The following is a 108631-nucleotide window of genomic DNA, read 5'->3' on the forward strand; positions in this document are numbered from 1 at the left end:
GGTGCGCGTAAAAGCAAGCTAAGCAGAAGTTCAAATCTGGAGGAAATGATGGGGGGGGGGCTCTTAAACACCTGTCTTGTGTACTAATCTGTATTTAGTCCACTCTCCTTTGGCATCAAGATCAGTGCCCTGGCTGTGCAGGTACCAGATTCTGAAGCGGCTCTCTCCAGGTGCCATGACTGTCTCTTTGACAGTGACCCTTGGCAATTTCCATGGACTTTGAAAAACCAATCTCTCCCCTGGCCCCAGATAAGAGCTTTGGGAAGTTTGAAGGGAGAGTCCTGAGAGAGAGCGTTGAATCTGAGTTGTTCAGGTGGAACAGTCAACTCTCAACAATGCAAGAGCTGACTATCCAGTTGGTGGATTATCCAGGTTCTTATTCTTTCTTGATACTTACATGGTCTTTTTTTTACTATATTATTGACGCTCCCCGGACGTCTCCCTAGGAGCTAGAGAGAAAAAGACCAAGATGCTGAAACTGGAAATGAAAGAGAGCAGTTTGGACAAGAAAAAGCGGAATCCCGGAGAGGAGCTATAGATTTCAAGTGTCCTTGCGGCCCTGTCTCCCTGGGCCAAGGGCCTGCTTCACTGGGTCACAAATGTACTTCCACTGTGTAAGTGAGTGATGGCCCCTGGCAAGGAAAAAATACCATCCCCTAACCATTAACTTTCTCTCCTGAGCCTTCCTGGACACTGACCTGGCATGAGCTAAGCGTCCAAGCAAATTTCTTCAACTCATCAGAACACCCCTTTGTGGGAAAGAAAAGGGAAATTGAGTTTTGGCAAAGACACAAAGATTTTGTGATCAAAACCAAGAAGTTCCTTGTATAAAGAAGAAAGTCTGCACGTGGGCAAAGACGGAATAGAACAAAAAGTACGCGGTTGTCCTACTCAGGTGAAATGGTGAGTGAGTGGTAGCCATATTCCTTTCTCGCCTGTGTTCCTAGTTCACATAACACAAATGCAGAGGTTTTTGAATATGGGAAAAACTCAGTGGGAGAGCAGGGGTGGATTGGGGAGGGTCGTGGAACTCAGGCGGGTCTCAAAGGTCTTAAAGGTTTGGGGAGTGCAATTTAAGCAGGCCCTGAAAAGCCCCTTGGCCTCCTAGCCTTCACCAAACTCGCCACTGTCCCCTATTGTCAACCTGTGCATTTCCCAAGGGCCCTGTTAAAATTCAAATGTCTGATAAAAACAGTAAATGTCATTACTGCCCATTATCACATTAGCCCCAATTAGTCTATCAGCTCCAGATCTGAGAGCAGGGCCCTGAGGGAATAGGCTGGTGACGTTTTGCTTGAGAGATGAATCAGGAGCAGTCTGAAGTAGCACCGCCACCCACTACAGGGTATTTGCATGGGTGCCTGTGTGTGTGTGTGTGTGTGTGTGTGTGCGCACGCGCGCGCACACGTTAGGGGAGGTGGTTACTGTGGGCTGTTATTAGTACCAGTGTGACTCCAGGAAGTAAACTTGGCCTTCTTTACAACTTTGCCTGAGATGAACCTGAGACAGTGGTGGGGTAGGTGGCAGGCAGAGGTTGTGTGGTCAAGAGGTGGTGGCACATTTCAAAAGCAAGCCCCAAAATGATGTGGCTCTCCGGTCCAGTCCCAACTACTTAGAATTTACAGTCCCTTTCGTTTCTGGCTGAAGAGTCCCGGTTACGTCTCCATTCCTTTATCCACTCTTCTGCCTATTTTAGTTCAAAGGACTGCTCCATTAAGGCATTCCTGACCAGGGTCGTTTGGGAATGGCGGTGGAAGGGGATGGAGAGATGTCACTTCATACTCACAAGCCATTTTATTTGTGGAGTCTTTATGTATATAAAGCACCTGACAACGTGTCTGGGACTTAGTGGGTTCTTATTAAGTATTGGTTCTTTTCTTTACGTGGGTCTTAGTCAAAACTTCTGGAAGAAAAACAAAAACAAAAACAACACCTCCCCTCTCAAAAAAAAAAAAAAAAGAAAGAAAGAAAGAAAAAGAAAAGAAGGGAAGGTAGATTTTTAGGCATGTTAAGTCCAGAGAGAAATTCCTTCAATCTATGGTCAGCTTCAACAAGACAGCACTTGCATCAAAGAAGATGAATGATAGATGATGGATTGATGATTAGATAGATAGATAGATAGATGAATGATAGATAGATAGAAAAAAATGATAGAAGTCCCGATTTTTAACTGAGAATGCTAAAAATTGGATTTAATGCTGAGACCTTCTATTGCAAGAGTTTCAAATATATCGAGCATGTCTCTCACAGACAAGAAATTTAAAAGTGTAAACACAAAACACCAAGTGCACCAGAGCTCTTATATGGATACATCATTTGTTTCCTAGAAGTCATAACCTTCTTGAGGAAGAATCAGCCAAGGGTCTCACTGTCACGTCAGACCTTCAATCCTAGCACAGATTCCATTCATTCTGTGCTCCCGGGACTCCCTGGGAGACTGACGAAGACGTGGGGATGTGAATGAAGTGATGAGGGAGGGCTGTTTGCCTGGGATTTACAGAGTGTTTCTCTCACATAAGAGAAAGTGAGGCAACACGGGCTGCCCTCAGGTCAAGATCAAGATAATTTGGGGAACAGGAACCAGCCCTACAGACCCAATTATTCTTCCTGGTCTCCCCTGCAGGCCAAGGCCCTATCCCTGTCCCAGATCTGCACAAAGACACTTGAATCAAGTCCCAATGCTCGTTCCCCCAGAGGAAAAGACCACATCGTGTGCGATAGCACGGCGACCCTGAGTTCAGTTGGGTTGTCTACTAGAAGACTCACCTCTTGTCGTAGACATAGAACCAAAGAACCTCAAGGGACCTTACTTCCTAAATCAAGGCCAAGACAAAGAATCTCTCTAAGCCAAGTATCAAGCCCTAAGGGGTCTGAGTCTTAATATCAACACGGGCTGTGGTTATGAGGTTAATGAGAGTTCTGTGCTTGCTTTGCAAGAAACAGGATGCTTGCTTACTTTACACAGCACCTTTTAACTAGAGGCCCCCTGTATTTATTTTTGAAAGCAAGTATGTGTTTGTGTATGTTTCTGTCCATCATCCCCTCTTGATGACATGGAGTTACCTTCAGGGCAGAACCTGACAACTATTTAGCGAGAGCCACACATGAGCATTACTGTAGGACTGACGGCAATGAGAACCCCTGTCCGGTGGTGGAGAGGAGGTTCCAGAGAGCAGAACATTACCATCAATTAATTACCTTGGCTGGTGTCAAATAAGGAACTAGGATTAATAAATGCCATCTTCCCTCTTACCCTACGCTCCTCTAAACGCCACGTTTCCAAAATCCTTACTTTTTGACTTAGATTAGATACCTGGAGAATCTTCAAATACCCGGAGGAGAAGCTTTCTGGGCTCTGAAGGTGGCCTCTGAGTTCTATGTGGGAGGTCTGGCACTGACAGCTGTCCTAACCGATTTGTGTGGCACCCCTGATCATGCCCTTTGCCATCACGTCTGTGCCTACGTGCTGAGCAAATCCTACACCAATGGCACCTACCACTGAACTGCTTGAGGTGGTGGGCAGGTGTCGTGCTGGAGTGGGGGAGGGCGGCTCACCATTTCTGGAAAGAAGGACCCATTTCATAGATGCATGCACGTGCGCACACACACATAGATACCCCTCGGGCATCAGAATATGTCCCCAGTCTCAGCTATGCACCGACAATGAGGTTTCAGAACTCCCCTTTCATATTTGATTATTCTCAAGTCCGTCTTGCCTAACTTAAATCACCCTGCTCTGTTTCTTCACTGTATCGTGCTTATCATGCCTTATCTTTCCTCACAAATTGCTGTACACTCAGTGCCAACTTTACTGTGGAAATAAGCACTTTGGTTCTTGAACCAAACTGCTTTAGTGTCTAAACAGTCCTCTCAGCGGGGTCTTCAAGAAGGCACATTTCTCAGTCTCAGAGCAGGAGAGAAGACAAGGCAAACGTTGGCCCCTTCCAGGAAACCTTCCGGCAGCCAGTATTTTCTTCTTTTTTGTCTGGAGAAGTTTCTTATAATTATAGCAGGTGTGTTTACATATTGGTTTATTATTGTAGCATGATAACTCATTTTCCACTCCCATGGAGCCCCCAAACAGAACACAGAACGAAAAGATACTGCTGTGTGTGGGTTGGGGGTGACAGAGCTGGCGCCTCCCCTAATCCGTTGCCCTTCCCGACATCCACCTGACGCACGGCTCTCTCCACTAGACCGTCGTTCCGACTCCGCTCTTTGCTCTAAGCCAATGGAGCATCAGAACCACCCTCCCAACTCAGCGGTTCCTCCCCACACCTACCAAATCGGGTAGGTGGGTGGGTGATAGCAGAGACAATAATCAGCTCTTCATTCATCATGATCTATTCATGTTTTGTAGGCTCCCATATTATTCTACGGATGGTAAACCAGAAGACTGGGTTTCTAACATTTAAGGGACATTTTGATGGAGCCAATCTCCGGTGAAGGTCTCGGTGCCTGGTTTCTTTCACCCAGGGACCACGAGAGACAGCAAACTCTCAGACCCAAGGAGAAACGTATAAAATCACCATCTAAATGCCTACTTATTTGGGAGAGCCTGTGGCTTTGGAAGACTGGGAGTGCTCAGAACCTGCTCTCTTACCCTAGAAAAACAAGATGGCTCAGCTTCCTCGGGAGCAGCCTGGTGTGATAGAGAGGGAGCGAGGACAACCTTACCACATCTATTTAAACTTTTGGTCTCAGTTGCCCTGTCTGTGTTACTGGGAATATTAACTTCTCAGCGAGCTGTAGGGGATTAAGTGAGAAACTGTATAAGGCATTAGCAAAGTGCCCGGCACATGGTGGGCTCTCAGGAAATGTTTACTGTCTCCTCGAAGTATGAAGCTTGAATCTTAAGCGATCCCCTTAGTGACATAGGAGGTCACACACAGTGGTCAGAAAATGAACTCTCCATGTTTCAAAAGACAAAAGGGGAGAAGGGAGTGAAACTGGAAAAGTCTTAGGAAAGACAGAGTAAAAATGACTACTCACCTTTACGAAGTTTTAGCCGTGTCCTATCCTAGTCACCGGCCTAAGAGTTTAATTTGCACCTCCTCGTTTAATCCTCATGAAATTCCATCAGAAAAGGGCTATTACTATTCTTCCTTTACAGATTAGGAAAACTAAGCCTCATAAGCCTGAAAAGCAATTTGACCAAGGTCACACAGTAAAGCCAATGACGGGAGCTCAGGCCAAAGTTAGTGTCATTCCAAAACAAGATCTCCTAACCACAACCCTCTGCCAAAAAAGAGAAGCTTAACCTCTTGTTGAAATTTGGACTATAATACCTTACTTAGGCATGGAAAACTGAGCTCCTTTCTGGAAGGTTGTTGGAAATGTGACTGTTTCTTGGAAGACTGGGATGGTAAAGTTGAAGTGAGAGAAGTATAAAATAGGCAGACAGGTCTGGATCTTAATATGACAACCTTCTGCCCCTGCCCTTCGATGTCAAATACTTAAAGAGCTAAATGCTCAGAATAAGAGTTGAGGGGAAACCCATTGGAAAGGTTGTGAGTAGGTTTTGCCTGGGAAATCATGAGATTCTTTTGACAGAAAGGTCACTCTTCCACCCACCAGGCTTAATAGCACTGGGCAGGCTGCATACCACAGCGAGAAGATCGTAGGCATCTGGGTCCAGCAATGACAGAGGGATAGATCAAAGAGTCAGTGTGATGATAAAGGCATCAAATGTGAAGACTGAGTGGAATCTAGTTGAGGGTACAAATTGCCATCAATTTCTAGTTTCTTCCATCCCCGTTCTTCATAAGCAATTGAGAGCGTCTCAAGGTTACACGAAATGCTAATCCACCAGATTCTGCCCCTAAATGTATTTCAGATAGAAATTAAGGATTCTGGATCTGGTCACGCCTCTGGAAAGAGCATATCAAGGAAACAATATCTGAGAGATGACAAGCGCATCCATTGGAACTGTGCAAAAGACATATTTGCATAAAGAAATTATCCATTCGGTCCACTCAAAACATGTGCATCCACACATTGGTGGAATGTCAACAGAGAAGCCCTTGGAATTATTTCTGAATAATTCCATATTTGGGGGAAATCCAGATGAAATTTTCCCTCATGTTGTATCATGGCATATCTGTGATTTTTCTCCCCTATTTCTCCCCCACCCCCATTCTTAAAACTACATGTGAGTTCAGGGTTTGAAATTAGTCAATCTGTCTTCTGGACAAGGACGGCATACCAAACAGTCATATTTTGAGACCTAGTTTCTTTTATGACGGTGCCCCAGGAAAGTTTTATGAGAATCCTGATTTAAGGTTGGAGGTTAATGGCTCTGAAATTCTGAGAACCAAAAAATATTATGTAGGTGGGTATACAGTAAAACTGAAATAAGGAACTCCTTCTTTGCAAACTGAACCAAAAATCTGCACTGTCGGTTCATCTAAAAACTTCTCTGTCAGGGAGGACAGCCCTGCTGTGAAAGGGACCAGCCACAGTCTACCCACTTCCTTACAGTGGAAAACGTGGAGGCCACTGAGTTCTGTTATGCTAGAAAGAATGGGATACGGAGGGCCAGGGACAGGAACCACTCCTGGCAAGACAACTGTGTGAGAAAGTCACGGTCATCTTGCTGGCGACGTTCTCCATCAATAGCAAAGATTGGTGTTGATGGACTTTCTCCAAAAGACTTCAAAGTCTCCGCAAGGTTCATAGTCCTCTAACTCACCAGTCTGTGCTTCTCCGAGTTGCCAAAGCCACCGGAGCAGAAAGACTCAGGGAGGCCAACCCTAGGTCTCACAATTGTGTGTGGTTGTGGTGGAGGAGGGGTAGCCTTGGCAAATGTCTAATTTTTGCTGATCCGTTTTCCTTCCAGCTTGGCAGGTCACCTTAACTTGGAAGCTAAATGCACAGCTAGGGAAAATAAGCGTGTTAGGGGATGGGTCAATGCTCTGTGAACTTGAGCCTTGGCTGGGGGAAACATTCTTTGAACAGCCCGGTAAGACAAGGCTAGGAAGCCACAACACTGTGGATACAATCAAGAGGTATCCGGACCCCCCACGGGTCATGGCACGGCCCACAGCCCCCCTCGGAGTGGACCATCCGCTCCTCCAACTGTGCTCCTTCTCCAGCCCCCAGAGCTGTTAGCAGCGAGCATTAGGCAGGAGGGCTGAGCTGCTAGGAAAAAAGGGTGGCACGAGAAAGAGAGAGGCAGAGAGCCGGTCCTGCGTGTTTTATCCTAGTGCCCATACAGAGACTGTGAAATTCCCCAGAAACTCACCTTGGTACTACTTCTTACCGTTTCAGTCACAGACGTACCAGAATTGTATACACACACTCCCATTCTTTATGTTTGCAGCCTTCTCAGAACGCCACTAGATCGTTTCTGTATTCAAAACTCTTTGCCAGCTCTGCAGTCCCTAGAGGTGCTCCTCGGAGGGCAGTGCACCTACAGAGGGTAGGAAGCAAGACGACAAATAGGCGGGTACACAGACATGGCGAAAATAGTGTTCAGGACATGTAGGTGACTGAAATTTGAGAAACGATGGCTTAAAGACGGGTAGTCCTAACTCCTTGGGGGCAGGCTGCTTACCCGCCCTCCATGGTCTCCACCCATGCCTTATGTCCCCTGGTCCCCGACCATACTTCACGGGGTGCATCCCAGACACGGTGGACCCACCTCACGTCCACATACGTGTGTCACGTGCTTCCCAGCTTCCCGCTTGCGCCGCCACTCGGACCATCCTTCCCCGTCTTTGCCCGGTGAAACGCAACTTGTTTTCCCCATTCCGCTTTGAACAGCTGCTGCATCAGAAAAGAAATCTCCCAGGACAGTTTGTACGGATGGTCCCCAAGTTACCGCGGTTCGACCTAGCTATTCGACCTAACTTCACGATGGTGCAAAAGTGGTACACGTTCAGTAGAAACCATACATACTTTGAATTCTGAATTCAGGTCTCCTCCTGGGCTAGTGACACGGGGTGCCATCCTCTCGGGAGGCTGGGCAGCCGCAGCTCCCCGTCAGGCACGCGATCACGAGGGCCAACAACCCATACGCTCACAACCCTTCTGCACCCACACAGCCATCCCCGCCTGTCACTTTCAGTACAGTAATCAGTGAATTACATGAAATATCCCATACTTTGTTATAAAACTAGACTTGTGTTAGATGATTGTGTCCAACTGTGGGCTAATATATAAGTGTCCTGAGCACATTTAAGGTGGGCTAGGCTAAGCTAGGATGTTTGGCAGGTCAGGCTGCCAAAACAGTGCGTTATCGACTTAATATTTTCAATTTACAATAGGTTTACCCGGATGTAGCCAACCCCCACAGTACACTGAAGAAGAGCTATACTTGGAACCATTTGATAGTTGACACTGAGCTTCTCCCATGTCCCAGGCTCTGTGCGAGGCAATGGGGATTCAGCCATAAGAGGAGGAAAAGGCAACATTCCCGCCATCACAGAATGGACATTCTAATGAAGCGAGATGGCAACATGTTTCCTATTCTGCCACGTGGGGCCACTTTGGGGTACTGCCTTTCCCCCTCTCCAGCCAGCCTGGGGAACCCAGGCAGACCGTGTCTTCACTGACCTATTCCCAGAAAGGCCTGACATGACTCCCCTCTCAAGGAGCGGGACGTTGAATTGGCCGTTCCCAGAGGTTGAAACCCCAGAGCCGAGTCTCACGTGTCTAGAAACAGTGGCCTAACCCACACACCCTGTGTATCTGGTGGTTTAGAAACTCGTACCTCCGTGTATCTCCTAAGATCCTCCCAGCATCACATGTGATGCACACAAGGTAGTCGAATTGATGACCCCATCAGGCTCAGCATCTCTCCAGAAGTCATTCAGTGCATGGCAGGCAGGGGCCTGAGGTCAGGTACACGGGTCCCGGGGGCTCCTCCTGCCATCGCAACTGCTCTACTCAAGCCTCAGGGAGGGACACCTCTGGACACAGGCCACTCTCATCCCCACTGGAAATCAAATCCCCAGAAGCTATTGAGTCCCCTCTGTGCAAAGTTCAGTAGCAACTGCGGGGAAGGAGGACCCCAGAGAACACTGTCAGGAGCAGGAAAAGCCCTGGACATCTTTCCAGAAACAGTGCAGAGTTCCTGCTGCCTTTCTCTCCCCTGCATCTCTCTCTTCTCCTCTCTCTCACCCCCACCTCTTTTCCAGAACCACTGCCAAGCCTTGACAGGGAGGCTGTGGCTAAGCTAACCAACCCATCCCAGACTTCCCAGACTTCCCAGACTTCCTCAGGGTTAGCACTGAAACCCCGTGGTCCAAACAACCCAGGAAGGTTGGTCAATCTACCTGAAGGTGACAAAGATTGTGCTCCAATCTGCTCTTCTCTAACAGCTGTGTCCTTGGGCAGTTACCACCATCTCATCTGCAAATGGAGATGATGTTATGCCCCAGGGCTGAGGCGGGGATTGAAGAAGTAATGTAGGAGGTCTAGGGGGCCACCAGCACACCATAAATGGTTGCCGTTAGTACCTTTGGAGATGGCAGAGTAAAAAGGGGTTGCTGCAGGGGGGCCAAAGGACCTGTGAGCTGGTTGATGCCCACCGAGTGGATCTCTTTTGGAGACCGATGTGCCAAGGCTCTTGTGGCCAAAACAGACAGTCTCACCAGGGTCTCTGACTGGTCAGGAAACAAGACACTTGCTAGCAAAGCACTGTAAAAAACCTGGCATCTACTCAGCTCTGCCTTGTTCTTTTTATTAAGCACTTACTAAGTGCCCGATACTAAGCACTTTATTTACCAGCAATTTCTCACTTAAGCCTCACACAGCCCCTCATTGTAATCCCCTATTTTAAGGACGAAGAAACGAGCTGAGAGAGGGTTAGTAACAGGCCCAAGGTCACACTTCTGGAAAGGACAGACAAAAACCAGGGCTGCCTGACCTCAGAACCTAGATTCCTAACCACCACCTACCCCTATGTAGGAAGCATCCTCTCCCCGTGCCTCGGCAGGAGCTGACTACTGTTCTCCCCACCACACGTAGAAGGAAACTGGCATTTGACCGGGCACAGAGCAATCTGATCAGCCTTGAAAGGAAGGAGAATTGGCATGTGAGCCCTTGCTTGCTGGGGGATGGCTTACCCTGAACCCTGTTGGGTTTCCTCAAACCCCGAATAGATATTTACATAATCTCATTACATTCTCCCAGCTTCAGACCGAGGAGAGGACATAGAACCAACCCACGCCAATGAGCCACTGTAGGTCGGACAGATTGTTTTTCAGTCCTCAAGACACAGACCCCTTCCTGCAGGCTGTCCACCACAGAGGCAAGGGTTCCTGACTTAGACAATTTTCATCTCAACTCTACCACTTACTAGCTATGCCACTTGGGACAACCTGAGGCTCAGTTCTCCCATCTGTAAAATGGGTGTGAATTTCGTCCCAGCATCATCAGCCGATGCATCACCCCTCACGGAATACCCATACCAAGCTAAGCATGACACTTGCATCTTTGTGGCGACTCTTCCCGAAAACTCTTTGGTGAAGTCACTATTTGTCTTTTTTGAGAGAGAGAGAGCCTGCGAGCAGGGGAGAGGGACCGAGGGAGAGAGAGAGAACCTCAAGCAGTTTCCACTCCCCGCTTGGAGGCCAACTCGGGGCTCAATTCCAGGCCCCTGGGATCATGATCTGTGCCAAAATCAGGAATCAGACACTCAACCGACTGAGCCACCCAGACCACCGATGAGGTCACTATTTTAATCTGTTTTACGGTTGAGGAGATAGAGGCTTGGAGAACTTAGGAAATTGGGCTGAAGTCACACAGCTAGCAAGTGACAGAGCCTGAGTCTGAACCCAGGCTGTCCAGGAACCTTGCCCTCCCCCTCTCTCTCCCTCCTCACCCCCGTCCGCTGTCGCTGTCTCCTGCAGCACGTACTGCACAGCTTTCCATGGGATGACGCACGTGAACGTGCCCAACTCACAGCCTCCCTGTGGTCGCGTCCTCCCTCCCACCGTTCTCAGCCCCACCGTTCCTGAAATGTGCCTGGAAAGAGGGGCCATCTCCTCACGTGGGAGGGCCCTCGCGGTGGGAGCACGTTCCCGTGGGAGCACTTCCTCCTCTCCTAACTGCATTGTCCTCCCAGATGATAGCGAGGGGTTCCCCACTCCTGATAAGCACACGTGAGCCCGAGAGTGACAGGGATCCCCAGGGACTAAGGAAAGAGCATCTCCTGCTGAACAGCAACCTGTGGCAGAGATAATTACAGCCTGGAGAGGCAACATGAAGGCCAAGGGCTGACTAGTTTATAGAGCAATGGGTCATAACCTCAAAGACTTGGAGGCCTGGGCGCCTGGGTGGCTCAGTCGGTTAAGCGCCAACTCTTGATTTCGGCTCACAGTTCATGCGATCGAGCCCCCAGCCGGGCTCCGTGCTGACAGTGCAGAGCCTGCTTGGGATTCTTTGTCTCCTTCTCTCTCTCTGCCCCTCCCCTGCTTGTATGTGTCTGTGCGCATGCTCTCTCTCTCTCAAAATAAATAAACTTACAAAAAAAAAAAAAAAGACTTGGAGATCTAGAGGCTCCACCAGGCCACCGGGGACCCAATTAGAATTTTAAAAGTAAAAACCACCCCCATCCCGACCAGCACAGCACACAACCTTCTTACCTCTCTTCCCTCCGAAGTCCATGCCAAAGACCCCAATGCTATTCCCCACCATTAACCCAATATTCTCAAAAAAGTTGGGAGGAGGGCTCTGATCACACTGTTGGGAGTGTAATCGAAAGTCAAATATACAAAAATCAGCCATGTGGTTGAAAAACGGAACTTGTGGGTCTTCGTGTTGCCCTACAAGGGGACAGAAAATAGATCCTTTTTCAAGACAGAAAATGAAAACCGGCCTCTACCATATCCAGCAATCCATGACAGCATCCTCCACCCCCAAGGTGAGCCCGGCCCTGCCGAAGCAGGTTCTACTCAGCATTTTGGTCGCAAGTCAGCGAGACCTCAGTTTTTGTTCCATATGCCACTTGCAGTTGCGTGACTTTGGCCGAGTGACTTGACCTCTCCGAGCTTTCACTTCCTCATTTGTTAAATGCAGACTAGAACAGTACTAACTGTGATGGGTAATGAAGGGGATTAAGTTAGATAACACATGTAAAGGGCTACTTTTGCCCGTTATTTTATGCGTGATTCCTGCAATGCTGAATTCTGCCTCCTTGTTGCCCAGGACTTAGCCATCTGTCTTTCACAACTTCCACTGATCGCCATCTCCCTATTCCATTGGGCTTGACTCCCCCCAAAATGCTTATGGGAATTTTAAAACAGAGCCAGTTGAATTGGGGATCAACCCGGTCTCGGGTTCCTGAGACATGCCAGCAGTGGGGCTTGTCGGTAATCCAGTCCTGGAAATTTCCAGTGGCCCATTGTTATAGGCATCACAGACTAAATATGCCCCCCTCCCTCCCCTCCCCACTCTCACCCTCCTTCTCTTTCTGTGAGTGCTCAGTCTCTCACCTGCACACAGCACCTGAGGTCAAAGGCTCTTTCCATGGAAATGCTATTTGGTTACCTGCTGTTTTGCATTTCGGGACACCCAAGGCCTGGATGGGACCAGGACACGTGACCAGCACAGCTTGACAGAGTCACACTTTTCAAAATTAACACCTCAATCTCTTCGCATCTTCCTCTTCTAACTACTCTCCCTTCAAGCACAGCTAAGCTCTGTGAGCCAGAACTCTCTGTAGTAACAAAAACCATAACCATAGTAATGTATTACTACTATGTGTTTAAAGTAGATTACTCTATTGCTTAAAAAAAAATTTTTTTTTACATTCATTTTATTTTTGAGAGGCAGAGAGAGTCAGAGCACAAGTGGGGGAGGGGCAGAGAGACAAGGAGACACGGAATCCGAAGCAGGCTGCAGGCTCCGAGCTGTCATCACAGAGCCCGACGCGGGGCTCGAACTCACGAACCGTGCGATCATGATCTGAGCCAAAGTCGGACGCTCAACCGACTGAGCCACCCAGGCGCCCCTCTATTGCTTTTAGACTTTACGTTTAAAAATGTAGATGCTCCATTTAACCAGAAGAGCCAGCTTTCCAGGTATCCTCAGGCCTGGTTCCTACCATTTTTTGGGGTAACCATGTCTCAGATGGCTCCTTCCCACAGCTGTCATAGAGCACTCTGCTTGTCAGACGAGCAGTGGAATACGGCCGGCCAGTGGCCCCCATGGGACAGTGTAATGAGGAGGAGGGTTTCATAGCTTTAAAAGCCCCAACACAACTGGTAACACACCCATCGTTGATTCGGGCATGGGGAGCAGGAACACTGTTTGTGGGAGGGTATTTTTGTGCAATCTTTATGGAGAGCAATTTGGGGGTAGCTATCAAAATTTTAATGCTTATATCCTTTGACTCAGCAACCCCAGTATTCAGAATTTCTCCCATAGAGATACGTACAAAAGACCACAGAAATATAGGATTCAGCAGTAGGAGGATATTTAAATACTCTGGTCCATTTACACCAGGAAGTAATATTAGGAAGACAGAGCTATATGCAGTGAAAAGCAAACTTAAGAATAAGGCTTATAATATGACTGCATTCTTTTTATTTAAGCACATGAATTTGATGTGTGGGAGAATATGTAACAAACACAGTAATAGTTGCTGCTGGAAGGGAAGGGGGTAGGACCGTGGAGAAACTCACATTCTTCTTTGTTTCAATTTTGTGACAGGTGTATATTTACCTGTATTTGTGTCTGTATGACACAAATATCCCAACACAATGGATCTCGGTTTTTTCCCCTGCTGTCCCTCAGGTAGAATCGTCTACCAAAGCAATGCATGATCATCCAGAATAAACACTTACACAGGGCTTTGTAGTTCACCAAGCACTTTCACGAATAAAACCTCACTTGAATCTCACACCATCCCCAGGAGACTATCCCCATCTTACAGACAAGGAAATAGGCTTTTAGAGGAGAAGTAGTTCTGCCCAGTGGCAAATGGCTGGTGGTGGTTGGGAGAGCCAGAACGAGAAGCCCAAGTTGTCCACCTCCCAGGCACCTTCCCAGCTGATGCCTACAATGTTCCTTCCATGGCCCAAATCAGACGATGCTGGCCTCAGACCTTCTCTGGCACGAGGTGGAACACCAGAATACCCTGCCATTGCTAACAAAGCTGAGGGGGGACCAGGGAAGAGCAGAGAGGGTGGGGGAGGGGAAGAGTATGATAGAGACAAGAGACTAAGAAGGGTTGAGAAGGACAGGAGGCTTGGCATCCTGTTTAATAATGACATGAGTAGTCCATCAGCAAACCAGGTAAGCGAGACCCTAACAGGTACCTCGTTCCCAGGACTGCTCTGTTGTTTGGGGATGAGTCATCTGTCCCCATCTTGCTCTTTGCTGGATGTGAGGCAAGCCTAAGCCCCAGTGTGGCAGTGGGACACTCCCCTCCTAGGTATGGCACGTGAAGTTCTGCTCAAGAGGCCCTTAGGGATCTGTCCTCAGAGGCACAAGTAGGAGAAGAGATCTCAGAGGCCTTTCTATAATGTGCACCTGCTTGTTCAACATGCTTCAGTGGCTCCCATGCCCTTTGGAATGAAGTCCAGCCTCCCTAACATAATTCACAAGGCCTCTTGTGATCTGGCGTCTATCTACTTGTGTTATCAGCCACATCTCCACGTATTCTCACCTGGCATTCGGCACCTTGACTCCATTCAGTACCCTTAACAGGCAGGCCGTCCTCCCCCCCCCTCCCTATCTGCTTCCCTCCCCCCACCCCCAATCTATTCCATACGCCGTACCATCTGCCCAGAGCATATATTTACGGCCGGTCCCACTGGCTAACTTCTCCACGAGCTTCGGACTTCAGCCCAAACATAGCTTCCTCTGGCGAGCGTTCCAGATAGGCTCCCCCTGCCACCATCCCCCCACCACTGAGTTGCCGCCCCCATTCCTCCTGAGCCTTCGTCTCTCAAGTACTTGCCATACTGCATTGTAATGGCTTGTTTGCTTGTCTCTCTCCCTGGCTGGACTAGCACAGTCCAGTTGGCTGATGCATTTAAGGGATCCCTAAATACACAATTAATGAATGAAGAATGACAGGATATGGCTGTCACCCCATAGTAAATGACAGGTATCAGACTTCAGCGATGGAACTTCATCCCACAGCCCTGGCAGGTGTCACCTAAATCCTGCTGCCTTGATCCATATGGCCAGTTCCTCTTTGCCATTGTCTGGGAAATCTTAAGCCTCGAACGACAACGTATGTTATGATGGGCAGTGGATGTGGGGAGGGGTGTTGTGAGAAATTGCCAGCAAGTTCTAACCACAAGTCCTTAGGGGGAAAAATGGAACACCCTCAGGTTTACAAGGTGGTAATGGAGCCAGAGGGCTGCAACCAGGCTCAGGAGGTCAAGAGTCCATTCCCCCGCCTGGACTGGTTCAATCACAGACAAATGGGTATCTCCTTATATTATTAACAGGAGTATGCTTATTATTATTATTATAGTTCCTCTAAAAATAAGCACTCACAGGGAAGATGGTGTCACAATCTCTCAGTAGTCGGTAGAACATGGAATCGGGTCTCAACAGCGTGAGGTCTGACAGTGTCCCTGATGTTAGCGTGATTGCCCAAGGCCAGGAGAAGGGAAGCAAGAGGGTTCTCCCTGAGAAGAGAGCAAAGAAAATGTTCTAGAGTCAGGCTTTAGAGTCATCGGAGTCAGGCATCCCCTCTGCCATTTATAATCAACTCAGCCCTTGTCCTGTGCCCAGGGCTGTAGGGCACCCAAGGTCCTTGGCCACCTGTGATCTCATTGGGTCCTCAAAACACCAGGAGGGCACATGTAGCCTCAGACTAGGAAATAGCTGAGGCTGGGCCAGGCTTTAGGTCAGTTTCCCACAGTTCCCCGTCCTGAGCGAGTGGCTAAGCTAGGATCAAAGAACCGGGACAACTGACTGCAGTCTGACACCCTCCACATCTTGACATTCTGCTTCTCCATCCAGAAGGAAGAGCGGATGGAACCACCCAGCCCACATGCCCCCACGGTCCGCGTTTTCAGTAAATACATGAGCATTTACTATACTCCGGGCAGTGTTCCCGGCTCCGAAACTAGGGCAGTGACTACAACAGATTTTTTAAAAAAAGAAGAAAGAGAAACCCAGCCCTCCTGGAGCTTAGATTCTGGTACTGCAGTTTGTACAAGTGGCTATAAATGATAGGATTTTAGATGATACACAGGCGTGGAATTCAACATTATTGAATTACATAGCAAGAAATGCGTGCCCTTTCCAACTGTCTTTCAGTCCTTCCCAGACTTTGAAGGAGGCCTCAGTCGGCTGATACCCCTTTCAAAAAAAAGGGCGTGGCTGCAGGAACCAGCGAGAAGTTCATTCCATTGCGGGGTTTACGGTTAACATCTGCGCGTGGCAGGTGATGCTGATTTTCCATGAAAGGTAGTGATACAGTGACTTTTTAAATAAAGGTAGATTCTTTGACCAGTGAGTCCTTTTAAAGACAGACCTAAGAGGGGGCCGGTGGTCAATGCACGAGATGAAGTGCTGGGGGTCTGGGAGGCTCGAAGCAGGCAGTGCAAACACGTGGCCAGGAGCCCCGCTGCATCTCAAGACCCACACACGCTCCCGGCCCCATGTTCTGCGGCTTGTAGGATCCAGACTCCGGGTAGCTCACAGGTTCACCGCTTCATGCTCTAATGAATCCCGCACGTGTCATCACAGTCCCCCCACCCCTCACCCTGCCACCACCCGCCTCACTCCACATGGTCTCCAGGAGAGAGGCCACGGGAGCCTAGCCTGGAGCCGACAGCAAACACCCTGCCCTTCCCGTCACCCACGCCCACGCCGGTGATTTATCTCCCTTATCTCAATCTCCACACTTTCACTGAGGGCAAAGGTCACTCATAGGAAGCTCCCTGGAAATTAATCAGCCTTCATTCTCAGAAGTCAACAGGCTTCTCCTACTCTGCTGGCAGAAGAACTATGTCCAACAAAAAAAAAAAAAAAAACAAAAAAACCAAAAAAAACTACGTCCCAGTGAAGCCAGCTTCTCCCCAGGTGGATGGGTCCCCCATAGGCTCAGTATCAGAAACACGTAAGGAGCCCGACCACAAGATTAAGGCACCTGGACCCCACACAGACCCGTGGAGCCAGCCACGGGTGGCTGCAAGGTGGGGGCTGCAAGGTGGCATTTTGTGCTCTTCTGAGTCAGATGTTAAGCTGGGTCTGGAAGCCCATGTCCTTGGTTGGAAACATCTGCTCCTTTCTGTGTGGCTGAGGAACAACCCACAGTTAGTTATCAAGGCGGCAAATGGAGAGATTTAGTATGTGGGCTTTGGACTTGAGCAAACCTAGATTCAAATCCTGCACTCAGCACAAGGAAGTGGCTGAGTGTCCTCAGGCAAGCAGCTCAACCACTCTGAGCCCTCACCGTCTGGGCTATGAAGGGAGATAGCAATGGCTCAGCCTCAGATTGTTTGAAGGATTCCATGACGTTACGTGTGTAAAGCGTATTGTTCAGTGAGTGGCTTGGATAAGAGCTAACCAAATGCTGGCCAGTATTAACACAGGATTGGTTTTTTATCTTGGTAACCAAAAGGGAGTCGCAGCGGTCTGCAGAGAGGACAAGGTGGGGAAGAGGAAGAAGAGTGGGAAGGGGGTAAAGGGAGACCCCAAACCATCTGTGCTGTCCAGACGTCCTTTACGCCTTCCCTTCCACCTGTGAGGTCCCTAAAACTGGAGGTGGGCATTCTCGGTCATTCCTCACTTCCTGATCTCTGCTCACAGTGGATGTGTGGCCAACGTTACCCAGTGACCCACAGATGCGAGGCAGAATGTCACCAAGAGAAATACACTGAGGGGTCGAGGAGCATTGAGGGGGCAATCTAGGACCCCATGTCTTGGATGAGGGGTTTGGGACAGCCCCGCCTTTTCGCTGACAGAGGAAGCGCTCCTGTGTCTCTTACACTGAAGTACTTTTTTCTTCGCTTGGAAATGGGGGGTGGGAGACCAACAGAAAACCCATCACCATGCTGGTGATCGGCACATTCACTTACTCATTCCCTGCCTCCTGCAGCAGATGACCCACTGGCTACCCTGCATCTAGAATTCAGCACAGGGCCAGGCATCTTCCGGTTCACCTGCCTTGTTTTGTACAACCCGGGACCCAGAGGAGCAACCTGGGACCCCGAAGGTTGAAATGACTCTGCCTTGCTCTCACCATCGGCCAGCACATAGTGGTGCCAGGATGTGGATCCAAGTCCCCTCGCACGGCCCCCACCCCACGGCCCCCACTGTGCCCATGTGAGACACAACCATCAGCTCCATGAGGACGTTTGTCTCTTGGACTCCATCAACTGCCTGGCACAACATCCACAGCCCGGGAACTCTCGGCCGATTGAGCAAATGAATGAATGAATGGTTTGGGAACCAAATCTACTACAGGGAGAAGAGTGTGTGATGTGGCGGGGACCACGCTTCTCAGGCTGCAGTGTGAACAGGCCTCCCTTGGGGACCGAGTGACAATGCAGATGTGGACTCAGGGAGCTTGGGGGGGCTGGTGTTCTACAATCCTGGCAGGCTCCCCCTCGGGTGATGCTGGCCTGGGGAGCCCCAGCCCCTAACCTGGACATCATAGAGCATCATACTCTGGAGCCGGATTGCCTGGACTCAAAGCCCAACTCTGCTACTCACCAGCCGTGTAGCCTTGGGCCACTTCCTGTGCCTTGGTTTTCTTGCCCGTAAAGGGGCGAGATGTAACACTACTACCTGCTTTGCAGGATCATTGGGAGATTTGACGAGTTAAGGTGTATTGAGCACTTTGCTCCGTCTCTGGCACTCAGAAACCATTGACTGTTCTCAGAAGGTAGAGGAGAACCTTTCTCCTAATAAGGCGGTCTTCCTGCTCCCTGTCCCAGACAGCCACCCCCAGAAGAGTCAGAACATTTTTCTCCGACATCCAGCTAGCCATATTCCAAATCACCCTTGAACAGGCCTGAGGCCAGAAAGGATGAGACTACAGAACCCAGGTGATGGTCAGAACAGCCCAGGCCATCCCCCCACCCTGCCTGTGTGAGCGGGACAGTGGAAAATGAGCCAGCAGGCAGATACAGCAGAGCCCCCACCCCCCACCCTTGCAGCTCTGAGGTTCCAGCTGGCAGTAGCTCGGATTTGTTTTCTTTAAAAGCCTCTCAGAGCTTTCAGGAGGCAGAGCATTTTTATCTCCAAGATCCTGAAGAGCCAGAAGGTAATAAAGACCGAATCCTGCTGATATCATCACTGAGAAAGCAGGCATGCTTATCGGCAGAGTTCTCAGAAGGCATAAATTAAAAGCCCTTGGGGTTATCAGGTCAGCAAGGGCTTGGGAAAAACTGGGAACCAGGTATCCAAAGCTTGGCTCCTCGTTCTCTGGCTGGGGGATCCTTTATCTCTACTCTTGACGCACCCCCCTCCCCAACTCTCGTGTCTGTCCACCAGCAACACGCCTCCCATCCACATCATTCATACTGAGGCATGAATGACGGCCAGAACCTTGCATGGAGGTCCGGGCTTTCGTTTTCCCCAGAATCCAAGTCTCTGACTGAAGAAGAAACACTCCACTCCACGGAGAACATCTTCCACATTAGCCAGGGGGCAGGGGTAGGTGGAAGGAAAGTGATGTGGTTTCAAGGTCGGAAAGGCCTGAGTTGGAATCCCAGCTCCAGCATTTACCAACTGTGTATCCTTACCAACAGTTCCTCGTCTGTAAAGTGAGGTTAGTACCTCCCATTTGAGGTGGTTGTGGGATTAGAGATAATGTACAGGAAGTACCCAGGATAATGCCAGACACTGGCAAACCCTCCATTAATGTCTGTGAAAATGACCTCCCCTAGTAGGCCTGACCCTGCCCTCCTAGATCCCAGCCTGTCACCCGCTCTGCCATTGTCCCGGGTAGGCGGCTGGAAGTTATTCTCTTTGTGTCTGTTTCTTTCTTCCCTGTTGCTCACTGTGAGCTCATGGAGGGCAGGGACCCTGTCTGATGGATCTTGGATCTCTGCATCCTGAACAGTACTGGCATAATAAATGGGCCGATCTGAATTCCAGACCCTGAACTTGGAGATAAAGACAGCCCTCCCTGGCTACCTGCCCACACTTGTCCTTGGGGCTGAGGCTTGGCTAAAGGGAAAGGGTCTAGTGAAGGAGGGACAGCGGCCACTACCAGACTCTCAGGCCTGGGTGCTGCAGCACCCCAAGACTGGCATGTCACCTCTCCCCAGTGAACCACCTCAGTCTGATCCCGGCTCCTCGGGGAGGCCAGGTCTTGGCGTGTGCAAGCAGGGAAGCACTAAACTCTGGGTTGGGCATTTCTCCATTGTTTCATTCTCTCTCTTATCTCCAGCTAGTTAGTGATTAACTACTCTTTGAAGGTTTCCCAGCCCCCGAAGCTCCCCGGGAGCACAGGTGGCCACTGGGTTGGAGCAGGAGAGCCTGACTCAGGGCCCAGTTCTCTCTGCAAGACTGGGAGGACCCAGAGGTGCAGCCCCTAGGTCATGAGCCTACTGGGGCAAAGCCAAGAGGGTTGGTGTTGCACTAAGCGCCAGGGATTGCTGGGAAGGGCACCGGGGGGCAGGGGTTGGTGTCTGTGAGTTCTGGTTGTGTGTGTGTGTGTGTGTGTGTGTGCGCGTGCGTGTGTGTGTTTGGGGGAAAGGGGGGTGACAACCAGAACCCGGGAGAGAGGCTTGACTTTCTCTCACCACCCCTGCCTCCACCCACCCCCTGGAGCTTTCTGTACAAATCTTAACTGAGTGGCTTCTATCAGATAAGAACTACCTTTACAGACGGCCCCCAAAGTTTGGAGCAACCCCCCTCCCAACCCTTTTTAGCAAGCCTTATCTCAGATGAGCCACCAAAAAGACCAGGCTGACTTGGATGAGCACTGTCCAGAACTTTCCAGAAGACACAAAGACCATTTCCTTTCCAGGATGAGGGTCTCTCCTCCACCTTTTCCTTTCGTTTTTAACATTTTTTTTTTTTTACATTTTATTTATTTTTGAGAGAGACAGAGAGACAGAGCACAAGTGGGGGAGAGGCAGAGGGAGAGGGAGACACAGAATCCGAAGCAGGCTCCAGGCTCCCAGCTGCCAGCACAGAGCCCGACGTGGGGCTTGAACCCACAAACCGTGAGATCATGACCTGAGCCCGAGTCAGACACTTAACTGACTGAGCCACCCAGGCACCCCCCCCCCTTTTCCTTTCTTTAATGCCAGGATTTGTTTTAAAATTTTTTTTTAACATTTATTAAATTTGGAGGGACAGAGAGAGACAGAGTGTGAGCAGGGGAGGGGCAGAGAGAGGGGGAGACACAGAATCCAAAGCAGGCTCCAGGCTCTGAGCCGTCAGCACAGAGCCTGATGCAGGGCTCCTACTTACGAACCCTGAGATCATGACCTGAGCTGAAATTGGACGCTCAACCCACTGAGCCACCCAGGCGCCCTAAGGCCAGGATTTTTTGACTTGAGGTTTGTACTTCCATAGGGGGACTTTCAGGGAGATCTACGAAGCCCTAAAAATACACATAGCAAGCAAAATTATTGGGAGGACACAGTTAAGCACATTTTTCTAGGAAAGGGCTCCAACACTCAGCCAAAGTGGTATGAATCAGACCTTATCACATCTCACCCCAAAACCCTTTACTCACTTCCGCTTTTCTCCATTGTTTTTATTGGAAGTGGGGGCAAGCCCTTTCCCTGACTAGGTGGCCCTGCCTGCCCATGCTGGATTATGTGCTCAGGCCCCACCAGCCACCTCTCTGCCCAGGTGTCAGGCCTTTGCTCTTACTGTTCCCTCTCTCTGCAGCCAGCTTCCCTCCAGTGGCTGCCCAGTCTCAGAGTTCAGGTTCAGCTCCACGTCTCACCTTCAGAGAGGCCTGCCCTGACTGCCCTCACTGAACCCACATCATCCCGACCCACGCCCCCAGGCCCCCACAGCCCCCAGCCCCCTGCTGTGTCTCCATAACACATATAGGTCTTGCTTTGTTTATTTAGTGTTTAGAATATAAGCTCCCTGAGGACAGGACTTTGTGGGGCTCACTGCTGTAACTCCAGTGGCTGGTTGAGTTCAAAACATTTGCAGCACGAATGAATGAATGTGAAGCTCTCCTAGAGTTCTCAAAGGAGTTAGTTGTAAATCCCCCACAGTTAACAATAATTGCTTTAAATCCGAGATCAGCGCACTACAGCCTTCGAGGCAAACTAAATCTGCAGCCTGTTTTGGGACAGCCTCTAAGTTGGTTTTTCACATTTTTAAATGACTGGGGAAAAAAAATCAAAAGAATCATATTTAGTAACACATGAAAAATATATGAAATTCACATTTCAGTGCCATTAACTGAAGTTATATTGGAACACGGCCACACGCACCCATTGGTGTATTCTCTGTGGCTGCAACAGCAGAGCTGAGGAATTGTGACAGACGGGCTAGCCTGAAAAGCCTGAAATATTTACTGCCCGGGACCTTTACAGAAAAAGTTTGCCAACCCCTACTTTAACTAATACTAAGAAGGGAGGTAGAGGTGGAATCCAATTAGATACAAGAAAGGATGGAGGAAAGGAAATGAATAAAAACAAAAAAGGAGAAAAGAAAAGAAAAACAATAAGGAGACGAGATAGATTTTATTTAGCACCTACTATGTGCCATGTACTGTGTTTGGTGCTTTACCTACCTGATTTTTCAGCTCTAGACAAAACTTTAAGTAGAGGCAGAATCTGTGGTCAAGAAGCCTTCATCCCCAGACGCTGGGCTTCCTCTGAGCACCTGTTGCCCGTTGACCATCCTGCCCCCTCTCCTGCCATTAAGGCCCTTAGCTCTGACCCTTCCCCATAGCATTTTCTCTTTTAGATATTTCTCTCTGCAAAAGTTCCCTCTTATTCCCTTAAAGTGCAAAGTGACCACAGAACTGAAGACGGGTTTTCTCTGCATTACGTCCACCCCCACCCATACTACCCAGCAAGACACATGGCACATAGTAGGAACTCGATAAACATGTGCTAAGTGACTAAATGAGACAGACAGACATGCAGAGTCTTAGTTCAGCTTAACAATCATTTCTCAGGACAGAGGATGCCAGTGGAGGGCAATTCTGTAAGAAAGATGGCCAGCAACAGATTCTTCTCGACAATGCTACAACCCACTCAAAGGCCAATCCACAGAGGCCTGAGGGTTCTCAGCTCACTCCCACAATTCCCTGCCTTGTTTGTGCCCCTTCTGTGAAGCTGCCCACCTCTCATCCCACAGCCCCTGTCCCTTCTACTTGTCTGATCACCATGTTAGGCTCTTGCCTGGTCTCGGGGAAAGCAAGTAATTGAATGAGGGCTGGTGAAAATGGACAACTGACAATAGAGAGGTTATATTTGGAAACCTCACTGCCCCTGTGGTTGCTCCAAGACAGCAGTAGGTAAAACCAAGCTAGGAGGCCCAATCAGAAACGAGTTCCAGATGATCTCCCCGTGTGATAAGGAAGCGATACCACATCTCTCTGGTATTTCCTGTGAGAGTGATGACTCTTGCTTTGGTGGCTGGTTTGAGAAAGGGGACAAGTCTCCTTATAAAAGAGAAGACGAGATGAACTCATGAGCACTAGCCTTGGGAATGCAAGGAGAGAAGGGGAGGGTAAAGGGATGGGAACGGAAGTATGACTGATGTCTTAGTGAAGCCAATCAGAAGAGGGCTATGCAATGTGGCTCTGGTTCTTTCGTTTTTGATGACACCATCAACTGAAGGCTCTGAGCCTCCTTGTGCCTTCCCCGCATCTGTTAGAGTGGCTTCTAGCGGCAACTACCAGTAACTCCTGGGGGACCCCAAGATTGGAAGTGAGGCAAAGACTCTGGGTCACAAAGTCCGTCTTTTCAGACAACAGGAACTACCCAAGGAAGAAAACCAGATGGCAGCAGCAGAGAAATCCATAGAAATCATAGTAGAAGAAAGTCGGATTGAGTAGATTGCCCTGACTTCCAGATGTGACCCGTCGCTTCCAGGGCAGAACGGGACTCTTCTAAGGACTGCCTCCTTTGCACCTTCAGTTTGCAAAGTGCCATTGTCTCTTCCAGGGTGAGTGGCGGTTTTTTGCCCAGATGAAATTCAGAAAGAAAATACAAATGTTTATACAACATATTGTCTTTTTCGTTCAAATAAAAATCACTTTATTGACAGGAGTCCCAGGTTGTAAGAAATATATATTCTTACAACTTAAATTCACTGTTATAAAAAAAGGTAGAAGAAAGTCCATTTAAAAACAAGCATCGTTCAACATGTGAAAAGTGCTTATCCTCAGCAATAATCAGAGGAACAAACTAATATTAGAAGCCACCGCATATCTTTCAAATTGACAGAACTAAAAATTCACATGATAATAAATGTTGTCCAGGGGCTCCTGGGTGGCTCAATCGGTTAAGCATCTGACTCTTGGTTCAGCTCAGGTCATGATCCCATGGTTTGTGGGATGGAGTCCTGCATCAGGCTCTGTGCTGTCAGCACAGAGCCTGCTTGAGATTCTCTCTCTCCCTCTCTCTCTGCCCCTCCCCCACGCATGCAGGCACGCACAGGTGCACGATTTCTCTCTCTCTCTCTCAAAAATAAATAAATAAACTTTTTTAAAAAATGTTGGCTTAGGGCACCTGGGTGGCTCAGTTGGATAAACGTCCAACTTCGGCTCAGGTCATGATCTCACGGTTTGTGGTTTGAACCCCGTGTCAGGCTCTGTGCTGATAGTTCAGAGCCCGGAGCCTGCTTCGGAATCTGTGTCTCCCTGTCTTTCTGCCCCTCCCCTGCTCAAGCTCTGTCTTTGTCTCAAAAATAAATAAACATTTAAAAAAACATGTTGGCCAGAAGGTAACAAGGAAGGAATTCTAAGTGGCTTGTTAATTCTAGTAAAGAGGAAGGTATACGTGCCCACGACCTAGCAAATCCCAGATGCAAGCCCTGGGAAACCTTAGCACCTGCTCACAAGGGGACAGTACAGATATATTCATTGCATCACTGTTAGTAAAATGAACAATTGGGAAACCCAGATGTACTTCCGTAGGAGAACGGATAAATACTTGACAAATAAATCCCCAGGTGAGCCACATTTGTTGTTTTGTTCATTTGTTTTTTCATTCAACAAATCTTCTTTTCTTATTAATATCTGTAAGAATCACCTGGGAAGCTTGTTTAAAAAGTAGAATTTTAAAAATACAATTTATTGTCAAGTTAGCTAACACACAGCGTATGCAGTGTGCTCTTGGTTTCGAGAGTAGAGTTCCGTGATTCATCGTTTACATACAACACCCAGTGCTCATCCCAACAAGTGCCCCTGCTGAGATAAAAGGCAGAATTTCTGTCCCCACACTCAGAGTCTGAGTCTTAGGTCCAAGAAGGTGTCCAAGGAGAGGACTTCTTGTGAGGACAACATGTGATACCAATGCAGGCAGCGTTTGAGTCACATTGTATCTGATCACTTATCGTGAGGTTTGATTTCAAGCTGGATTACAAAACTCTGTGGGTCACATGTGGTCCCTGGTTACTCATCACTTACTAGGCAAAGAGTTCGGGATGGCCTGGATTGGCAGGATCCGTGGACGAGGGAGCTGGGGGCATTTCTCCTCCATAGAACTCAGTCATCTCATGTACAAGAAAGCCAAACCGGAGGATCGCTCCTTTTGTCCTTCTATTTGTCCCTTCTGTGCTTCTCTCCCTGGATGGGCATGTTGCCTAATAGGTCAGAAAGGTTTTCCAAAGGAGCCCACAGCCCTACTTCTGTATACAGCAGCCTCTCTATTCACTAGCAGTCTGTAACCAGAACTCTCTGTGAATGACGAATCCTGGCTCCTTAAATCCTTATGTGGACCCTGCACACTCCCAGAGCATCTTCCCCAAGGAAGTGTTGAGTATGTTTGGAGACCATTCCCCAACTGAATGTGGATAATGAGATTCTAATGGCTTGAAAAAGTCAACACACGCATGGTGGATTATCAAAACTAGAAGACCCAGAATATCTGATTAATTATTTGACTGCTCTTGAACTGGGTAGGGTTCAGGCAAATGTTGGCAAAATTCCCTATGCATACTTACTGCCTCTGTGGACAAGGAAAAATAATATTGACTGAAGGTTCAAATAAAACTTTGATTCCGTGCCATCTTTTTTCGCATGAATCTTGGCCATTGTGGAGGCAATCTTTAAATCTTTGCCTCTGAGACTTTTTTAACTTCTGAATTTAGTCATTAATTGCCGCCGAGGTACAGGAGGTATTATGGTAGCTTTCTTAGCTCCAAGATAAATTCCATTAACACAGATCTGTGGGTAGACCTGTGTCCAGGCAAAAGATCGGAAGATATGCTTGTTCTGGCCTGTTTGCCTCAGAACTATTCCCTACCCTTTTCCCCATTGAGGCTTCCTGCCCTTCTGCTCTCTTCCTCCAGGTCTGATGCTCGATAGTGTTGAGGTTTCTCAGGCTCCCACATCAACCAGCTTCCGTCCAAACGAGGGCACCAGTGAGAGACTGGAGGGAGGAAGTGAGAAGCCAGGGTATTTCTTCCCTCCCTTTCTGCCTTGGGCATGCCTCCAGCAGCCACTTCGTTTCCTCCATGGCTCCAGCTCCCTCCAGACAAGCCCATCAGGGAGCCTGGTGACACAACTCCCACCCCTTCTCTCTTCAGCCTGTGTATACTAGTGGCTTTCAGCTCGTTCACCTTTGAGTTACTTCACCATGCTCTGTTTGGCTTCACAGATCTTCCGACACTGGTGTGACCCATTCCCTGCATTAAATTCCCTCTATTGAAAACACTTGAGTTCCTTCCTGCTTTCCTGGTTAGACTCCACTGATACAGGAGATAATGGGCCTCTTCTCTCGGCCCAGTCAATATTATAACTCTTTGGCTTCCATGCTCATCAAGGAGCTTGTCCTTTTCAAAGCCTGTTCATCTCACCGAAGCCCACAGCATCCCTGAGACATAGACAGGGCAGGGATCACCACTTTTATTTTACAGAAGAGGGAACACATCTAGAGATGCTAAAGTGATATGCCGAAGTTGCACAGCTAGTGAACTACAGAGCAAACCTAAGATCCAGGGGTCTCATGGGCTGGTGTTAATTTCCCTGTGGCATTCAGCCTCTTGTATCTCTCCCCAACCGATTCTTCGAGGGTCAAAATGCAGATTCATTTGGATCTCATTTGCACCTGATGAAGAGGGGCTGTAACTATGCAAATTGCACATCCAAAGGAGTTCGAGGGAGTCTGCGTTTCTATGTTGGTCTTTAGAAACATATTTTGCATTTAAGTCAACTAATCAGGCTTTGTCAGCATTCGGTAAATCCTAGAGCTGTGTTTTCCAAGGTCAGAATTGCATGAGGAGGAAGTGGGGGGAATGTCTGGTAAAAACTCAGATTCCTGGGCCTCACACCACCTATTGAAACAGAAAATCTTGGGGCGCCTGGGTGGCTCAGTCGGTTAAGCGGCCGACTTTGGCTCAGGTCATGGTCTCGCGGTCCGTGGGTTCGAGCCCCGCGTCGGGCTCTGTGCTGACAGCTTGGAGCCTGGAGCCTGTTTCAGATTCTGTGTCTCCCTCTTTCTCTGACCCTCCCCTGTTCATGCTCTGTCTCTGTCTCAAAAATAAATAAATGTTTAAAAAAAAAAAAAAGAAACAAAATCTGAGGAATGGCACTGGGAAAGTGTCTTCCTAACTAGCATTCCAGATGATTCTTATGAAAAAGAAATTTTGAGAGCCACCGTTCTATGAGATAGAAAACAGTTGTCATCGACCACAGAGAGGGAGAGGTTGGCAAGAAGATGAGAGGGCTGGTTTGGGGCCCGTCAGATAAAGACTTCTGTCCCAATAAGACGTACCACTGATGACACCCTACTATGTGTCAGCCTTATTCTCAGACGGTGCGTGTACATGTTTCCATTTACTCTTCACAAGAAACCCTATAAAAAGCAGCTATTATCATTCTCATTATAGACATAAGAAATCTAAGATTCAGATTGAATTCTTGCCACCAGCTCATCCAGCTGTCCTCCAAATTCCAATCAAGTTCTGCATGACTCCACCATTGGGCTTTTGTTTGTCTCTGTCACCCTTCCCAGAAGGGAGCCCACTTCGTCTCCAAATGATCACGGGGACAATTATATGCTGTTCTGGTTCTGGGGGGGGGGCAGGGTGCACCCTAACCCTGTTCTCTGGAGGGTCTGTGTTTTCTTACTGCTTGCTTGCGAATGAGGTGCCAGTACGGCTGCAAAGGGGGCAAGTGAATGGCATCCAATCCCCTTCCTAACCCACCGGTGAGAGGAAGGGATCCTGGCAGGTGAGACTCCCAGTGGTCTCTTCATTGTCCTTCTCAATTTTTCCTAGAGGCTCTTGGAAGGCCTCCCCTGCACTTGGTTCAGAAGTTTCTGCTTTTGCCCCAAACCAGTAGGAACCAATCAGAAAACCTGAAGCAGCAGATGTCTGCATTCATCCATCCAGGGAGGCTTACGGGGAAGCAGCCCAACTGTTGTTCTTATCACAAATGTTTAAAAACTTAATAACATGAATGGGCAAGTGTGCAAGCACGGGCTGCTTGACATCTGGACGGTCTTGCATCATCTGAGCTGCCTTTTCCTTTTGTCTGATACATTGCTTTACATGTCTGGTCACCATTCTGTTGACACTGCTCTTTGGATCAGCCAGGCTAACAAAACTGCCAGACAGACACTGAGTGAGGCAGGGCAGGGGTGGGAGATTACCAGGTGATCATTTGAAGGGTGTACGGAAGGCTGCTAACCCATAAGGAAATGTCTAGTGCTCCCTCACATCCTCAGTGTTTTTCTTTTTCCCAACAGCTGTTGGATCCCACCCTGTGCCGTTTAATTACATGTGCATGTCTCAGTAGGCATTTATCACATATGTCAGGCTTCCCCCGCGAGCTTTAGAAAGCAAAGGCCTGGGTTCAAATTCCAAGTCAATCACTCACTAGCTGTGTCTCCTCAGACATGTTAAATAACTTCTCTGAGCCTCAGTCCACTCATCAGCAAAACAGAAGCAGTAATAGCATGTTAAACTTTCAGAACTGCTAGAGGAGAACGTTTTTTTTAATTGTTTTTTAGTGTGTATTTATTTTTGAAAGAGAGAGACGGGGAGGGGCAGGGAGAAAGGGAGACACGGAATCCAAAGCAGGTTCCAGGCTCTCGGCTGTCAGCACAGAGCCCAACATAGGGCTCGAACTCACCGCGAGATCATGATCTGAGCCGAAGTTGGATGATTAACTGGCTGAGCCACCCAGGAGCCCCCAGAGAAGAACGTGTTAAAAATTTTTGTATAAATCAGTTATCACAGCACCTAGCTCAGTAAACGCTTCTTGAGGGCCTTCTACGTGCCAGATACTATTTAAGGACCTGGAGATAATTATAGTGGACAAAAAACATAGTCCCTTCTCCCATGAGGTTTATAAAATAGTGGTAGAGACAGATGATAAACACATACATTTACAACCATGCTGTCAGGAAAAAGTGCCGTGGAGCAAAATAAAGCAGGGTGAGGGGATAGAGAATGGCAGAGGGGAGAGCAAATGCTGTTACTGATAAGGTGGTCAGAGGAGATCTCTCTGCAGAAGTGACCTTGGATAAGAGGTGTGAATGAGGTGAGGGAATAATAAAACAGACGGATATCTGGGGCAAGAGCATTTCAGACAGAAGGAAGATCAAGGGCAAGGGGGTCTGAGGCTGGCTCATGTTTTTTCATTCAGAGAATAGCACAGAGGCCCCTGTGGCTTAGTAGTAGTTGAGGTTAGGGAAGGAGCCAAAGGAAAAAGTAAGGGAGACATAGGTAAGCAGACGAGTGAATATGATGACATTCATTCATGTGTTCATAACATCTTCGTATCTTGAGTGAACTCCGCTAGATACTGTGACAAATACAAAGATAAACCAGAAGGAGAATTTCTCTTTGATGAACCTTGAACCATCAGTCTGGTAAGGATGAAAATATATAAATAATTAGATACGAAAATAATAGATGTCACAAATGAAATGTGGCTCTCATAGCTACTCCCACTACCAGAAACTTGGAAAGATTAATAAAAGACACATATTTACATAAGGACTCTAAAACAACTGTGCTTACCATGCTCAAAGAGGTAAAAATTGAACTTAAAATATTTCAACAATCAACTGAAGTTAAATAATTATAAATTTGAGGGGCGCCTGGGTGGCTCAGTCGGTTAAGCGTCTGATTTCAGCTCAGGTCATGATCTAACAGCTCGTGAGTTCGAGCCCCGCGTCGGGCTCTGTGCTGACAGCTCAGAGCCTGCAGCCTGTTTCAGATTCTGTGTCTCCCTCTCTCTCTCTGACCCTCCCCTGTTCATGCTCTGTCTCTCTCTGTCTCAAAAGTAAATAAACGTTAAAAAAAAATTAAAAAAAAATTATAAATTTGATACAAGAATCAAATAGTCTAACATTGAAAAAATCCAATAATCAAAGTGAAAATTTCAACAGATAGGTTTAATAACAGATTCAACACAGAAAGAAAGAGAATTAGTGAACCGATAGACAGGTCAGAAGAAATTACCCAGAAGAAAACAGAGAGAGACAAAATGATGGAAAATACAAAGATGAGCAGAATACATATTTTAGTCAGGGATACTAGAAGGGGAAGTTAGAAAAAGAACAGCAAAATAATCTCCCAAATACATGGAAGGAAGGAAATAAAAGAGATAAGAGCAAAAATTAATGAAACAAAAACAAAATAGACAGTATTAAAAGGGAAAAATTTGAATCTTGGAAATGACCAATAAAATTGATAAACCTCTGTTGAGACAGATCCAGACAAAAAAGGGAAAGATGCAAAAAATTAATGTCAGTGTTGAAACAAAAGTCATTACAGATGTTGCAGACATTAGCAAGATAATAAGGGAATATTGTAAACAACTCTGTCGATAAGTTTGAAAATTTAGATGAAATAGACAAATCCTTTGGAAAACATTACTTACTGAAACCAACAAAAAAGAAATTTAAAAATCTGAATAATCCTATAGCTATTATAAGAATTACCTTTTAAATTAAAAATAAACTCATCAGGGCACCTGGGTGGCTCAGCGGTTGGGCGTCCGACTTTGGCTCTGGTCATGATCTCACGGTTGATGAGTTTGAGCCTCACATTGGGCTCTGTGCTGACATCTTGGATCCTGGAGCCTCCTTTGGATTCTGTGTCTCCCTCTCTCTCTGCCCCTGCCCGCCTCATGCTCTGTCTCTCTCTCTCTCTCTCTCTCTCTCTCTCTCTCTCTCTCTCTCTCAAAAAGGAATAAACATTTAAAAAATTTAAAAACATACAGAGATAAACCTCTCACAAATAAAATATCTTTGATGGCTTCGGGCAAATTTTAAAGATGTTTAAAGATATAATGCAAATCTTATACAAACTCTTCCAGAAAATAGAAAAAGTGAGAACACTCTCCATTTTATTGTGTGAGGCTAAAGTCATCTTCATATTGAAACCCAACAAGAACAGCATAGCAAAGAAAATTACAGGCCAATTTTACTCACGAACATGTGGAAAAATCCTAAACAGAATATTAACGAGTCAAAGCTAACAATATATAAAAAGGAAACACAACATGTTCAAATTTGGCTTATTCCAGGATGCTGGTGTAAATGTTGCTTTATCATGAGAAAATCAATGTAATTTTCCACCTGTTAAGATCAAAGGGGAGAAAATCATCTATTCATCTCAATACATACAGGAAAAAAAGCATTTGCTAAAATTCAATATCCATTGGTTATTCAAAATCTTAAAAACTAGAAAAAAGCAAACACTGAAGTAATCTGGTAAAGAATAGCTACAAAAGACCTATAACAACCAATACATTTAAAATCAAAACTTTGAAAATGTTCCCTTTGAGATTGTGGAGAGTACAAATATGGTTACTCTCACAACATCCATTCTGCAGTATTTTGGAGGTCCCCTACAGGCAAGGAAAGAAAATAAAAGAAAACGCATAAGATCAAAAAGGAAGGAATGCAATTATCATTATCTGTGGATCACATTATTAACTACATAGAAAATCCATGGGAATCTGCAGATAGTTTTTAGAATTTAAGGAAGTTTCAGAAGGTTGCTAGATACAAGGTCAACACCAAAATATGAATGAAATTTTTATCTACCAACCACAAATTCTAAACTTCTTTTTTTAACTGTGTTGTTAGTGTTTTATTTATTTTTGAGAGAGAGAGAGAGAGAGAGAGAGAGAGAGAGAGAGAGAGAGAGACAGGTGTGAGCGGGGGAGAGGCAGATTGGCAGACACAGAATCTGAAACAGGCTTCAGGCTCTGAGCCTGACGTGGGGCTCGAACTAGTGAACTGCGAGATCATTGCCTGAGCCGAAGTTGGATGGTTAAAACCAACTGAGCCACCCAGGTGCCCCTATCAACCACAGATTTTATAAAATGGAAAAAACTTTGAAAGTAACATTTACACTAGGATTTAAACATATCCAAATTTTAGGGGAAAATCTAACAAAAGGTGTATAAGACCTCTGTGCAAAACATTCTAAAACATTGGGGCACCCGGGTGGCTCAGTCCGTTAGGTGTCCAACTTCAGCTCAGGTCATGATCCTGTGGTCCGTGATTTCAAGCCCTGCCTCTGGCTCTGTGCTGATGGCTCGGAGCCTGGACCCTGCTTCGGATTCTGTGTCTCCCCCTCTCTCTGCCCCTCCCCGCCTCACACTCTGTCTCTGTCTCTCAAAAATGAATAAATGTTTAAAAAATTTTTTTTAAAACATTATAAAACATTATTGAAAGAAACTAAAGAAGACCTGGATTAAAGGAGAGAAATTCTGTTACTGAATTAGAACACTTGATATTTTCAGTGTCGACTCTCCCTTGATTCAGCTGTGAATTCGGGATCTTTTTCAGAACTTCACAAACACTTTCTACAACTTGTAGGGAATTGCCAAGGTCTAAGACTAGCCAAGGCCTTCTTGAAGTCGAAACACAGCATCAGAGGCTTTCATCTGTTAGGTACGGAGTCTTACTATAAAAATGATTAAGACCAGCGCTTTCAGTCAATGTTATAGATGAAGGTAGGCATCACTCGTGTTTTCCAATATCTGGGTAGCCTCCCCTTCCAGGCATATGGCGGACAGCACTTCACAGCCCTTTGCTCATGAGTCTAACTCTTACTGAGAGAGTCACTGGCTAATGGGTTGTAAGAGGAAGTGAATGATGAGTGACGTTTCCTGGGGAGCCTGTGAAAAGCTCATGGGCACTTTCCAGTCTCTCTTCTTGGGATAGAGAGTGCTCCCAATGATGCAGAGACTTCATTCATGAAGGACAGTTGCCCTGATGCATATTCTGTATCACCAGTGATCTGTTAGTAAAGAAAACAATAACTTTAGTATGTTAATCCATGACATGTTGGGGTTATTCGTTACCCAAAACAAAGGATAGCCCACCCTGTCTTGTCCAACATACAGACAGTCCAATGGAACACAGGAGTGCCCAGAAAGAGAGCCACCGTGCGTGGACCATTGATTTTTCAACAAAAAGTGAAATTGCAGAGTAGTAGGGAAAGAATGGTCTCGATACACACCTGGATATCCATTTGGGGCGAAAAATAGAACTTGTCCCTACCTTATGCCATCCACAGATGTCAATCTAGGTAGATTGCTAACTTTATCTGAAAGGCAACAACTGTATAAAACTACAAATTATTAACATTTAGAAGAAAATATAGGAAAATTTTCCATAACGCAGGAAAAGGTTTTCTAAGTAAGAAATAAAGAATGTTAAATATAAAGGAAAAGAGAGTTACATTGTATCCTATTAAATTTCATAGGAAAAAAAGTTTCATTAAGAAAGAAAATGGCAGAAGGGAATACCTACATTTTAATAATCACTATCCCTGGGAAATTACATTATAGGCTGAATTTATTTCCTTAATTTTGCTTATCTCTTTTTGCAAATATTCTATGATGAATGTGGATCTCTTTTGTAATAAGAAGGAAAAAACAACAAGAAGTTACTCACTATTGTTTGTCTTTATGATCTAGAAGAGAAAATCCAAAAGTTGAGGATGTAAAATAAGAATTTTCCAGACATTACTCTTACTTGTTAACTCAAAACTCAAAGGAAACCCAAAGGAAAAGAATCCTAATGGTAACATTTCAGGCAATGTGGTGGGTGGATGGAGGTGAGATATGACGGTCTTTGTGGCCGTCCTCATGGCTCCTTTCTATTTAGCTACTAGAACATCATCAAGACAGACTGACACGACTTTTTTAAAGCCTTCCTGTTGTAGATTCATAGTCCCTAGTGTTGGAGTGAGGTGCCCTTGGGAGGTCTCCTCCCTGTCTCCCTCTTCCATTTCTGGTCTTCTTCCACTGATAGGAAATATACTTTGGCCTGAATGTATTTCCTGGAGTTTATCAGACCTGGAGACGCAAGGCCACTGGCCCCGCCCTGGGTGGCTGTTCATCCGGCCAGTGATGGATATTGGAGCCTCCCCCTTCCTTTGGTGGTGCAACTCCAGACCCTTTGTAAAATCTTTATTGGATACAAGTTTGACTCCGAGCAGCCTGAATATAAAGACCTTTTAAGATCTAAAGTGCTTATAAGGATACTCATTTTTATTCTTGCTTTTACAGTTTTATTGGCTCTTATTTATTCATTGAACATTTATTAGGCACAGGTAGTAAACTCCTCATAGACCATAGCTCCTACAGCCCTGAGAATTCACTACCTAAATGCTGGATTCTGGCAAACCATGGAATGGGAATGTGGAGGATGAGGGTCATCCCCAAGACAAATGAGCCATCAGCAGGCAGAAATGGCGAGGCCCTCTGGATAAACGGGGTTTCGGTGGGTTCAGAGATTCTAAAGTCCCCAGCAGTGGTCACAAAGGATCTGGAATAAGGGTGGGCAGCTCGCTGGAAGGGCATTAACAGTAACCACCTTCATCGTCATCATTAGTATTTACTGAACACTTACGACGTTGCACAAAATACACCAGGCAGTTCACATACATCATCTCATTGACTATCACTGTAACCCTGGGACGTATGCAATATTGCCCCCTTTTAGAAAATGAGGAAACTGAGACTCAAAGAGGTTAGGTAATTTGCCCAAGTTCCCGTGGTTATGGAGCCGGGGAATCTAAATCTGTCAGGCTGGAAATCCTCGTCCCTTTTTCTCTAACAGTAACTGCAGCTCCAGGATAACTGGTTGTTATCCCACAACTTAATAAAGCATTTCAATTTCGTGCCCTTTTGAGAGAACACGCAAACCTGGATTTCTGAAGGCTGTCTGTATCTGGCATCAGTTTGTTGAGGGGAACTTCCTGTATTTGAGATATTGCCCCTGGTAAGGTGGGGACAAAGTTGTCCCTGGGGCAACACGCCGCCAGGAGTCCCAGGTGAGGTGATGCATACTAAATGCCACACTCTGAGCCTAGCACGGAGGAGGACGGTCCCTAGAGCAGCCTCCGGTGTCATGTGGCTGTTCCTCAGGCACCACACTGCCGACTATCCCTGCCTTCACAGGTAGTGGGAACACCTCCAAACAAACACAGATTCTCGCTGCTTCTTGGATCCTGGTGCCAACAGCCTCCTTTGGGAGCATCTCTCCTCATGTCGTGCGTTCGCGTTCTGAGTGTCCTGCAGATGCGACACTGATGTCACCAAGTCTCTAGGCCCTAAGCTGGCTTGCTACCACAGAGCCTTCATGTCACAACGGGAACATGATAAGATAGTGACTGGTCCTCCAGAAACTCCGGTAAGTTTCTGTATCAGATCCTAAAAATGGGGGACAGCGAGCGTCCTGAAGCACAATGTGGAGGCTAAAAGACCAAAGCTTGACTTAGGGAAATTAGGGTGTGACTATTGGCTCTGCTCCTTCCGGCTGTGTGACTTTAAGCTAGTTACTCAACCTTTCTGAACCTCTATAATAAATAGACAGCAGGGGCGCCTGGGTGGCTCAGTCGGTTAAGCGTCTGACTTCAGCTCAGGTCATGATCTCGCGGTCTGTGAGTTCGAGCCCCGCGTTGGGCTCTGTGCTGACCGCTCAGAGCCTGGAGCCTGCTTCCCATTCTGTGTCTCCCTCTCTCTGCCCCTCCCCCACTCTCGCCTTCTCTCAAAAGTACATAAACATTAAAAAAAAATTTAAATAGATAGCGATAGCTGCCTCACAGATTTGCTGACATTACTATAGGATAGATAGAATGATGCTAAGTGCTTAGCACAGGGCCCAGTCCATAGGAACCACTGAATAAAAGTTCGCTATTACTACGTTATTATTAAACGCAAATAAACAAATGGACCCTACTATGAGGTCTGTTCTACGGGTTAATAAGCAGTTGCTTTAAATGAGTTGTCTCCCCCACTGGATTGGTGTTCCGTTTGAGGTCTTTGAGCAAATCACCCCAACTCTTCCGGTGCAGTACGTCCTGATGTGCACGGTGCAAGGGCTCGGCGGGCGGGAGGCTCGCAGGCTTAATTAACTACTAGATGCGCTAGCTGCACACTCAAGATGAGACAGTTGGCAAGTCTGTTTGAAATGTGTAAGGACAAAGTAATTTGGCTGGGAGGTAGCATTAGGAGAACTGACCCGCTCTGGGCCTCAGCTTCCCCATCTGCATGAGAAGGAGGCTGGGCTTCATGCTGCCCTCGTGCATCTCTGACCTTCATGAGCAAAGCAGTCTGATTCTGGGAGGACCGTCCTAGCCCCTGGTGGGAGCATCTGGCCACGCCTACTCCTGCGGAGCCCGGAAAAGTTGGCGTCCAGTGCGCTTCTCCGGGCAGAGTTTTGCAGGGCTCACGCGGGCCCAGAGCTCTTGCCTACCGTCCACCGCCCCCTAACCTCCCTAGGACCCAGCAATTCCATCGTCTCCCAGACCCCGCCTCTTCCCCTCCCCCCGCCGCCCCCACCCCTTGTGCAATCACAGAATGCAAAGCTCTAGCCTGAGTTCCCACTCCCAGCAGAGAGGAGGAATCTCTAAACAGAGGCCCTGTTTCCAGCACAAACTGCCTGAGGTGTTCAGAAGGAAAGTTCCTTCTTTCGTCCCCAGCTTTGGAGAATCATTCTTATATTTAAAAAAAGAGAGAGAGAGAGAGAGAGAGAGAGAGAGAAAATCATTCTTTCGCACTTTCACGGGAGAAAAAAAAAACTGGCTACGAAACTCGGCTTTTTTCCCAGAATGAAAACTTGCTTGGGGTTAAGGAAACATCGCCACCTAGTGCAACGATGCTGAAATAAGTAGACTGAGTCTCCAAACAAGTGAAGTCAGAGTCCCAAAGAGAAAAGAGCTAGAAGATCTGGGATCCAATTCCTTTCCTTCGACTAATGGAAATGTTGTAGAGAGACGGTTTGTGAATGTCACGGCTAGAACCCAGATCTCCTGACCCTTTATGTAATTCAGCCCTCACCCTCCCTACACCCCCTCCGCCAGGCTTATGCTCACCCCACACTTTAGCTTAAACTGACTCCATAATTGAGGCCATCACAGACAGGATCACCTTCACCCTGCATGCTGCCTCTTGCTTTTTATTGATTTCACAGAATTCAGAAGAGGAAGACCAGAGGCACTTTCAACCGGCAATCGGCATAGAAAGGAGGCAGATTGGACACCAGAGGTAAGAGCACGGACAGATAGATGAGGGAGCTGAGAATTCTTCATATTTCCAACTCAGGAGTCGGTGATGGCAACAGGGCATGACTAGTAAGCTCATCTTCTTCTCTCTCTGAGCCCACAAGAAATATATGACATAATAGTGGAGAGTGCTTCCATGTCTAATTGGAATACTTGCGTGCTGAAGAAGGCCAGCTCCAGTGACCTGAGTATGCAAATCCTGTATTTATGCAAAGGGTGAGAATCTATTATTGTGTAAATTGAGCTATTTTCTTATAGGCACAGCCGCTTCTGCCTCGTATTTGTATGCAACTTTGCAGTTCACTACAGGCTTCAATCTATTAAAAATGACTTCATCTTGGGGCGCCTGGATGGCTCAGGCAGTTGAGCGTCCAACTTCAGCTCAGGTCATAATCTAGCAGTTCGTGAGTTCCACCTCCACATCAGGCTCTGTACTGACAGCTCAGAGCCTGGAGCCTGCTTCAGATTCTGTCTGTCTCTCTCTCTCTGCCTCTCCCCTGCTGTGCGCTCTCTCTCTCTCTTTCTCTCAAAAATAAATAAATATTTTAAAACAATAAAATAAAAAGATAAAATTATTCAATCTTTACAAACGCCTTTTGGGGGAATAGTCATTACCAATGAGGAAACAGAGGCTCTGAGAAGTTAAGCAATTTTCCTGAGGTCACACAGCTACCAGTCAGCAGAGACTTGGAAGGAGAAAACGATATTTAACCCAGTGTGGGCCAGGCAAGGTATAAAGTGCTCCCAATACAGCTCGCCTTGGCTTCTCTACTTAGGGAGTAGCAAGACGGCATTCACCCACTCCTTGTTCTTCTAGCCTGACAACTTCAGGAGCACCCAGTCTTTTCGTGGCTACCACATCCTATTGTTATTTGCTCCACTGTAGAACACACTGGAAAGCCATATGACACACTGGAAAGCCATATGACGTGCCTTTTAATTTAAAATTGACTTCAGGGGCGCCTGGGTGGCACAGTCGGTTAAGCGTCCCACTTCAGCCAGGTCACGATCTCGCGGTCTGTGAGTTCGAGCCCCGCGTCAAGCTCTGGGCTGATGGCTCAGAGCCTGGAGCCTGTTTCCGATTCTGTCTCCCTCTCTCTCTGCCCCTCCCCCGTTCATGCTCTGTCTCTCTCTGTCCCAAAAAAAATAAATAAACGTTGAAAAAAAATTTAATAAAATTGACTTCAAGAGAAAAATAAATCAATAAAATTGACTTAGAGAAATTTTGCCAGGTGTCACCATCCCTGAGAAAGTGGGGTGAAGCAGAGCTCCTCGCTATAGCTCAGGCCACCAGCCTGGGTCCAGGGGACTGTCAGGAGGACTTTTTATCCCCCCACCCCCTAGACCATTTCCAGGTAACCCTTGGGTAAATGCCCTGACAAAGAGGATTCTTCATGCCTTCTCATTTTAGAAATACAGGATCTCCTTTGCTATGTCCTCACCTCTGAACATCAAGACCCAAAGCCCCATCCTCAGACCCGTTCTCTTCTGTATCGAATCTCCCTGGACACTTGGGTTAGTTAACCTAGCCTCGTGCCTTTAAATGATTCCTTGACTTATACCAACAGCACCGTCCTCTCCCTCTGCGTTCCAGATTCATAGATGCAGCCATCGACTCAACATCTGCACCTCATCCACTAAGCCATCAAAACTATCATGCCCACCCCCAAACTCCTGGTTCTCCCTAACCCCCACCCCACCCTCCCTATGCCTTGCACCTCAGTAAATGGAAGTCCTATGCATCCACTTCCTCAGGCCAAAACCTTTGGAGTCTTTCCAGGTTTCCTCTGTTTCTCTCACAGCCCATGACCCATCTGTCCTCACCGCATGTCCAGAATTTGTGGATTCGCACCACCTCCTTGTGACCCAACAACCTGTACCCGGACTTTGCAGCGGCCTCTTACCTGGGCTTTCTGAAAAGCAATCAACTCAGAGTTGCCATTTTGACATACAAGTCAGAATGTAACACCCCCTGCTCAAAACCTTCCAAGAGATTCTTATCTCGCCCCCATGGTCGCTCCACAATCTCACTCCTCACCTGACCTCTCATCCCGTTCTTTTGCTGCTACCTTCTGCCATGTTTCTGTCCCACCCCACTAGAAATGTCAGTGACCTAGAACAGGGGCTTCGTTTTATTCCCTGGCTGTAGTCCGGGGCCTAGACAAGCCCTGAAACATGGAAGATACTCAATAAATATGTGTTGACACACAAATGCCTTTTTCCTCCATCTGGTTTGTTTGTTAATTCCATCATTCCAGAGCCTGACCTAACTCCCTCCTCCTGCATTTTCATCCCACTTCTTATCCTCTGTGCCGTGACTTCCCATGTCCTCCCACTCCAGCTTAAGGGCTGTATGGGAGCGCCCCCTCGCCCCCCATCTCCTAGACTCACTCAAGCCCCTACTTCTCAATGGCTATGTTGTCTTCCCATTGGCAGTTCTACCCGTCACAACACGCCAAGGTGCCAGACGGCAGAGCTGGCCGGAACAGAGAACACACTAATTCTGACGAAACACCAGATATGTCAAGTATCAGCCAAGACCACACAAGGCAGGAGCCGAAGGTTCTGGATAAGCACAAACAGCTGTAGTTTTCTTGATCCTCTCCCCGCCTAGTCTATATAACACCTGCCTCACCTCAGCCACAACAGTGAGGTTTAAACAGAGGACAAGTGGGAGAGAGGGTAAGGGCTAAAGCCAAGAGAGAAGAGGAAAAGGTTGTCTAGAGAAATGAGAGCCATCAGGTGCACGTCTGGGCCGGTGCTTCCCGGTAGAGAAGATGATGACCTCCTGCCCGGGACTGAGAGATGTTGGCACCCCAGAATTCCAAAGATACTTCCTACACCTGCAGTGTGACCAGACATTCAGATTCTATAACCTTTGGGTTGACAAGAATCTTTTTTTTTAAATGCAGCCATTTCGAGGCCTATTGAAACAACCAACTTTTTAAATGTGTATTTATTTTGAGAGAGAGAGACAGAGTGCGAATGGGGGAGGGACAGAGAAAGAGACACACACAGAATCCGAAGCAGGCTCCAGGCTCCGAGCTGTCGGCACAGAGCCCGACACAGGGCTCAGACCCACGAACCGTGAGATCATGACCTGAGCTGAAGTCGGACGCTTAACCAGCTGAGCCACCCAGGCGCCCCAACCACCAAGATTTGATCAGCTATCCCCTTGTTGTGAATTTCTGTCAGCTATCTGAGACCAGTTCTCCTACAGAACTCAAAGTATTGATGAATGCAGATGAGAGGGAATGGGGCGGTGTGAGAGCAAGATATCAAAGACAGGAAAAACGGGGGTCCCTGGACAGCCAGAGGGTCATTAAAAGGGCACAGGACACTTCAGGAGCCAGGTGTGCTGGGAAGACGGGGATGTCCCCCAGAGATGGGGGAGAAAAAGATGGCTGGGCACTACAGGAAAGCAATCGAACCAGCTCATGCCGAGGGATCGTTACGTGCTCCGAAACTTTGCGGACCACTTGTCGTTAAACACAACCATTACTAAAAATTCAATGATATAAATCATAACTAAATAGATTATATTTAGAAACAAAGATAAATACTCAAAGCTCTTCAGTTCTTCATTATTTTACCATGATGGATGCTCTTGAAGTTATGTACTATGTACTGTGGCTGTACAGCTAGAGCCGCTATTGGGTGTTCAATCTTCCCGACTCTGTGGCTGGTGATGGCGCCTTGCAAGAGTGAAATTAGCCACCGTGGGAGTAGTTATACCACAGAAATCAGCAAACAGCACTGGATCAAGGCCTGATTTCCTGTTTTATTGACTATCCAAACCTGGAGTCGGCAAACTCTATTCGGTAAAGGGCCAGAGAGTAAATATTTTGGGCTTTGTGGCCAGTCTCTGCCTAACCTACTCACTTCTGCCACTGTAGGACAAAAACAGCCACGGACGATATGTGAAACCATGGGGCATGGCCGTGTTCCCATAAACTTTATTTACAGAGAGAGGTTGGGGGGATCGGATTTGGCCTGCAGGCCATAGTTTACTGGTCCCTGGTCAAGACTTTTAAGAAAGGGATGGAAAAAAATGTTAATAATGCTGATTAAATTTTCAAATGTGTTTATGGAGATCTATGGGTTCCTGCCCCCCTTTTCAAAATGAACTCCAGAGGTTCCACTGGAAACACATACAGTTGGCCCTTGAACTACAACGGGGATTAGGGGTGCCGACCCCCTGCACAGCCAAAAATCCACATATAACTTTTGACTCCCCAAAAACATCGCTAAAAGCCTACTACGGACCAGAGGCCATAATAACATAAACAGGCGCTGAACACATATTTTGTATATGTATCATATACTGTATTCTTACAATAAAGCAAGCTAAACAAAAGAAAACATTAAGAAAATGATTAAGAAGAGAAGTGCATTTACAGTATTTACTGTAAAGGTGAATACATTCAATACATTATGAATGGTGCAAAAAAACCTGAGGAAGTCTTCCTCCAGTATTTGCAAACTATCATTTCGTTCAGCAAAGAACTTGCTCTTATCATTGACAAATGATTGAACACCCGATATACAGCTTTGTTGTTATATCAACCCACATTCATGTGGGCACTGAGTTTGTTCATCGAGTGAAATAATAGATTGGCTACACTCTGGATATAGGAGCCCAGAGCAAAACTCAGAAGCATTCTGTGAGAATCCACTAGCTATAAGGAATTTACAATAAAGATTATTGTATCATTTGTGATCTATAAATTACATTTGCACATTCTTTAGGTCAATAAATATTTACCAGCTTGCCACTGAACTTCATGTGTACTTTCTTCGTGTTCTTCAAACTATTTCATTAAGGTCTGGGCCAGGTAACACGGAGTTTTACAACCTTTGAAAATAAATCATGTTCCATAAACAGTACTTTTTTTTTTTTCACTCAGCCCTGCCCCATCCATATGGCAGCTAGGAGAGGGTCCAAAGGGCACAACCTGAATTCTCAAGGCATCTGCAAGAGACTTCCTAGTCTAGGAGCTTAGGTCCATGGGTTTCTGCCTCCCTTTTGAAACTGAACTCCAGAGTTTCCATTGGAAACACACACAGTTGACCCATGAACAACAATGGGGGTTAGGGGTGCTGACCGCCTGCACAGTCAAAAATTCACATATAGCTTTGACTCCCCCAAAAACATTACTAAAAGCCTACTATTGACCAGAAGCCATAATAACATAAACAGCTGATGAACACAGATTTTCTAGTTTATATGTATTACATACTGTGTGTTTTTTTTTTTTTTTTTTTAGTTTATTTATTTATTTGGAGAGGGAGAGAGAGACAGTGGGAGGGACAGGGAGAGAAGGAGAGAGACAATCCCAAGCAGGATCTGCACTGTCAGCATGGAGCCCTATGTGGGTCTCAATCCCACGATCATGACCTGAGCTGAAATCAAGAGCTGGGCGTTTAACCGACTGAGTCACCCAGGCATCCTTTATATGCTGTATTCTTATAATAAAGCAAGCTAGAGACAAGAAAATATTAAGAAGATTATTAAGAAGAGAAATACATTCACAGTGCTTTACTGTATTTATCAGGGAAAAATCCGCATATAAGCGGACCCATGCAGTTCAAACTCCTATTTTTCAAAGGTTAGCTGTACTCTTAAGTTCCTACACACTTTGCCTGGGAGGTGAATTCTATTTTCAAGCTTAAATTTGGTACATGTTCTAAAGATGGTTTTTATGTATGGAAACTAAGAATGTTGCAGGGAATTTAGGTCATATGGTTGGTTAAATTCTCAAACTTCACACCTACTGGCCGTGTGACCAAGAAGTTCACTAATGAGGTTTTTAAGCATTGATCAATAAATCCATGAAGATCAATTATTTAGGAGGATAGTGAGACTTAAAACATAATAAAATAATTTCAAAATATGTCACCGTTGTTTCTGAGAAACACAATTTCTGGCCAGGATTGAGAATCAGGGTAAGGCCAAGAGTAATGTTATTTTAAGTCTGTTTAGGAGGATGTATGTATGGTTCCAGGACCACAAAGATATTGCTGGGTGTAGTGTAGTCAGAGTCAAAAAGTGTAGCGCTGGGACTGTGATCCTAAGAGCTGTGTGAGATTCTAGAGCTTCTACAACTCCCTCGTGTTTAGTATTGTTTGAGGACCCTGTTTACATTCCTATAGGCTTTATTAGGATGTGCACACTCTTAAAAGCAGTGACTGTTTTCTTCTTCTATCCCAGATGACGGACATATTACACAGCCTAATTTAGGAGCTCTATCATTGCACTAGGAAGAGATTCTTCACGACTATTCGGTTATAACTCCCCAACCAGTGCCCGGGGAGAGAAACTGCGTGTGTACCCTCTCACCCTTGCACAGAATAAGAAGCGGTTCTCATGTATCAGAAAGAGTGCTGGCCTTTCCACCACAAGGGCTGGGTTTAGCTCCCGACTCTGCTTCATGTGACCTTGAACAAGCCTCTTGCCACAGACGTCCTTGTCCTCATCTCCACCGGCACCCCCTTTAATGCAAGCAGCTGTCAGCACAGTTGTGACATCCGGAGCAGCCTTTCCTTGGCTCTCCCCATGTCCACTCTTGTCTCCTCCAATGTAGTGTCCCCATAACAACCACAAGGAGTTTTTATAGAATAAATCTCATCATTTCATGCCCGTTGATCAAAACTCTTCATTGCCTCCCTTTGTCTTCAGAGAGAGTGTTCAGGTCCCTCAGAGAGAGTGTTCAGGTCCCAGCACACAAACCCTTCACCATCTGCTCTTTGACATGTCCCCACTGAGCTTTATGCCACATCATTCCGCTCAGTTCTGGTCACACTGGCCTGTTAGTTCCTCACTTCTGCAAACCCCTTCCCACCCCTGAGGCTTAGCTCCTGCTCTTTCCTCCCTCTCTCCCTTCCTGACATCTCATTTCATTTGGCCAACTCTCACTAATCTTACAGACCTACTATGCTGCCTCCAGAAAACAGCCCCCAATTCCCCAGATTAGGGGACACGGCACTTCATACTTCTGTCTCATGGCACTTGTCTCGAATGTATTTAATAAACTATTTGTAAAATTATTTGCTTGATGTCTGTCTCCTTTGGCTCACCTAGACTCTCCGAGAGGCCAGAGACGTGTGGGCCTGCCCCTCACAGTATCCTCCTCACCCAGCACATAGTAGGTTCTCAGTACATGTGGTGAATGACTAGCTGAAGAAGCTTTATTCTCTGAAACTGTTCCCTCACTTACATTTGGCAATAATGCCCACTTCGCAGGATTGCCATGAGGACTAAATGTTAAAGCTCTATCATGGTGTCCTGTATATGGTAGACACTTAATAAACGTTTGTTAAGTGACTATCAGCACGACAGCTTCTGAAATGGCACCTCTTTAAATGGGCCTCATATGAAGACTAGACTAGTAATTAGCACTTGTGAAGGTTTCTTTATTAGGTGATTAATACAACTGAAACCTTGGGTGTTGAGGCTAAGGTATTATTAGGACAGGTGCTGTTGATTGGCACTTACTGGGCATGGGCAGTGGCCTCGTGCCAAACGAGGACACTCAACACTGTTGTCCTGGGGGATGGGTGCACGGCAAGCTGGGGACATAGAAGGGGGACTATCTACAGTGCAAGGGGAATCGTGGTGTAGCAATAAAGGCTTCTGGGCTGGTGACTTCAAAATTCAGTCCAGAATTCAAAAAACTTATCTTTCAGTCTTTCTTAGGAAGTTCGTAGGTGGTGAATTAGATCCAACGAAGGGAATAAACTCAAGAGACAGAAAAACATGGGATCCAGGACACAACTGATCGAACACAGGAACAGTGAGACCAGAATTCCTGGGATGATGGAGGCAAGGTCAGAAATCCCAGGAAGACAGTGGAGCAGCCAGTAGGAATGACCACCAAGTGGAGGGTTCTGGGAGAGACGTCTACAGGGAAAAAGGTGGAACTGGTAGGCTACCCGATGAGATAATCTTCTTGAGAGGGAAAAAAAAAAGTCTTACTGAAATTTGGAGAAAGGAGTTGAGAGAAAAATTAGTGACAGGTACTTGGAAGATCAAGCAAAGGAAAAATGTAATTGTGAATGCTGGGGGAGGTGGAGGGCGGGGGTAGAGGATGAGGACTGGTGAAAGAAATAATATCTCCTCCTAGTACATTAAGTGGCTCAGCTGTGAACATTCTGCGTAGTTATCACATAAATAGTGACTCTTGACTACTCAACATGGTGATATTACTCCCTGGCAGATGGGCAGGACTGTGAATACAGATGGGGAAAGTGGGCACAGCGAGAGGAAGGCGCCGTAAGTGATTGATCCAAGTCCTCATTTTGAATGGCAATAAACTCAATCAATCAATAAGAAAAGTCATTTAAACATGTTGGGAACAATGGAGATAAGGACCAGAAGCAGCCCCCGAAAAAACTGGAGTGCTGAGCTAGGAAGGACTATGCTTGGCCGTTATAACCCTGGGGCACTATTTGAATGTTTAAGCTATAAATGTGTATTTGTTTGATTAAAAAACAAATAAAAATGAATTTTAAAGAAACAAAGGGGAAATGTGGCCAAGTGTTTGAGTGATTTATTTTTGCTTTTCTGTATTTCTCAATTAAAAGTAAGTCCACCTTTATATTTTATACAGGAGGAAAATGAAATCAACTCCTTGAAAAAGAACATCAGATTTGAACACAAAGAGAAACTGGAAAGTGGGTCTTGGAGGGAGCTTGTAGAAGGGGACAGGGGAGTTCCATGGTGATGGATTAAGTGATGAGGGATAGGTTTGGCCCAGAAGAACAGCTTTCTTTCTCTCACGTCCCTGCCCACCAGTACCCCACCCCTGAATCGCATCTGGGTCCCCCAAATTACAGGCCCTCCGGCGCTCTCTGCACCACCCCCTCACTGTGTTCCAGCACCGAGTCAATGGGCAATGGGTGTGCATTTCCATGATTTCTGACCTGTTACACTCAACAGGAGTCATGGTGCGCTGTGCCCACCGTGATTCACCTTTACAGCATTCAGCACAGGGCGCAGACAATTAGGCCCTAAGAGCACTTCGAGAAGATTCAGAGGACAAGGCCAGGTGGCAAAACTGCAATGGCGAGCACACAGGCTGAGGGGTCTCCTAGACCTGGTTTGAATCCTAGTTCCACACCTCCAGGCTGCTGACCGCAGGGCCCTGGGCAAGTCACTTCCCTCCCTGGGTTTACTCATCTGGGAAAGAAGAGAGGAAAAGAGCCTCCTTCACAGGGTTGTGGTAAACATTCATAGAGACGGTGCGGAGAGGCTGGTATATTATAAATGTCCAGTAAATGCCACTCGTTTTTATCTGGGCTCATTCGGGGTGCGAATACAGGGAAGTCACCAAAACTGTCTAGTCTTGGCATTCATCCATTGACACCCTCCACCATGGCAAATATTTTAAACTAGTTTTTATTTTCGACGAATACATGTTTTTAAAATTTTCAACATTGTTGAAAACCTGGTTGACGGCACCAAAAGGGTCACGATAACAACAAGGAAACAGCAAGTTCCTGTTCCCCCCGCCATCACCTGCTAAGTTCTGTTTGAAGAGGCAAGCACTTTTGCCTCTCTTGGCTTTTCTTCTGGTATTTGCAACCCCATCTCGAAATAATGTCCCTGTGCTGCCATTATTTGACGTCAATTTTAGACATTATCACCAATGAAGGTTTAGATTTAGCTCTTTTATACCCCACTGTCCCTGCCCCTTCCTCCAAAATGTCACAACTTGGGGTCAAACCAAACTCAGTGACTATGCACATTATTATCCACCAATTAGTCAGGTGGTATACCATGACTGCATTTCCTTTCTTCTTTTTTTTTTTTAATGTTTATTTACTTATTTTGAGAAAGAGAGAGAGAGAGAGAGAGAGAGAGAGAGAGCATTAGCAGGGGAGGGGCAGAGAGAGGGAGATAGAGACAATCCCAAGCAGGTTCTACACGCCACACAGAGCCCAATGTGGAGCTCAATCCTGTGATCCCAGGATCACGACCTGAGCAGAAATCAAGAGTCAGATGCGTAACTGATTGAGCCAACCAAGAAGCCTGCATTTCCTTTCTTGAAAGCTTTTTTATTTTTGTTTTTCCAGGAGTTAAGCATTGCCTTGTTTACTCTTCATTTGTCTGACTTTCTTTGTGTCTTCTGTTTTTATACAAATGTTGTGACATATCTGTTATACAGATTTTGAATATTATTTCCAAATGCTTAAGGTGGTCAAATATCCCTTTTGTTTCTTCCTCTGGTGCTGTCCATTCAAGAACCGTTCATCCTTGCCACGTTCTTGGGAACCCACCCCCACACCCTGGCTGTGCCCTGTATTGTGTGGCATCCCTGGTTCCCAGATCCCATGTCTACTTTCTTGATACACGTCCTTGTTTTGGCGAAGTAGATTTTCCAATACCTTCTGAGATCAGGTGCATAGGAGGTAAAATTTTAGAGTCCTTCTATGTCTGATAATATTTTAATTCCTCCCTTACATCAGGATTTTGGTTGAACTGGATATAGAATTCCGGTTAAAAATCTTTTTTTTTTTCTTGGAAATTGTAAGGCATTGCTTCTTTTCTTTTAGCATTCAGTATTGTCCAAGAGAAGTCTGATGCCATTCTGGGTCCATGTCCTTTGTATATGACCCACTTTACCCTCTGAAAAATTTTGGGTCTTCTTGTCCTAAACTTTCACAGGAATGGGTTTCAATGAAGTTTTTTCACTCCGTTTTTTTCTGAATACAAGGTGAATCTTTTCGATCTGGAAACCTCATGGCCTTTTGTTCCAGAAACTTTTCTTAGTCAGTTAAACATCCAATTCTTGACCTCAGCTCAGGTCTTAATCTCACGGTTGTGAGTTCAAGCCCCATGTTGGGTTGAGTATGAAGCCTACTTTAAAAACAGATAGATAGATAGACAGACAGACACATAGACACGTAGACTCATAGACACATAATAGATCCCTCCCTTTCCTCTAGTCTCCAGAAATTTCTTCTGGTTGCATACCACCTCCCAAGTTGATTCTGCATTGTTTTTGAAATCTGAAGTTTTATTCTTTCAACATTATCTTCCAATCTTCTGTCTAATTTTTCACTTTTATTTTGTTGTTCACTCTTTAAATTTCCAGGAGCTCTTTTCTCTCCTCTAATTTATCTGTTTCCATAGCAACTTTTACTTCTTTCAGGGATGCAATATTCTCTTTATGTCTCCAAAGGGTATTAATTATATGAAAGTTTCTGTTTTTTAACTTATTTTCTTTTCCTGCCAAGTTTCTTTTCTCTTTATACTACCAAGGTTTTTTTTCCTCTTTATTTTATTCTCTCTTTCATATTAGAAGCTTCATCAAAAGTGAGCCTGTCTTTCCATAATTAAAACTAAAGTATCATACAACCAATTAGAAGGTCTGGGGTCCTGGTGGACCCTGACCAGGAGCATCCCCAGGAGCTGATGTAGTGAGCTGCCTTTTTACTGAGGAAGTCCCCCAAAGAAGGGTCTTATTAAGAAAATGGGTGTTTTCTTTTGGACTAGTCAGTTTCTTTGGAAAGGAATATTCCAGTCTTCTTCTTGGGGCAGGATAATCTAAGGGGCTGGTTCAATCCTGGCTGTGGGCATTCTAAAGACAGCTGGTGTCTCACCTGTCAACTTGAACTTCTCCCTTGTTTTTAAGATGGGATCCCAGCCTGCACTTGACTGTCTCTAGGTCTTTCCAACTCAGAGAAAGGGGCAGGAAAGGATCTCCTGGCTGCTTGGCATAGGGGAAAAAAAAGACCTTAGCATCCTAATTCTCTATATCTTGAATTTCAAGAAATCTCCCTGTTTATTGCTACCTGCTGTAGCATCTGGTATCTCCAAGCCTCAGCCTTTCTATGGTTCTGACCAGTAATGTGGCTCATTTCTCATTGGTACCAACCCCCTATCCTCCTCCCTTAGTCACTTAGGTTATTGCTTCCTCCACTCTGTTAAGTCAATTGCCATCTCTTCAAATGTTTTTCATATTCCAAAATTTGGGAAATGTCTGCAGTGATGTCTCCTCTTGCCCCTTTACCCGTGTTTTTCAAGGTAAAATGTACACGACATAAAATTCATTTTAACCACTTTAAATTATACAATTCAGTGGCAATTAGTGCATTCACAATGTTGTGCAACCATCACCTCTATCTAGTTCCAAACATTTTCATCACCCCAAGAGGAAACCCCATACCTATTAAGCAGTCACTCCCTGCTTCTCCTCGGTCCCATCCCCTGGAAACCACCAATCTGCTTTCTATTCCTATGGATTTGCCTAGTTGGGGCTTTTCAAATAAACAGAATCGTACAATATGTGACCTTTTGTGACTGGTCTCTTTCACTTCGCGTAACATTTTCAGGATTCATCCATTTTGTAGACATAGACTTCATGTCTTTTCATGGCTGGATAATATTCCATTGTGTGGATGTACCATATTTTGTGTATCTGTTCATCCGTGGATGGACGTATTTCTTCTCTTTTATTCCTTTCCTATCATCAGGGGTTGGATTTGGAAAAGGGAGATGATACATGTGACTGGCAAGTCCGCCATGTTTAGCCCAAACAATGCTCCTAAGTATGGACGCAAGCTCCATCTCTCCAACCACACAGCAGCCTGGCTTTCATTTTCACCTCTGCTTGAAAAATCAGTCCCGTGACCAGTCCTTGTTCGAGTGACTATCCAAAGGATGCAGTCCACTTCATCAGAGTCACAAATAGAAATATATTTCTCTTCCCTGGCCTAGAGTCTCCCAGCCAAGGAAACTTCCAAAACCGTGGATGGGAAGGCAATCCCAAACTGTTTGGAATAGCATGACTGTTTGGTTATTAGATAAGTGTATTTTAACCCCAAGACTATTTAGAATTAAGTATAGAACTGATAAAGTATTTGAAATCATTAGAATATTTGTATTAAAGAGCAATTCCCCCCTAGCTAGTGTTTTAGGAGCACATAATCTCATTCTACAGAATCACTTACTCCATACTCTAGTCATTTTGAGACAAGAGCAACATCCCAGTTGAGGAATTAGTATGAAGAGATAAACATATATTCTTAGGTGTCAGTACTCATTTTCAGAATATTAGAGGTAGATACCACATGGTCTATAGACAAAGATTAAAAATGGAAGGGTATGAGGTGCCACTCTATTTGGAATTCCCTAAAGAGATTAATTCCCAAGTCAATATCTAGAATGAAAGAGTTCAGGGTGCTTCCAATGAAATGTCAACCTCAGACCTTTGAATTTCTTAAACATTTAAAATCTGAACCACTCCTGGAGGGGGTGGGGCATATTTCCCAAAAGCCCAGCCAACGAGGTTCATGGGAAAAACACAAGCCCCCAGAAAAAGAGCCTAAGGCAAATTTTTATTGTAATTACCCTTACTTTTGGCTCCACTGGGGACAACCCTAGCCTTCCTTTGTCTTGATTTTGGAAAGGAGAAAGTCCTTCCTCAAGAGCTTTCTTGAGATCTCATGTCAGTGGGGATCCAGCCCTTCTCAGGAGCCCTCTTCCCTCCCTTGGGAAGCAGAGGCACAGAGCTGGATGGCAGACTTCCTGAACAAGAGCATTCCAGGAACCTCTGCCTGATCAGGTTTGGGCGTTTGCCCCAGATTTACATAAGCAGATGCGTTTACTTCCTACCACATCTGCCCTTTTTCACACCTGAAAAGACACAGACCATAAAGGCCTTGTGGTCTTGCATAAGGCCATAAAGGGCCACACTTCATAGGTTCTAGCACTACCCATAGTCCTCAGGGGCTGATAGGCAGCTTCTTTGACATGAGAACCAAATAGCCACTGGCAAAGAAATGGCCCTGCACTGAACAGGGGCTGGTTCGTCTCCTGGACCTGTGTGTGGGCAAGCGGAGCAGCAGGCTCTGCAGAGAGATGGAGACACGAGAGCACAATAGGAGGGCAGAGCAGCACAACAGATCAACAGGGCAGAGAGGCCAGGAAGGGAGACAGCAAAACAAGTTAGTCAACATATTTGTCAGATGGGTAAATTCTTAGGAAAGACAAATGCAAACACTGATGATGTAGTTCCAATAGGGAATGCAAAAGGGCTTCTGCTGCTGGTCATATTCACCACTCTCAATGTGACCGTCCCTGTAACCGTCATCATACTGTCACCATCATCATCAATGCAAATAAAACCGAGTGAGTGACGATACGTACGCTGTGTTTTTGGTCATCAGTATGACCATCCCCATAAGTGTCATCACCCACACCACCATCAGCACACCGAACACTGAAATAAGTGCCAATAAGTGTGTGCCAGGCACTCTGTACAAAGAGGAAGCCAAACCTTGGTCTAGCCCTCTAGGACTGCATTATCATCGTCATCATTATTAGCTAAAATGTATTGAACGCTTACCACACAATGGGCACTGCGCAAGGATTAAACCTTACGATACCCTATAAGGCATGAATGCCTTCGTATTACAAATGAGAGGACAGATTTAGAGGAGCTAAGTTATGTGTACAAAATCACACAGCTAAGGAGCAGCGGCACCAGGATTCAAACCCAGGCAGTCCTGCTTGACAACTGATACCTCGCTATGATGTATATTGCCTCGCACTGCCTTCTCCAGTTGTCTTCAAATTGGGGCACACACAAGAATATCCACTGAGGGCAGGAAGAAAATATTAGACCTGCTGTACCTATTAGACCTGCTGATAACCTATTTATCAGTTAATTCTTTAGTTTCTATTTTATATGTGGTTTACAATATACTTCACTTACCACCATAATAGAGTATACAGACCACCTCTAAATAAATAATTCATACTATGGATACACGCTTAATTCTTTACTGATAGAAGTATGCAGTCAAAAATGCTTGGAGACATCTAGACAAAGCTAACATGACTAACCCACAGTCACGCAAATGGAAAAGTAAATCAGTTGGACCTGAGCTTACCTCTGGTGAGATACATTCAACGTATATAATTCTGAACCAAGTGAATAATTGTGTCTGCAGAATAAAGCCTTGATTTTAACAAGTGACTAAAAAATTACAACATATCCTTCTGAATGACTTCTCTTTAATTGTATCTATTCCCATTCCTAGTCCTAATACGTCTGTCCTAGTAACAATTAATGTGGATTAGTTTAATCAATTTTTAATTAAAGAGAGAGAGTATCATCCTTTTCTAAATCCTCTCTGAAAATGTTCCACATGTTTCTCCATTTAAAAAGTAGAGATAGACTTTTCAAGGGAATATTTCTCTTCTAGAGCTACATAGTACAAAACTTAGGTGTGAAATGACAGGATGTCTAAGATAGGCTCCAAAGGAATCTGGAGTCAGCGAGTGGATGGAGATCAGAAGAGGCAGAATTGGCCAAAGGTTGATCAACATGGAGCCTTGGAGGTAGCTATCTAGGGTATGTTGAGTTATTCCACTTCTGCCTGCTTTGGTTCCATAATAAAGATTTTAAAATAGTTAAAATGTAAAAAAGAAAACCACAACCTTATCTTTTTTGTACTGAGCACTGTCAGAACTCACCTCTCAGCTGAGAAAGGAGAAGAACGATCAAATATGGATTTCACAGAAATTATCATAAGCCCTTTCCTGTCTTCATAAAATCATGACTTTGTCTAGGAAATGTGCGTCCATTGTTTGCTATTATGTTAGAATCAGCCTCACATAAGAAATAACAGGAATGAGAGAAAAAAAGAGAATCTAATTTAAAAACAATCATTGCATTAGCTGTGCAGGGAAAAACTCAGAAAAGAAACAGATGTCACGGATCATTGAAATGATGTCCCTTGAAAACACTCTTCAGCTGATATTGCTGGTGTGGGCAGCACTTGTAGGCCTTTACACACACAGGTAGCTCTCAAGGCTGAGACCATTGGTTTAGATCTGATTGGAATCTGGGTGGGCGTCACTCAGAGGGGCACGTTGCAGGTTAAAGGACCCCACACAACATCTCAAGGGAAGCACAGTGAGATGCAAACCAGCGTTCCCACTGGGACAAGAAAAGCCAGCAAATGCTAACTGCTCTGCCATTGGAATTAAACCACAGGGCAGTTCACCTGCATTTTCATCAAATAATGCAGAGAAGGCCGGAAATGGCAGTGTTCCCCATGGCCCATAGCTACTGAGAAAGTCGAAAAAACAATTTCCTGGGCAACACCCACCTGTTGGCCATACCACTGCTCCGAGAAACCAGAGCCATCTCTGCCAAGAGGAGTCGGGCAAGAGTCCTTCCAGAGTTCAGCCTCCGAGTTCTCTTCAATCCTTTGTGTTCTGAGTAAGAATTTCCACACTGAGAGCTCAATTCCAATTATACCCGAGATAGTATCAGAATGATAGGTAAAAATAGGCCCAGCTTTCTGGCCAGGCAGCCAAAGCACACAGTGCCACAGGGAGAAAGCAGACTGATTGGGATCTTTCGCGGTTGTGACGTCTTCTCAGAGGGCAGCTGAGGGCAGCGAGAGCAGTGTCATCCGATTGTGCTACCGAGAAAGCACTGGGGAGAAGCACAGGAGTGCTCATTGCAACACGGGCTTTCCTGGGAAGGGAGAGGGTGGGTCCACCTCTCTGTGACACTTGGGACAGAACCAAAGAGAGGTTTGGATGACCCACGCTGACATGAGAAAACTAAAGTGGATGAGTCCAGCCAGTGGACCTGCACAGTGGCAGAGCCCTGGAATCACAAAAACACAGAGATGGGAAAGATTTAAAAGGTCACTAGTGCCCATCCCACCAGCTGGAGGAACCAAAGGTGGTTTAGGGTGGGAGAAGGCTCTATACTCTCCATAACCGCCATCAGCACACCTCCAGGCTGCCCCCGAAAAAGCACATGTTGAGAGGGAAAACAGGGCTTGTTTCACATGTTCTGCTTCCCCCCTAATGAAGACATCAGCATGTCTAACCCTCTCCCACAGAGGAATTTTGGAACTATCCTTGCCCCTCCCACCACCACAGTCAGTGCTTGAATCAACCCTACAAGGTCACCGTCCTAAGAGACTAGGACCTCACAGCCCCGGAGGAAGCCCACCCAGCTGTCAATGACATCATCTGAAAATTTTTCCTAGCCATTCGGTAATGTAGATCACGAGCCTGAAAATGTTCTCATTCCCTGCAAGCCAGTCATTAAGTTCTTGAATCTGCCCTAAAGACCGCGAGCCTCAATATGACAAAAGCTCTACACAGAACTGTTTTCAACACATTCTTTAAAATAGCAAGCAGATGAAACTATGGAGGAATAATAATGAATGATACATCCACTCAATGTGATAACGCCCAGCCTTTGCGGGTATGTTCATATAGAGGATGTAGCAATACAAAAAGATGTTTATAATATCTTATAAGATGTTTAAAATGTTAAGAAATCAGGATGCTGAATTACATATTCATTAGGCTAAGTTCATATTTTTTAAGAAGACCCATTTATAAAAATGACTAGAAACGGTCCCATTTATATGACGCATCTAGAATAGTCAGGTTCCTAGAGACAGAAAATAGAATGGTGTTTATCAGGGACTGGGGAAGAGGAAAATAGGGAGTTATTAGTTAATGGGTAGAGAGCTTCATTTTGGCAAGGTGTAGAATTTAGTGATTTCATCACCTACATGTAACACCCAGTGCTTTTCACAAGTGCCCTTGTTAATATCCATCACCCATTCAACAAATCCTATTTTATCTTTTTTTTTAAGTTTATTTATTTATGTGGTCGGGGGCGGGGTGGGGGGAGTGTGCACATGTGGGGGAGTGGCAGAGAGAGAGGGAGAGAGGGACAAAGACAGAATCCCAAGCATGCTCAACACTGTCAGAGCACAGCCCTACACGGGGCTCAAACTCGTGAGCCATGAGATCATGACCTGAGCCGAAATCAAGAGTCAGACACTTAACTGACTGAGCCACCCAGATGCCTCAACAAACCCTATTTTAAAAATAAATTTCAACGTGCAATTGAATAAAAATATTTTTAATGTCTTTCTACAGGTTTTTTAGGGCAATAATAATCCACTTTCCTCACTTAGGTTAAATACTGCACCTTGCCTGATTATTCCGCCCATTTTACAGAGGAGGAAACTGAGGCCAACAGAGGCTAGGTGACCTGCCAGGATCCGTGTTTTGGCAGGGACAGTGTGGATGATTCTAACCATTGCAACCTCAGGCTATTTGTGCTGGAATGGCCAACACAGATCATCACAACTACACATTTTGCCCTCAGACATAAGCGCTCCAAGACTTAGAGAAAGAGCTCATCCATTAAATGAAATTCTAACCAGCCTCTACCTTCATTAACTTTACGGTTTTCATGAGAAAAAAAAAAAATGGCTTAAAAAAAAAAGTCTTGGATTTAATACCAACAAAGACAATTTCTTAATAGATCCCGTAGCCAGCCAACAAACTTCAGCAAAATTTCCCCACTCTCTGCTTCTCAGGATTAGGACCCTGAGGCTTTGAAACTCTGAATCATTAAGGAGTCAGTTATGTTCAAGAGGTGGGACACCCTAAGGTAGGAAATTTAGGCTCATCTATGTTGGAACAGTTTTTTACAACGAGGGCTATTAGTGATTTAATATACTGATATCACTCATTTAGCTCACAGAATATTGAGCTACCTGGGGCACCTCCCACATTCTGGTTGTTTTTCACTTTAAATAAGGCAGCAGAGTGTCCAGGGAACGTGTATCAAAGGATCTGAATGCTTCAATGATAAAGGTGAATTTCATACTTGTTGATGCTCTAGGCGTCACTTTGCCTTGTCTCCCTTCAGTGACCTTTGCAGGCCGGAAATAAAAAAAAAAAAAAAATCAAGCAGTTCATGTCAAGCGCAAGAAATATTCATAAGCCTTTTCCTAAATTCACTGAAACAAAGGAAATCAATTCTCGTATCCAGCACCTAGTAATTAAGGAACCACGCCTCATTAGTAATAAAGAGAATATGGAGTAAGGAGAGGTCTCAGTCAGGACTCCTGCCGAGCCCAGAGAACCAGCCTGGTTGGGGGAAGAGACCAGTGAGTCAGTCAGCTTTGGCACACACCGAAGGTCATCGATTCAGAGGACATTCTGTGAGTCAACCACCAAATTGTGTTCGGACTTTCCAGGTTCTGCGAAAGACACAACAATAAGATGAGATACCTCAGGAAAAAGCTACCATAAAGAACTCACAGCAAAAGGTCTCTAAACAGGCACAGGGAGGGGACTTCATCTCAAAGGCCAACTATGATGGATGGAGCCTGCATGGAATGCTGATTTGAGAAGGGTCTGAAGACAATACATTTCATATATTAAAAAAAAAAAAAATGAGAAGGGTCTGAAGCTACCATCCCAGTGGCCAGGAGAAGGTGTGGGGAGAAGACAGATGACAGCAAATGTGCCAGACGTTTGTCACCCCTGGCCCAAACCATCACGAAAATCACTTTTGCAGAACTTACGCTGTCTAGGCAACACCCGTCTTAGGTAAAACGGAGAGGGAGGTGAAATTTGTTTTTAGGACACCGAGCTTCCCTCTACCTTTCCCCTTTTCCCAGTCTCCGGCACCAAATAACCTTCTGTCCTCTATTGCTTTAGCCTCTCCATTTCTCCAGGGGGCTAACGAAAAACTGTGTCAAGTCTCAAGGGTTGCCGCGCCAAAGCAGCAGCCATTAGATCTCTGGCGGCCCAGTTCAGGTCTCAGAAGTTTGGCTCAGAAGCCACACACGGGTGCACCTGCAGGTGGGAGAAGGGACACCCAGCAGAAGAGGAGGGGACGACAACCAGAGGCCATCTTTCTTCCTTCAAGACAGAAGCTTGGACAAAAGGCAGAAGAACGTAGACGTGGCTGTCCTCCTTTCATGACTGGGGTAGCACAGAGTCTGGTCCAAAGGCAAGACTCATGCTGTTCGCTGAAAACTAGATCCAACCCTAGCAGAATGAGCTCATCAGACGAGAGCACCTTCTCCGTTCTCGCTGCACATGCTCACTTTATTCAGGAAACCTGTCCAAGGGCACCTGTCCTACTCCATTCTCAACCAGAGGAGTTTGGAGCCTACCCTTACAAACCTGGACCAACTTCTCTGCCAATAGAACTAGGATATTTCATAAACGATAAATACGTGCAAGAATCAATAGCTGCCTCTGGCCCTGCAAGACAGCAAGGTCTACCCAGGGATGGACCTTTCTACATAAGTCCCCAGCTGATCAAAATAAAAAGGCCAGTCCCCCCACCCTTACTATGAAGGCAGCTCATGTTATCAAACCTTCCTAAGTCAGCCTTCCCCAAGAGATTCTCTGTTACCGCTGAGCTGGTTCCAGTCTATCCAGTCAGGACACAGTACTGCTACTGGGCCAACCAACCCAGCTCTGCCTCTATGAGCCTGTCTACCCCTTCATCTCTACACCCACCAGGGAGAGAATGGCACATACGTGGCACAGGTGGATTGCAAGTTCTTTAGGTATAAATTGTGGCTCAGTCCTTTGGGGCTGAAAAACTCAGCAAGTTACTTAGCCCTCTGTGTCTCAAACTGTAATAGGAGAATTCTGCCCACCTTATCGGTATTCGATTACATCTGCTAGAATGAGAGCACCGCAGACAGGGGCCGCCAGGCTGCTCAATACACAAAGTAACCCAGGCATCATACGGTGCCCCCTAGAGTGATGTGTTGTTAATTGCATGTGGTGGCCCTGCCGCTGGGACCAGGGTTTTGTCTGTCCTAGCCTTTGGTCTGCCCTAAGTGCCTAGGGTAGTGCCTGACTTAAGTAGAAACTCAATAAATACATGCTGGGTGAGTGAATTAGACCTTCGTCAGGACTTCAGTCGATAACTTCAATACTGGCTTTGGATTAAACACTTAAGAAATAGTAACAGTGATTATTGTTATTGATGATGTGGTTAAGTCTAACAGGAAAAACTTTTCCTTGAGCCTGGCTTTTATGAATTCATGGGGCGCTGGATTTGAATGTCGAGTGATACCCTCCTGACGAAAGTAACTTTTCTCACATCCTACCACCCAGGGGCTTTGCCCTTCTCTCTTGCTTGGCCTGGCCTGCCTTCTTTCTGCCCGCAGCCCGACTTTGACCCCATTCTGCCCCCAAGGCCGCTGCAGGACAACAGGACTGCCATCCAGCTACCACGGGGGGCGGCTGTCTCATCTTTGTGTGACAGTCGTGACTTTCTCTTCTCTGCCTCTTCTTGGCTCCTTCACTTGGCACTGGGGCTGCTATTCAGTAGCTCAGTCCTACTCAAAGGCCACAGCTCCTTCTTGGAAATGGCACAGACTTGAAAACAAGGGGCCCAAACACCTCTGCCAACAGGGACATTGCATAATGACAGCACCATGTTCCAGGTGAAGAGAACCTGGTTGCAGAGGGGAGACAGGATCTCTTCACCACACTTGGGGAGGCTGTGTGAGTGTTTAAGTCACCTCTCACTCTAAGGGACAGATTTGTTTTTGAAAATCAGACCACCCTGGCTCCAGCCTGAATGTTCTTCTCTTTCCTCATCATCACCGCACCCATAGGGACAATCTCCTTTAGGGGGACAATAGGTGGCTGTCAACTTTATATAATATAAACAATGTCAGGAAGGAACCCACCCAAGAAATATGACCTCCCCAAATGCCTGGGATTCCACTATTAGTGATTCACTCTTTTGGTTCAGTACCACCCACTCTCTGGCTGTCCTGAGAAATACACATTCTCCTGGGAGGTATTATGCATTAAGTTCCTAACACCTGGAGTGAATAACTTCACCTGACATTTTATTTTCTCCTGATAGGAGAGATACATGGGTGCTTGGCCCACAGGGCTGAGGTGGGTCTCAGAGAGCCAGAGAGCAGGGGAGGCTTTGCAGTCAAACTTCCTAAGTGTCACCAGGTTTCTAAGAGCTAGGCCTGACTGTCCCCTCCAATGGTAGCTGGCCCTGGAGCTGTTGATTTCCACGAGTTAATCACCTAAGGATTCAAAGAGGCAATATACATAAAGGGCCAACTCCGTATGCCATGTGTCATCAACGACAAATGTGAGTCTGCTCTACTCCTCCCATGAATAGAGAGACATTTGTCTTGGGGGAGAGTGCTGGTTCATACCTGCTCCTCATCTTCTGGAAAAGACAAGCCAAAGAAATCAGGTATCTCCTCTACTCCCTGTTATAGCGTGGGGACTCCTCTGTCCAATAGCCCACTTGGTTCATGGTTTCTTTACCACTGCTGTGGGAGAGAAAGAAAGAGAGGGTCAGCCCATGTTTGAGCAACTGCTGGGGGGAGGGGTGTCCTGGTTTCTTGGCTCTGAGAGTTTGAGGAGCCTCTTGCTTGGGGTTGATTCTGCTCTGCTCCCCAGCTCTGCAAATTCTCTTCTGTGGACCAGGCTCTACTATGGGCCTCAAGAAGTTGACCTCTATGGACTCCATTCCCAGCCTCCTTTACCCTCTGCCTTCTACTGATGCTCAGCTGGTGGCAGATGTCAGGAGGAGATTGGGAGGCAAGACAAGAGAGGGATGAGCAATTAATTGCCCTCACTCCCTTACTACTGGGCCAGGACTGTCTCGGTAGGTGTGTCCCCTGAGCCATGATCATGGATCCCAAGAGACAGCCCATCTCCCATGGCTCCAGTGTTCACTGGGTTCATCTGCCGAGGGCTAGGAAAGACTTCTCACTCTTGCTGGTCCCTGGGGACACTGCCATCTCTTACTGACCATCACCCTTTGCTTCCCATCCACCAGGTTTGTTGAACAGACCAAATGGGATTCTACATTTGGTTTTATCCCCAATCCTTGCTGAGGATCTTCTGATTCTCTGCTACGTGCCTAAAATGCATTTTCTCATTTAATCCTCACACCAGAGATGTAGAAATGTCATGTAACTTGCTCAAGGTCACACAGTTGTATTTGAAACGTGCCCAGGAGTGCCAGTAAGTATTATTTAAAGTCAATTTTGGGGGGTGCTGAGGTGGCTCATAGGCTAAGCGACCAAATCTTGATTTCGACCCAGGTCATGATCTTACAGTTCATGAGTTTGAGCCCCATATGGGGCTCTTGTTAACAGTGCAGAGTCTGCTTGGTATTCTTTCTCTCTCTCTCTCTCTCTCTCTCTCTCTCTCTCTCTCTCTCTCTACCTCTCCCCTGCTTGTATTATATCTCTAAAATAAATAAACAAATATTTTTAAAAAATAAAAAAAATAAAGTCAACACTCAGACTCTGTCCAGAAGCTCTGGACTTGGGAGTCAAGTATTCCATTTCAGCCTCATTCTGCTCACCACAGTCTAGTTGGATAGATATTTCTGAATTTATCTTCTAAAAGCAGGCTCAGTTCAAAGAGACATTTATGACCTTACTGGATGCAGTTGGGGAAGGCTGCCCCAGAGGCCAAAATAAGTCAGGCCCTTGGCAAAGATGTGATGTGGAGACTCTGCCTAAAGCCCCCTTCTCCTCGTCCTTGGGGTCCCTTGCTTACTCCCTTCCAGCCCCCTGCTCTCCATCCTCAAGCCCCTCTTGCTGATCTATGGAATCCACTGACATCAGTCTACTTTTCTCATGCCTCAGTGCATGCCTCCTGTCCATTTCCCACACCCTGCTCCCTGCTCACTGAGAGTGTTCCAGTGCAATCCAAGATGACAAATTGCCTTAACTTATTTAAATATGCATATCTTTAAGGGAGTACACAAAAAGTAATGTCAATGGTGGAAGTTTTAAGTGCCAGTTTAGGCCAGTGAGAGAGATATTTATGGAGAAGGAAATCTTTTTGCTGATTCCTCAAGGATGCCATACGGATATCTAGATTATAGCTCCTTTAATATGTAAGGCAGGCACATCTGTATTTGAGGAGCCCTGGGATCTTTGTCTTCAGAGGCTTTCACAGAGGGAAAGGGAGAGTGACAGCAGGATCAACCCACTTAGAACCCAAGTGCTCCCTTTTTTCCATGACTTAAAATAAGTATTCACCAAGTATTTTATGTACTCTCCTAATTTTCTAGCCTGCCTTCCAGCTTAGTTTGCAGCAATAGGGTTAGCTCTGGCCATAGACTGTGGGCATAAGTGACATGTGCCACTCCTGAGCTGAAGCAGCTAATAGCTGATGTGCCCCCTCTACCTTTCCCTTCCCCTGCCTTAATGTCTTGAAAGTCATTTGTTCTAGACGGTGCACCTTTGAGGAAGGTCAACCAGCCTGCAACAGATATTTGGTGAGTAAGAAATCCATGTTTATTGTTTTAGATCACTGAAATTTTAGGGTTGTTTATTACGGCAGCATAACAGAGCCTATCCTGACTAATACATCATGTAAGATGAAATCTGAACAAGTGTTCATGCTGAATAGGACTGTTGGCACTAATTTCCCATTCCCTGTAACTCGAGAGCTAGAAAGGAAAAATCAACATTTCCCAGACACTTTGAAGGTATCGTTCTAGAAATAAATTCGTTTCCCCAAATAATGCCCTTGTGTGAAACAGCATTATAGTAGAAACATGAATGCTTAGAGCCATTTCGGCCACTGGACTCCTCATTCCAGAGTTTAGTCATAAGCTTCATGGGTGCCAGAGGCACTTGTGGTGAAAGCAGCCAGGGCAGCAGTTTCCTAATCTCTGGATCACAACTACAACGGGATCACTTTGAAATAGTGCTCCCCAGTGGAACGCTCTAGATTTCCACTTCTCCAGCTCTTACAACAGTTCTATAAGCTTGTAATTCCCTGGACTGAATTCCTTTCTTCTTGAAATACATGGAGTGGTGGCTATTTCCTTCACTGAACTCTGGATCTATGTTGCTTTAAAAAGTTTGAAAGCCTTTGAAAATAGATAGCATAGCAACAAAGACGATGTAGAGCACTCCAAAGACTCAAAACTGAGAGATGGCAGATTCTCTGAAACCTCAGAAGTTTGGAGGAAAAAATGTGGTAGAAAGAATTGCCACACAACCATGAGTTCATTTTTAAAATGTAGCATCAATGATTTAATGCAAATCTTTCTCATTACAATTGAAGATGAAAAGGAGGCCCAGTGAATCTAAGTCCCTTCTCCAAGGTGGCACAGGCAGTAAAGGCAGAGCTGTAGTTCAAACTGAGGTCTCCTGAATGTGGATTCTACTAACCATTTTGTAGACTCCATCAAGAAGCCTAACAACAAGCTGCTGGGACTGTCTCATCTGCATATTCCCCCAACTGTCCCAGAGGTGCCCCCAATGTTCTACACACCCCACCTATACATACCCCCACCCAATGGCTGGCTTCCTATGAAGGAAGCAAGGGCAAGCCTTTGTAGACAGCTAGTGAGCATGCAGAGAAAGCCAGCCCAACTCTGCAGGATTGGGAGAAAGTTGAGATTAAGCACTGCCCTAGGGTAAGCAAATGGGAATCTGTCAGTGGTGGCCTGGCTTTGCAGGATTGAGAGAAGGCATACAATTTTAAGAATCCCCCTACCACCAGGAGGGTGCAAGAAGTGTAAAGCAGGTCAGTCCGTAGAAAAGATCTGAGAAAGGCAAAGAATCCCTAGCAGGGCTGAGACAGAAGGTATTTCTCTCCCAAAGCCAGTTGGTAAAGACTGGAGGAGGTGACTGCTTCTTCAAATGTGAAGATGGTATATGTAAGATTTTAAGGAACATGAAAAACCAAGGCAATATAACACTACTAAAGGGACACAATAATTTTCCAGTAACTAACCACAAAGAAATGGAGATCCATGAATTGTTCAATAAATAATCCAAAGTTGTTAATTTAAGAAAGCTCAGTGAGCTACAAGAAAACACAGGACAATTCAATTGAAATCAAGAAAACAATACACAAGTAAAACAAAAACTTTAACAGAGAGATACAAATCATAAAAGAGAACCAAGCAGAAATTCTGAATCTGAAAAATACAATGAATGAAATGAAAAATGCAATGGAAAGCATCACCAGCAGACTTGATCAAGCAAAAGAAAGAATCTGTGCAAAGACAGGTCATTTTCAATTATCCATTTAGAGGAGAACAAATACAAAAGAATGAAAAAAAGTGAAGAAAGCCTATGTGAATTAATGGGATGCCATCAAGCAAAACAACCCATGCATTATTGGAGTCTCAGATGGAAAAGAAAGAAAAAGGTGGTAACCTTATTTAAAGAAATAATGGCTAAGAAATTTCCAAATCTGAGGAGAAATTTAGATATCCAAGTTCATGGTGCTCATAGGTCCCCCAAAAAATCCAACCCAAAAAGATCTTCTCCAGGACACATTTTAATGTAACCATCTAAAATCAAAGAGTCTTTTTAAAGCAGAAAGAGAGGAAAACAAACTCATCACAAACAAAGGAACTCCCATAAAATTATCAGTGGACTCCTTTTTATTTACTTATTTAAATCCAAGTTAGTTAACATACAGTGTAGCAATGGTTTCAGGAGTAGAATTTAGTGATTCATCACTTACATATAACACTCAGGGCTCATCCCAACAAGTGCCCTCCTTAATGTCCATCATCCATTTAGCCCATCCCCCCACCCAACTCCCTCCCAGCAACTCTCAGTTTGTTCTCTGTATTTAAGAGTCTCTGTATTTAAAGGGTTTGCCTCCCTCTGTGTTTTTATTTTATTTTTCCTTCCCTTCCCCTATGTCCATCTGTTTTGTTTCTTAAATTCCACATATGAGTGAAATCAGTGGGCTTCTGAGCAGAAATCTTGCAGGTCAGAAGAGAACAGGATGATGTATTTAAAATGCTGAAGGAAAAAAAAACTTCCAACCAAAAACACATTACCTGGCAAAGTTGTCCTCCAGAAATGAAGGAGAGATAAAGACTCTCCCAAACAAACAAAGCTGAGGTGGTTCATTGCTGGACCTGCCTTACAAGAAATGCTGCATGTTCTTCAGGCTGACATGAAAGGATGCCAATTAGTAACATGAAAACATAGGAAAGTATAAAGCACATCAGTAAAGGTAAGTGTATAGCCAATTCAGAATACTCTAATACTGTAATCTGGTGATGTGTATATCACTTAACTCTAGTATAAAGGTTAAATGACAAAAACATTAAAAATAACTATGGCTACAATAATTGTGAATGGATAGACAATATAAAAATATGTAAATCGTGATATCAAAAATAAAATGTGAGGGGGAGAGTAAAAGGGTATACTTTTTGTATGCAATCGAAGTTATCAGCCTAAAATAGACCACTATAACTAAAAGACATTTTATGTAAGCCTCCTGATAATCACAAAGCAAAATCTATGAAATACATAAAAGATAAAGAGAAGGGAATCAAAGCACACCACCACTAAAAGCCATCAATTAACAAAGGAAGACACAAAAGAGAAAGAAAGGAAAAAAGGAACTACAAAACAGTCAGAAAACAATCAGATGGAATTAGTAAATCCTTGTCTATCAATAATTACTTTCAATCTACATGGATTAAATTCTCAAATGAAAAGGCATAGAGAGGCCAAATATATATATATATATATATATATATATATATATATATATATATATACACAAGACCCAACTACATGCTGCCTAGAAAAGATTTACTTTAGTTTTAAAAGCATATCTAGGTGCAAAGTGAAAGGTTGAGAAAAACAATTCTATGAAAAATGGAAACCAAAAGAGAGCAGAGTAGCTATAATTATATTAGACAAACAGATTTTAAGTCAGAAACTGTAACAAGAGACAAAGAAGGTTAGTTTATAATGCTAAAGGGATCAATTCATCAAGAGGATATAACAACTATAAACATATATGCACCCAACATCAGATCACCTGTGTAAGCAAATACTAACAGATTTGAAAAATAGAATAATAGTAGGGGACTTCAATACTTCACTTTCAACAATGGATACATCATCTACGCAGAAAATCAATAAGGAAACATTGGACTTGAACTATATTTTAGAACCAAATGGACTTATCAGACATACACAAAAATTTTTATCCAAAAGCAGCAGAATATGAATTCTTCTCAGGCACACATGGAACATTCTCCAGGATAGATTATATGTTAGGTCACAAACAGGTCTTAACAAATTTAAGGACATTAAAATCATACAGGTATCTTTCCTGACCACAATGATATGAAACTAGAAATTAACAATAGGAGGGAAATTAGAAAACTCCCAAATATGTGGAAATTAAACAACACACTCCTGAACAAAGAATGGGTCACAAAAGAAACGAAAAGGGAAATCAAAAAAATATCCTGAAGCAAATGGAAATTGAAACACAGCATACCAAACCTTACAGGATACAGCAAAACCAGTTTTAATAGGGAAATTTATAGCAATAAATGCCTACATTAAGAAAAAAGATTGATCCCAAATAAACAACCTAACTTTATACCTCAAGGAGCTAGAAAAAGAGCAAACTAAGTCAACAAAAGGAAGGAAGTTAAAAAAAAAGAAAAAGCAGAGGAGAAATCAATGAAATAGACAAGAAATACAATAGAAAATATCAACAAAACTAAGAACTGGTGTTTTAAAAAGATAAACAAAATTGACAAACCTTCAGCTAGACTAAATAATAAAAAAGAGTGAAGACTCTAATAAATGAAATCAGAAATGAAGGAGGAAATGTAACAAGAGATACCATATAAATACAAAGAATCATAAAAGACTACTAAGAACAATTATAGGCCAACAAGTTGCATAACTTAAAAGAAGTCCAAGAATTCCTAGAAACATACAACCTACCAAAACTGAATCACAAAGAAATAAAAAATCTAAACTGACCAATAGTGAGTAAGGATATTGACTCAGTAATCAAAAACCTTCCAACAAACGGAAGCCCAGGACTGGATTTAGTGGTGAATTCTACCAAACATTTAAAGAAGAATTAATACCAATCCTTCTCAACCCCTTCTCAAAAACTGAAGAGGAAGGAACACTTCCAAATTCACTTTTTGAGGTCAGCATCACCCTGATACCAAAGCCAGGCAACAATACTACAAGAATAAAAAATTATAGTCCAATATCCCCAGTGAATATAGATGCAAAAATCCTCAACAAAACACTAGCAAACAGAATTCAACAACACATTAAAAGGATCATATATCATGATCAAGTTGGATTCACCCCTGGGATACAAGGATGATTCAACATCTGCAAATCAATAAATGTAATACACCCATTCACAGAATGAAGAATAAAAATCATATTATCGTCTCAATAGAAGATGAAAAGGCATTTAACAAAATTCAACATTCTTTCATGACAAGAATTCTCAAGAAATTAGGTATAGAAGGAAGGTACTTCAGTATAATAAAGGCCACATATGAAAGCCCAACAGCTAACATCATACTCAACAGTGAAAAGCTGAAAGTTTTTCCTCTAAGATCAGGAACAAGATAAGAATGTCTACTTTTGCCACTTCTATGCAGTGTAGTACTAGAAATCCTAGGCAAAGCAAGTAAGCAAGAAAAACGAAACAAAACAAAGGCTATCCAATCAGAAAGGAAGCAGTAAAATTGTCTCTGCTTGCAGATGGCATGATCCTACATATAGAAAACCCTATAGATTCCACCCAAACACTGTTGGAACAAATAAATCATTACAGTGAAGATGCAGGATACAAAATTAATGTACAAAAATCAGTTGCATTCCTATACACTGACAACAAAGTGTCAGAAAGAGAAATTAGGAAAACAACCCCATTTATAATAGCATCAAAAACAATAAAATACTTAAGAATAAATTTAAGCAAGGAGCTGAAAGATCTGTATGCTGAAAACTGTAAAACACTGATGAAAGAAATTGAGAAATATATAAAATATTCATGAATTGGAAGAATTAATTGTTGAAATGTCCATACCACCCAAAGCAATCTACAGATTCAATGTAATCCCTATCAAAATTCCATTGATGTTTTTCATGGAAATAGAATGAACAATTATAAAATTTATATATATATATATATAGGAACATTATTTCAGCCATGAGAAAGAAGGAAATTCTGCCATTTGCAACAACATGGATGAACCTAGAAGACATGCTAAGTAAAATTAGCCAGAGAAAAAACAGTATGATCTCACTTATATATGGAACCTTAACCAAAAAAAAAAACAGGAGGGGGGCACCCAGGTGGCTCAGTTGGTTAAGTGTTCAACTTCGGCTCAGGTCATGATCTCACAGTTCGTGAGTTCAAGCCCCACATCAGGTTCTGTGCTAACAGCTTGGAGCCTGGAGCCTGCTTTGGATTATGTGTCTCCCTCTCTCTCTCTGCCCCTTCCCCACTCTCACTCTGTCTCTCTCTCAAAAAATAAAAATTAAAAAAAAATTTTTTTTAAGTCAAACTTACAGAAATGGAGCAGAATGATAGTTATCAGGGACTGAGATATTAAGGAGGTGGGAAGAAGCTGGGCAAAGGGTATAAGCCTTCAGTTACGAGATGAATAGTCTCCGGGGATCTAATGTACAACATGGTGACCATAGTTAATAATATTGTGTTGTGTATTTAAAATTTGCTAAGAAAAAAAATAATAAAATAATGCTAAGAGAGTAGAACTTAAGCGTTCTCTCTCTCTACACACACACACAGGCACACACACACATAAAGAAAAGAAAAAGAAAGAGAAAAAGAAAAAAAAGAAAAAGAAAAAGAAAGGTAACTCTGTGAAGTGATGGATGTGTTAGTTAACACAATTGGGGTAACCATTACACAAAACAGAAGTTATGTCAAATCATCACGTTTTACGTTCTAAATATATACAATTTTATTTGTCAATTATACCTCCATAAAGCTGGGGGAAAACGATAAATTGAGGCCCCCCTCCCTGAGACTTTGACCAATGTTCCTCTGTCATACAATGCCAGCTTTGATTCTTGGTAGAGAGGGTTCACCTTCCTGAACCACTGGGGATCCACTGAGTATTACAAAGGACTATGTGTGGAACAGGCTGTTTGGAGCAGGGGACTATCTGCCACATGCTCACAGCATTTAAGATTGTGAAAGACATGCTTGAAATGAAATCTAATGATCGGTATTCAGTTTTATGGCATGGTTTATAAAAATATACCGTCCTCATAAAGAGCAGCCATTGCCAACCTAAAGCCTGTTAAGTGCCTACAGATTTTATTTCAGAGCTAACGACTTGAGTTCCTCACATGTCTCCACTAATGATGCCTCGCATGACCTTGAGCCTCTAGCTTAAACATCTTGTGCCTCATTTTCTCTGTCTGTAAAGGGAGATAATGACACTAGCTGCTGGATCATGTTGGCAACATGCTTAGAAATCCCCAGATCAAAGGTGATCTGTCTGGACCAAACAAGATGATGATGGTGCTTGCCATCATTAGTGTTGTTATTATTATTGTCGTTATTTGGGGCTGCCATCTTGCAGCCCAGGAAGTAGACATGACTCCCGTGGCTGATTCAGCACCAAAGCAGAATAAGGAAGTGTTTCAGCACTGCAGAAGCTATTGATATAGAGACCACCCATTTCATCGACATGACACGATGGCACATTCCTAGGCTGCCATGTGGAGTGAGGTATTCTCCTCCCTCAGTGTAGGACCATCCCTAGAGTGCCTCCAAATGGTAAATATTTGTCTTTGGAAGAAGGAGGCCAGGGAAGAAGATCCCATCATTTCTTTGGCTATACGGTTTCTATCATCACACAGCCAACTGAAAAGTCCTGGGATCATAGCCAGGAGGCTTTAGATTTGAGTCTCAGCTCCACCAACTAGAATCTTATGGCCTTGAACATAAGCCATAATTTCTCAAGAAAGATCATCATTTCCTGATTGTAAACTAGAATGTTTCACTAAAGTGATTGGCTGGTCTCCTAGTTTTGATTTTTACAGTTACCCCAAAACAAATCACAAGGGATTCTACCCAGGGAAAGTCTTGCCTGGCGTATTTCTCCATAGTGTAATGACAGTATCAGTTACTGCTCTTCCAAAAGGCTGCTGGCCCCTCGCCTACACTTGAGCAGTAATGTTCTAAGTCTGGGACAAGGAAATGTACTGAACTTGTTTTGAAATTTAGCAGCAAACGGGGAACTCAAAATAGAAAGCCAATTCTATGTACCAGTAAACACTTACTGTTGTTTTCAAAGTACGCTCACGCAGGACCATTAGCTGCCTTTATGGGGCCTGTGTAAGGTGCCCCATCTGGGTGGCTGAATTTGAGAAGAAATCTTCTCTGATACATGCTGTTCTATGGACACATGGCTTATAAGCAGACTACACTTTGTAAAAAGACAAAGGCAATGCTATCCCCAGGTAGCTACAGCCCTGTGCCAGAGGCTGAGTCTTGATGAGTGGTACATGAGCTAGATTTCAGCTCCCAGGGAGCACTTTGGCCAACACTCGCATTCCATACATGACAGCCTTGTATTTGTTGAGTCCCAAGGGTTCCATAGAGGCCCTTTATGAACCTCAGATGACTGAGAGGAAGCATCCTCCCTCCCCCAGATCTGATTTTTATTTGCTTTACATGATATTGGCCATCTATGAATGTTTTTGTTTGAACAAAATGCAATTTTAAAAAACCTCAATAATCACTGTGCACATAGGTAACACAGAAATAAATAAAAGGAGATTTTGCTTGGGAATATGCAAAGGCTTGAATCTAGAAAACATATTTTCTTAGACCATGGTAGTTTAGAGAAGTAAACTTGGTAAGGATTTTCAGTCAATGTGAACTCAAGACTACAAAAATTCCTCTCCCTGCCCCACCCCCCACCTGCCCCTTTCTCAAACAGTGTACTTTCTGCCTGGGATCCCTATTCTGCCCAATGTAGCATAAGTAATCTAGTTATTTGCAGGTAAACAAAGTCAAAAAGAGTGTTTTTTAATCACCATTTTGGCTCAATGTGCATGTATGTGTACATACAGGTGTTGTGGGTGCGTGTTGTGGGGATGTGACCCTGCATCTAGGCTGAGAAAGAAGTTACTGCACTGTCTGCATCTGTCTTGGTCCCATTCTGACCTCTGGCTTCAAATGTAACTCATCTGATCCTTACTTGTGTCTCATGCTAACAAATTATCTGAGAGGCAACCATGTTCTCCTCAGATGCCTGCAAGCATGACCCACCCTTCAACTTCTGCCATGGGGTCCACAACATGCAGGCAAGGAGCTCTTGTAGGCCTCTGAGCTTCATTTCTCATTTCCTCTCTCTTCCCTCCCCTCCTGCTTTCTCCCCTTCCCCTCCCCTCCTCCTTATATTTCCTCTCCTCTTTCCTCTTCTTCTGTACCCCAACTTGATGCCACTGGGACACTCAGATATCTGACCATCATCACTCTAAGGCTCTGGGAAAATTGGAAGGCTGTCCCTACACTGTCCCCTCACCAGAGACACCATACCACCATTTCCTCTCTATGGTAGCCTTTCCATGATGAATAGAGAACTGACCTGAAACTTGATGCCTCCCCAGATAACACCCTGGGAAGCCTGAAACAGGTTCTCTTGACTTCAAGGCAGATTTTATCATGCCCCTCCCTGGCCAAGATTCATTTTGTGGGGCGGAGGGATACATGAGATAGGGCCACTCCTACTCCTATCTCACCATCTTACTTCATCTCTACTTTTCTTCTCCCCTAAGGACCAGAGGTCAGCGGTGAGGGAAGGAAATGGCTGATCACATCTACTTCCGGAATCTTCCATCTGAACCCTCAGCAGTTGAACTTAAAACTGGTTGCCATCTCAGTTTGGAAGTCCCACCATGCCACAGATGGTAAAAGAGCCTCAGGATGTAAGCAAGTGGAATATGGAAGGTGTTATAGGGACATTGATTTGTCACATATCATCCTGCCACAAGCTAGCACTAGTGGACAGAGAGAAGCAGAGGGGAGGCTGAAGGGGTAATGCCTGTTAGTGAATGAGAAAACTCGAGGGGAATGAGAACCAAGCAATGGTCCTGCAACTAGCAGCAAGATGGAAAGGATAAGTAAAGATATGCATCAAAAGCTCTTTTTAAAAAATGTGTGTCCCCTACAGCCCAGCAATTCCATTTCTAGGGGGTTAGTTTAAGATAACCAGACAAGTACCCAATGATTATCTACAAAGATGTCCCATGCAGAATTGTTTACAGTGGACAAAAATTGGAAACAATAGGGATCAGATATGTAAATAACTGTGCTCTTGCAATGGAACCTTATGTAACCATCAAAAAATGATGATCTAAGCCACATTTATTTGAGTAAAAAGATATCAGGGTATCTGGCTAAGTGAAAAAGCAGGTTACTAAGCAAAAAATGCAGTGTGATCACATTTTTATTATATGTGTGTGTGTGTGTGTGTGTATGTATATATATGTATTATATATATATATACATATAACTAGTATATATATAATACATATATAACCTATATATATATATAACCAGTATATATATTAATTATATATTTATATATATATATAATATATATATGATTATATTGGGGCACCTGGCTGCTTCAGTCGGAAGAATATGCAACACTTGATCTTGGGGTCATGAGTTCAAGTCCCATATTGGGTGCAGAGATTATTAACATAATAAACTTTTTTTTTAAAATTATGAAAAAGTTTTTGTTTGTGTTCAGAAGACAAGCTGTATGGTTCGGAGAAAACAGAGGAAAACCACTCACACACAAGAGAACTACCAGTTCTCAAAACCTATTGACAAGACCAGTGTTCCCACTCAAGGGGACAGCTCCCCTGTGGCCCCGTCCTTCTCAAAGGGAAGGGTTCTACACTGCAAACAACAGAGCCCCCTGTGGCCAGTTTCAGCAGAAAGACAGTTTAATAAAGGGTGTTGGGACTTGCTCTCTGGGAACAAGGAGTAGATAATACTTCTTTCTCTTCCTTCCACCAAGTACAACTAAAAACCATAGACATTATGTATAAAAAAATCATCAGAAAATTCTCAAAGGTGAGGAGAGGAAGGCAGATGGGTGAGGGACCTCGGACCCAAGGAGTGACATGGAGGTGAGTTTTCTGGGTTTTGTCTCATATATCCCAGACTGGGAGCTGAAGAAACGTGTGGCCCAGAAACGCAAATGATCCCAAACATGAAAAAGCCCCAACAAAAGCCTCCTCTCTCTAGCCAGAAAAGGGTATGAAGACAGAAAACTCTCAGACAGTAACCACATCATGGGGAAAAAGTGCCTCTCCTTACCCAAGCCAGCAAAGACAGAGTGAAGAATCTAGACTCCTCCCTTGTGGAATGTCATGAGGCTCCCCAACCATCTTGCCAGTGTGGTGTCAGAGAAAGCCAAGTCAGGAGCTGGAAACTAACCCCCCACCCCCCTCACTAAATGGGAACAACACCTATGCCCCCATGATGTCAGTGGAGCCCTCATGGGGAGTCTGGACTTCCACCCCTACCTAGAACTATGGAGGTGCTCTGTTCCCTCCCCTCTGGTGTTAGAGAAGGCTTAGGGAAGAGTCAGGACTTTCATCACCATCCAGAGGCAATGAGGCCACCTCTCTTTACTGTAGTGTCCAGTGGAAGACATGTGTGAGTGGTAACAAGGCACTCCTACCCCTTCCAGTCAGAGTGATGTCAGTGAAGGCCTAACAGAGAACCAGAACTCCCACCTCTGGCCTAGAATGAGGAATCCCTCCCCAAGTCGGGTAACAACAGAGGCCAAGTGAGGAGTATGCATTTCTTTTTTCTTTTTTTAATTAAAAAAAAAATTTTTTTTTTTTTGGTGGGCGTCTGGGTGGCTCAGTCGGTAAGCGTCCGACTTCAGCTCAGGTCATGATGTTGCTGTTCCTGAGTTCAAGCCCCGCATCGGGCTCTGCGCTGACAGCTCAGAGCCTGGAGCCAGCTTCGGATTCTGTGTCTCCCTCTCTCTGTCTGCTTCTCCCCCACTCACACTCTGTCTCTCTCTCAAAAATAAATAAACATAATTTTTTTTAATTTTTTAAATGTTTTTATTGATTTTTGAGACAGAGAGAGACAGGGCATGAGCAGGGGAGGGTCAGAGAGAGAGGGAGACAGAGAATCCAAAGCAGGCTCCAGGCTCTGAGCTGTCAGCATAGAGCGCGACATAGGGCTTGAACCTACGAACCGTGAGATCATGACCTGAAGTGAAGTCGGACGCTTAACCAACTGAGCCACCCAGGCACCCCCTTCTTTTTAAAATTTTTTAACGTTTATTTATTTTTGAGAGAGAAAGAGACAGAGCACAAGCAGGGGAGGGCAGAGAGAGAGGGAGGCACAGAATCCGAAGCGGGATCCAGATTCTGAGCTGTCAGCATGGAGCCCAACACAGGGCTCGAACTCACTAACCGCAAGATCATGACCTGAGCCTAAGTCGTATGCTTAACTGACTAAGCCACCCAGGTGTCCCTGAGGAGTCTGTATTTCTAACCTCACCTGGCAGTCACAGGGCAGCACCGACTCCTTCCCCTGCCCAGAGCAATGTCAAAAAAAAGTCAGCCGAAGCAGAAAATGTAAACAAGATTCAGAGTATCAGACATAATAACAAAAATGTCCAGTTTCAATAGAAAATAACTGTTCACACCAAGAACCAAGAAAATTTCAACGTGAATGTAACAGAGACAATCTATAGAGACCAATCTCAAAATGACAGAAACGTTATCATCATCCAACAAGGATTTTCAAGCAGGTATCATACGAATGCTTCAACGTGCAATTATGGACATGCTTGAAATAATTGAAAAAAAAATAGAAAGCTTCATCAAAGAAATAGAACATTTGGTGAATAGAAGATATAAAAGACAACCAAATGAACTGAAAAATACAATAACTGAAATAAAAAAACTCACTGGGCGGGCTCAACAGTAGAATGGAGGGAGGAAAGAAAAAAATCAATGAACTTGAAAGTAGATTGATAGAAATAACCCAGTGTGAACAATGGAGAGAAAATAGGCTGGAATGAAAAACTCAACAGAGCCTCGGGGGCCTGTGGAACAACATCTAACATTCACATCATCAGAGTTCCAGAAGGAGAGGTGAAAGAGGGCAGGGCTGGAAAAGCATTCAAAGAAACTAAAGGCTGAAACTTCCCAAATTTGGCAAAAGACATAAGCCTCAGTTTCAAGGAGCTGAGCGGCAAGCCCCAAACAGGATAAGTGAAAAAAAAAAAAATCCATTCCAGGACACATCATGGTCAAACTTCTGAAAACGAAAGGAAAATAAAAATATCTTTAAAGCAGCTGGAGAGAAACAACACCTTATCTATAAAGGAAAAACAATTAAATCATTGTGTATTTCTCATTAGAAACTGTGGAAGAGGGAAGGGAGTAGTACAACATTATTCAAATGCTGAGGAAAACAAAGCAAAACAAAACAGCACAGCACACACACACACACACACACACACACAAAACAAGCAAATAAATAAAGCAAACCCTGTCAGCTCAGAATCCGGCAGAAATATCCTTCAGGACAACAAATAAGAAATCAAGACATTCTCAGACAAGATTAAATGAGACAGATCGTCAGAGTGGATTTGAAAACTTGGTCTCTCACTTCCAACATAACGATACAGGCAGGTTGAAAGTTAAAAGGATGGGAGAAGATACGTCATGCCAACTTTGATCGAGAGGAAGCAGTTGGCTATATTAATATTTGATAAAGTAAATTTCAGAGCAAAGAAAATGATCAGAGACAGAGAAGGACATTACATAATGATTTTAAACCTTCAGTCCACAAGAATCCTGACCAAACAGTGGAGGTGCAAAATATGGAAAGCAATGTTATCACTAGACCTTGAAAGGGAAACTAGACAAATCCACAATTATAGGTAGAGGCTTCAACATCCCCTCTCAATAACTGATAGAACAACTAGACAGCACTCAACAAGAGCACAGAACTCAACACCACCATCAACCAACAGAATCCAATCGACATTTAGAGAACACTTCGGCCAGCAACAGCAGAATAAATACTCAAGCATCCACGGACCATGTATGAAGATAGACTATATCCTGGGCCATTCAGCAAACCTCCACAAATTTACAGGACTTGGGGGTAGCTCACAAATCTCCTGGGGGGTCGGAGAGTCAGACACGGAAGCTCTGCCACCAAGAACAATTAAGAATCAAGCATTACCACAGGCCTGCTTCCTGCAAAGATGTCCCCGCCACCACCACCTGCCTGGACCACATGCTGCCTCCGCCAGGACCCCAACCATTGCTGGCCCTGAAAATGGGTCCTTTGCGATGCCACCTTCCTGAAGATCAAAGTCCGTTTTGGGGGAGTGGGGGAAGGGAGGCGGTGTCTCATCGAAGGAGCCTAAGTCACGATTCTCTACTCCATGCACAGGGGTGCTGAGAAGGCAGACGCCTAGCTCCTCCATTGGGGAATCAAGAGTCAGAAGGCAGAGACAAACTTAAGAAAATATCCCAGAAAGTCAGGTGCCACCCACATGGGAAATGCCCACTCACTAGCGAATGAAAGCCCCTGCCCCCCTCCCCAGGCCTGCATCAGTCACTGCACTCCACCCTCCACTCCTGGCCCAGGGTCCAGGCTCCTAAGCATTTGCAGTAGGAAGGTCCAGCCCCCCTGCAGAACTCAGGGGCTTTTCTAGCTTCCTCTGCATACCTTTCCCGGACCCGGACTCCCTTCTGACACATGAGAACTCTTAGGTGGAATAAGTCACCAGTTAAAACAAACTCATTGCATACTCCACATTATCTCTCCTTCCAATCTTGCTTGAGTGAATTCTTATCTTCAGGTCGGGTTGTTTTTCATTAGAAATGAATCAGTCTTAGGCACAGGACCAGCTATCTGTCAGGAGGAGCAAGTAAGTGCGGAACACGGGCATGCACACGTATACTGGCACATGACAGAGCTGTTGCTGTCGAGCCGAGAAAGACAAGTGACACATTTACATTCTGCCCCAGACAAACGCTACAAGGTCTCCCTGGTCCCAGATTGAAGAAACCACAGGCACACCGTGTGGGCAGGGAGAAAAGAGCCACTGGAACAGCTCCTCTTGTCACTCAAATAGTCCAGGTTCTCAGCCATCCGTGCAACGTTTTGGACTTCCGGACGAAGGGAGGATGGGTAAGGAGAGAAATGGAAAGTGGTACAGACAGTGATTAAGAGCTTTGGTGTCAGACTGACCTGGGCTCAAATCCCAGCTCGGCCACTGCTTACCGTGTGGCCTTGAGCAAAGTAATCCCTCTGCACTCAGGTTGTTCAACCATAAAAACAAGATAACCAAGGCCTTCCCCTCAAAAATGTGAACAGAATTAAGTGAGATGCTGCTTGTGGAATGTTTGGCACATAGTTTGTGCTCAATAAATCACTGCTGCTCATTTCATTATTAAGGCAAAGTTTAGGGTTTTTTTATCTTTTGTTTTTTTAAGTGTACGGAATACAAAGGACAGAATGCAAGGACAGAATGCTACGGTATTCACACCCTCTTGAAAGCCAGGGGACTGAATTAAAACTTGCTGGGGAAAACCAGAATCTCCCTTCCCTGAAACATAAGCCCCAGGTGCATGGGTGTAGATACGACACGGCACCCAGCCCCAGGCTGGGATGCTGTGCCCACTGTGGCCAGGTTCCACAGAACCAGAGCTGGGCTGGTGGCCCCAGGTGGTCAGAGACTCACGAGGGTTCTCCAGCCATCTACGACAGGGTTTGGGTCCAGCTCCTGGATCTGAGATCTGGGGACACAGAGGCAGCCTGCGGAGGACAGTGTGGCCAGAGGACAAGGCAAGAGGGCACAGGAGCCTGACCTCCTGCAAAGGGAGCCTCCGCCTCATTAAAGGAGGGCCTGAGAACCCAGCTGAGTGAGTATGTCGGGCCAAGTTAAACAAAGACCAATCCGAGGAAACCTACAGGCGGAAAGAGTAAGCACCCTCTCAACATCAGTGAAACTCCGCATACCAGGAACAACCCCTTCCTCAAGACAAAGTGACAGGAGAGTCATTCCCCAGGGAACGTTCCCCCATGGAACACCTCTTGTGTCAGCTGCCAACCGGAAGCCAGGTCAGGAGGCACAAAGACCACATCTGCTTCCAGCAAGTTCTGCCAAGTAGCTTCTGGGTCCGACCGCATGGTTCAAATCCCAGGTCCACGGTGACTAGCTGTGTGACCTTAGGCAAGTTGCTGGACTGATCTGTGCCAGTTTCCCATCTGCAGAAACAGGAAGAGTGATAATCCCAACTGTACAGGAGTGTTGTGCGGATTAAACTGAGGTAAGGTCTGTTGAGTTCTTGCAACTGTGTCTGGAACACATGGAGTGCTTGGGACACAGTGCTCAATGTGATAATTATTGCTATTATTATTATTATTATTATTATTATTATTAATTTTAGTATCACTGACACTCTCCTCCCGACGTGGCTGCCAAGCAAACAGCCTAGGAAACCACCCTCTCTAATTGTTCAGGACCTAGGAAATGGAGACGAGATCCCTACAAAGTGAGGGAGTAAACTGAAGACACGGAGAAGACCTCATTTCTCAAGGTCAACAGGATACATTCAGCAAAAGCAAAGCAGCAGGTGCATCTCAGGCCAGACAGACTCTGGTTCAAAGTCAGGCTTCAACACTGACTCCGTGACATTGGGCGTGTTGCTTAACTTCTCTGAGCTTCTGAACCCTCCCCCCCAACCCCAAATTAGGGATAAAAATCCCTACCACCTCCCTTGCAGATTTATTCCTGCGCGTTAAATAATGTACAAGTGTCCCCAAAAAGGGTTCGCGTGCTGCCTAGCACCTAGTCGGTCCCAGCAGAAACTGGCTCCTTTTCCTCTGTTCCCAGGATGAAATTCTGCAGCGTCTGGCTTAAGTATCATGGCTCTGAATACATCCTCCAAAGTAATAAGAAAATTCTTCCCCACTCCCCACACCTTCTCTCCTCCTGTCTGAATCCAAAGCAACATCCAGAAAATAGTAATAGCTAATCCACTCTTGCCCTCTTACTGTGGGAGGCCCGAGTTCAAAGTCCATCTCCTTTGATGACTGTGCAACATTGGACACATTTCTTCCATTCCCTGGGCTTCAGTATCCTCATTTATAATTGAGGGATGACAAGCCACAACAGCTTATTTGCTGCTTTAGTTCTTTGGGTTCAATTTTGCATTATATATCAAAGGGCCTTAATTTAGGACATGGCAGATAACCGTAGGTGCCCCACATTTTTCACATATTATGTCATTGAATCCTCACAATAATCCTATTCCCCCATGTTTCAGCCTGAAACTCAGGCTCAGAGAGGTCACGCCAGTAACCCAAAGTCACACAGCTGCCCTTCCAGGCTTAAACGGTGATTGCCAGACTGATGCTTTTGGGGGTCCCACCGAGAAAAGGGCTTGGTTGCCCTTGTGGGGAGCAACTCCAGGGCTCCCCAGTGCAAGCTCGGAGACCTGCCCGCAGCGTCAGAGCAGTCTGTGGCTCTCAGCCCCACCCCCTACACAATGTGGGGCCCCTGTTTCTCCAAACGGCAGTGCTCACGGTTCATTTCCAGAAGCCGGGCGCACGGGGACGGGTTTCACAAGGACGTTGCTGGCAGGCCCCTGGTCTCTGTTACTAGAGATTTAGTTGCGAGTGAAAGAGGTCCATTGTGCGTCCTCTGAATGAATACCCCATTTAGACAAAGAATTCAACTGGTTTTTCACAGAGAAAGAAGACAGCCTTGGTGAAAAGAGAGAACAATGTAAATCATTCACCAGAGTTCTACTTAAACATCAAAGCTGGGTGGCCAGCCAGGTTAAGGGCCACAGCACAGATCAGGCCGAGGCCACACCGGTGTGCAAGACTCTTCCTTGGCTGAGGAGTGGGGTACAGGAGGTCTCAGCCCAGGCCCTTCATGGGCCACCTTGGCCAACTCAACTCCTGGACCCTCAGGGATAAATTAAGGCAACTGGACTGAGTCAAGAGTCTGCCATTGGGGTTCTGTGGAAATACTTGGGTGCACTAGATTATCTACACTCAGCTGGTTCTCAGCTGTAGCTACACATTGAAATCATCTGCAGAGGTTTTTTCGTTTTATTTATTTTTGAATCTTTATTTATTTTTGAGAGAGAGAGAGAGAGAGAGAGACAGTGAGAGCAGGGGAGGAACAGAAAGACAGGGAGACACAGAATCCAAGGCAGGCTCCAGGCTCTGAGCTGTCAGCATCAAGCCCAACGCAGGACTCGAACTCATGAGCCGTGAGATCTGAGTCGAAGTCAGATGCTTAACCGACTGAGCCACCCAGGGAGCCCCAAGTCTGCAGAGTTTTTAAAGCTACTTCCACTTGGTCGCATTGCCAAGGATTTTTGAGTTCTCTGGTATGAGGCACGGTCCTAGGCATGGGGGAATTTTTCAATAGTCCCCATATGATGCTAAGGTCCAGCCAAGATTGAGAACCAGTTAGCCCCAGGGGCAGAAACTGTTTTGGCCACAGCTCTATCCAGAGCTGAGCACAGGGACTGCCATATACTTGGTACCTAAGTAATATATGTGGGATGAATGTGCGTATGCTGCCCTAAGACATTAGAGAGAAGCCACCCAGCCCCAGCCTCAATGACAAGACCTCTGTTGATCACTCTATCATCTCTTGGGATTTGGAACAGGTTTCATTTTGCTCTAAAGGTTGTCATCTTGAAAACTTAACAAAATACACACACACACACACACACACACACACACACACCACTGGATCATCAAATCTCTGAGATTCAGCTCCAAAGCACACTGATTTCAAGATCACAAATCCCTTCTTGCCCTTTGAGAGCAATAATGCTTTTTGTTTAAGTTATCAGGGCAGCCAAGGCCTGGGAAGGGCCCCACTGAAAGCTGCTGTGCGTCCTACCTGCTCAAGCCAAGGACTTGGCTCACATGGGCAGCCCCTCCTGGTCTCTCCTGCCGAACCCTTCCTCAGCCCCACCCCCAGCCATCGACGACCTCGCCATTCCATTCTTGTTCTTCTAACACTTCACGCTTCTTCCCTGAGTGAACTCAACCACTCCCAAAGTTCTAACTCTCATTTATAAGTTCACAACTTGGGATCCGTATCTCTGGCCCTGCCCTTCCTAGCTGAGCTCCAGACCCGACTGCCTACTGGGTATCTCCGCCTCAACTTCCCTTAGGCACCTCAAATTCAGCCTGTCCCAGAAATGAACTCATTACCTCCCCCACCCAAACCTGCTCTTCCTCCTGCCTTCTCTATCTTGATGAACAGCATCATATCCACCCAGTTGCCCAAACCAGGAAACTCTGGAATCATCTTTGTCCTCTCCCGTGCTTCCCACCCCACCCTGGGTGTTTTTTCTCTGAAACAGCCACTGACTCTGTCCTTCTCCTCTCCTTTCAACTTTCTAACATCCACAGCACTTCCCAGAGTAGCTTTCTAAAACCCAGATCCAAAGACGCCAGTTGAAATTAGTTCCGGTTCGTGAGCGAGGCAGACGATTGGGAGCCCACACAGGGCTCAAGCTACTTCCCCTTCTCCCCGCAGCTGTGCTCTGTCCCTTCCCTCTCACCTTGCACGCTGTCTGACCTGAGACACTGCTTAGTAATAACATATTTGCCACGTAGTGTTCCTCTCGTGTATGCGAGGTCCCGACCCAGGGCCCGAACGTGTGATCTTTCCCCCTCTTTCCCTTGCTCTTAGACTCAAATGCCCTGCCCCTCCCTACATTCTTCAAGGCTCAGAGAGCACTGGCTTTCAAAGCTTTGCCTCACCCCTTAGGAGGCAGGCTTGATGAAGGGGCTACCTGAATAGCAAATAGCAAAATAGATTTCTCATATGCCAAGCATTTTTCTAAGCGCCTTACCTATTTTAACAAGTTTAATTCTCACAACAGCTCAGTGACACGGGGGCTATAATTATCCACATTTTACAAAGGAGTAAACCGAGGTATGGAGAGGTGAAGCCCAGACACCCAGACCTGAACTCATTCAGACGATGCTCATAATCACTGCCTCCTAAGAACTTATATCTGGATGCATGCTCCTGTAAGAACATGCTTACTGCATGTTTTAGCTGAGGATGCTTTCCTTCAAACAAAATCCTACACCCAGCCTGTTGCATAGAAAATAGGAGGCTGATGATGACAAGAGAGGGAGGGAAGCTCCTGTACTCCCCCATCTCAGCATCAATATTCAAAAGAATGCCAACAAGCTCCCAGGGCTCCATATGAGTTCAACAAGCCAGGTCCTAAAGACTTCTTTTACTTACCATTCTGTTGTGTATCGGCGAAAGTCGTTACGAGAGTGCAGAACCGTCTCCAGACCCACAACATAGTTTCCGTCTTAAAATGTCCAAGTAGCATCCTAATGACTGAACAGTCCCATGCCGTTTCCCGGTGACTGAAACTTATTCCATGAAAAATTCAATCGGTTTTAGAGCTTTGTTTTCTTAAGCAGACTCTTCAAAGTATAATTTAAACCTTCAGTAACTCAGGCCATCCCTTTTGAATGTCAGTTGTTGGGCTGTGTAGGAATATTCTGTGCGGCTTAAAGCTGTTTCCCTGTGCTCAGGTGCCCAGTTGTGTGTTTTGTACTTCTTCTGTGCCTGTCACTATCAGAGGATCAGGTGTTTCAGGATCCTTGTCTCTAACACCTTACCTCCATCCCTTCTAGTCTGTTCTTTCTAACAGCTATGGACTTTCTAAAAATCAAAATTATTATAATTGTGCCCAAAGTAGGCACATATATCTGGAAAGAAACAGGAACAGACAAGTGTTCCTCTTAGTAAAATGAATCTCCTTTAGTACAATGACTTTGCGACTTTTCTAGTGAGTTCTTAGGACGTCTTTTCCCATCCTCTTCATTCATTCGTATAACATTTACTAAGCACATATTAGATTCCAAAAAAAAAGAAAGAAAGAAGGAAAAGAAAAAGGCTGGGTGCTGAGGATAAAAAGATAGATAAAGCAAAGTTCCTGCCTTCAAGGACTTGCCAGTTTAAAAAGAGAGACAAGTAAACAGAAATAATGGTACTGCCATGGTGTAAGCCCTGTGACAACAGTCTCTAAAAAGCACAACCGAAAAACCACTTAACTCTACCTTGGGGAGTGGCAGCAACCAGGGAAATCTTCCTGGAGGAGGTGGCGTGTGAGCCAATTCCTGAAGCATCTACTCATAAGAGGTCAATCTGTCCCACCACTACCAAAGACAAAAAAAGATAGATTGGGGAAAGGGCATGCTGGCCAGATACAGAGACAAGGGAAAGTGAGAAAGTCTAGTGAGTCTTGGAACTCCAAATAGTTTTTTTTTTTTTAACGTTTATTTATTTTTGAGACAGAGAGAGACAGAGCATGAATGGGGGAGGGTCAGAGAGAGGGAGACACAGAATCTGAAACAGGCTCCAGGCTCCGAGCTGTCAGCACAGAGCCCGACGCGGGGCTCGAACTCACGGACCGGGAGATGGTGACCTGAGCCGAAGTCGGCCGCTTAACCGACTGAGCCACCCAGGCGCCCCAGAACTCCAAATAGGTTAATCAAGCTGAAGAATGTGCGTGTTTGCAGGAAGGAATGGGAACGGCAAGAGGCTGCATGAAGAAAGAAAGCTCAGCGAGTAGGTTACTCGCACACTTTAATGCTCGAAGGAAAGAGAATGCAAACTTTCCAGGGCTGATTAATCATAGCACACCCATATGTACGCCATGAGCCAAGTCAACTTGCTGCAGTGAAAAGGGAAATACTAACGAAGGAGGCTCAAGTCCCATTGGCCAGACAGTGCTGTAGTATTTCACACGTACAGTCTCACTGAACGTTCCCAACGACCCTTTGAGGTGGGAAGGACTATCACATTTTTAAATGAGGAAATTGAGTCAAGCAGAGGTTAAGGAACTTCCCAAGGACCCAGTTTGACGACAGGGCGGGGGCCTTAGCGTTTTGGTTTCCTTGGAGTTGAAGCAGGCAAGGGGATGAGGCCCCCCAAGGATGGAGAAGGAGAGAGAGAACAGAGAAAGAGCAACAGCTTAAGAAAGTGAGGGAGGAGGAGAGAGGGGTGCAAGGGAGGACACGGAGGAGGAAGCGGTCGTGGCCATCGTTTCCAGTGGGAGAACCTCAGAGCTAAGCTCTAGGGCTGGAGGCCCTGTGGCCTAAGCCAAGAGAGGGCGGACAGAGCCTGGATCCCATGCACGGGCCCCCAGGTCCCTGCCACACAAGTGAGGCCAGAGCAGTGGGCCTGGGATCCACACAAGGACATGCCTTCCACCTCCACAACCCAGGGGATCTAACGACTCAGCAGGGAGAGTTCTAGAGAGCAGCCAGTGTGGATCCTTCATTTTACAGTAAATGAAACAGAGGGGCTACGTGATTTGTCCACAGGCACCCAATGCAGAGTGTGTGATTTTTTCTTTTTTTTTTTTTTGTCTTTGCCTACAATCACCCATCCGGTAAGGGAAGAGGCGGGACTAAAACCCAGGTGTCCCAGAATCCAAAACTTTGTCACTGTCCTTCCTACACAGTCAACTGCTGAGCCAAATTCTAGAGACTTAGAAGACTATGAGGCTCACCTGGAAAAAAGGGTTAGGGCCTCAGCCGCAGGAGCCAGGTGGGTGGGAAGGCACTGCTTGCATAGGGAATCTTGCCAGGCTCCCGAGGAACACGCATTTGCCTGTGGGTTATGGGCATGAAATACAGGAGGCACCCCCATGTTCTTTCTCACTCTTTTCTTGAACAATCTGGTCTGGCATTGACTGAACAAAATAAAGAGAGACTTCTGGGGGAGAAAGTAGAGAAAGCCTGGAAGCCAGAGAACTTTTGTACAGATATTTCACAATATCTGGTCAACGGATGAATAGCTCCCGGGATGTCCTGAAAACGTTCTGTATGCTGCACTCTACACAATAGTCACTCTGATGATATTCAGAAGCATCTTCTCGTATTGCCTTGCTGGCTGTTAAAATTTGACACTGTCCCCTCCTATCACCTCACTCCCTGTCTCCTATTCCTGGGACCCTCTGGACTGTCCCATGAGCCAGCAACTAAAGGTTTCTGTGCCAGCAAGGGGGCCTCCAGACTCTCCAATAAGTTCTTATTGGTCAGAGCGTGTGCAATATTATTCGTTAAATATTTTTTCTAATGTTTATTTCTTTATTTTTGAAAGACAGCATAAGCGGGGGAGGCGCAGAGAGAGAAGGAAACACAGAATCAGAAGCAGGCTCCAGACTCCAAGCTGTCAGCACAGAGCCCGACTCAGGGCTCAAACCTGTGAGACATGAGATCATAACCTGAGCGGAAGTCAGACACTTGACCGACCGAGCCGCTCAGGTGCCCCTATTTGTTAAGTATTTTGAATATCACCCTTGCTTACAAAAAACTCTGCAATGCAGTTTGACTAAGTTATGGAAAATTAATAGTGTACTATATGGCATTGCCATCATCCCAGCACAGTATCTATCGAGAACCCACTAAGGGTCAAGCCCTGTTCTAAGCACCAGAAAAAAACCATCAGAGACTAACACCTGACATGGGTCTGTGCAGCGTTCATGAAGCTTCACGTCTAGTGGGGAAAGTTCTGAACTCAATTCCGTGCGATCATTAAACAAGATGCTATGTGATCTAGTGGTTCTCAATGGGGGGCGGCACAGGCCCCCTACGGGGCTTTTGGAAATGGGGGGAGACATTTTCAGTTGTAACAACTGGAGGCCGTTACTGACTTTTAGTGGGAATGCAATGGACACTCCAGCAAAAAAGAATAGTCATTCTACCTAAAACGCCAACAGCATTCAGATTTGATAGAAAATTGTAAGCAATCAACATTGAACGACCGTCAGACCAAGGGTCAGCACATTGAACCACAGCCTGCCAGAGTTCTCTGTTGTTATTGCTGCCGCTATTGTTGTTGTTTTATGCTGAACGTGGGGCTCAAACCCGTGACCCCAGGATCAAGAGTTGTATGCTCTACTGACTGAGCCAGCCAGGTACCCCAGCCTGCCAGAGTTTTATAGGATACTTGCCACTAAATATTTGGGCAGAATCTAAGGGGCAGAAAGAATTCAAGGGGGGAAGTTCTGTTTACAGAATCCTACTCTATGGTCAAAGTATTACATATAACAAATGCCCCTCCATCTAAAGTCAGGCAAAGGGTGCTGAATTCTAAACATAATGCATGCTAAATATATATACATATTTACTGAACACTATACTACAATAGCCAAAGACTAGATTACGAACACTGAACTTCACCCCAGTACATGTAGAGTTAAGTCCTTTGCCTGCTCCTTTTTTTTTTTTTTAAGTGCAATGTGCCTCCTAATCCTTGTGGTTTCATTCCTTACCAGCCAGAAAGCATTGTCTGAACCCACACACTTTTCTCTGAAGCCTCCTTTACGGTTCCTCTGTTTCAGAAACAGCAGAAACAGGAGTATTATTTTCACCCTCGGCTTTCTCTTAAAGCAAGTAAAGACCTCTTGCCCCTGACCACAGGGCTGGGAGCTGGCAAAGCAAATTCTAGGGAAGAAAAATAAACAGTCTAGAATGCTAACCCATCGTTCGGCCAAAACTGCAAAATATGTTCCCGGCCTCACTCCCGATTCCCACAACGCCACTATGGGAGCTGTGGCTTATATATGGTAGACGAGGAGCAGCCAGGCAGTGAACAGCTGCTGAGCGGATGAACACATGCAACGGGTCACACACAGCAAGGTCTAGACACTACCTCGAGTCACCGAGAAGTCAATTCCACGCGAGGCCCAGAGGCTGGAACCTAAAACTCTGCCCTGTCTTCTATTCGATATTCAATAGATTTTCATTGATGACGTTATAGGAGCCATGCCATTGCTGAGTTCTTATGTGCCCAGCACTCTATGAAACTTAGCTGTCCCTGGATACTTTATTTACTCTTCATGACAATGCTGAGGAGCAGAACTCATCGTGATCCCCATTGTCCAGATAAGAAAAGTGAGGTAATGAGAAGCGAACTACCAAGGGACAGAGCAGGTCTCTGGGCTCCCGGGTTTAGCCGCCCAGCTCTCCAGAAGGGAGGGAGGTGAGATCCTGACTTCCCATCGGCTGGAGCCCGTGGGGTTACAACACAGCCCGCTGGACAGTTTTAGACGCCGTCCGGGAAAGAGGGGAGTTGAAGAAGCTGTTCTGAATCCTGGATCATCACCACCGAAGCACTGTACCAGACATTGTGCCAAAAACTTCATTAACGACGCCCGTATAACGAGTCCCGGAAGCTCTAAGGCTGCAGAAGCTAGACAGGCCTGAGTGAAAAAGGAGGGCCCGGGATGGATTCCCAGATAAGGTGGCATCTGAGAGTCTTGAGGTTAGATGGAGATTTAGCGAGAGAGGAGTGGCACGTAGGGAAAAACACATCACCACCTCCTGCTAAAAGAAAGGACGGTGAACTGCCTCAGAGGAAGAATGTGACCCTTCTGGCAACTCATTCCTGCCGTGAAGAGCCAGGGGCCAGGGCTAACCTTACTAGGAGTAATCAGCGTAGCCCAGAACCACGGCTCTGGAGGAATTCTTTAGAAGACACTCCCAGGGTGATAGGAGAGAGCCCGGGGCTGGCCTCCGTGATGACAAGAGCTCTGCGGGTGCCAAGGACCCAAGGGGCAAGAGTGGGTGTGCACAGGCGCTCCATCAAAAGAGGCTACTCCTATGCCCCTTTGCACTTACGGGATTATACAACAGAAGCATGTACATCTCTCCAGGGGTTCAGCTTTCACGGGATCCTTTAATCGCTCCAAATTGGCACTCAGTCCCGATTTACTCATTCATGTGTATTTTAGAGTTTCTCACACGGCTCCCCTGAGAGTCCCAGGCAAACCCAGGGTTCTGTTCAAGATGAATCATTCAGAATCTCCAAGGGGTTCGCCTGGGTCTCCGCAGGACATGCTGAGAACAGGTGTAGGTTATCTTGGAGTCAGGGTAGCCTGGGAAACTGCAGGGGTCACGGAGGGAAGAGGGCGGAAATACCTGACGAGGGTGCCCAGATCATCAAAGGGCCGGAATTTGGGATGTGCTCATTAATAGTAATTGATGGATATGGCTCCTCGAGGATATTCTTAGGGAAGTAGGAACAGCAATATCCTTGTTTTTTTATAGTGCTAAATAGTTTTCAAAAGCTAGGTTTATAGACTCTGTGTTGCCAAGGATATTGGCATGAATTCATATTCATCATGAATCGTCTTTTTTTAAAAAGATTTTTTTGATGTTTGTTTTTTGGGGGGGTGGGGGAGGGGCAGAGAGAGACACAGAATCCGAAGCAGGCTCCAGGCTCCAAGCTGTCAGCACAGAGCACGACTTGGGGCTCAAACTCACAAACTGCGAGTTCATGACCTGAGCCAAAGTCAGACACTTAACCGACCGAGCCACCCAGGCACCCCTCATCTGATGCAGGTGACACAAACCCAACTTGAAGTAGTTAAAAAAAAAAAAAAAAGGGAAGGGGATTATTGGCTTTTCTAACTGAAAACTCTAAGGGGACTTCAGGTATATCCGGATCATGCAGCTCAGACAATCATCAAGATTTGGTCTCTCCGTGTCAGCTCTGCTTCCCTACATATGGGTCTCACTCTTGAGCAGTTTGCTACCACATGAGGGACCCTCAGCAACTCCAGGCTTACACATTCATAAGAAAGGGAAATTACTTTCCAAGAGCTCCAAGAAAGATCCTGAGATCAAGTCTCTTCACAGCATGATTTCCAAAAGTAGACGTTTCAAAAAGTCACATAGTGTCACTTCCTCTGGCCATGGTTCCACCCAGACTGGAAGGGAGAGAAAGAGACCCCATGTCTCAATGGGAGAAATGTCAATGTTACCATAAGAAGACCACGTGGGCTGGGATGTGCTGTCCAGCCATCTCTGGAAAGTACGGTCTGTAGGTGGCTAGTGTGCACATTCAGGTTTGAGAAGCCCTGCTCTACACTAATTTTAGGCTCACTTAATTATTTGATATTTTGCTTTCCAAAGCTCCTACTATGTACAACGGCCAAAGAGTCAATACATTATTTCTACTGTACACATAGCAAGCAGGAAAACATAGGATGTTTTCTAAGTGATGTCCTATTTTCCCTCATCTGTTCACCCAGTAAATAGCCACAGAATGTCTGTCACGGGCAAGGCTGTCCCCGAGGGCAGCAACAGAGTGGTAAATAAGACGACACGGCCCCAGTTTTGTGAAGCCCAATCCAGCAGGGAAAAAGTTTCCATAAAACAACCGCAGTTATAAAGAGCGTAATGACAAAGGAAGCACACATGCTCTGGAAACCCGAAACAAGGAGTGTTCACGTAGTCTAGGGGTGCAGAGAGGGCCTGAAGGAGGTGTGGCAGTTAGTTGGCCAACTGTCACTTTCTCTTTAAAATTTGCAACAACAGCCCCTACCCACATAGACACAACTTCCTCTTTCCCAGCTTTATTTTTCTCTGCAGATCTTTTCTTCATCTGATACAATATATACGTACTGATTTTTCTTAATCATCAGTCTCCCCCAGCTACGACACAAGCTTCATCGTCTTGTTCACTGTGGGAGCCCCAGTACCTGTACAAATGCCTACCTAACACATAATTATCACTCAATAAATACTTGCTGGATGAGTGCACAGTGTTCTAGGCAGGGGGACTAGCATGTGCAAAGGGCCCGAGGGGTAAAAAAAAGTGCAGAGCATTCTGGGAACTAATAGGGGAAGTCCAACAGAGCTGGAACATGGAGAGAGAAGAGAAACAGAGTTCGCTACCAATACCCATTAAGGAATCCACCAGCTGCTTAATGAGGGCCTACACTGTGCTGGGCACTATTCTAGCCATAAACAATGTATCTAGTTTGAGTAGACAATAAAAGGGCAGAACCCACTGATTGCCCTCCGTCAGTAACTAGGATTTTTATGAACATGTGGTCAAAACCAGTTTGTAAAGACACTATGGTAGTCATTGCCATAAGCTTACAAATGTTCACTGTGTGTTCCTGTGTCACCTGGCCTATGTCAGCTTTATAGTCTTAATTCTCCCAAGAAGTCTTGGAGCGTAGCACTTTCAATGGGTGAAAAGCAGCCATGATGTACCCACCATTCCCTCAACCCTCCTGGCACAAAACTGATACACATAAGTGTAACTCTACAATTTAGTACACATTATGTGTTCCCACGTTAACTAGTTACTGAAAAATAAAATTTTGAAAGTGTTCAATTCTATCAGGAACCTCGCATACTAACAACTCACCTTTAGACTAGAGGGCTAAATAGAAATATATATATATTAAATTCTTAGCAGAAGACATTCAGAGATGATTGGTCTTTGGACAAACTCGAGTTCTATCTGCATACAAGTATTTGCACACGTGGTTGGGTGACGGGCGACCGTGTAAAATCTGGACCCCAGAGCTTCTTGTGATCCCTGTGGATGAGAAAAACAACTAAATCAGCACTGAGGTGCACACATGAGGAGGACTAGAAATTAAGCTTGAGTGGAAATGCCAAGAAGATCTAGCTCCTTGACACCTTAAGAGAAAAGGGATGCCTCTCCACACCCATTCCAATGGTCCTGAAGGTCTCCCAACTCACACTCTTGGAATTCTCCATTTGATGTGAGAAGTAAGGCTTCTGCCTTCTTAAAATCTCTGAAATTCTTTGCAGGACTAGCCTTACTCCCCACAGTGGATTTTGGTCAAAAGAGAAAGAAGCAAATACCTGTTAGTACACAGTGAGGACATTTGAGGGAAAGTCACAGACGGAAGCCAATCTTGATGTGAAATTGCACTGGAGGCCCGTCTTGGCCTCTGTGACCCACTAGGCTGTAACAGGCACCACTGTCACCACCATGACCACCTACATCACCCTCTTGAAAGTTCATACCCAGGAGCTGCTTGCCCTGGGGAAAGGCTGGTGCCTGAAGATAATGACGAGGTCAGGACTCTCCTGGATGCATGCAATCAACCCCAACACAAAGTAGTGTAAGGGGGAAAAAAAGTATTTGTTTTCATTACTTTAAGGTCCATGGACCTCTGGATTCAGGAATGCTGGCTCCTGGGCCTCAAACACTGTATCACTGCCTTCAGATCTCTTGCTCTCTCTCTCTCTCTCTCTGTCTCTCTCCATCCATCCATCCATCCGGCCAGCCAGCCAGCCAGCCATCAATCCATCCATCTCCATCACTTTCCAACTCTCAGATTTACTTCCATTTGCACATTAGCCTGCTTCCCTCATCCCAAAGATGGCTTCTTCGACACAGTCAGGGAAAATAGCCCCAAGAAGCACCAGGTTCATTGTCCTTACTGTTCCCCATGCCAGAGGATCAGAGATCCTCCCTTTCTCACCATCCATATCTATCCTTAGTGAGAACTCTGATTGGCCCTGTTTGGGTTTGTGCTACCTCCTGGACTCTTCATGAGGCCCAGCAGGCTGGAGACCTCTCACTGGCCTGAGGAAGGACAGAGCCATGATTAGAGCAGGGGAGGGGTGACTTTTCCAAAGGAAGACTGAGTGGCTGTTATCAAAAGACAAGGAATGTAAAAATAACAGGAATCCTCCACATTCCCCAACGGTTACTTGCCCCTGGGCCAGAAGGCAAGAACCTCAGGGCTCAGCCTAAGTTTTCTCTGGGGCCGAGATGTCACTGCAAATGACAGTTCCATGAATCCCTCTTCCTACACCTTCTCAATGCCCACACCCTACCCAGCCTTCAAGCCTTAAGGCAAATGCCATCGCCCCTGTGAGGCGTTGTTCGATTGCCCCCACATCAAGGGTGTTCGTCCTACCCACAATCATCAAGCACTTACTATGTACCAAGAACTGTGCTAAGCCCTTTGCTTATATCTCATCTAATCCTCACATCTCCATGAGATAAGCACTATTACTGCCCCGAATTAGTTTCCTAGGGTTACCATAACACAGTACCACAAACTGGGTGACTTCAACAACAGAAATGTATTATCTTACAGTTCTGGAGGCCAGAAGTCCAAAATCAAGATGTTGAACAGATTAGTTCCTTCTGAGGGCTCAGAGGGAGAATCTGTTGTAACTTCTGGTAGCTCCAGGCATTCCTTGGCTTGTCGGTAACATTCTCTTTTGTCTTCGTATCGCCTTCCTTCTGTATGTGCCTGTGTCTGAGTCCAAACTTACACTTTTTATAACTACACTGGTCATTTTGGATTAGGACCCAGCCCAATGACGTCACCTTAAGTTGATCATCAACAAAGACCTTATTTCCATATAAGGTCACACTGACAGGTACTGACAGGGGCTAGGACTTCAACCCTTGTGGGGGAACACAATTCAAAAAACAAACACTTTTTTTTTTTTTTTTTTTTTTTTTACAGGAGAAAACTGAGCCTTAGGGGATTATGTAATTTGCCAGAGTCACACAGCTCATCAGCAGCCTGGATATAAACGCCTGGGATCTTAACAACTTCACTTTGTGTCCATTCTTGTCCTTCTCCAGAAATCCCATCTCTCTGCAGGACACTCAACACTGCTAACCTTGTGACCACTATTCTAAGGATTTGTGTGTAATTTTGCACCACCTTCTAGACTGTAAGCTTCTTAAAAGCAGGGGGTTATCATATTCATTTCTGCTTTCCCAGCCCACCCAGCAAGGGTTCAGTCAATATCTCTCAGATAAATAGAGGCGAACACCAAGGTCAGGGGCAAGAGCAGACCGCTGTTCTTCATAGATTGTTTTATTAATGGACCAGATCAGTCTTATGTTGAGGAGTTAATAAAAATCTTTCCTCGACCCCCTGGCTTACTTCATTCATTCTTTCAACATACATCTAATGGGCCCTTCCTAGGTATAGAGCACAGTGGTAGACATTAAAGAAACAGAAATCAGAGCACACAAGCCCTTAGAGCCTATAACCTGGTAGACGAGACAGATGAGTCAATAAATCTTTGTAATACAATGTCTCAGAGTAAAGGGTATTGGTATCAGGAATTCTTAGGTAAGTAATGAAGGCAGGCAAATTAGGACTTGCACAACTTCTGTAGTTAGAGAAAAGACCCTATAAAGATAGCCAGGGACCATCTTTAATCTAAGAGAACAACAGCAAACAATCTTCCCCTCTCCTGCTGCAGCAGACAGCTAGACTGGAAGGAGAATGGATGAGAAACTCTACCCTGGAGCATTGTCTAAGCCAATAAGCCATAGAAAAACCTCACTTCAGTTCCAAATCCCAGAAGGTGTGGGTTCAAAGCCAGACTCCGCTACTCATTATCTGTACAGTTAGGCAAACCTCTTTTAACATCCAAGTCTTCAGTGTCTTTGTCTATAAGATGAGACAAAAATACTGCTTATATTTTAGCAGACAAACTGACCCAGTTGTTACGTGAATTAAGTGAAACAAATGTGCAAAGCACATCCTATAGTGGTCAAGACTCCATAAATGTAATGAGAGTGAGTTCTGGAAGTACCACACCTGGGTTTGAATTCCAGTTCTGTTACAGTGCCCCCTTGGGAAGCTACTAGACCTCACTAATCCTCAGTTCCTGCATCGGTAAAATAGGAAAATCATCACCTACTTCCTATACAATTCATGAGATGGGCATATCAAGTGCTTAGCATATCTCTGATGTGTAAATTAGGGTAGCTATCCTATGACTCTGGTCTACAGGGTTTCTCTCCCTATTCCCCTCTGTTCTTTTTCTACCTTCTTGCCCAGGACTCCTAAAAATGCTCTTTTTTTTTTTTTTTGTAACATACCGAACAAAATTTCCCATTTTGTCCACTTTTAGGTGTGCAGTTCAGCGGCATTAAACATATTCCCAATGGCGTATGACCATCACCACCAACCATCTCCAGACATTTTTCATCTTCCCCAAGTGAAATTCTTATTAATTAAGAACTACGCAGCCCACCTCTCTTACCATCCCTGGCAACCATTCTTCTCTCTGTCTCTTTAAATGTGACTATTCGAAGGACCCCACACAAGTGGAATCATACAGTATTTGTTGTTTCCTGACTTGATCATTTCACTTAGTGTAATGTCTTCAGGGTTCATCCTAGGTCTCATGGTGGTAGCATAGGTCAAAATTTCAGTCTCTGACCACTTCTTTCTAAGCTCGTTTGTCATTTACACCTCCAATTTAGGTCGCTCTCTTCCCAAATGGAAATATGGAGACATGATAATACCCAAGACCGTGACCGCACACCAAAGAAACACAAAATGGTTTTTTCCTGATTACAAAGGTAATGCAGTCTTCCGTACAGAACGTTCGGTGATAGCTCCAAATTCTTCTGAAGGCCACATGGCCACCCATTGCCCCTTCGGGGAGAGATGTGTTTCATGCAGGAAATGGCTTTGTTAAGCTTTGCATCCCATGGGGTGAGGCAGAGCTGAAGCAACAGACAGCCTCTCACCAACATTTACTCCAAGCAACATCACTGCCTAGCCATAAATCTACATTCACCCATAAATCTAAAATCTACCTTCCTTTCTCTAAATCCAAAGTTGAAAACACCCTTCTGCTCTTCTCACTTGGGTCATAAATCTTTTCTTAATCCTACTCATTAAAAAAAAAAAAGTATTGTTGTGGGTTTGAGGCGACTCCCTCATGCTAGTAATGTTGACCAGTCCTACACATCCTCCCCAACCCCCAACCCCGCCCAGGCTCTTGCCAGTTGCCCAATCCCTGGCTCAGCTTCAGGAAGCTCACGACAGCCCAGGCAGTGGAGAGGTGCCGACTCTGCCGTGGCCCCAGTTGCTACCATCAAAAAGATCTGCACTGGTTTTGGCAATAGAAACAACCCAAACATCTAACATGAGGATTATCAGTTTAATCATAGCATGTGCATAAGACAGAATAGAGTGCAAGTCATTAAAATCATGCTAAAAGACAATAAGACGCAGAAAAGTGTTTAGAATAATCCCATAGTGTGTGTGTGTGTGTGTGTGTGTGTGTGTGTGTGTGTGTGTCCCTTAACCACAGAATTACTTAAGTGTGGAATTACTGGGACCTTTCTTCTTTCTGGATTTGCCTGCATTTTCTACAGAGAGTACTATTATTTTGTATATTGGACTCCTAGGGCTGCCCTAACAAGTTGCCACAAATATGGTGGCTTACAACAACAGAGATCTATTCTCTCCCAGTTCTGGGAACCAGAAGCCTGCAATCAGGCATCAGTGGGGCCGTGCTCCCTCCAAAGGCTCTGTGGGGGGTTCCATCTGGAGGCTCTCCCAGCTTCGGGGGCTGCCAGTGTTCCTTGGCTTGAGACCACAACACCCCTGTCTCCTCCCGTCTCCACATCACCTTCTTCTCTTCTGTGCACCTGTCTCCAGGTGGCCTCTGCCTCTCTCTGATAAAGCGTCAATGTGATCCTTGCACCTAAGACCCACCTGGACAATCCAGAACAGGTTCCTCCTCTCAAGATCCTTAACTTAGTCACGTCTTATTCACTCCCAAACATACAATGTAACAGTCACAGATTCTGGGAACTGGAACATGGACATGTCTTTGCAGGGGCTACCTTTCCACCATTGTACTTCATAATCAACAAGAAGAAATCTAATGTTTTCCTTTTAGATACTCAATAGTCTGTGTGTTATCTTAGTCCAGTGCCCAGTGCCTGGCTCATGATGGACACAAAGTAAACATTTGTTGAGGGGATGAAGAAACTGCCCAGAGAAGGTACTTTGTTCGGGATAAGAAACTATAGATGACTGTTTTTCCTTTTTTATTTTTCTTCATTATTTTGTTTTAAGTTTGTTTATTTATTTTGAGATAGTGAGAGCACGAGAAGGGAAGGGGCAGAGAGAGAGGGAGAGAGAGAATCCCAAGCAGGCTCCATGCTGTCAGTGCAGAGCCCAACATGGGACTGGATCCCAGGAGCCCTGAGATCCTGACCTGAGCTGAAACCAAGAGTCAGACACTTAACCTACCGAGCCACCCAAGTGCCCCATTTCTTGATTATTTTTTTGTAATTACAGTTCTACAGTTTTCAGATGTCATTAAAAGGTATTCCCCTCTCTTTTGCCCTTACTCAGATAGTTGTCCATCTAAAGCTAGGATGTTAAAAGCTTCCCGTAGCCCAGCGTTATAGTTCAGGAAGGGAGGCCAGTTTTCCTGGCTTAGGCTCCATCCCGAGAGGCCAAGTGAGCAAAGGGTGTCCCGCAGCATTTTCTTTTCTGCATTCACCACAAGGCAAAGTGAAGCCAGAGACGGATACTTTAAGAAGGGTGTCTCCTCTCATTTTGCCCGTCTTTCCTCTGGCACGCAGAACATTCACAGGAAGCACACACAGAGGCTGAGCAACCTGAGAATCTTCCACAAGAGAATCCCTTCAGTCCTACGCTCACGGAAGCCCATGTGAGCTGATAACCCTGACCTTCTGCAAGGCCCAGTTCAGGAAAAGCAAATAGGAGTGCCCGTGCTCTGCCTGCCACCCACACATACACACACACGTGGAAGACACTGCTGACAGAGTGCGACCCTCCGTCCACACAGTATCAGGCCCCTTCCCACAGTTCCGCAGGTGGAAACAGCCATCGGTCCAATTTGGCGTGGGACATTAAAGTTGCTTCCCATGTCTCATCTAGCCTCTGTGGGAGAATATATTTTCATTAGCAGCAAACATTTATCGAGCCCCCAAGGTATACAAGGGTTTACCGTCTAGGTCTTGGGCCCAGGGAAGTATAAAAAGGAGATACAAGGCAATACCAGGTAGCCTCGTGCTGAGGGCCAAATGTGTGATGCATCAGCGGGGCAGTTTAGAGGTCTCCAAGAATGTAGACTCCTGACTGCAGGGAGACACTGAAGGAAAAACAAGACTTAGAGAAGTGAAGGATAAAAGGGAGAAAAGCCCAAATTTAAAGGAGAGTGGGATCTCATGCTCAGAGATGGACAGCACGTATATGAAGTCTTCAGGGAACCGAGAACAAACCAATTCACCTAACACTAAAGCCGTTCGGGTGACATTCAGTTCCACTGTCACTTCCCCCAGGAGGCCTTCCCTGACCAGCTAAAGCAGGGATACGTTTTCCTTCCTAGTCATCTAGACCGTGAGCTCTAGGATGGGGATCTCATTGGCTTTGTTCACTTCTGTGTTCCCAGCCACTGGAACAGGGCCTGGCACATTGTAGGTGCTCAGGAAACATTTATTAGGGGCGTTTGGGTGGCTCAGCTGATCAAACGTCCAACTCTTTATTTTGGTTCAAGTCATGATCTCACAGTTCATGAGTTCAAATCCCACATTTGTCTCTGCGCTGACCATGTGGAACCTGCTTGGGATTCTCTCTCTCTCTCTCTCTCTCTCTCTCTCTCTCTCTCTCTCTCCGCCCCTCCCTGCCCCCCTCTCTCTCAAAAAAAAAAAAAAAACAAAAAACAAAACAAGAAAATAAAACCAAAAAAAAAACCCCATTTATTAAATGAATGAATGGACCAAGGTTTCCTATAGGAGAACTTGGAGGAGTTCAGTATGAAAAATACGTGGGCTCAGTTGTGACTGCCTTTGAATATCAAATTAAGGATTTTGGCGTATTGAATATTCCAAGTTTCCTATCCAACTCCAGTGGATGCAGTAAGTCAAAAACAGAAATTCCAGCAGGGCCTGGGTGGCTCAGTTCGTAAAGCATCATATTTCCACTCCATCGTGATCTCACGGTTTATGAGTTCAAGCCCCGCCTTGGGCTCTGTGCTGACAGCTTGGAGCCTGAGGCCTGCTTCAGATTCTGTGTCTCCCTCTCTCTCTGCCACTGCCCCGCTCACGCTCTGTCTCTCACTCTCAAAAGTAAAAATAAACATTTAGAAAAAATTTTAATAAAAAACACAGAAATTCCAGGTTCATATGCATTTTTCGATCACTGAACTAAACAAAGTTCAGCAAGTTTCCTTCCTATAATTCTTCCTTTCATCTCTACCATATCACTGAGAGTACACAAGTGTTCCCAAATATGAACCCATAGCACACTTGCTGGTTTTTGTTTTTTTTTTTGACACATCACACTGGATTCAGTGTTTCTTATATTTTTTAAGTAAGCTCTACACCCAGCATGGGGCTCGAACTCATCACCCAGAGATGAAGAGTCTCATGCTCTACCAACTGAGCCAGCCAGGTGCCGGGATTTGGTATTTCCTTGAAGACACTTTGAATGGAGCTTCAGTAGCTTTAAAGATGCATGTGGGAGGCTTATGCATATGCAGTGGAATTTTAGGAGAATTAATTGCGTAGGATGGATGAGAAGAGGGGAGGGACTGGAAGCAGGCAGTTTGGGGATGAGAGCAGGAGTCATTCTCTCAATCACTATTCCACATATACGCTGTGCCACATGGACAGGGTGACCATCTGTTCTGATTTGCCCAGGACAGTCCCAGTTTTTGTCCGTTGTCCCCACATAATTATTAAATGGTGCCTTATTTATCTTCACATTTGCCCTTTTTTGGATAATAAAAAAACTAAATGATCACCCAATTCGTGGGGCTTTTACATTCTGTAGAATAGACCGGGAGGCTACCCTACATGGCACCTTTGTGTATATTAGACAAAGGGTCCCCTGCTGTGTGGACATAGCCCACAGGCACACAGTGGACAAATAGATATCCCTCTGTGCAAATGAATACAGGCACGCGTAGGGGACGATGCAGCCCCTTTGCAGGACACTCGGCTGAGAAAGCAGAGCTCAGGCTGGACCTCCACCTGTTCTCCCTTACTGTATGCACGAGTTTGCCACCTTGATGTGGACCCAGGAAGGATACAAGGACACCAGACAATGCCTGGCCAAGTCCCCGAGGGCAAGAAGCAACCAGCAATTAGGTGATTTCCTGAGGATGATCGGTAAGTAAATCAATATGTAAGCAAATACATGTTAAGTAGATAAGGTACCGTAAGGAAAACTAATGTGAATAAGGCAAGGAGAATCAGAGGGACGCCCTGCTTCATAACTCCCATCAGGCACCATTGGTGTTGTGGTCTCCGGGCAATGGCACCCCCTGGGGTTGAGCAACATGGCCAACCTGACAGGAGGTGCTATGGTTTAGAAAGGGTCAGGAAAAGCCTCTCTGTGGAGCTGGTAGGTCACCTGACACTGACTGTAAGACAGATACATGTGAAAGAAATATCACGAGGGTGGCAAGCGGAGGGGGGGGGGGAGGGGGTAGAATCCACATGACATGGTGGCTGGCTTTATTCAGGGGCTCTGAGGAATGAATGTCGAAGAGGACTTCAGGCTTCCGTGTCTGAGGAAGTAGGTAGGGCAATGATAGTGCTACTCAGTTCTGCCCAATATACTGAGCCTGCCATGAGGGGGTGGGGCAGGGAACACCCTAGGGAAAGGCACAGTCCCTTCTCTTGGGGAGGTGACCGTCTCCATTAGGATTTCCCAATGTGTGTCTGGTGGGACACTAGCTGGGGGTTGGGGGGGGGGGTGGGCGGTGCTAATGGGTGTTACTAGAAAAAGGTGCTCGAAGAAGTTTGGGAAACGCTGGGTTAAGAAAAATTAAACAGGTTTCTTTTCTGAAAGACCTCTCAGAGCTTTAATAGGCTGACATGCCCGTCCTAACTTAGCTGGCTGGCGACATTTTTCTTCACACAGTATTTCAGGAGACTAACATTTCCCTGGAAAGGGGAACCATGTTCTAGAGAAATGCCAAATGGGCCAGTATGTAAAGCAGGGTCAGATAAGAGCTATAGAGGAAGAAGACCCGGAGATAAGGGAACCTCTAAGAGAACAGAAGGCTGCAAAACTGGGGAGGCCCATAGCTGCCATGAGGCAGCCCTGCCTTTGGCTGTCCTCCCCCCCCCCCCCCAACAGGCCTGGCTTCACCCAAGCTCCCCTGGTAACCTCTGAGTCAGCCCCCCTCAGGGCCAAGTTTAGCCTCTGACTGACTGGCTGAAGTGGTTGCCTGACCTCCCTGGGCCTCCACTTACCCTTCTATAAAATGGGGATAAAATATTGCCCTCCCTCTGCTGGGTGGCACGAGGCTCTAGTAATTACTATTTGGCAGGGTGCTGAGGTGCTGACAAACTCTGTCTGACACATTTCTCCTTGGCTCCTCTGGTCGCCACACCTCGCCTTCGCTGGAGACCACGGCCGTGGGCAGCCCCCTGCAGCCACGCTTCACAAGGCTCAGCAAGCAAACAGGCATCACTCCTCAGGTGTCTGTCTCTCTCTTTTGGTAGCTCCTGTCAAAACCCGCCTACCCTTCTGCTAACCCCTGGGTTTCGCGGAGGTGGGAAGTCTACCTGAGGCCGCCATTCCCGGGACCCTGCCGCACCTGGGAGGCTGCGTGGGGCTGGGGCACCCAGAGGAGGCGGCTTCCGCCTGGAGGCAGCCATGCGGTGTCCCTCTCGCTGAGGAGGAGGGGCCCACCCAACCAGGGCCCTCTCTGGACAGGGTGATGACAACATCAGAGGACCTGAGCCCAGCCCAGCCTGGCGGAACAAGTGAGCTAAGGTGGGTGCTACGTGTCTGGGTGTGCAGGGAGAGGAAAGGGACCCGGTGGGAGCGGGAAGGCCGGCGTCCAGAGGGCAGGACTCACCTTGCCTCAGGCCTTCCACCAGGGGAGACAGGGAAGCGACTCCTTTTCCAGGGAGGAAAAGTGAGTATCTGCTTTCAGGTGCCAAGGAAACTTCAAGGCTCCTATTCATACCTTCTAACCTCTGAGCCAGCCCCCGTCACCACTCCTATGGGGTAGGACAAGTCTCCTTATGAAGCGCCGCGGTCTTTTATAGCTAGGTTTTCCCTTCGGTCTCCCCCAGAAGACTCATTTTTAGCCGATTTCATCCAGATAGGGAATGCTGGGGAGTTGGCAAAGCAGCGTGTGACACCCTTGAGTCTAGGCTGGAGTCCTTTGGGACAGCCCTGCAGGTGACTAAAGTAATGGCTGGTCCCCAGTAGAAGGATGGGAAAGGAGCAGTGGTCAGGTGTCCCCGTGTGATTATGACACGCCAGTGTGCACCCCTGCAGAATGGGATCATAATGATGTTAAGCTCTTTCAGTTGGCTGCTACCGGAACTCGTTCCTGTGTACTGGGCATTTTCCTGTTCATTCTGATGCACACCTTGCTTATTTGTACCGACATACCTCCTACTCAGCCCAAAGCATCCCCTCGATAGTGGCTTTGGCTTTCATCCTTGGCTGAATTCAGCTACTGTAAAATTCGTAAGAGAGAGATGAGCCCCCTGCAGGTGTCACTGCATGTGTCCAGGCCCAGGGCATTGAATGCCAGGTTCAAATCCAGATCTCCTCTCTCCTGGAAATTGAGGGATGGGAAGGTCATCCCAGGGGAAACACAAGATTGGGGAATGACATCAGGGGCCTGTCTAGCTCAGTTTCCAGCCCCCGCCCTCTTTAAAAGCCATCGCTGTCTTTAGCCCTAGCGTGTTACCAAGTGACTTGTCAATGTCAGAGGAGCCGTGCAAGGAACCTTTGGCATGTTGTTAACCTCATTCCAACATGTAATTAGCCTAAAAGGCCTCCTCGCTGCCTCCATTCAGCGTTACATCACAAAGAATCAGATACTTTACTATTTGCAGGACACAGTGAAGACTTTAAAGAGTTAATTATGGTTCACCAGAGCCTGTCCCCAAGAGTCCAAGATCCAGGAATTAAACTGTTTATTTTCAAGTGTCAGGTCTTCCAGACAGCATTCAGGGCAACTTCCTCCATGGAGTCTGAGACTGACATTCCTTTGAAAGTAGACCCACCAGGGGTCTACACAGTGGTGAACTGGAGGCAGTAACTTGATTTGGGCCTTCCTCCTAGTCTTGGCCATGTGTTTTCAGAGATATCATCTGCACAGCGTCGGAAAGAAAAGAGAACCGAGGAGAGCTGGAATTCTACTTACCCTCCTAGTTCCATGGGGCGAATCCAGCTGAAGCCATTTCTAGCCTCTGAGCTGGAGAGACCAGCAGTGTGGCCAGAGTTCAAAGGGAGTTCAACCCTAATCTGGATGTTACAATCTGAGCCAATCTAACCGTGCAGGCTCTGAGGACATTATTATCAGCCAAGTGTAATTAAAGATAAAATAGTTTTATTAATCAGCTTCCTAAGGAGGCTGTGTTTATCTGATGGCTGTGGGTATAATGTGTGCATGGCGTGGGGTGGGGGGGAATCTGTGATGTGTGTGGTTGGTCTATGGGGAGGATGGGATATTAGGGGGCATGGTAGATATGGGGGGGAGAGGGGCTGGGAGTGGTATCTAGGTTTATGTGGGCTCTGTGCATGAGGGAGAGACGGGAGTATATGTGGTAGCACTAATGGCCTCTGTGTGTGTGTGTGTGTGTGTGTGTGTGTGTGTGTGTGTGTGTGTTTGCTCAGGTTTACATAGCTGAACTTGAAATTGTGCCTGTTTCTCTACTTGCATTTGTCAGAACTCTGTCCCTGCAGAATACACTTTTCCCTGTGTGTACTTGGCTGCAGTCTAGAGAGTTCTCAACTACAGATTCCACCTGCAGGTGCCCTCTTTAGCCACTAATTGTCAGCAATTTTCAGATCTCATCTCCAGGCCTATCTTGGCTTGCCTTTAATGTCCATCACCTTAAACCAGTTTGTCAGTTGCAAGCATTCCCGAAAGAGCAGCACTCCTCCTGAATATTGTTTGGCCTGAGCTGAAGTCAACTCCACCTACCTCTGGGCAGGAGAAATGAACTCCTTAGGGCCCAGACACTAAAGCTGTCCTGCACGAAGTCTCCGTTCTGGTTTAAACTTGGTTAAACAGTGAGTGGCCAGATGGGTGTCAGGTAACACTCCCAGGCCAGGATCCCTCCTCTGTGAGGGTGAGCAATTGCCCAGAGTAGAACAGGCACAGAGCCAGCCCGGCCATCTCCCCCCTTCCCCCCAGTCTACTTGCAACATTAGATACCAGGACCGGGGCCATGTCTGCTGCCCTATTGCACAACTTGCCGCTTGCTGTGGCTGGAATGCTTGACCCCAATTGGTAATTTCCTCCTTCAGAAGGCCTCATGCAAAATCTGCCCTCTGTCTTAAGGCAGAGGTGCCACCTAGACCTCGCCCAAAGTGACAGCTGTAGCCTTAGCCTGGGGTGGATACAACCAGAAAGCTAAAAGGCCCCACCTCCAAAGGGGAGGTGCCATCCATTCTCCCCTGTAGGAAGGTGCTACACGCACAGGGCTCGCATAGAAAGAGGTAACGTGGGCCAGCTGGCAGCTCCATGACCATGTGGCAGATCTGTTGGCCACCCGGTACAGCGAGCTGTGGGGATTCCTGGAGCTTCTTTTGTTCGCAGAAAGTCACATTGGAACCGAGGAAAACAAGTTTGGGTGGGGGAATAAATGTCTTATAAAAGTATCGCTGTATTTCAGATAATTAAGGACTATTGCCAAATACAGTGGCCTTCTCCTAACTCCCAAGGTTGATAAACTTTTGATGGATACCACATAAGGGACTGAAAATGAATGGACGGAAGGATGGATGGATGGAGGGATGGATGGATGGATGAATATCTACCATGTGCCAGATGCATACACCTATATTATTTCAATTAGTCTAGTGAGTAGATAATATTATTCTAATTTTACTGATAGGAGACTAAGGCTTGGATAAGCTTAGTAGTAGTAGCAGTAATGAAAATAATAATAATAATAATGGGCCACCTGGGTGGCTTAGTTGGTTAAGCAACTGACTCTTGACTTTGGTTCAGGTCATACCGTGCACTGGGCTCCACACTGACAGTGAAGAGTTTGCTTGGGATTCTCTCTCCCTCTCTCTCTCTCTCTCTCTCTCTCTCTCTCTGCCCTCCCTGCCTCTCTCTCTCTCAAAATAAATAAACTTAAAAAACATAAAAAATTATAACAATAGTTTGTAGTAGTACAGCCATCATTTATTAAGTATTTAATATACGCCAGGCACTGAGCTAAGTATTTCTTGTATTACATTATCTCATTTAATCCTCACCAAAATTCTAGGAAGTAACATTTATTTACTCGGGCTTTTGGATGAGGAAATTGTGGCTCAAGGAGATAAGTAAATGGCTACCAAGTGACAGCACTGAGAGTGGTACCCACATCTACCCACTCCTTCTAGTACTGGTTTTTCCTTAGCTACCTTCTCATCTGGCTTTTGCTCCTTGGTTATCTGTTGAATCACCTGACAATGTTCAGCCAAGTCCCATATCTCGCTGGTTCTTTGGAACCAAAGGGACAGCTGTTGACTCAAAATGAAACTAAATCCTGCCCACCAGGCTTCACACACCGACAAGGAGTTAAAACATCATGTCATGAAAAGAGATGCAGGCAAGAACCAAAGAAGACACTTGTCTACTCCCATAGCTCAGCGACCCCAGACGTACGCCCTGGGGAATGACAAGTTCCCACCGGGAACCTCCCCGGGTTTGCAAGTTCAAGGCGTAGAGGAGTGAGTGTTGGTGTGAGCCTTTGGTGAGGCCGGTCAGCTTTCTAAATTTGAGGCCTCTCCCCTCAGATTTATAAGTACCAGGAACCCCTGGATTTCAGTTAGGATATGATGACAAACTCTGTGATAAAGGGAGAAATCCGGAAAATTCAAAACAGTGATAGACGGAACTTTTGTAAAAAAGCACAATGCCTACATTCTTATGCCATTCTGTGTTTACAACCAAGACTCTTTCTCTACATGAGCTCCTGACCAAAACCAAACTCAGGAAATTTCAGTGTAATGTGGACCTTTGTCCTTTTTAATGGCGAATTAAACTGTGGGAAGTAGTAAGAGATTGCAAGGAAGCAGCTATTTGGAAACAGTATTAGTTGGCAATTGGTGGAAGAAGAAAACCCAGCAATAACCTCCCTAAGAAATAAGAGCGTGGTGCTGGCAAAATACGTGGAAAACACACAAGAGAAAAATCAAAGTTTTTGACCAGGTCTCATTGCTGACCTGCGCAAATTTTCCCCTGAAGAGCAGACAAGATCCAAGGCCTCCTCAAATTCAACTGGCCGGGGACTCTCCCCATCCATAACCAGGATCCAAAACTCCAGGGCCAACCCTCCATGAGCAGTGTTGGGGGATCCCCTACTCATCCTCTCCTACACATTTGCAGGTGTCCTCTTGTTTGAAAGAAACTCTCCTTCTGCTCATCCCAGACATCACAGAGTATAGTGGTCAGGCAATCCTAGGATTGAATCCTGGCTCTGCTACTTGTAGCTGTGTGACCTTGGGCAAATGACTGAAGCTCTTTGAGCCTCGGTTTCCCCTTCTGTAAAATGAGGATAATAACAGCCCCTACTCCTACAGTTGTTGTGCTTGGCACATAATAAGCAACCATTTTTAGCTGCTCATTCCAATTTTCATGGCCCAGCTCAAATGCCACGACCCACGGGAATTTTTTTTTCTGACTGTTCCAGCCCTTACTGACCACTCTCTCTCTCTCTCTCTGAAGACCTACAGCCCCTAACTCAAAGTTTGGCTTGGAATTATATACTCCCTCTAAGAGTTTCCTCATGAATTCTCTGTTGGAGACGCAACTAGGTCTTATTCTTTTTTAATATTCCTGGCAATACTGGTCGTGTGTGTGTGTGTGTGTGTGTGTGTATTTAATAACTATATATACCACATTCACGTTTTAATATTTCTGAAATCAGGATAAGGTTCATAATCTATCTATCTGCACATTTAACATAATGCTTTCTCCCCACGATGATTATCTAAGTCAATGATGTATATTATAATCAACAGCATCTTAGAAATAAGATTTGGTTGATTGATGAGGATAGGTCGGCATGGATCCAACCACAAAGTTCCCCTAGCAACCCTCCTCACCCTCCATCCTCTATCCTCACACCCTGTCCTGGCGAAAGACATGCCTTTGGATGACAACTGGCACAAGTGAGTTCAATCTGGAGGCGTGGAAGTCAGTCTGGTCGCACACATTATCGGACTACATGTGTGATCATTCCCACTGATAGGCAAGGAAACTGAGGTTCAAATAGTTAAGTTTACCCAGGAAATCTGGTGTCAGCCTACCCGTAGGAAGAGTAAATCTTTAATGATGGAATGATTTTATTTTCTACTGAAAGCCTCACCTCCATTAGTGGGGTTCCTGGATTAACCAAGCTAATTAGCCATTGCTGGAGGGACTGGTCCATTTGACACCCAAGATTTCAATGGTGGCATCATAGCGCCATGCTGCCCCCCAACCAACAGCATGGACTGACCCTAGGAGTCAATGTCACCCATTCCTCAAATTGTCACCCCCAACAACTCTTTCAGAAATCAAGCCCTCATGTCTATGTTGTAGGGGACTGATGTTTGGTAGGAAAACAACAGAAGAAAATTCTGTCTTCAAGAACCCTCCCTTTGGGAAGAAAGACATTCCTTGGCTGGGCCTCCCAGATCTAGGTCTTAAAAAGCCATTATTGCTTTAGATTCATTCAGGCGGACCCAAAGCATGGCAACTTTGCTTAGTTTGATTACTAGTGTCTTTACAGAAAAAAAGTGAGACGAGAAACACAGTCATGCAGTTGTGATAGCTCTTTCATAAACATTATCATATTTAACCTTATAACGACAAAATCAGGATTCTTGTCTTCGTTTTCATTACGCGTCTGCCAATCATGGACTTTGCCTCTGTTTAACCTCCATTGTGCCTTCAATGCCGGAAATCACACAAAGACCCATTGCCTCTGTGAGGCTCATGGCCAAGGTGGGATTATCAGGGGAGCTACCTCACTGTTGCTGTCTACTGAATTGGGGCTCCTGGTCAGGAGAGCACGAAGAGCTAAAGGGTGAGTTGGATATAGGGGACTGGGTAAAGATACCCGAAAAGGAAGTAAGGCAAATACACAATCAATCAATGAGAATTTCTTGAGCACTTCCTTGTGCTTAAGTGCATGCTGGGTGTTTTAGGGGCCAATAGGTTTACAACTCTTGTCCTTACTTTCAAGGATCCTGCCAGCAACCTGGGATACCTAAGAAAACTGGTATCTCTTCAACTTAGATTCTGCCTCTTCCAGAGGTAACAAACCATAGCATGATGGTGAAGCTTGTAGACTCTGGAGCATCTGCCTAGGCTCAAATTCTGTTTTGTGTTCTACTGTTGTGGTATTGGGGAAGTTACTTGAACACTCTATGCGTATTTCCTCATTAGAAATTTTTTGATAATAATAATGGTGCCTGTGTTGGAGGAATGATGTAAGAAATAAGTGATTTAATACATGTAGCATGCCTAGACAGTTCTTGGCACCTAGAAAAGGCCTGATAAATGGTAGCGATTATGATTATTCATTGCAGAAGGGCAACATTATCCTACTTGATATGGTAATGCTCAAAGGTCAGCAATCTCGATCAACATCTGCATTTCTCTCCAGAGACCATTTGGCGAGAACTTACTCTGCACCAGAAATCATAGTAAGTACTTCCAGATGAGGAAACTGAGGCCCTGCAAAGTTCGTGCCTCGTCTAAATGTCTTCCAGGTGGCAGGTGTTTATGGTCATACACACTCACTGACAGAACACTTTTCATTCTTAAACGTTTGAGCCAATAGAGCATTAAAAAGTAGAATTTCTCCAAAAGACTCTTTTCTAAATATAGTACTGGGAGAATAGAGACAGGAATCCTGATCCAAGACTCATCCATTTCACCGTCAGCCTGCAAATCTCTCTTGCTAACGGCATCATCCATGAATTTACCTAAATGTCGTTTCTTAGCTGCCATGCTTTCAGCTTACGCTGCCCGTTGGGGTGGGTGGTGAGAGCGGCAGATAGAGGGAGAGAAGATATGACTACAGAAACACTGGCCCAGGTTAAAGAGGGCAAGCTCAAGGAAGAGCACGGAATCTATTACATCTAGTAGAAAGAATTGGGTAGGAGCCTCCAGCCCTACGTCAAGTGGCTTGTCTTTGAATTTACTTCCATGGTACATGCATGTATTCAGTGCCTTCTCTGTCCCAAGAGCCATACTAAGTACAGGAAGTCCATGAGGTACCAGAATTTCCACTCTACAGTGAGACACAGACTATGTCTGCAATGGCCATAAGACCCAGGGATCTTGAGCCAACAGAGAGGCCAGGGTCCCCTCAGAAGGCAGTGCTGAGGCCAGAGCAAAAGGAGAGAGGCTCAGGCCGACCTGAGCTCCTCTGTCTACAGCACGGTTTTAACCCTGGGCAGGCCCGAGTTCAACCCAGGCTTGGCCACCTCCCAGCTGGGTGACACCCAGCAAGCCTGGGACCTCTGTTTCTTCATCCTGAGAAGAGGGTAGTGATAGTTAATTCCCAGGGCTATTATGAAAAATAACCATGGTAAGACAGGTAAGCATTCTAGCACAATGCCTGACACGTGATAGATATTCTATGCATATGATTCTTTCCTCTCTGACCCCACACAACCACCCCAGGGACACCCAGAGGCTGATCACAGTAGTTAAGAGGACAGGTTCTGAAGGCAGGCAGTCTGGACTAAAATACTCGTTCTCACATTTATTAGCTGTGTGACCATGGGCAAGTTACTTAACCTCTCTGTGCCTCAGTTCCCGCATCTGTAAAATGGACATAATAAGTAACCCCCTCATCAAAGAGTTGTGAGAATTTTAACGGAATGAATGTATTAAAAGGTAAGCTGAGGCATATGTAAAATTTTCTTTTCTTTTTTAATTTTTTTTTAACGTTTATTTATTTTTGAGACAGAGAGAGACAGAGCATGAACAGGGGAGGGGCAGAAAGAGAGGGAGACACAGAATCTGAAACAGGCTCCAGGCTCTGAGAGGTCAGCACAGAGCCTGACGCGGGGCTCAAACTCATGGACCGCGAGATCACGACCTGAGCCGAAGTCGGACGCTTAACCGACGGAGCCACCCAGGCGCCCCAAAATTTTCAAGTGTCTATTTGAGCAAACATCAACTCCAATCAGGCATCGCCAAACCGAAAGTAGTCAACCGACAAGCGCTAGGGGAAGGCCTTTTATAGAGCAGACGTGGAAGCAAAGTAAGGACATTATTTGATAGGGTATAGCTTAAGCACTTGCCTCATTTGGGAAAGGCTACTTGGGCTGTTTGCGATTGATGGTTTTTAAAGGTCACCTTTTCAGATCCCGGTGCATTCACAGTCGAGTCTAGCTTAGGTTTCGGTTTGCTGACACGGGCTACCAGCCATTAGAGCCACTGGAGTCTAGCGCCCTCCTTGTTTAATTGCTTCGAGAAATCTAACAGCACATAGATAATAGAGCGCACACTTGCGTAGGGCTCCAGCCACTCCCCAGGTCGTAGTTCATTCAATTCACACAACCCTGTGAGCGACACATTCTTCTTTCCCATTTTCCAGATGAGGGAACTGGGAGGTCCGGATGTTAAAGAAGCTTCCCAGGCTCACCCAGCCAGCAGGTGGCCAAGCAGGGACTCAAACACAAGAAGTCCCCTTCCATAATCTGGTCTTAGTCACTAGGTTGCTCTTATGAGCCTAATTAGTGTTACCTGTTGTTACTGGGTGTTGAGACATCAGAAGGATAGGCTGGAAATTCTAAAATGTTCCATACTGCCTTCTGCCCTCCTCTT

The 108631-nt window shown here is 45.6% G+C and overlaps 1 protein-coding gene and 1 long non-coding RNA gene across 6 annotated transcripts in view; one reads left to right on the forward strand and one right to left on the reverse strand.

Annotated features, from left to right (window-relative positions):
• Nucleotides 1-31358: 31358 nt before the first annotated feature.
• LOC113603409 (uncharacterized) lies at nt 31359-91482 on the reverse strand. 4 transcript variants are annotated; one of them, XR_003424991.2, is made up of 5 exons: nt 91166-91482; nt 89451-89624; nt 81507-81643; nt 59572-59691; nt 56528-56613 (listed from the first exon to the last, which is right to left on the reverse strand). It is a non-coding gene; the product is annotated as an uncharacterized LOC113603409 (long non-coding RNA). The 4 variants fall into 4 exon arrangements; XR_003424989.2 differs by lacking the exon at nt 81507-81643 and adding an exon at nt 87883-87999 and having other exon boundaries at nt 91166-91478; XR_008290402.1 differs by lacking the exons at nt 56528-56613; nt 81507-81643 and adding an exon at nt 31359-33291 and having other exon boundaries at nt 91166-91370.
• Nucleotides 91483-99195: 7713 nt separating this feature from the next.
• ELF5 (E74 like ETS transcription factor 5) overlaps nt 99196-108631 on the forward strand; it is a 44164-nt gene continuing 34728 nt past the window's right edge. The window contains exon 1 of one of the 2 annotated variants that reach the window (XM_053203319.1): nt 99196-99609. In XM_053203319.1, the coding sequence (XP_053059294.1) occupies nt 99554-99609 (56 nt within the window). In that variant the 5' untranslated portion in view covers nt 99196-99553. The remainder of the gene's footprint in view (nt 99610-108631) is intronic. The other variant, XM_027072912.2, reaches the window with a different exon arrangement.

This window comes from Acinonyx jubatus, chromosome D1 (assembly GCF_027475565.1).
Source record: "Acinonyx jubatus isolate Ajub_Pintada_27869175 chromosome D1, VMU_Ajub_asm_v1.0, whole genome shotgun sequence".
NCBI classification, from domain to species: domain Eukaryota; kingdom Metazoa; phylum Chordata; class Mammalia; order Carnivora; family Felidae; genus Acinonyx; species Acinonyx jubatus.